This window comes from Labrus bergylta, chromosome 4 (assembly GCF_963930695.1).
Source record: "Labrus bergylta chromosome 4, fLabBer1.1, whole genome shotgun sequence".
Classification (NCBI taxonomy): domain Eukaryota; kingdom Metazoa; phylum Chordata; class Actinopteri; order Labriformes; family Labridae; genus Labrus; species Labrus bergylta.
Window position 1 is genome coordinate 16,780,441 of NC_089198.1, and position 144,179 is coordinate 16,924,619.

General features: G+C 39.6%; 1 protein-coding gene across 1 annotated transcript; it reads left to right on the forward strand.

The window, feature by feature from the left end:
• Positions 1-36,827: 36,827 nt before the first annotated feature.
• On the forward strand, positions 36,828-104,653 carry LOC109997789 (vertebrate ancient opsin-like). Its single transcript, XM_020652398.3, has 4 exons — positions 36,828-37,984; positions 48,323-48,651; positions 85,695-85,928; positions 101,534-104,653. Exons 1-4 carry the CDS (start codon positions 37,630-37,632, stop codon positions 101,816-101,818), a joined length of 1,203 nt encoding a protein of 400 aa, XP_020508054.1. The 5' UTR covers positions 36,828-37,629; the 3' UTR covers positions 101,819-104,653.
• Positions 104,654-144,179: the final 39,526 nt, after the last annotated feature.

Here is a 144,179-nt window from a genome sequence, read left to right on the forward strand (position 1 = left end):
CATCGTATTTAGATTTCTATTTCAACTGCTTCAGGTTGTGACATATAATTCGACTTGCAAGTATTTAGGTTTTATTGTTGATGTGAAAATACAGTACACCTTATGATAGCTTTTTTTTAAATTTCAGTGCATCACAGCTATCTGCTCTTTATGAAGTTACATGTTCAGTGATACAACTTTATTCAAATGAGCTGCAGCAATATATAAAACAAATTCAGCTCTCTGAAAACCCACAAGGCCCTGAAGACTCTTGAAATTTGTGATCATTTTAATTTTATAAACTGATTTTCGTTATATGTTTACCCTTCCCTATGTTTTACTTTGTCTCAGTCTTTGTCGACCACTGGCATGTTTGTTTGTTCGTTAATCTACCATTTTTACATTGACCATGTTTACGATGAAGTAAATAAAAAAAAACACCAAAAAAAAAAAACAGTCCAAGTGTCTAAAGATGTTGGATGCTGTATATCACTGTACACCATGATTCATTGTTACCTCTGGCTGTCTTGCACAGAACAGTACTAACTTTGACTTTTGTACGCAAGTCTCACTTTAGGCTTAAGTCGTTTGTGTCTGAAAATAAAATAAGTCCAGAGACTTACTTGCTTTAATAAAAGCAAGTGGGACAATAAAATATTTACCAGAAAAATAATTTTTAGATGTATTCTCACAAAGGCTGAGTTAAGAGTAGACGATGGAACGTAAATAACAGAATACAGAGATAGGAGAGGTTCAGGATTGTAAATTCATCTTGTCTTTCAAAGTGTCGTCACAAAATGGTAAATGGCAAACATTGTTAAGATTAAAACATCTGAAATCTCATCTGAATAAATACAGTTATGTCAAAGTCTGTAATGTATGCACCTTTTCACTGAATAATTCACATTCTCATTAACACATGAGGGTGTCTGCTTAAATGACTCTTCTCTTATCCCTGTCATTAAAAACACCTCTCCACCGGTGTACATCACTCCTTCACCATCAAACATTCTGACAGCAGATACTGAATATTCTCTCCTCTACACTGCTGTAACAGTCGTTTACATTAACATCTGCAAACATGAAGCCATATCATATTCACCACGAACACCAGGTACAACAAATGGATATTATAACATTCAGATTTGAACTTCTTACATCAAAATGATGTCACACAGTTTCATACAAACTTAAGACAACACTGCCTCCTACCATAAACGTTGGAATTATTTATGAAAAGGTCATTTTTCAAAACACAAACAAACAAAAAGTCGGAATTAGCGTCACGAACGCAGAAATATTGTGATCTCTGTCATGCACTGACTAACTGCAGGGCCCGTTGGACAGGTCTGGACATGTCGAATCGAAAGATCCGCCTAACAACCGTCCTTGGGCAACCCTAACCCCAAATTCACACATACTCCGTGCGCGCCGCGGTCCGTCAGCGCCACGGTTTTGCTCCGTCGGACGGCTCGTGCCCATTCACACTGGATCCGTTTCTGGGAGGTCAGCGGAGCGCACCCATGACACATCACAGGAGAACTACAAAATCCTGCGGGAATAAAGATGCAAACATGCAAACAACATGTTGCTTTGTCTTTCTGAGGATGCTTTGTTGTTAATTCGTTACTCCAACTTTTGACGTAATGTTGATAAAGTGATGAAAAATATGATCGCGAGTCCGTATATTGTGTTTTATTTTGAAATTGACCGGATGCTCTGTGCGTTTCCTTGTCTGACTTTCTGTCCGGGCTGTCATATTCTGTCACTATTTGTTAGTGCATTATTAGAAAAACTTTAAGAATCATTAGCTACTAATGTTGTTAAGATATAAAAGCATAAGTTAAGGGAGTCACTGACCATCGTTTAAAACTATTCAGTCTATTGTACCTCCTAAAACTTTGTTTTGGTCTAAAAAAATCTCAGCTAGTAAGACTCAATACACTGTACACTGTATGTACAAACCAAACCCTCTTCTCCTGTTTTCCCTCACTACCTGCCTCTTTATTACACACAAACACACATAAACCATCCAGGGATGAAACATTAGCCAGATCTAGTCGAGGCATTGAATGACATGTGTCAGCTCCAACAAGCACCTATTTCATTTTCTTGTCTTTTTTGTGCTTGTTGTTGTGTGGGGAGGAGAATCACAAGATAAGATGATTGTGGGCTATTATCCCACTCTGTGTGTGTGATTGGTGTAAGTGTTAGCCTTGGAGGAAATGTGTGTACTGTATGTGTTTGTGTAGTATTCCATGTGGTCCTTCTGGTGTTGTAAGGAAAGGTAATCCATAAAGTCTATCTCTCTCCAGGTTACACTTTTCTCATCCCTTGTTCCTCCACCTCCTCCTCCTCTCTCTGCCTGTCCTTTGTTTGGTTCTTGCTGAAATGGCCTTTAGTTCAATCATACTGGAAGCGTATGTCATGGCCCAGTGGACCATACATTCACTGAGTGCACATGAGGCAGAGCCACATGAAGCAGTAAGGCTTGAATCACGTTTTCCAGAGAAACATGAACTGTTCGAGTCCTTATCGCTAACCTCAATCGAATATCGACTCACAGCCTCAAACCCCAGCATGCACACACGGATAAACTACAGTAAAGCTGTGTGCTGGATACATTAACAACATAAATCACTGGCACATCACATAAATCACAGTTCTCAATAAAATCAGTTCCTCACTGTATGGTTGCTATACTGTCACATCTACCCGTAATGCACTTCTTAGTGTTTTTTCTCCTGGTATAAACAGGTATCACTCATGGCTGAAGAGCCAGTCACGTTTTTTCCTCAACTATCAGGTGAAGAGGGGTGGAGCGGAAGAGGAACAGAGAAAGAAAAGAGAATGGGAGAGAGGTAAACTCTGTTGATTAGGTCAGCTAAGTTTAAGTACCGCTCCTGAAGTGTTAATTTATTGGTTTTGTACAACAGTGAAGAACGAGCTGTTTGAATCGATGTTGGTCGGTGAAATCACAGTGTAGGTGTTAATGCTATTACCATGTTATGAGCTATCGATAATTAGTAAAGGCAGTCACTAGCATAAGGAGGAGATTATTGGTTTAGAGGAGAGCATTTTCCTGTACTTCCTGATGTGCTTCGCACCTACCGCCGGCGCCTCCCCATGGGGATGTGAAGTGCTCAGCGCTCTCCTCTGCAGGGTAGAGGATGGCTGGCTGCACACATACACATGTGGCAAGAGTGTTTCTCATCAGACAAAACTGATCTGAGCTAGACATGAGGGTTTGAACTGGTTACAACATGTGAATGCCAAAAAAACTGTGAGTGCTCACAAACACGAACAAAGGATTTAAATAAGCTACAACAAACGTGGCAATGTTTGATTCCCATAGAGTTCGTAAAATCTCGCTTTGCATGGTTAAAATATTCTTAATATAGTGTCGTTTCTGCATCATTTTTTTTTTTACTTCATGTCTTGCCTCAGGAGACACCCTGCCCCCCCCGCCCCCCCTGTCAGGGAACTGGGATAGTCTCCCGCTGTGAGATGCATATGTGAACAGCCAGATCAGGAAGATTTCTGGGGCAGTCCTCCTGAAATTCTCTAGGTGAATGGTTTAAACCTTCCCTTGGATGTTTTGCATTAGCTTAACCAAACTGAAATTTAACTAATTCTTGTTCCTAGTCAGTGTGTTTGAATGGTACGCTCCATGGCCTTGCCAAAAAAAACAAAAGTCATTTTTAAATCAACTTTGGCATTTGTCTGCTGTCGCAACACACTTATGTTAAGTTAAATAAAAGACAGGAAAAGTGACAGTATGCTCCTTTTTTTATTTTGCTATCCACTGCATCATCAGACACATATCTAAACATCTGGATCGATAACACCATTTAACATGTTCACCAATTTTACATCTTTTTCAAGCGGAACTATTGATTCAATTTTGTCTTGTTGGCCTGTGACCATATCAGCGGAGTAATTTCTGGCTCTTGCTTTGACAGGCGTGCTAAAAACCAGTCACAGTTAATGTGTTGTAATCGGCTGAATGATTCCTGCAGAACGTATCACACAAAAAGTGCCCCATCCAAACCAGAGCCCAATCAATGTCAGCAAACATGACAGGGATCAACACGAGCAGAAGAAAAAGTGTCTGATCTGTGAAACATGAAAAAGTTTGTAATTGATTTCCAAAACAAACCAAAGAGAGAGGAGGAGGAGGAGGAAGATAAAAACAGTGACCATGAGGAGAGAATAAGGGTTAATAGATTACACCTCAGCTCTGTGCCCTTTGACAGCCAGCCATTAGGCACAATGATAGATAACTGTGAATAACCATTATGCCATCCTTATCCTTCCTGCCATGGATTACTCTGAACAACAGTAACTCCTACAGTGTAACTGCCCCTCTGCCCTCTTATTCCTTTCCTTTGTTATCCCACTCCCCCTCTTTCCAGGTGAATTTCCTTGATATGTTAAAACAGAGGGAGTTTGATGAATGGCCATACGCTTCTTGGATGAACTATAAAAGTGTGAGCCACCTCCACAGTCCCTATCATATTCACAGGAGAGCATTTTGCTGACATGTCTAGCCTTATCCTCTCAGGGAGCACAATTACAGCGGCTGCCACAGCTTGAAAAAAAGGGTTCTGGATTCATACTAATTTAGCAGACTCCCTGGACTTTGTAATAGAAAACAATGGTTCTATTAGCATTCATAGAAGCCATTTGTAAAAGAGTCACAATGTGGGATTCAGTCAAATTGAATCGACGTAACTAATGCATGCACGAAAAACACATCAATGAAAATGTAATCAATGTTAAAAGCGGTGATCTCATATTTTGTGGAGAACTAAATGCCACAGAGAAACTCTATTGGAATCTGCACAACTCCTCAGGTTAATGAAATGGAAACTGACCAATAACCAGTTGATAATGAATGAGTAACTTTGGAAATCCATAATATGTCCTGCCACTAGAAGAACCTTTAAGCTATGGATAAATGTACAATGGTCGAGTGGAGTGAGAAGCACAATACCTCCTTCTGAAATGTGATGTCAAAGAAGTAAAAAATGGGAGAAGATGGAATACCTGACTCCATAGATCATGATCCGTCATTGAGAGGTCAAAAGCATGATATCATCTGTTTGAAAACATGTCCACACCACTTCTGATCTTCATTGGACAAAATGACCGTTCTTCCATAATGGTCACTCACATAGATTGTCCATACGGGTGCTCACAATTGCTTAAGGTCCCCAAGCTCTATAGCAGACAGATAATTAGCACAAATCCTCCTTATGCCTCCTCTAAAGCAGTCCCTTGTATTTTCTCCATTTCTGTTTCCACTTAGTTACATGAGATGATGCAACACATTCTTCTTTTCTGCAAAGTATTCCTTATCACTGGAGTATATGTTAGCTAAATCTCAACAAGCAGCAAGCATGTCTTTCAGCAAATAATGATTGGTCTATTTCTGGTGAATTGCATCAATGCCATATCAATAACTATCAAAGAAGAAGAAGAGATGAGTCGACATTGTGGAGTAGATACATTCCCATGATTATATTTTAAACTGGCTGCTTTCAGCGCAGCCTGAGTCCCAGCACTCAGCTCTCACAGTGAGACATAACCACATCATTTCATTTTGCACCTGTCAATTAAAATCTCGCCAACTGTGATCCCCTCCACCCCCCGCTCCAGTTTTAATTGAATACACTTATTCAACACATCACAGTTAATGAATAGAACTATATTGCTTAGTGCTGTGCTCATGATGGATTAATGTTGGGTTTTTGTAAATAATATAACAAAGAGTAAGGTCTTTTACCTGCTCTTATGTAAAGTGTATTGGATAACATTTGTTATGAAATGGCGCTATACAAATACAGATTATGTATAGATCTGCAATAAAGGATGAAGCAGGTGAGACCTGAACTGAACATATTTCACAATGATGGCCATATAGTAAGAAAGAAAGAAAGAAAGAAAGAAAGAAAGAAAGAAAGATGGTGTCCAGGTAGGCTGCTAAAAGGCTGTTTGGGGGAATATTTGTCAGCTTCTGCAAGCAGACGATTTATTACCAAGATTCATTGAAACACAAAACAATTACAAAGTTCTCATTTACTTAAAACGATTGATTTTTTTCGTGATATTGGTGATGTCAAACATTTGATGAACTATCTGAAGGATTGCACATAACAGTACAGTACACTGGTCATAATGTAGAAAGTGTTTTAAGCTCATAGTAATAAATCCAGATGTGATATGCACTGAATTTGGGTCTAAGGCACTATATTAGAAAGTAAGACACAATCCGTATGAACAATATGTGTGAAAGCAGTAATGAATGATCAGTAATGGTGTATAAAAGTCAAAAGCCTTTGTAGCAACTAAGATTGTTTCACTTAAAGATAGAAAGATATTTAAAATAATTGATGTCAAAAAGTGAATTATATTATAACCATTTTACATAAAGGACATTGGATTCTTGCATCCCTTTTTACGTGGTTTGTATGTCTGCCAATCAGATGAGTCTCAAGGTGGATTATTCATGCATAGTTTTTCATGTCGGATTCTGATTAATTTATTACATTCTAAGTAGTCTGTTCTGCAATTATTTGTCACCTCACTTCTGAGCAAAGTTCAAAAAGCCAACATAGTTTGAGAAATAACCCAATTTCTATGACTGCGTTTTGAAAAAGTTGTCTGTAACCGAGTGCACATTTGTGCTCTTCTGAAAGGTTTGAGTAATTCTTGTAATTTACTAGAATCAACAGACTGCTCTTAAGAAACTGGACTGCAGCAGCTTGACACACATTTGTGGGAAAAATGTTGATTGTGCTGAATATGAGTGGAGCAGCGATGTAGTTTCTGTATCCTCAAGATGCTGAAGCTTATAAAACAATTCTAACAGTGAGTGGGAGCAATTTGTCAACTGAGTGGTGCAGCTAATAGGCTGGCTAGTGTGTAGAGACAGCCTGACAGAGAGTCAAAATAACAACCAAAAAAAACATTGTTTTTTTTGCTTGTTTGAGGTGAAAAAGTTAAAAACGACAAAGTTCTGATTAAGTCAAGAAACATGATTGGTGCCGACTTTATCTTTTATCCACCCACCCCCTACCCCGCCCAATATGCTGAGGTTTAACTAATGCTCTCAATACACCTCATCAGGAGATGTTCTATGGAAAATTCAATGACTCTTGTTTTATTGTTTAGGTGTCTTCTTGCCGTTCCTCCTCTATACTCTGCTAATCAGAACAGAACGCTGCCGGAGCCACATCTGTCAACAGAGTTGTCAATCATGACTTTAAAGCCAGTGTTTTTTCACATCAATTAACTAATTAAAACAAAACATCTTAGACGAGCTAACAGTTGGACACAAATCCATATGACAAGTACTAACTATACTGACAGAAACCATGTTTGAGAAAAATCTATCTGATGTGTATTTTAATTTGAAATGTTCCATCTGTTAACATGGAGGCAGTGGGGTTAAGACCTATACTGCTGCCAAACAGCAGGGGGAGCTTTGAATCTTTCCCCATTCACCTGATGAGGATTTAGCTTTAATCAATTGTAATCAACGGAAACCTGACTGCAAGGGCAACTAACAAGCCACATTGTCTCTAATCACCTACTCACTTCTCATGTTGCTGGTTGACTGTAAACAAAGGCAACACATGGGACAAAAATGGCTTGGTGGGAATTCCTTTATCACAAACCATCATAAAGTCTGTTTCTGAAAATGTTTCCCTGACTTACAAACATGTGCCTTTCACTTGTTGCTGATGTCAATTTTCCATCCTGACAACAAATCATTTTTTTCTGATGTATCATTTTGACTATTTCCTTTTATCAATTAGCTTCCATACAACATTGAAAATCATCTATTATTTAGCAGAAGGGAAGTCTTACTTTATTACATTATCATTGCTGCTCTTGACTTATAATTAAAGGTCTGGAGTTTGAGGACCATTTTTTTCCCCTTTGTCTACAGGCTTTTGAAGTATTGCCAAATGGATCTAGACATGTGGTGACCCAAGCTGTTAACATATGCTTTTTAATTGTAACCTCTCAGCGAGGGATAATTACATTGACCTTTAATATTTTGGATGATCAGGGCCATCCTGTGAAGACAGTGTCCTCACTTAACCTCACCAAGCCTTGTGCTTAACTGATTTGCTTAACACTTGTATCATATCTGTTTTTTGGGTAGTATAAATGAAAGCTCTCCTCTGTCAGTAATATTAATGTCAAGCATTGACTCTGAAAGCTCAAGTAACTTCATCTTGGTTGTGTCATATACAGGATAAGATAGAACTTATAGGAGCTGCAGTAAAATTCCTGACACATAAAAGGCAGGTCAAACAAAGCTAATGGGTGTGCATGATGTTTTCAAACGACTAGAAAAGACCTTGCACGACTTGCACAGGAAGTCTTTGGAGGGGAAGAACTACAACTTGTTAATGAATTGAAGTACCTGCAGGCTCATCCTGGATTTTTCACTTTCTTTCAAAGGTCACATCAAAAAAGTGTAAAACACCTTCAAATTAAACCTTTATAATTTTAGGCAGATAAGGACTTCTCTGCCCATAGGTTTTTGCACTCTGTTATTTTCACATATTGACTACTGCATAACCAGTTGGTCACTCATAGGAGCTACAACCTTGAAACCTATTGAATCTCTGTATAAAAAGTGTGAAAATAACAGACAAGAAACCCTTCTCGTATCACTATTGTACCAATCTTCTAAAGTTCAAACTAGTAAGCTTTGTCATCTTCCAAAAAATGTAAACTGCCTGTATTATAAAGTCTTAAATGGGCAGGCTCCACTTCACTAAATGATTACATCAAACAGTAAGCTATCAGTGACTTTTCAACTAGAACCACCAGAGCCACTATTAGAGGGGACTGTGAGGTTCCCCTAGAGATGATCCACCTTTAGTCTAAATGTTTTGTTGTTCAAAGGGAGCACATTAAGGAACATTTTACCACTATCAGTCAGGGAATGCTCCAGCTTTGCCACTTCCAATGGTCATCTGAAGCTGTAGCTCAGAAGAAATAAATCTGTGACCCTGTCTAACCATCTATTTTATTATTATGCTTACATACATTCATTGACGTATCAGACCTCAGTGTAATACTGCATACATAAACACATATATGTATCTAACCCTGTACAATAGTATGTGCATACACATGGCTGTATTTGTAAACTGGGTGCAATAGGTTTATGTGCAATCACACCAGCAGTTTAAAGTTACAGGCTCTAGGGCAAATGTTCATTTTACATTACAGTACCTTATAGTCACGTGCAAAACTCCAGCACTTTCGCACTTTAACACTCCAGCACTTTACCTCCTGTAGCAGCATTTTAAGCACTTCAACTCTGAAGGTCAGTTTGTTTTGAACAACATCACACAGAGACTTCTTATGTGTTCACATACAGTATGTGTCTCAGTCAACTTATGTACAGGTTGTTTCTTTTTGTTTGTCATTACTTGTTTGTGCTTTTCATTGTGATTTCATGTAAATTTGCATATGTGTGTACCAACAACCTTCCAAGGGACTACAGATGAATTACTATCTGGGTAAAATCTGGTATATTTAAATGGTTATGTTCATCAATCTGCACTGTCCCTATTTTTTTTTTTTTTTTTACAAATAAATCACTAAAAAGACGAATAATTATTAAAACAATGTTAGAGAAAAATGGCATACCACTTCATGTGGAGGGTGCGAAGTGACACTTTACACGTTCAGTATGGTGAATCTGTAATTAGCTGCCTTACTAAAAATAGCTCCCTGACATGCCCTGCAGTTGTCCCTCCATGCCGTGCTCTGACATGTCATCTATACTTCCAGACAAAAATGTGTAACCAACTGAGTAAAGGTCATCCACTGACAGCAGGTCAGGTTAAAAACCAAATGCAGGGAGGAAAACTCTGTGGGTGGAACAACCTGCTGTGGACCTCATTACCCTGACCTGCAGCCACACTCACACTCATTCATTGATGTCAAGGGGTCATTTTAACTAGATCACGTGTTTAGGACTCTGAGTTTCTTTCATTATGACACCAGTGCTGCAGAACAATGCCATCAAAGAGATGTAGGACAATCATAATTTGGTTACCTTATAATGCAGCCACAAAACAAACACATTACGAAAACTAATTATTTTATGAATAACTTAAGGAAGTTGGTGTAATGCTTTAGATTTTGCTGCTGCTTTTAATATAACTGTTGTTTTTTCTAAACTAAATGAGAGGAAGAAAAAAGATTAAACAAAAACTGAGTTGGTATGTCAGAGAAGGAAATTCCAAATTGTTTTAGTGAGATTTGGACAGATGCTTTTTCCTTAAAATGTGTTCAGCTCGGAGGGTTTTCCGTGATGGATGTCAGTTTGGCCAACATCCTCCTCATGCCCACCTCCTCTACAGAGCCCAGAGCACAATCCAGGACAGATGCAGCTCAATTGAAAGCCTTTAAGCTATAGAGACCAGGATTTGCTGGTAGGCTTTTATCCTGGGTTCTCCATTCATTGTTTTGGTTAACATGGTCTTTAGTAGTAAAAGGAGAAGATCAATGTCGGGTTGTTCTTTTTCTGTCTCCCAGGTAAGGACCACTAATCTAAGGTTTTATAGGATCGTCCCCCATTTCAAATTAAGTAAATAAAACTTGAGCTTGTAGTGCTTTTTCTAGACTTCGGACTACTCAAAGCATTACTATTACCAAACACAGAATAAAAAAAACTGTTAAACAACACACATGTTTGAGTTCAGCAATGTTTGTATTTTTATGTTTCAATCATAGCTTCTGCATTGGCTTCATTTTTCAAGAACAGAGGTGGCCGCTTTGTTTAAATCAATCAATGTGTCATTTTTGGCGTCAGAGTCTGTGATGCTTGTGGGTCTATCTGACAGAACTTGTCAGTATGCTAATGGTCTTCCAAAAAAAAGTATACTGCTTCTCTGGCAATGGAAATGATGCATGGACAAGCATATGCATTTGCACTTGCATAAACGCCTTGTACGCGCCCTGGGGTTAGAAAATTGGGTCATCATCACATTCTTGGTTAGCCTTGCCTAGCTTGAATACAGGAACCGAGGGAATGCAAAGTATATGCCAACCATCAAATAAAACTCTTGAGCATGTTCCTCCATATTTGTCAATCATCGAGATATATTTTTTCTTAATGCTTTATTTAGAAGCTTTGAGCTTTAGCGCTGCTTACACCACACAGTTGTTAGAGCAACTATTTAAGGCACTTTCTCATCTTAAGATGTGTGAATACTATGGATGGCAGGCCTGTTTAGGTAGGAATGACTGATGTGCTTTAGGTAAAAGGTCAGTATTCATGTCATACCGTGTTTACTTCCCCCTCTGCTGCAAGGACACCAAATCACTGTCATGAGGTGCTCCTTTTACTGGTTTCCAGTTAAACCTCTGGCCTTCAGGTGACTCTCAACTACTTCCTTTCTAATCCTCATTCCACACACACACACACACTCTTCCTCCTCATTCCACACACACTCTTCCTCCTCATTCCACACACACTCTTCCTCCTCATTCCACACACACTCTTCCTCCTCATTCCACACTCTTCCTCCTCATTCCACACTCTTCCTCCTCATTCCACACACACACACACACACACACACACACACACACACACACACACACACACACACACACACACACACACACACACACACACACACACACACACACACACACACACACACACACACACACACACACACACACACACACACACACACACACACACACACACACACACACACACACACACACACACACACACACACACACAGTTGTCCAAGGTCATTGTTGTCAGTGTTTCAGGAGCTGAGGGGGATGTTGAATTCAGCCGCAGTGTATTTCTTGCTATTGCAGCCAGAGAATATAATTTTCTCATCTGGAGTTAAGTCTATTTTAACACAATGGGCTTAAATCTCATTTGCAGTAATCAATGACAAGCAGCACTCCTGAGGAGGTGAACAAGGCAGTCACTATGGCAACCTGAGAGACCAGCAGAGGTGTCTTACTGTAATGGCTTTACATTTAGTAATGCAAAATTCCAAGAAAAATGACAAAACCTTGAGGAGTTTACATTTTTACAATCCAAGTCAAGTCAACTTTATTTATATAGCACATTTATAACAGCCGAGGCAGACCAAAGTGCTGTACAGTAAATCAGGCAAAATACATTGCATCCAAAACATCATAAAAACATGTAAAAGCAGAAATTAAAAGTGAATTAAAACACAAAACAATAGTAAAAGTTCTAATAGACACTGCTGCTGGGATAAAACACTCAACTAGAGGTAAAAGCCAAGTTAAAGAAATGAGTTTTTAAAAGTGACTTAAACTGCTCTGTTGTGGCAGCAGATCTTATTTTAAATGGTAATCTGTTCCAAAGTGTCGGAGCTGCAACAGAAAAGGCTCGATCGCCCCTAGTTTTGAGCCTTGTTTTGGGCACGTCCAGGAGCAGCTGGTTGGAGGACCTTAGTGCTCTGGATGGAGCATGAACATGTAGTAGTTCACTTAGGTAATGAAGTGTTGAGCCATTTAATGATTTAAAAGCCAGAAGTAAAATTTTAAAATCAATCCTGTAGCGAACAGGAAGCCAGTGGAGAGAACGGAGCACAGGGGTTATGTGGTCCCTCTTTTTTGTGCCTGCTAGGAGGCGAGCAGACGCATTTTGGACAAACTGCAGACGTTGGATGGATGACTGGTCCAAGCCCACATATAGTGAGTTGCAGTAGTCCAGGCGAGATGTTATGAATGCATTTATTACTGTTTCTAGATCATTGGCAGGGAGGTATGATTTTATTTTGGCTCTAAGTCTGAGCTGGTAAAAACTAGATCTCACAACAGTGGATATCTGTTTGCCAAATTTAAAAACATGATCAAAGTGCACACCAAGACTCTTTACAGATTTTTCTCATATTAACAGCAAGAGGACCAAACGTTTCTACAGCACCAGGTTCTCCAAACACAGTGACCTCTGTCTTATTGGGATTGAGTTCGAGGAAGTTTAGGGTCATCCAGGTTTCAATGTCTTTAAGGCAGTCGATTAAGGGTTGTGGTGAACCCTTGCATTTCAAAAGGCATGTAGACCTGTACATCGTCAGCAAAAAAGAGGAAAGATATATTGTATTTTGCAAAAATTGATCCCAGTGGTAGCATATATAATGAGAACAGGATTGGGCCTAACATGGACCCTTGTGGGACACCACACGTAAGTGGGGCTGTCTCTGATGAATAGTCCCCTAGGTGGACAGAGAAGGTCCTATCAGACAGGTATGACTGAAGCCACTTGAGTGCTGTGTTTTTTATTCCTACGCAGTTTTCTAAACGTGATAAAAGAATTGTGTGGTCTATGGTGTCAAAAGCAGCTGATAAGTCTAAAAGTACTAAAATGGCAGAATCCCAAGAGTCGACAGTTAAAATCAGATCTTTAAAAATTCTTAAAAGAGCAGTTTCAGTGCTATGGCAGGGTTTAAAACCAGACTGGAACTTTTCATGCAAGTCATGTGTAGCTAGATAGATTTGGAGCTGTGTCAGAACGGCCCTTTCTAGGATTTTTGACAGGAAAGGGAGTTTTGAAATGGGCCTAAAGTTAGAGAGAACAGAGGGATCAAAATTTGGATTTTTTAGCAGAGGTTGCACGGCAGCTTGTTTGAAGGCAGCTGGAACACAACCAGATACAAGACAGGTGTTTATCAATGTATGAATTGAGGTGCCAACTGGATCAAATATTTTCTTAAGGAGACGAGAGGGGATGCTATCTAAGGGGCAGTTAGTGAGAGTAGAGAGTAGAGGAGGGTGCAGCAGAATTATTGTCACATGGATTTTTAAGAGAATTAATTACGCTAAACAATATCTGTGGTTTATGGCAGTTATTTGAAACCATATTTGAAATGAACACCATTTTTGCAGTTTTAACAGCTTGTTGATAGCTCAAAAGGCAAGTTTGTAACATTTTGAATGACACGCAAAGCTTGTCCTTTTTCCACCATCTCTCATACTGCCGACAGGCCCGTCGGAGAGTGCGTGTGTCATTTAACCACAGTTCAGAGGGTCTTAATATTCTGAAATCCTCATAATCAGTCAATCAATTTTTATTTTGTACCAAATCCCAACAGAAGCTATGCCATGTCAGATTAAGACTGTCCTGTTTGCTTTGTTATTAAAGGAATGTGAACATCCTTTATGCACAACAACAGTCATGTTTACATCCATGAAGCTAATAAATAATATAACCCTTTGTGACTTCTCAGGGTCAACAGAACCCTCAAAAACAAGTGCAGTTATGTCTTGTGGAAATACCACAAATCACAAAACATTTGTGCTAAAATCTTCAACAAAAAACCCCACAATTCACAATAAAATAAGTCAGATAGCAGTAGCACAAGAGCAGACTGTAACGGTCAGTTTACACAAAGCTCGCCTTAAGGATGAAAATGAGCAATTAGGCAGCGTCATCGTCTGCTCAACTGTCTAAACAGAGCCACAAAATGATGCACATAAAGCTGCACAACCTACCTTAGTGGAGTTTACTATCAAAAATGAGAGCCAACCACAGCGACAGTGAGATTCATAATTCCTCAAAGGCATGCTGGAGCAGCATCTACAGCATGGAAACAGAAGATTGAAAGCTTATGTAAGGTGCCACTTTTGAAAGAGAACAGTTTGAAGTGTGAAAAGCACAGGCACTTACATTTTCTACCTTCTTATCAAGCTTGACTTACTTTCATACTTTTTTTAGATTTCAGTGACAAACTCAAAAATGAACAAAATAGGAACAAAAATCCCTTTTTAAATACAACCATACTGTAGTGCAGTTTGCAAATGACGTACAGTATTTAGTGGCTTTATACATGGTGGGAAATCAACCAAAACATTCATGGTATGCTTTAGAAAATGGTTAGCAGTATTGCGGAGTGTGTGCGATTTGTGGTTAATGGCCGAAAACATGCAGAATCACTGATACGTCCATTTTTATTATCATTCTACAATCATTTTTATTGGCTTCTATATATTTTAATCTGAGCCAGATAACATTTCTCACAGAATTATTCTGTTTTAGACTAGCATTCTACCACAAAATGGTACTTTAAGATTTATTTTCTGCTTGAAGAGAAGTCTATGTGCTTAAAGTACTTTTTAGGGTCAAATAAAAGCTTCTCTGACAGCTTCACAAGTCTTCCCATCTTCTGAATGAGCCCAATATTTACACAGTCAGTGTGAAAAAGGCCCTATGGTCACAAAGTTTACCCTGCTCCTCGCCTCGCCATGGTCTCCTCCCGTCAGTCATCGCAGCTGTCATCGCCACACCCGGATACATAATAAACACGGGGTCCTTTCTGTCACCTCTCCGTCCAGCTCTCCATCCACCATCTCTTAATCAGAGAGGAACCTGTGGGGGCGTAATGTAGACATAAGTCTTTTTCTAAACCAACACACAGTTTGACAGGGGAGGTCGCCTTTCCCTTCAATCAAAGGAAGTCCACACTCACGGTGGACACGCTTTCTTGCATGTGGACGCATTTTCTCCACCAAGAAGAGTTTTATTTATGTTAATGTGCGTACTATGAGAAGCTTCTCGTGCCTCTGTGTCATCTGGTCTGTCACAACTGATTGGGAAAGTTAATTAAAAGAGCTCTTGTCTGTTATATCTATCTTAAAGATAGATCACACTGCACAGTAAGGGCTATCCATGCTGCTGCCCCACAAGATATCAGATAGAGGAACCACTCCTCTTTGAGGTCCCAGTGGGAATTGGCCAATGTGATACTCAAGCTTCCTTCCATGCATTCAGCTCATGTGATCCTTGCCAACATATTCTGCTCTACATACTGGTCCTTACTGAAATTTGTAAGGCCTGCAAAATACATCAAACTTCTGTTAATAGTCCAATACATCTAAAATTCAAATTACCACATTGCACGTGTCAGGATGAAACATAAAAAATACCCCAAAAATGATTTTCACAAGCCCCATACATTCCCACTCTAAATGTGAAGATTTAAACCATCAATTAGATCCATGCACATGGGCCATGCATTTATACGGTCTGCTAATCCAAAAGTCGGCATTAAGAGAAAAGGAAGAAAATTTGAATGGCATAGTCTTAATAATACTATTCCTGTTGAAGTCGACTATTGGTGTTGATTAATTTCCGTTATGCTTGACGATAATGAAATCATCCTCCAGTGCCCTTGACATAACACCTCCTCTGCTTAAAGTAGTTATAGACTTGATTGACCTACTCATCCTCTTGTTATTTAATAACTCTCGAATATCTGCTTTGGTTCTTCATTTCTAAAGGTCTTAGAAAAAGTGGTTGCTAACAAGCACATCTGTCTATGATGATCATGACATTAGATATATTTCAGTCTTGTTTCCGTCAGCGTCATTCAGCCCTGGGTCGTTTCGAATCGGGCTGTGAAAACCCAGTCCAAAGAGAGAGTGGATATAAATGCCATATACTGTATGTACTTCTTTGTGCTTTTTATTACAAACGAAAAGGCAAATTTTTCTTTTAGTTAAAAATGTACTATTTTTTCATCAATGTTATTTAAAGGTGCACTATGGAGTTTTGTTAGAGAACTGTGACAGTTGGAGAAATGTACAGATTATGTGGTGTCTGTCCATAACTCCATACGCAAACTGTCCTCAGAGGAAAAGTTGGTCCCTGGAACACTGTTTGAAGATAAAATGATACACGACAAGTTCTCGCAACAGTGAAACTGTAACTCTCCTGGTTGCTTTTTTAGCTCCGAACAGTGTTCCAGGGACCCATTTTTTCCTTTGAATAAAGTTTGTGTATTTAGTTTAAAAAATATAGCATATAATTGTTTCTCTTCTCCAACTTTAAAATTTCACTACCAAATCTACACAGTGCCCCTTTAAATGTTTCCCTTTAAAATTTTCAATTTTAAAGGGAAACATTTGTCAAAGCTGAGCATGCAGACTGAGCGGTCACTTTCAGTTAGTAAGCTAAGGAGGAAATAGAAAGAAACGGATGACATTAAAACAAAACAAGGCTCTGCATGCAGCAGACTGAATGTTAAAAAACATACTGTGCATGTCACTCTCACAAAAGAAATCAGGAAAACATGCTCAGGGCTCACACTCATGGTGACGTAAGTTTCGATTTTCTAGTGTTTTCTACATTAATACTGGTTGCATTATGCTTTTACTGTATCTAAACTTGACATTAGTGACATCAGTAGAGGTTTGCCATTAGGTGTGAAATAATCCCCCCGGCCCACCGGCCCGTCAGAAATGTGACAGCTGCTGCCTGGTCTGTTAGGTTTAAGGCTGGGAACCCATGCTATAAAAGACTTTAAACTGTGTTATGTATTCTTGGAAACAATAGATTGTCCCAGTTTTCGACCACGTTTGACCACATTTGTTTGATACAACCCCACATGCTGCTGTTTGGTATGTAATAGGCATGTAAAAGAGCTAAAATTAGCAAAGAAGGATCACTGAAGAAACCCTTTCAACCAATCAAGGTCCCACTTCTGAGTCTATGACACGTCTTCCTGCCTGGCCGACTTAAGCGCCTCATTAATTCACCTAAAGCAAACTGTATTAGGGTTTTTGTTCCCGCCTGTTTATTTAATGAGCTTCTTCTTCTTCACCACCTGTCTGTTATTCTTCAGCCGAACCCCTCTGTCTCCTCATGTCCCTGAGGATGTGATTAGAAGTGTCTGTGGTCCTGGTGGGAAATCACTCGTGTTGCTGCTGGTATGTCTATAGTGACATTATTGGCCGAGGACTCGCTATGTGCTAAATTACTCTGCAGAGCTGCCAGGGTCTGAAGGAAAAGGCGAGATGAACATGAAGGAGGAGAGGGAGATAGATGAGAGAGGGAAAATGAGGCTGATGTTGCGGAAGGAGGTATACGCAGTAGAGAAGGAGGGATTGGAGGGATATGGAAATGGAAAAAGCAAAAGAGGAGATGGTGGAGGAGGACAAAATCAGAGGAACAGAATGAGAAGGACATTTTGATAAATAGGTGTGGAGCCATGTGAGTGGGAGGATGAAGAAGCATGAAGAATATTAAGGTAGAAAAGTAACAGAGAATAAGGGGGAAATTAGATGATAAATGAAAAAGCAAGTTAAGAGGAACAAAGGATCGGTTTGATATAGAGCTCTCAGACTCTGCATACAAAGGCTGCACAATCCTCTACATTTGTTATTTGACTAAAAGTGATGATTCATTATTTTACTGTCAGGATCATCTTGACCGAATGTTACTTCAAAAGAGACATTTCAAAAGACAACCAAATTGATTTGTGGAGAACATGTATGAACATGCAAAATCATCGTGAGTTTATATTTGTGACAAATATGGACAAAATGGTATCTTACTCTGCTCCACTTTGAAATGTGCGAAAAACCTTAACTCCCCTATTTCCCTGATTAAAGTCCTGTGTTTGATCAGCACAGGATTGTCACCAGAAGCACAACTTGTAGGTCTTTCTTTGACGCTACCTGACGTTCGTGTAAATGTTATGGAGTATCATGTTCTGATGTTCAGATGTTTGAGGAAACAGAAAGCTGGGTCAACCCCAGAAAAGGAAAAAGTGTTTCCTGTGCATCTGTATGAATGCCAAAAAAGTGACACAATGATATGTGTTAACATGTGCAAGTGGATTGACAGTGTGAGCACAGCAGTGAGAGTCGACAGCAAGATGATCAGGATGAATACTAACAAATATTCACTCCCCTGAGAACGAAATGTGGATCAAAGAGCATTGAGGCTGGAGATATACTGGCTCTTAACTCAAGAGTTGTCTGTTCACATCCCCAAAATAATGAACGCAGTGTAGAGGCAGAGGGGATGTGACAGGGACAACAACAGCAGAATGTTGTGAATGAAGACAAGCTGATAAAGCAAAAATGGTTTGCAACAAAAATGTTGCAACAACCAGGAAACAACTTTAAAACTTATTTTTTTTAAATAAATTACATTAACTACCCTCTCACTCTGCATATTAAATAGGTGTTTAGTAAAAAGTCCTGATATGTGAATTGTTCAAACATGCTAAGCAGCTGCTTGTAGTGCAACATGTGCATCAATCTGAGACGTGTCTGTTTTCTGTGCAGTGTGTAATGAATGTAATGAATGTAATGAATATGTATATATATAAATATATATATATATATGTACTTTGGTCGAGATTATATTGGGAGTGTTTCAGTCGATAAATGTGTCACGATCTCCCCTTTTATTATTGATGCTGCATGCAAGATGGATTGGTCCCCAGTTCATTTTCTATTCATGTGTTCATATTTTTCTAAAACCCATTTGAAATGCATAAAACACAATGTAGAGGGAAATCCAGTCATGGAAAATACTGAGGAGGTCACTGAGTCTAAACCAGAGAAGACAGTATTTAAATGTAAAAATGTGTCAAAGTGTGTATTACCGGGCTCAATCTGAATTATTATAGGGTACAGAAATGCATTAAACTCTTTGGCTCTCCAGCTTTCTTGCCTTCTGTTTGTTACACATATGCAAGCTTACTATTTGCAAGCTCACTGTATTTTTTTTTTTAAACAGTTTTTCCATTTTGTCTGCTGAAATGTCACATCTGTCCCTGGTAGCTCACTAATTATGGATAAAACACAACCCACTGTATTTAAACATCAGTGTCGTTTTAAAACAAGTAGTCTTTTAAAAGGATCTCAAACAGTTTTTTCACAACTGTCTACATCACATCAGACTAAAAGAATGAGGCTAAATCTCTCTATTAAGTAAAAACTGTTACAACTTCGTTATAGAAATAAAGAGCACTATTATTCTTTTGCTGCAGGGTAAAGCTAATTATTACCATTCTAAGTATTTTAAGTATGGTCAATGGTAAATGGACTTGAGCTTGTATCGCGCTTTTACACCGCAGGTCATACCTATATTCACACTGAAGGCTGTGGAAGCCAGCTGTGGAAACACAATTAACTAAAGTGTCAGCGAACGGTGACATGGTGCGCGATGCTGACGGACTGCGGCACGCACAGAGTGTGTAATACACATTCATACGCCACCAACTAAGCAGGGAGAGCAATTTGGTGGTTAAGTGTCTTGCCCAAGGCCAAAACGGAGACATGTGGCTGCCGGAGTTGGGGACTGAACCCTGACCTTCTGGTCTTCTGCACTTTCTTAAGACCCCAGCGACTTGGGGCTCTGATGGGAGCAGGCGCCTTTCATTGGCAGAGTGAAGAGAGGGCGTGTAGACCATCTGAAAATGAAGGGCCATTTTTGTAGCCGTTTTGTAAGCTACCTACATGGTGTTGCATTGCTTTAATGTATAGCCGCTTGTGACTCATAAAAAAGCTTTTTAACATGAGCCCAGTAAGAAAGAAACACTTAAACACATGATCACTCCAGCCAAAGAGCCACCTTTGATCACTTAAACTGTACTGTATAGTAACATCCACACTGGCTGCCTTACACTTCAAATATGACACAATGGTCAGGTCAGGGGGTTAACAAACTGTTGACAAGGTTTCCAAGCCATCCCAGACCATAAATCTCTGACATTGTGATTCCCATGCTTTATATTACTCATCTTATAAAGTCACGCGTAAAGGCAAAGAGTTCTAAACATTCAAACAGCTGTTCTCACAAGAGCATCACATTGATCCATCTGGTATCAAAGCCAGAAAAGTATTTAAGAAGAATCAAATGAATCCTGCCAAATCCACGTCAAAGCCACACAAAGAGGTTGTGTTTTGTTTGAACATGTTTTCAGTTGTGACATCAGAAGAAGATGTGAATATTCATACTCCACATGGTGACTTGTTTACTGGTTTAGAGGCGTTTTCATGTGAGTACACTGTGCACTGTGCAACAACTAAGCTTTCGGTCTGACAGACTTCGTTTCTGGCTTTTAACACAAAGCGGTGTGTCTGTATCTAACCCTCCGTTGTTTTATCACAAGTTTTATTCCGAGCACCCAGCTGGACTCACTCCGCCTCTGACAGATCATTAATTCCTTTACACCAAATTAGAAAGCAGTGCGCTCAGTGATTTCATACAACCACCCAGTATCTGTCGTGTTTATTAAAGGCGCCTGAGCCCCCTCAGGTAGAATGATGAATAATTGCATCAGAGTGATACATCACAGGTTTGTTCTTCCAAAGATTGTCGCTCTGAAAACTGATGTGGATCTGTGATATTTGCGACCACTAACTGAGAGACAGAGACCTCAATTTGGATTGTTCTTTCACATGCTTCACTTCTCATATTGCCGGTGACAGAGAGTAATGACTGTCACAGGAAAAGATGATGCTTCAGAACGGACCGTGCTCCCAGGAGGGTGTAACTAAAACATGTGCTCCTCAGGCTCACACACACAAACGGACATGTTTCCCTGATGAGAAATTGAGAGCTGTGCTGCATTTTCATTGATTCACTGATTCCATGATAGGAACATTCAATTTAAATTAAAAAATATGATTGTCTCTGGCAATTTTGCTGTGTGTTTTTGCTGACTTTGAAAAACACGCACAACCCCCTGCTGCAGGGTTATCGATGGAGAAGAAAACATAACATCCTGCGATCGAATTACTTCAGTTTTAACTTGCCTGTGTCAGCTGTGTTTGATTCCTGACTGTGTTCTGATCATTTCTTATTCTGCCTGTGTGAGGCTCGGAATTTAAACCTACACTGTCGCCTTTCTCCCTCCTGCAGAGGCTCTCTAATTGCAATCCTCTTTCTGAGCATTTTACGCCAACTCAACAATGGGAAAAACCACTGGGGAGCCGACCGGATCACAAGGCCTTTTGTCCTCGAGCAATAAAAGCAAATGACAAAGCAATATTATTGTAGAAAGTTACAGCACTTAGCAGGATGATCAATTACTGCTCGGATTTTCATGTCTTTAGCTCTTTGCTGTAATTAGAAAGTTTGTTCTGCTTTATTGTGAAAAACTGTTATATTACCACTGTCTGCTTTTCATTTTATCCACCACACATCTAGCTTCTCAACTTGCACTGTTTTCAGTCTATTTAGAGTTTCTTTTTATTAAGAGTTTTTTCACATTTTAAAAAGTGCCAGATAGGTAACCAGGTCCCATACACAGACAGTCACACAGAACCACACAGAGAGAGGTCTCTCTCTCTCTCTCTCTCTCTCTCTCTCTCTCTCTCTCTCTCTCTCTCTCTCTCTCTCTCTCTCTCTCTCTCTCTCTCTCTCTCTCTCTCTCTCTCTCTCTCTCTCTCTCTCTCTCCTCTCTCTCTCTCTCTCTCTCTCTCTCTCTCTCTCTCTCTCTCTCTCTCTCTCTCTCTCTCTCTCCTACATTTAGTGCTGAGTGTAAAACCAGAGAGAGAGACTTTGGAATTCCATTGTGGAATTATTGACACCATCATGCTGCTGACACGGTGCTTTCTTTACTTACCCCAAGAGAGTCCAAACTCTTCAGAAGGAGAAAGTAGTGACTACTGTAGAACTGTGAGAAGATGGACCAAAAACGACTTCTACAGCAATCCTTTCTAAATCATTGGCAGAAAAAAACAGATTATGCAACATACAAATCACTCACAACATTTACAACAAAAACATACCATAGCTTAATTCAATGCAGCTTTATGATCTGGTATGATCAGCTAATGTGGCTAATGATAGCATTTTTGTTGTAAATATTGCCCTATGATGTAAACATGGGTTAAAAAGTCAGTTAGCTAACTGTGTGGCTTCCCTGCTTGTGTATTTGTCATCTTAGAGTTGCATTAGCATACTAAGCAGTAGCTCAGCATACTTTCCTTACTTCCAGCGGTTTAACAGGGTGCAATGGAGCAGCCAATAAAATGTATATGGCTTTCCATAATTCTTAATGAGACGAGGCTTGTGGTTAATCTCAATTTATAAGTAAATCATTTAAATTTGGGGGACGCCCATACCTTGGCTGTGTAGCTGCAATAGTAATATATATATATATATGTTACAATATATTAGGGCTATCAATTTTCATTCAAAGTTCTAACATTCATTAGAACATGGGGGAGTACGTTCACTTGCGAACTGAAATTAGCCGTTCAAACTCAAAATATTCAGTTTGATCCAGCAGAGGGCTCTCTCAGTGAAACATCGACCATTTCCTGCACTCTTGACCTCAGTAAACTCAGACAGTAATGTTGTGGCAAAGCAAGGGGTGCGTGATTCAGGAGATGCAAACTTACATGAGGGAGACCTCTCTTTCTGCAGAAAGCACGACTGCTTTGGTGGAGTGACACGGGTGCTACTTACCCGCAAATATTTGTGTTCTAGGAACATCTTTGCGCTTTGAAAAAAAATCTGAATACAACAACTTGGGTTCTCAACTGGGTCGCTAATATGTGATGGAAAAAAACCCTCTTGTTTTGTCTGTAACATATGTAATAAAAAACCTAATGTATTTAGTTTCTTTTTGACTTTTTCTTGTTATATATGGCACCACATTTATATATCAATACAACATTAAGGCGTTCCTCTTGTTATTGGAAGACATTGACAGCAGCATGTATTGAAACAGTTAAGGTTCATGAAAGTATTGACGAGGGTTTTGTTGTGTTAACATGAAAACTTTGGTTTAAAGAAGTGGGTGCAGCATTTTTAATATGCTTTGTGGTGTATTGATGAAGCGGACACTCTTTAAGTTCAGTCATTTACTTGGCCATGTTCATACGACGACTAACACTGCATATCAGAACAGCGTTGCATTCAGGTGAATCACGTAACACTGTGTATCATACATATCTATGTGGTCAATATACCACACTTCTTGGAACAGAATATTTCCTCATTATAGGGCAAATGTTTCCTTCATCTCACCGGTAGTTGTGTATACTCAAAGAAGTATTTGGTTTTGACATGGTGCCATATCATAATGTGATGGTGGCTTTTGAAAACATTCTTGAAAAAACATTTTTTGATGTGGCATGAAAAGAGGTGTCCCTTCAATTACCACCCAAAGAGGAGCTACTCGTTGCTCTTAGCTTTCAGCACCCGCACCTGTCAGACGCTGCAGCAAGCAGCTTTCTTCATTTGGTGATTGGTGACCTGAAAAACATTCAGCTGACAAAGATTTACGAGACACTTCAAAAGGGTGATCTCTAAAAAGGTTTTAATGATCAGTGCACTGACTGGAAACATGATTTGCTGCCTCAAATTGTAAAAGGTGAGGGTACTTTGATTAAAAACACCTCAAATCACACATTTCTGGAACTAAAAGACAACCAAACACCTTTTGACTTTTGGCTTCAAATTTGCTCTGATGGCTGGAAAGCCTAATAGATGTTTTTTTCTTCAAAGTCCAAACCTGTTTGCACAAACTTCATAAAAGTGAAGTTGTTTTTCATGGTACTTCAGAAGAAGTGTAAGGATTTATTTATTAAAATCTAATGATCTTGGAGTAGAGGAATCATATCTTCCAAAAACAGATTGTGACTTTATGAGAATAAATTAATTCATTGACAATTATTCAGAAATACTGAATGCCTCACATTCAAACTGCACAAAAGATTCACATCAGCAATTGAAAATGCAACCAATTACATACAGCAGTGCTAGGAAAATGAAAAATCTATAGAAGAAATAACACAGGAAACATTTTTTTCAATAATTGAGAACCAATCTACTTACTCTCATTGCCACTTCCAGCGAGATCTAAATGTCTTTTTTCTGTTATTATCCCCAACCGATTGCTAAATGAAGTGGGTCACTTCCTGCTGGAAGGAATGTGGGGCAATTTTGGAGGTACTTCTTGGTGTTGTCTGAATGTCAAGCCTATTTATAGAAAGGAGTTGGCCGTTTAGTTTCAGTGAAGTATGTGAAACTTCGATCACGGTTTGTACCCTTTCTCCTAAATACTAAAGTTCTCATTAAAGGGAACAATCGCCCTCTGAATAATTCATGGTTACCTAGGAATCCTTCGTAAATTGTACTACTGATATAATTATTTATTTCTGTTAGTTATTGTATAGGTCGCCAAAACATTTGAGTTGTAATTGGACTTAATTAATTTAGGGAATGTCAAATGTTATTTTCATTTGATCCTGCCAAACCGTGACCCAGGTCCATGCCCCTGTGATCTTTAGCTGCACAACACAGAACAGATTGATCCAAGAGTCCCATTTGGCAAGGCAATAGTTTTAAAACACCCTCAAGGTTCCTGTTATCCAAGCTCTCTGACATTTGTCCTTTGTATGAAGATACAAAACTGATTAAAAGTGTGTGCCCAGACCTTATAGAAGTTCTTTGTGGACCGGAGGCTCCACTGAGAAGGTCGATAAGGTTGGCAACCATTTCTGTCCTATTCACAGACTGTCCACAATTTTTGATTTATGTATTTATTTAACTATATATATCTTCAACAAACAGTTAGAATACTAGTTAAAACATGTATTAGATAATGAACATGAATTGCCTTAATGCACAGTGGCTGTACTGCTTACCCTGGACCAAAATAAAGTGAAAGAGTGGAAAGTTTTGAATGTATGGCAACAACAGTCCAGTCTCACTAAGGCTGTGGAGGTAGCTTGACTTTGTGGAGCAGAAAGTGTCTGTTGCTGATTTTCACTGTTTAGAATTATAAGCTGTTTATGTGTAGTTGTATGAAGGTGACATCGCACGCAAGGTTGTGGTGTTGTGCTAAATGTCTTCACTGCTGTAATTGTCTTTAGCACTCGGCCTGCTGCCTTGTGCTCACAACTGTTTTGTAACTGTGTAAACATTCAACCTAGCATCGCTCCCGATGTGTTATGTTTAATTGAATACGTTTTAATAGTTTATCTGTAGTTTTGCTGCTATTCTTTAAGTATAGTATTTAATGACTGCCTAGCACTGTCCAGTCCATCCTTAGGCTGAATCATAGATGTACTTTTAAATATTTTCCCTGCTTCTTTACTATATCAGAAATAAGGAAAAACAGCTATTAAAGTGACTGTTTTTATTTTCTGAGGATGTTTTTGTAAAGCCTTTGAGGTTCATCCATCCTGAGGTCCCAGTTTCATTAGTCATAAAGACTTCCACATGCTGTTTTCAGTCTGGCTTGTTTAGAAATTGAAAGTGCTCGTCATTTTTCAATAAGAAACTGCCTACATAACTGTTTGTGCTGCCAAGAGCCATTTAGCCTTGGCTCAGCCTTCACTCCAATGCACTGCTCATGGAATAAAGCCTCAATTTGTAACTTAGAAATAGAGCCTTAACTTGTCTAAATGTGATAAAAATGTTTTTTAAGTGGTTGGGAAATTAAATTAAAGCCATTGATGTAATGGTTCAAGGTACATTTGATCACACTATTACATTGGCCGAGGTCAGCAGATTGGCTCAGTGATTTAAGGCACTTTATGTCTGACATTTGCTCACTTGCATCTTTTTTTTTTTTTTAATCTGAAGAAATAAATAGTTTCTTGCTTTGATACACCCTTTGTTTTCCTTTTAAATAAGTATGGCCCCCCTTATTTCTCTTAGCCTAAACAGCCTGAATATTTGATAAAATATTAACATATTACATACAAGCTTTGTATTTTGGTGTACAAACACTGTGTGAGATCATGTCTACTATCAGAAGAAAATATTTCTAAAACACTTGTATCCTTTTATTTTACTTTTATGGTCTCTATGAAAGTGGTTAAAGGGCTTGATGCCATCAAATAGAATAGGTACAACTTTAACTTACACAGTGGTTTAGTTTGCACCTCAGTTTATGGATCACGGTCCAGTACAAGTTCGATTCAACAGGAAAATAAAAAGTAGTTCATAGTTCTAGTTTTCTCTAATCTATTCTGTACTTACAGTAGTGTACATTACAGTCTGTTTCATCTTGTGTTGTTAGAACTACATGTAGTGCATGGTACTGCCTGTATAGTGTTAAACATTAAACAGAAAAGAGGACAAAAATGTTGGTAGATTAAAAACAACAGAATTAAATATTATCTCCTGATTTGAACAAAATAAATAAAATAAAAGACAAAATAAAAGACCTGCCTTTAGCAACAATGTTTCATGTTAATGATCACATACTCTAGCTTTAAGTGGCATGGAAGCTCCTGCATCTGTTGTTAGTGAATAGTGGGTGCAGTGATATTTGTGCTCAATTAGCACTCGTTTACACCACGAACTGGCTTGTGTGTGCACGGGATGGAACATTGAAGCGAGGCTGAGCACTTTTAATCAGTCTTGAATTTAGGATCTTTTACTTCTGTATATGCCATAACAATGTATTAGAGATCCAGAGGCTATTTCAAATAGCGGGGATACATCATTTTTAGATGTATTTTTTGGGCTTTTTATGCCTTTATTGTAGAGATAGGTCAGTTGATAGAGTCGGAAATTAGGGACAGAGAGAGAGTGAGGAATGACATGCGGTAAAGGAGCCGCAGGTTAACTTGAACCTGTCAGCACCTGTGTCCGATCCGACCTAAAGCTGCATTTAGATTACTGCCTCTTCAGAAAAGCCATGTCATTGAGATAAGGTCCATGTTTAATACAGTCTATGTTTATTATGCAATTGATCCATCTGTTCAGAACAAACCATTTTACTTTAAAAATGAACTGTTCAAGACACACACACAGCTAATGGTCAGTAAAGGTAAGAACAACATTGAATCCCATTCCTTATTTTGTATCTCAAACCATTAAGGAGACACCTTGACATCACTGACTGGGGAAGGGGGGGTATGCCTTTTATTCTAGGGGGAGGACAGTGGATAGAGTCAAAACCAGGGTAGAGAGAGAGTGGGGAACGACATCCGGGAGAGGTTTGAACCCTGGGCAGCCCATTCTTGAGTACCAAGCCTCTGTACATGGAGCGTGTGCACCAACCGCTAGGTTGTTTTTTTTACATTCACTTAACTTTTCATGATTGCCCTGCAACAATGTGGTGTCAGGAGGAGCCAATAAACAATTGCTGGATCAGCAAAAGGGATTATTCCTTTAGTTCAAATAAACAATAAGCTGACAAAAAGAAAATCATTATTTGAATACCGTGAATGGAAGCTTATAAGTTATTAGCATGGATAACATTCGGCCTGCTTTTTGTCAGCCACATTGGACTGTTTTTCCTGCACCAAAAGCCTACTGAAATGTAATTGGCCAATACAGCTCAGACTACAAATGCACCAAAACAGGAACCAGAACACCTCCCAGGCTGAACATCCAGACCCTGTTGAAACTAAAAATAGAGATTAGACAAAGTAGACAGACTGACAAGACACAGGTGAACACAATAGAGGCAGGGCACACGATTACAAAGGCAGAAGACATGACGCATGAGGCAAGGACTTAGACAAAAATGGAGACACTTCAAACCAAACTCAGGCCTATAACAGCTGTCCATGAAAAGAGCATTATTTGGAGAAATTTAAACAACAAGTCTTCTTGGTTATGTCCGTGTGGATCCAACATCACATCTCAGAAGTCACGTTCATTCCAAATTAGGGAAGAAAATGTCTAAAAAGGTGACCATTCAACCATCTGAATGCAGCATCAGTCTTATCATGTTCACTCTCCTTGAAACATGGACCTAAAACAAGTAAAATACATGGTCCAGTCAAGCAGCAGCAGCAGCATGTTCCCTTCCACCTCCTCCAAACAGATGATAAAGCTAACAGGAGCAGAGCTGTTCTACCTCTAAGTACACTCCAACTCCCACATTGCACTCAACACATATTTGTACAAGTAATACTGACTTTTTCAGCGGGTGTTGATACATTTTGGATGTTTTCACTCAGAGTGTATACAGTCTGTACTTCTTGTTTGCACTGTCTGAATATCAGGCTGCAGACTGCACCCCAGGGCTTTACACCTCCAGCAGGTGTGACCACGTCTAGACATTTTTCACATCTGTGATCGAGAGGCTCTTTAACAGCCGAGAAAGGGTTAACACTCTGTTTATATTCTATTTTCCCCATATTTATGTCACATGTTCCGGTGTGACTCCGCTGGCTCTCTTTGGAGCAGCTCTACCAACTCTGTAAAAAAAAATCTATCAGGGCACAAAGGAAGCCAATAAAGTGGAAGCTAATATGCTGTTTGTTCTTGTCTCCTTTATCGGACACAGGCTTGAACCATGTGAGGTTGGAATGATATAGAGGATAGTTATTTTCATCAATTGGAATAAATATCAATAGTCCTGCAGAGATGAGTTACACAGAGAAACAAACAATATGTTCATCCTCAAAGCTGCAATAATCAGTATTTTTACATCAATGAATCACATAACATGTGTGATGCTCAACAAAGTGGTATGTCATTTTTAAGGTACGAGTATCACCAAAAAGCTTTTGTAAATCAACAGTACACTACAGAAAACCGTCAAAGTAACTGAATTTCTAGTAAATAACTTTTGGAGACCAAAACAAAGTTGGAACAAAATTATTTGACAGACATCAGACACTTACTTGGTAAAAAGCACAACAGCATATATTTACAAAAATGTATCATGAGGCGCAAGTGGCAGAGTGATAGGCTTCTAAGGCAGCTAATACAGCACCCATTGGTTCAAATCCAACCTGTCTCCTCTTCGTTATATTATTTTACAAAGACCCAACATTAATCCTTGATTAATCAAAAAAGCTTGAGCCCAGACCATAGACTGTAAATATTAATGGACGAGGCCTGAGTGACGTCACCCATCTGTTACTGCAGGGAGCTCTTGAGGCTCAGCCTCCATGCTGGAAATCCAGTCTCAGCATAACTTTAAGCACAGGGGCCTTTTCCCTTTCCCATTAGATGCAGTTATCCTTTTAATGCCAAGCGCTCACTTTGTTTAAATATCAAATAAACTTGAGCTCCTATTAGCGCCCAGGGGTGTGTTCGTTTCAAAATGAAGTGTGGTCAGACACAAAGCTGGCACATTCCTGTATGTTTCTGATATTAAGAGGATACATTAGAAAGATGGGCAGACATTGGCGAGTTCACAGCAAGCTTGTTCCACACATACAGTATACACAACACACCTACTCCAAAGTTACATTGCAGTGCATTTGCTGACACATTGATACATGATCACATTGAGTTTTTAAATGGACAGAGAGCTGAGTGATGGAGAGCATTCGTTTCCATTTTTGTTTGTGTCAGAGCTCTCATCTCCAGTGTGCGTTTTGTCTAATACACACTGAAACACACAGCGGCACATAAACTCATGCGCTTTCATGCAACAGAGATTTAGAATAAATCTTGAACATAACCAACATTGTGCCACTGACACTTGAGCACACAGGCATTGGAGAAGATAGAATATTTGTTAACATTTTCTGAGAAGGCAGGTCCTTCATCATTTATGTGTATGCATGGTCTGAGAAGGTTCTAACTTTTATTGCAGAGTAAGAATAGATTCAAATAAGAATATATTGATGAATCTCAGACGTGTGCGGCAAACGTAAGAACCTACAGATTTGTGCGTACGCACGCTTTTTGGATAAGGCCCATTGGGTCTGGAGATGTTAAAAATGAATGAAGATAATGGGCTTTTGCGCCTCATGGAAGTATTCAATATGAGCGTTTCTTATGGTGTGGGAATGCTTCAGCAAAATATAACTTCAATTTGCCATTTCTATATTTAATCCATTTCTATATTTAACCCCTACCCTGTGTGTTCAGGGGCACAATGGAAGGAGAAAAGTTAAACGAATCGGCCAGAGTTTAGGAATAAATAATGTATTCCCTGTACACAGCAACGTGCCATCCTGCAGGTGCAACTGGTTTCTTAAATAGAATGAGAGAGGGCACACTGGCTGGTTAGATTCCTGTAACGCACAAAACATACCGATGTATAATCTAGCAATTTAATTCAACCTGTTTGAGCTCTGCGCCTCAAATTGTGCACCACATGACTAGAAAAATCTAGTTGGAGAAGCCCCAAATCAAAATAAGGCGCACAATCTTCATGGTGTTCTGGTTCAGACCAGTTGAATGTTCTATTCATAAAGTTTTGGACAGACTTGCAGGGACATGTACTTGATTTGACACCTGTCAGTCCTCCACCAGACACTGTGTTGCATTATGAATAACCCCTCAACAGCCTCTCCCAATGTATTCTCAGACAGCTTTTCCTCACCACCAACCCCCCACCCATCATCCAAGACATATTCTCCCCTCCTTTATCATGTCATGACAGCTTGTGTGTCAGGCATTTAAAGCATGGGGCTCGAGTGACACATGTGTCCAGATAAACTAGGGGCTGCGGTGGACCTGCGTATGAGACCTGTGGACCATAAATCTATTTGATCCATGGCATCGCAACTCATCTGAGCTTTCCTCAAAGCCGCAGGCATATTAAGTTGCAGAGCAGCAGGGCCCACTTTCCCAAGGTCAATGTCAGAGGGGAGGGCAGGTTGAGGGAGGAAGGGGAGGAGGGAGGGAGGAAGGGGAGGAGGGAGGGAGGGAGGGAAAAAGGCGAGAATAGCATAGAAAGAGACAGGTAGAATCAAACGCCTGTGATGTGGGCTTAAAAAACACTTTCACTGGAATATTGTGCAACAGTTTGTGTATTGGTCGAAAGCTCTGTCCCATAGCAGTCAACCTCCTTAGGTTTGACCAGCTTTTGTTCCTCCTCAGGTTCTCACTTTGTTCTCTATTTTTCTCCGTCACTCTGAGAGAAGTCATTGTGCTGTCTCAGATGAATGTAAGTGGTTGGACTCTTTGTATAACACTTGGACTTGATAAACTCGAAGAGTGGATTATTTGAATGCAGGGCAGTGATATCTGGCAACACATAAACCTTGACTCGTGCCCCCTCTGGGGCCGGCAGCATAATGTGGACACAAACAAAGAATCAAGGCCCCGGTAATCTTTCTGCAAGGCAGGATAAACAAATCATATGTACTTATTCCTAACCTGACATCTATGCAGTCTGGAAGAGGCTGCACGGTGGTGCAGTGGTCAGCCTGGTTCGGCTCCCTGTCGGACAGGCGCCTCTCTGTGTGAAGTTTGTTGTTCTCCCTATGCATGTGTGGGTTCTCCCTGGGTCGTCCAGCTTCATCCCACAGTCCAAAGACATGCTCGTTAGTTTAATTTGTGACTCTACATAGGTGTGAATCATATCACCTGCATCATATTTGCAACTTCATGCCTTCTTCCAGACTTACCATCTAACCCTCTTCCATCTCACTTATGTAACCCAAACTATTTAGAATTGTCAAATGAAGATGACTATGCTTTAAAGTTTATGTGACTGTTCTGTACATTTCGTGTTTTTCTTATCCAAAAGCACTGAATGAACACTAAAGAACAGACATCCAGCAGGTCTGGCCTAAGCTCATATGCATTTGTTATAAACAGACTTGTTACACCTTAAGTCAGCAGAAAAGGTTGTGCAGTGTGTGCAGGCTTGCCTTTCTTTATTGAGCTATTAGCATAGCTTAATTTGAATTTAGATGAAGCGCAACAGTGCCAAAGTGCAGCCTCAAAGAGCAGCCAACATGGCAGAAGACAATAGACTGTAGACAAACATGGACGACGTCTCAGTGATGTCACAAATTGGTTTCTAAAGGGGTATTTTGGAAGCCCATTCATGGCGGTTGCTACATTGAAATTCTGACTATCAAACTTTTGGTGAACCGAACAACAGACAAAGACCTGGAGCTGAGGCGGGCCTTACACCTCCTGACAAACTGCTACAACGCAACCACTTGCAGTTAGATCGGTCACAACCCGGATTTTGCAAAATTTGTATCCTTCATAAAATCAAATGGGTGAGTTATAAAAAGAAAAGGAACCCAGTGTATACCAGGCTGTGAACATTTTTATTTCTGCTGTCAAACTGGTCTTATATGGGGTGTGTATGGGACTTCCATGTCTTTTGCAGCCAGCCTCAAGTGGACTCTGGAAGAACTGCAGTTATGATTGGCTTCATTTTCTCTCGGAGGCTGTCGCTTGGCCTAGACTTAATCAAGGGTTAGTGCCATAAATCAAAGCCATGTTATTCAACCAACAACACAAACATGGTCAAGATGTTAGGTTCAGTGACTAGATTAGATATTTTGAACAGACAGCCAATAGGATTCGCCTGTCACTTAAAGGGACAATGTCCCATAACTTCAATGCTTCACAAAACTAAAAAAGCTAAGTTAAATAAAAATTCATCAACAAAAATAGTTTCCTCAACACAAATGTAATGATTCCAAAATTAAATATGAAGCCCATTCTGTGGCTGACATGTTATATTGTCTTCAAACCATGAATTGTAATTAAAGACTAAGCTGCGGGAAAACACAATAAATTACATAACTACAAAAAACAAGGTTTCATTTTTATCTTTGATCTCTCTGTGAACATGCTGGCAGGATATGTGGCACTGATGTTTTGTGTAGAATGAAACAAGCCCATAGGAAGTGACTGACAACAGGTGCTAAAACAAGTAGAGATTAACGGGGGAAAATTGTTCATGAAAAGCTGTGTTTGGGTTAGAAAAACCAGCACGAGTTAGCTAGATTTAGACAACATTAAAAAAGAATAAGGTCAAAGCTGCTTATCCCAAATAAATGATGAGACAAGAAACACCAAGGACAAGAACTACAAAATAAAACAGGTAACAGTAAAGAAAATATTAGGTACTCACAGGGTAAATAAACACAAGGATACACATGACGAAATGAAGGGAACACTAGAAACTTAAACCAGGAATAAGAAAAGAAAAATATGCAGGAATAAAAGCAACATGAGGGAACAACATATTAAAAAAAAAACAGGAAATGAATTCTAAACTCTGAAATTAAGAAAATGTAAAACTAAACAAGAACAAATCAAGACAATTCCACGGCATTTGATTAAATAAATGCTGTCTGGTTGTAGAAAACAACAGCTCTAATGCATTTAGTGCAAAATGCCTTTTTCATATTGGGGTTAAGAGGGTGAAGAAGGAGACAGAATAAGTATGCTAATAATGGTCCATAAATTATCAAATACATGGTATAATCACAAGAGAGGGGTCCCGTTTCTTTGAGTTACATAAAACATGGATTAGTATGTTGACCTTCTAACCCCGTTTGTAGTTTATATTCCTGAACATCTCCCCAGAGTGTAGCCAGAGTTGACCTAGAAATCCTCTTAAATACCAACTGCCCGGTCCCACTGAGATGATTAAATGGGGGTGATATTCACAATAGAACCCAAGTGTCTTAATTCATTCCAATTACAGGTAGGATTCTCTGTGTGGAGGATGTCAGAGTAAATGTCACTGTACAGTTTTCATGGGTAATTACCTTACTCCAATGTGACAAGGGGGCTATTTTAGTGGGAACGGATTAGACCAGACCGGGAAGGGGGAGAAAAAGTTTCCAAACTGATTCTGGAACTTTCCATCAGCCTGCAAAGCGTTGCAGAGGGCACATTTTTACCCACCTAATTAAAGACACTGCTTTAAACCAAATGCCAGCACACAAGTATGAACTTTTAATTACCAACTAATTGCTGACATTTTGAACTTGTGTTTGACTTATTTTTTTGCGTGGATCACATTTAAGGCATCCAAACTGAATTGGAGCTGCATGGCAGCAGTTGACACCTAACAGAACCAATCCAAGAGACTTGAACTTCTGAGCTTTATGTTTTCAGATGCAAACTGCTCTCTCAGGAAGTCATTAGAGCGGCTTTCATTTGCTCGCTGTCACTTTAAAAACCGAACACCATATTCTTTATTTTAGACTGCCTAATTAAAACTAGAACATGCTGTTCTTTCCCCAAAAATATGTAAGTGTCTCCATGTGATAGCACTTTATCTGTCAGCCATGTAAAGCAGCTAAAGATGAGTGGACCTGATAGCTGGTCCAGATTATGCTAGTCGGACTTAAAAGGTAGCACAGGGTGTGCTGTTTGCAAACAAGGAGCGCTGCTTCTCTCTGCTTTTGGTGGAGTATACGGACTCTGTATGGCTAGATCCCTGACACTCATCATGTTTTTAGCATTTCGCTGCTCCTCATTATTCCAGTCTGACTCTGCCTCTGTCTCTGGAGGGAATGTTTGCAGTGCTGATAGACAGAAATTATGATTTACTTTCACAGATAGAAGCCACCAAAATGAAATACAGAAAATCATCAGACAATGAAAAATGTAGTTATATATCGATTTTGTCTGTGGAAAAAAACTTAAATGCCACATTCTCTGACAATATGTGACAGCCATGAGTCATGCCCTCTTGACACCAAAAAGAGGCCGCTAAACATGTTCTGGTCTAATAGAACAACATGTTTAGTTTCTTGCAGAGCTCGTCTTTTGCATGGGTGGAAAGATTCACCTTTTGTGAAATTTGGCAGCTGGCACATTCCTCGCAGTGGGTGGTGGAAATGCAACAATTTGTTGTTAGCCAAGTGCAGAAGGGGACCATGCCAGTGTCCGCTGTAGAGCGTGGTGGTGAGGGGGCTGGCAAATTAAACTGAAGTCTCTACACTACAGTAAGTGCTGTATTGTTATAAAGCAAACCAAAACAAGGTGTATCATAAGGCTACCATACATACTGGATTACTTGTTCAGGCATATTAGCTCTAAGGATTAGCATGCTAGCATCTTGCTCATAATGTTTAGCTACTTCCATTGATACACAGTGGTGGCTGTGGCTTAAAAAGTTAAATCACAAGACAATTTCTCTTCTAAAACACACCATTGAAATGTAGGGAAATGGCAGTTTTTAAAGAAGGTAAGACCAGATCAGTACATGATCGCAGACTTGATGGAAATTCACCCGTTTACCAGTGATTATGAAATGTGCTTTTTGTTCCCCAGTAACTATGCAAAATGTGCTTACCTTATTGTAAAGTGTTACAAAATAACCATCCTCTGAAGAAGGTCATTTGGAAGACGTGTACAACCAACGCTACAAACCACCGCAGGATACTCAAGGATGATGTCATGCTCTCTTGTTCACGTATAAAGGAAGTATACTCAGGGTCCTATTGTTGGATGAGATTTTTATCGGAATTACCAAAATTTGAAGGAACGCTTCTGCAAACTGTCCAACGAATGGTTGCCATAGTTTTTGTGCTATTAAGACGGTGTTCTATCTCTTTCTGTTCTCTCAGAGCAGCTTATGGTTGAAAATATGACTGAAGAGATAAACACATGGTATCAAAACGTCTGTTGAGGATGACATTTTTTGAAATCACTCCTGCCTTCATCATATCCTGTCCAGATCATTACGACTCTGTTTCCAGCGTTCTCTCCATCGCCTCCGGCTCGTACAGAATGCTGTAGCTATTCACTGAGACCGTAACATAGGAGCATGTACACCTGTTTTAGCCCCATTACATTGGCTACTGGTGCCTTTCAGAATCAATTTTAAAACATTCAATCACTTTAAGTTACCTTTGTGGCTTGTAACCTCCAACTCTAAACACACAGCAGATCCTCATGGAAAACTCTGTCGTCTGTTCCAAAGTCATGACTTCAAACTCAAAGTGACTCTGTGTGTGTGTTTGCTGCCAGAGCCCCCACACTGTGACCTAACCTGTATGAGGAGATCATGTCAAATAAGAGCTAAAAACATCATTGTTTGAGCCTCTTTAAATCTTCCACCAAATGTTATCTTTGCTTCATTTTTTGTTCATTGTTTACCTTTGGTTGTCAGCTGTATTGCTTACTTACAAAAGTGCTGTCAGCGTTAAAGCTGCCAAAGTGCTCCCTATGGATGTGTAAACACTTTATAACTCTGGTGTTTTGAAACTCAAAGAACGCAAGTGAGTTCAGGGAGTAATTCCTTAAACCTATAATTTATAATAAGACACGTGTATGATCTAATGTTTTATAATTACACCTAATCCCATTTGTAACGTAAATGATCCTCAGGTCATATTTTGTTTTGTTATGATCAATTAATACGAGACCCATTTTTCTTTTAGATCAATTTATTATCTTCAAAGCTTTCGTTTAAATCTACATAATATAAATAAACAGTTGAAACGTGGAGCTGGCGCTGCCGAGGACTCGCTCCCCAGAGATTCAGCACCACGGACAGCACCGCGCCTCAAAGAGTGCTGATTGGACGCTGGAGGAGACGCACGAGGGAGAAGGAACAGCTCAAACTTTGAAGGTATACTTTTCCCCCCTTCTTGTTTTCTTCCATTTTCTCTTTTATAATAGAGCTCCGGGCACAGTGGGATGGCTTTACTGTAGCTCGGTAAGGTCTTTGAACAATACGACGGTCGTCTTCATGATCTCCATGCTGCTCTGCTCCGCCCTCCTCCTCCTCCTCCTCCTCCCACCAACTCCCCACTTCGCCCAGACGTCAGCTACTCGAGAACGGGCAACAGCGATTTAAATCCGGGCAGAGAGGGAAGGTGTCTCTGTGAGAGACAGGAGCATCTCCGCAAACAGTGCGTGTGAGCGAGCATTACAGGCTGCCACACGGTGGAGCAAAGAACAACCAAACTTTTTTTTTAAATTTTCCAACACCTCCCCTCCCCCTGAACTGAGACACAAAGTTTTGACATTCTCAACAAACAAACTTTTTTTTTTTTTTTTTAGTATCCCTCATTTCTGTTTGGCTCTACTTTTTTACACTTGTCATTTCTTTTTACATCAGCAACAAGTGCTTCTGGCTACCAGACACAACTTATCTATATGATATTTTTCCACACACAGAGAAAAAAAAAAAACAGATGCCAACGACACATTAGCCGCCGCTCAGTGCACCGTGGCCGCCCAGTGTGCCACCGTCGTGACACCGGACTGCGATGATCGTGTCCAACGTGAGCCTTAGCGGCTGCGCGGGGGTCAACGGCGCTTTGTGTGCCGGAGCCGGGGAAGGGTACCGAACCACCCTTACCCCGACGGGGAACGTGGTGGTGGCTGTGTGCCTTGGCTTCATCGGCACGTTCGGACTTTTGAACAACCTGCTGGTGCTAGTGCTCTTCTGCCGCTTCAAGATGCTGCGGTCTCCCATCAACCTGCTGCTGATTAACATTTCCATCAGCGACCTGCTGGTGTGCGTACTGGGGACTCCGTTCAGCTTCGCGGCCAGCACGCAGGGACGGTGGCTCATAGGAGAGGCGGGCTGCGTGTGGTACGGATTCGCCAACTCGCTCTTTGGTGAGTAGACACCAATATATGATGGTTTTACGTTTGGTTTGTTTGTGTGTTTTTGTTCCATCCGTGTGCTTCGATATATTGTTTCCACATTTGGTTGTCAGTCAGTAGTGGTACAGTAGGCTATGCTTCGTGTGTTTGAAGCACTGCGCTTGTTGGATTAGATGTTGAGCTTCGTTTTTAGTGTAGAAATTGACTGTTAAAAATAGAAGGTTATTTGATTGTCTTAGAGTATGATGTGATGTGCACGGTGCATCTTTGTTTTCATGTAAAACTTTTAAAGAAAAAGCCTGAAAATCACCGTAAACCTTATGTGAGGAAAGTGTTACAAGAAGCATCAGCTTATGCACCAGATACAAAGATAAAGGAACGTATATTCGGCCAATATTTCATATGTTTGCGTGCTTTAGTTCTTAAAGCTACTTAGTGACATGGTATTTCCTTTCTCTCAAATTGTTGTATTTCAAATTTGTGGGTGTCATCATCCTGCATCCGCCTCTCTTATTGCAAAGGTCGTCAATGTGTTGGCTAAAGTGCTGATTGTCAAAAAAAGGAAATGCAAGATAATTTAGCGCAGAAAGAGTTCCGTTGTTATGAATCAAAGAGTAACATCACACGTAGATGCTCAGGTTATGTCCAGGTGATTAGTTGTGCAACAGTCTTGTGTGGTGCACTTTTAGTCATTATCTGAGCTGGGGCTGTATAACACACTGTCAAATAACCTCCAAATGTGCATGTGCAATTTACATGGGAGCGCTGTATTGAGGGGATTATGTTTGGTGCTTAGCGCAGCCACATGGAGTCATTTGTTCAAATGGCATCACAAAATCGGAAAACCTGTCACATAGGACCGTCAGTTGGAGTCTCAAGCGATGTAGTGAAATAGAGAGGTGTGCAGCTTACTATTAAGTGGTCGTTAAACGCTTGTTACCATACGATGTCGTTTCTGTGCCTGAGGCGAGGGAAGCATCATCACTGTTCATTAAGAGGAGCAGGTCCGCGCGGGGCTGTGCAACGCGGACACCGTCCAGGTTTCCACGAGCAGGCTGTGGCAGATGCATCACCAGCATTTGTTGCAGAATAAAGTCACCCATGGGAAATCTGTTTGGGGGACGCTGGTCTAGCTTTGCTTAGGAGCGCTCAAATTGATGCAAATGGGCCACAATGATGCAACTGAGGATACGGCACTTACTCACTCACCTGGAGCCCGGCCAGGCTGCAGGCTGAGCCAAAAGCAAGCTTATAGTGTTCATCTCTGCATGCCCCATGAGGGCTGTAGAAAAGTTGCAAAGGAGTATTGAATTAAACTAAGAAAGCAAATACATGTCCTTATTAATACATGAATAAAATCTCTAATGTATGCCTTTAAGTCATTTGGATGAAATCAGTCTGACATCAATTCAGAAGAAGACACAAAATTGCTCTTCTGTCATCAGTTGTTCTTCCAATGTCTGATTTAAAGGTCTTTCATGAACAGGCTTTCTTTGTATCAGTCCCACTAATTGCTCTCGAAGCCTTCAAAGCCATCCACATCTGCCTCTGAAGAGCAAGCAGCTTGAGTTATTGGGTTGTAAAAACTCTAATTCCTCATCTCTTTGACATGAACATGGTTATTACTCTGCTCTATATTAAACATGTCCCTTGCTGTCAAATCAAAGAGCATATTTCAAAGAAAATTTGCAAGTTAAAACCTGCCTCTTAAAATTAATTGTGCAGATCTTTGGTATAAAAAATGAACAGAAATTAGAAGAGATGTAGTTAAACCGTGCATTTTATATTTTATAATGCTTATTTTTGTTTGCTGTCTGACTTGGGTGCCCGCAGAGTACCTAACACCCTTGCCTGAACAATTGTGAGAAATGTCTATCTATACGCATATCATATAGAATTCATTGCATAAAGTATTACAATTTGTCAAAATAAAGGCGATAACTGTCACTCTTCTGGTCATGTTTGAATTATTGATGATGCTTTCATTACTTTTTTCAATACAGCCCTCATCAATTAATCATAGAACCACTTACATTCATTCATGGTCAGCTTCTTTAAAAAACAAATTCCAAAAGTTCATTGGTCATCCAATTCAAATAATGCAAACAATATGAATGGCTTTTTACTGGATTGAAAAAAAAAATAGTTTTATAAAATATTAAAAGCTTTCTGAGAATATAGACCTCCAAACCCCTCCTGCACATTGCCTGCACATAGCGCTCTGGTGTACGTCCCCATGCAGTCAGCTGCTAAGTCTGATGAAGTTTGTGAAAAGGCTCATAAATCTTGCACAAAGGGTCTCCTTCTCGCTCACTTCACTGCGTCTAATCTCCTGATGTCTTTCTTTAATAGAAGCTGAGATATCCACTCGTAATGTTACCATCTCACTGCCAAAAAGTCAGGGCTCACATTTCCTGTTGTGGCTTAATAACTCAGACGTGCTTCTTTCTCGTCCTTATAGTGACATTGGTGGTGCGCATCAAAAATACGTGTTCATAAATCACCTGAGACAAATAATGTAGCTGATTTGGTTTTATTGTTGATCATGTGCCGCCCTCTGAATTATGGGATTGTGTTTTTGCATAACTGACAGCAGAGTATTGATGGATTGTGAGGTAACAACGGTGTCTTGAACAAAGACATGTTAATGGACTTGTGTAGCACTTTTCTAGTCCTCTGACCACACAAAATGCTTTATTACACTACATGTCACATTTATGCATTCACACCACATTCACACACCAATGACAGAGGCTGCTACATGAAGTGTCCAACTGCCCATCAATACTATATTCACACGCCGTTTGCAAAGCAGAAGCAGCAGTTTCAGTGTCTTACTGCCAGTTTGAAGCCCACAGCCACCCCTCTACTGCCTTTCAGGAGCGTGACAGTCAGACTGAAGGAGAGAAAAAGTACTTTGTATCTTTGTAGCAGCTTCAACTCTTCTGCATCTTTTTATGGTATCTTATGAAATGTGTGTCATTATGAGCCCCATCATTTGCATCGTATGATTTACCACGCTGTTGTGAATTTTGTCAAACCTGCTTTTTTTATTTTTAAAATAATGATGTAATCATCTTCAAATATGATACAAAAGATCTCTGTATCAAGCTGGAAGAGAAACCTCTTTTTTGGTATTTCTATAAAGTGTAGCTTCATCAGGCCTATTAAGTTTGCCTGAATGCTGTCAGTTGTTGAGATGTTACAAAGATAGATGTCAAATGTCCTGAAGGCCTGCGTCTGAAAGCTGTTTCTGTGAATGCATTAATATACTTTGTCTGACAGACATCTGGTTTTAAAATGTGTTAAACAGATAACGTGTTTTAAAGTGTTCTGTTACCCCACTGAGATCTGATTTCTGTTCTCTCATGAAAAACCCACAGTCAGAGTTTAAAGCAGAATGATGACGTAGCTAGAGATGCTTACGCTTTGTATGGATTGCCTTTAAACCTACGTACAATGTAACTACCTCTAGGTGTGATCACACAGATTTGATCAAAAATCAATTATGATGTTAATATGTCTTGGCTCAGTAGGCTTTATTTTCCAAACAACTTTTCAAGGTATATAGTATATATACCACTTTTATGACCAGTTGTAAATGGGGTCAGAGTGAGAAAGACAGATTTGGTCAAAATGTAAAGGTAAAGCAAAAACTTCAAACCACAAAAACCACAAATCAGTGACTTCTCCTTCACATTCGTCAAGAAATGTACTTCAGTCCAACTCACACCTGGGTGTATGGGACTCAAAGTGAGTGCATAGTGAAATCTGAAGTTCATTGAATGGTTCTCAAGAAAGCTGAGAGTAGCTCTTCCAGAGTGCCCAGCAATCCTCCTGCTTTAAACACCAATGCTCTTCCAAAAAGGCTGCACTCAATGATTCGGGGGTTTCTGCAGCACAGAATTCCAGGAGGCTCTTCCCTTCTTCCGAGACTTTTGTCAACAGGCCACCCTAAAACTTTTCCAAATGTACTGCTAAAGTTTGGTTAACTTTGCTAAATTGAATCTTGCTTCGCTTAAGAGCCTCTTGAATCCACCAAACTTTTCTACATTGAAAACAGACTTAACATTCCTTGCATCTCCTCTAGGATCAAAGTCAGCAATTTCTAAAACAAGAGCACTTCATTTCAGTCCTCTAATGTAGATAAATGAAGCCTGCGATGCTTTTGAGTGTGTGGATGTTCTCTGATTGTCTCCACTGTCCCGCTAATACAAGTGTTATGCTGAGATTAAGCACCATGTGAAGATTTGCAACTCTGACATCCACGAGGAGCCAATTCATTAAATTTCTGTCTGGCAAGAGTTTGGCTTCTACCAGCTACAACAGAGCGAGGAGGAAGAGGAAGAGGAAGTGTGTGTGTGTGTGTGTGTGTGTGTGTGAGAGAGAGAGAGAGAGAGAGAGAGAGAGATGGCTCGCGGACATCATTAGAACTCCATTGGTTATGGAAGAGTGATTCCTCAACGGCCTCGTAAAAACAGAGACAAGGAAAGAGTGAGGGAGGGTCAGAGAGGGGAAAAGTGAAATGGATTGTTTAGATGAATAATGTCGCTTTCAGCTTTGACAAAGCGACTGTGTCTGTCTTCACCAAATCTCTGTAAAGCTCCTGTGAATGATCAATATCCCTTCAAATTATTCAAAGTAGAGAGAGCATCTGTCAATGACGACAGACAATGTAAACTTGGCGTTAGTATGCTGCATTCCTGCTCCCCCTCACATTGATTCCACCTCCAGCTCCTTGCGTCTTCCTCTCTTTTTACTGAACTTGTTTTCTCTGTGATGCCTTGAAGGATGATGAGAGGGACACACACACACACACACACACACACACACACACACACACACACACACACACACACACACACACACACACACACACACACACACACACACACACACACACACACACACACACACACACACACACACACACACACACACACACACACACACACACACACACACACAAGCAACCATGAAAGGTACAGAAATGGATGGACATGTATGAAGGAAGATATAGATGTATACATTTATATCACACAGGCTACACCTGATATGAGTGATGTTCATTTGTGTGTTAGGTCAGAAGAAAGTCTCAGCAGGGGGAAAGAAAGCAGAACAATACTGCGCCGCCATAAAGGTCAAAGAAAGAGACACAGCCAATGAGCTGCTGAAATAAATAGTGAATAAGGGAGTCTAAAAGCAGACAGAAAAATAAAGATTCTAGTTGAGGAGTGTCTGGTTTGAGTCTGATATGAGTGTGAAGAGAGGTGGCAATGTAAACACACTCTTTACTCAAGTAACAGTACCAATATTTGTTTAAAAAACGATGCAGAAGTGAATACGGACAACCAGCCTCAGATACTGCTTAAAATGTAGTATTAGGTATTCATAAATAAACCAGCTAATGCACCATTGTGTAACCAGAATTGAAAAGCCACTCCACACATCAAAGACTTGTGAGGTGAATTGCAATGTGAAGATAACAAAAAAAAAAAAGAGGATCAACAGAAAAAAAAGAGGATCAATAGAAGTAGTGTTGTAGTACTTGAAATTGGTCTTGGTCTAATCCTTGTTTGTTTTCCTTTCTAAAAGCTTAAAAGTCTGCTAAACCCTTCCCGGTGTTACAGTCTGGGTGAGTGAAATGCTTGCTGCACGCAAGATGATGATTTTAATTGATATTTATGGTCTTGGTCTTGGCCTCGCCTTGCCTTGGTCTTGACTCGATCAAGAAATGTCTCGGTCTTGGTCTCGGAGCACTCTGGTCTTTGGTATGTCTTTAGTTAGTGGGGTCTTAGGCTGAGGACACATGATGCGTGTAATTGAGTAATGAATGGGTCCCATAGTCCAAAGTTGTTTGACAAAAAAACAAACCTACATAAAATACAAATACCTAAAAACTAATGTTAAGTTAAGTAATGGAGTATTCACAATCCATCACTTCTGAGTGTGAATAATCATTCTTTGTCGTCTGCAATTTGGTGTTCTTTTCCTTTTTGTTCCTACTTAGTGCTGTAGCTGTAGATCTGTGCACCTGAGAGAAGAAGAAAAAAACACCAGGATCAGATTCTTGGAGTAAAAACAGCTTTATCCAGTCTTGTGTTTTTCATTCAAACGGCCTTTTCCTGGATATGGTATCAGACAGGTGATACTGAATCCGACACTTCTAACAGACAAATAAGGCAGTTGCAGCGAGGGAGCGTCACACTGACAGCAGCCGCACAGATTTGTTTTATTACAGACATTATCAGATCAGAGGATGTTTCATTTTGGAATATTAGATTCCACTGCTGCCATTGATCCTGACGGAGAACAAGGAGATGGATGTAGAGGGAAGTTTGATTTTAGATGTTATTAAGTTATTTTTTATGTTTATTAATGTGACATTACATTTGCATGAAAAAAACAAGCTTTTTAGATCAAGTGGTTTAATCAAGGTGTCATATTTAGAATAAACTGCAGCATTTCTTTAGAGGCCAAGGGAAGACAGTTTCAAACTTATTCAGCAACATGATGTCTGTCTGTGTTTAATTTTGATGCCTCTGTGTGAATCTCAAGTTGAGCTACTTACACGCTTTAGCACTTTTCAGAAAGTATGATTTGATTTGGCTCTTCATTTCAAGCTGGTTAACAGGCTTTAGAGACATTTAAACTACATAAAATAAGTGGTGTTGGGAGTTACAGCTCTTTTTAGTGATTTGGATCATTTGGCTCAGTTCATGAATAACAGCCAGCTCTTTAGTCTCCCAAAATGCCCTTTAGATGGAACCATTTGGTTGTAATTAAATCAGCCAAAATGTAGCTCCCATCTCTGTCTGTGCTCTGTACATCGTCATTCCCCCTCCCCCTGATGCTTTTTTGTCATTGCAGCTGACCGCGATTGTTCACATAAAAAGATTGAGCTCATAAAGCCAACTCCTTGCCAACGACACAAACCTAAATACTAGTCTGTCATCTCAAAGTTGTGCTACTGTATAACACAAGATCCCAACAAAGAGTTTGGTATCAAAGGCCATGTAAAAAGTTACTGTGAAGAACAAAAATCAGGGTCTTCATGTATTATTTGTTGCTTCTCCTGTAAGTTATTTTACCCATCAGATAATCTAAGTGTGTATTGTATTGCTCATAGCATCAAATGGATGCAGGTCCAATTCGATTCATTGGATCAGTGGATCATCGTTAAGGGGATCAAGTACGGGTCAGACTCCCAACAACCCAAGTTACGCTGTTTCACACATGCAGTTTTCTAGACAAGCCAGGACAGCCTCCCCCGAAATCTTCTTTAGTTGCTCATTCACTCATGTCCTTCATAGTGTAAAGTTTTCCCTGTGAGACGTGGTGGGGGGATGGGGTCTCAGGAGGCAAGACATGACATAAAAAAGAAAATCCAAGCTAGCAGACAAAGGGGCTGAGTCCGACACCATTACAGCAGTTTTTTTTTGCCTTCAGTTCAACGCTCTCTGTAATTGGATATATTATCTGTATCGGCAAATAAGTGGACAAGAACTATTGGCGAGGAGAAAAGAGTGTGAAGCGGCTTCATTACATGCATGAAGTTATACCAGTCACTCGCTGGTCGCTTATAAACATCATCACCCTGCCCGCCCACACACTCAGTAAATTTTCCAATTCACACATTGGCTCACCCATACTTTTACCATAGGGGCTCACAGGAAAAAGTCCTGATGAAGTGGGGATTGAAAATGTGTCCGTGTGCCTTCACACATGCAGCATACTCAGGTTTTTAGGAACCTACGTGTGTGACAAAAACCATTAGATAGGATTTGTCTTAAATAAATGTTTGCTCTCAGTTACATTCTTACAGTCAAACCAGGCTGTTGGCTGTAAGTAAATGACTTAGCCCTGAGAATTGTGCATTAAAATGAGCCCTTAACTGTATGCAAGATACATCTCTATGTTGCTTACTTAAATTAAAGACATTCCAGTCACGTTTTAGTTCAAGGGAACACGTGTTGCTTTTGGACTTTTGACAACTTTAAACCATAGACTGAATAAAACAATAGACGTTTGCACTCTGACCTCACCCATCGGTATCGCGACTGTGTGAATGAAGCATCAAGTTTGGCATATGACAACTCCATGTTTGTGGGAGAAAGAATGTTGCGCGCAGTAAACAAACAACAGGCAGGAGATCATTCAGCTGTCAGCTCTCTGTCTCAGAAATACCAACATTATTTTCCTCTGCTCAAGTTAAACGACAAGAATATAGCTGTGAGTTGTAGTCTATGTGCAGGAAGGAAAACTTTTCTCACACGAAGAACCGAGCTAAACAACAACAAGCCAACAACAGAGCCTGGGGTGCTGCAGACGCCGGAAAAACCCAGGATGTGCAGCTCACGTTAGCTCAGCAGACCAAGGAGGAGGCACTCCATACAAACAGCCGGCTTGATTTAAACACTGTCTGCTCCATGATGTGTAAGCAGAACTATAGACTGATAGACAGGCGACGTGCTTCATATCAATGTTTGAGTCTGTGGCCTTCAGAGATCTAAACGGTTAAATACCCTCATATTGAAAACAACTACAGTGCTATTTGAAATCTGTGAGTTGTCACAGCACAATTCTGCCACAGCAACACTAAATAATGTGAACACTAATATGGGGAACTGAGGAAAAAAAAGTAATGCTAAAGTTACTTTTAAAGCCGTAACTTTGTTAGTGGTTATGGTTCTTGATTACAAGTCTTTCAGTAAATACTGGTAAACAGTTTGTAAATGATCAGCTCATTCTTGATTTGTTCCTCTGAAGCTCATCAAATTAGTGTGCACAGTCTAACACGTTATCACTTCTCCTACCTAAGTTGAACCTAACCAGATGTTGAACTGAATCAACAGACACAAAAGACAGGCAGGACGAGATAGGCTAGTAATGAGCAGTGTTAAAAGCCTCTTTTGTCAGAATACAACAGAAATCTGTTTGGGATTGGTTGCTATGAGTCGTGAGCCCCGATCAAACAGAAGCACAAGTGGGTTGTTGTAAATCTCTGTTGACTCTGTAATATTGCAGTTACACAGCCAATAAAAAAGTGCAGGAAAAGCAACATGCACGTTAAATCTGGGGGAAACAGATGCGCATTATGCATCGCTGTGCCAATGAGGCTCTGCAGGCAGAGGTATATACAGCTCAGCCCATGTATTTACACACAAACACATCATCCTCAATCACTGAGCTTAAATGTGTTTCTCCAACTTTGCTTTCCCTCCTACTGTCCCCCTCCCGACTTTCTACCTTAATTCATTCATCCTGCTGCTTTTGGAGCTTGGTGAAAGGTCTGGACCGCCTTTTAAGAAGAAGAAGCATTGAGGAAAGGTCCGCTTCACTGCCAGTGAAAATCAATGGGCATGAAGGATGGCTTCGTGGATCATAATGGCTTAAAAACAAATACCGGACAGGATAAAAAGGCTAAAGGGTCAGCTTGAACACTGAGCTACAAACTCTTACTGCTTTGCCTCAAATACTGAGACGGGAAAAGGTAGAAATATTGGCACAGAGTGTGTGTGTGTGTGTGTGTGTGTATTTAAGAGGTTAAAGTAGGAGAAGAAAGATTCCTTTGTGTTGCTTTTTACTGCAGAGACACCACAGGTAGAGCTGCTGTTACTGATGTGCAGCAGTGTGGATCTGCTTGCTGCAGGACCTGGCACGAGAGCTATATATTAGCTGATTCTACAACCGCACAGTTTTATTATGCTGCACTTTTCACTTTGCCAATTATTTTTTAAAGGCAGAACCTGCCCTCCCTCTGAGCGCTGTAAACCATAAAGCTGTTTTTAGCTGCACTTTTGATTTTTAAGAGAGCTGTGGAGCTTTAAATCACATTGACTGTGGATGTTTTCCTCCCTAGAGTTGATAATATTTGGACAGGCGGCATGTTTTTGTCTCCATGTGACTGCCCCATTAAATGTGATGTACAATAACTGGGGTGTAAAAGAAACAACACACCTGAACATGCTGTTTTCACTGTTACATTGCCATCATATTTGATTTTATGGAAGCTCTAAGCAGACATGGATACATACATATTATTTTCCCCTTTCTCCAGTAGATAATGAGTAATTTCAAGTTGTTTCCATGAGAACTCAACCACAAAACATACATTGAAATAGGCTTACATTACCTACAATGGGCACATGGCATGGACTATTATTTTGTTTTCTAGCCCACCAGGAAGTGATTCTATTATCACCAGTAAACAACTGTGTTATCTTGTGATAATGACATAAACACAAATGACAATGGTGAACCCAGGATTTAAGTCCTTCTATATGCTTTGTCCCTGTGTTCCTCTATTTAATGGTTACCTCTATATTTATATACCCTGTCTTCCTCTAGGCATCGTCTCCCTGATCTCCTTGGCTGTCCTCTCTTATGAGCGCTACAGCACCATGATGACCCCAACTGAAGCGGACTCGTCCAACTACTGTAAGATCTCCCTGGGCATCACCCTGTCATGGGTCTACTCCCTCATCTGGACCATGCCACCGCTCTTTGGCTGGAGCAGCTACGGCCTCGAGGGCCCCGGGACCACCTGCTCGGTTGACTGGTCGGCCAAGACGGCGAATAACATCTCTTACATAATCTGCCTGTTTGTGTTCTGCCTCATCGTGCCATTTGTGGTGATCGTGTTCAGCTACGGCAAGCTGCTGTGCGCCATCAGACAGGTGAGTGAATTTGCGGACTGGGAGGGCTTTCCACTAAAAACCTGTAAATACAAGTTGGGTGAGCCTGGGTGCCCATAATCTGTGATATTTCAGGAGACAGAATAATAACTGCAGCTCATAAAGATTTAAACAAGTTAATACACACACAGACATAGAACATTAAAAATCAAAATATATTACCTCACAAAATGAGTCTCCCTTCCTAAATAATGTCTCAATTTTTGCTGCTCAAGAAAGTCAGGATGATAAAAGGTAAACTGTAAAAATCATGTTTTTATATGAAGCCATTGACGTAAAAGCAGCAAGTATTTATAATCTATCTTTTCCTGACAGTGAATGTAAAGACACTTTGCAATGTGGACAGAAGGAACCAGTTATTAAGCTAACGGCTCTGTGAACCCCATCTGCTCAACGAGACCAAGTGTTTATGGGATTAATCATTACAGAGCATCACATGACTGTGTTTGTAGTTTTGGTTTGTTCTGCAGCCTGCACTTTCACTGTTATGGTTCACATTACCTTGTGGGTTTTCAGTAACAAAGCTTTGAAAACCCACTGTGCAATTCCCAACTAACACCAAACAGCAGACAGAGTTAGTGACTAATCCATGAGCACAGCAACTACAGAAGCAAATATACGTCTGAGGAGTGGGAAGAGGCCAATACGGAGCCAAATGAAAGTAAATACTATCTTATACTGTCAATTGAATTTGCAATGAGCAGAAGACCAGGAAAACTATCCAATTGAACGCAAATGCTGATTGACATTGTCATCGTCTGACAGCCATTGATCATGGAGGACTTTCCCTTTAAGACATCTAGAATTAGAAGTCCACAAATTGGAAAATTACAAAGCCTGAACACTATCAAAACATTGACACAAGACACTAATTACCATATTGTAGCAGAGAAAGACAGAGTAGCCAACAAACCTCCCACTGCCCTGCTTCAAGCTGCTGGGCAACTTCTATTAACTTCTGTGAATATTTTCATCTTTCATAAACTTTTATTTTAGGGAAATGTGTGGAATGCATTTGCAAATTTTTAATTGCTCCATGCACCAAAACTATAATGCACCACGTCCAGTTAACCCCTAGTACAGTAGATATAACCGAATTGTAGTAGCAACTGAAAGATAATTGTATCCCAATATGCACTTGAAATGTAGTGACATGTATAAAGCCGGTTTCTGCTGCACCCCAAAAATGTTACAAAAGGTCCAATTTCCTTCCATCCATCCGTCAATCCATCCGTCCGTCCTTCCAGCCACCATCAACCATTTCTTCAGTTCAGACATTTTTTTTCCCAAAGCTGTAAGCAAGAGAACTCAAATCTTCAGCTACAACTTGTATTACTCATTTATTTAATGACCCTCTTTTCCCAGTGACTGTTTTAAAGTTGAGCTAATTAGGAAACATAAATTGTGGCTATATCACACTAGAGTGACCCCAAGGCCGTCACTGTAAGTCCATAAAGTCAGTGTCTGGGTCTTTTTCTCTGGTGCTGCATTTCATCTCATAGGGTCATACCCCATTTGGTTTACACATTTATTTATATCACCTTAAAGAAAGGAGAGACAGGATTGATGTGTGTAATATAATGGTCTCCACGTCTCATTTTAAGGAGTTAAGCACAGCCTGCATACAACATGCATCTCAAAATAGTAGAAGAGTTTTAACTTGTCCAAATGATGCATTTTTGGTCCTACTTTAGAGGAGAGAACTAAAAACTTGGAAAACTGAAACTGTAAATTCAACTCTACTTAAGCTAACATTCTGGAAAGCTCTGTTCTAACTTGTTACGAGAAACCAGGAGATTCAGTTAAGGCAGAAACATATCCACACAAGGTTGGAGACATGTTCACTAATTATTTTTGAGTTTATTCAAAATTAGGTTCTGCAAAAATCACCTGACAACCTAATGACAGAGAAAACTATTAAGTAACTATAAAGTTATACAGACAGATAGTAATAATACAATATAAGTCTAATAACACACATGTTGCACATGCAACTCTCAGACCATGCATGTTTTTCACTTTGCACAATGCAGTGTGAAGTTAAGGGGGTTGTGTGGGGGTAGTTGCATTGAGAAACTAGCTTTAATTTTCATAATGTTTCTGCTTTTGTCATTTATTATTTATGTACTTTATTTTTGAATGAACTTGTTCAAAATAAAGATATAGAAACAGTCCTGTCATTTTGGTCTGGATAATGAATACAGGCCCAGATAATGTACAAAAAGTATTCAGTAAGAGGACAGCTGATCATCAGGGGGATTTTTCACCCCGTGGCTGTGAGCTGTGTCATGATGTAACCCATGTTTGGGTTTTCACACACTGTCCCACACTGACTGACTGGAGGAATATTAGGGGAGACAGTGTGGAAGGCTGCGCTCGCTTTCTCTCCAGGGAGAGGCCACACACACACACACACACACACACACACACACACACACACACACACACACACACACACACACAATCTATCACACACACACTCACAATTGGATAGTTTTCAATGACAAGTCCCAGAGCGATTTTCCAGAGCTACAACTCACTCAGACTGTGTAAGCATCATGACTTCTCAGGTAAACAGTGAGTTCTGTGTGTGGGTATCTGTATGTACGTGTGTGTGGGTGTATCTGAGCTTGATTTGGCAAGTCTTCTTTGATAAACTGCTCTGTAGTCTGTATGTTGCATTCATGCAAACAAAGATAGCAAAGATGAATATCAGATGAATATGTCATAATAACAAAGTGGTCCTCTTACGATGGTCCCCTTTGTTTTTTCTTATTTGTCCTTTACATCTAATCTGACCATGAGAGCAACGAGATTCTAGGATCAGAGCGTATCCAGGACAGAGTGTAATAAGTAGACAGGTAAAATAAGTGTTTATTTCTGCCCATAAACCTTTTCACTTCAACTATGGAGGATTGGCGAGTAAGAGCAAGAGCACTTTAAAAAATTAGACTTGAGTTGTGACAAACCCAACCGGCAAATGCTGGTGTTCAAAAATGTGCCAATGGTGAGTGCAAAATACTGCAGTTCCACAAGTGTCCACTTGTGGCTGGCTACAAACGCCAAAGTATCCCTAATAGGTCCCATATTAAAATTCCCCAATTGTACAGTAGGACGGTTCAAAATAGAACCTGGGATCAAAGGTTATTTGTTTATGAATAGACAGTATGTTTCCTTTTTTCTACTTTAAAATAGATACTCAGGCTAAAAGTTATTCATACATTTTTATAATTAGGGGCGTGGCTTAGTTGACTGAGAGGTAGACAAGCTGTGGCTGATTGCCAGGAGGCTTAAGGTTCTCCACAATCAAAAGTGATCAAAAGTTAGGTCGAGAGAGCATTCCAATATGGTGGCCACCATTGTTGAACTTTTGATCTCCTCTTCAGGCTGATGTCAATGAGTATGTGTCCATGTTTTATACAGTCTATGGCCTTACTGTGCCAGCTCAAGTGCTTTCCTGAGACCCTGTAGGTCTGTGTTGTTGTTTTAGATTACTATTACTTATTTTTTTACTAACTCTTGAATTGTTGATTTAGGTGGTCATGCCCACCCAGTTGACTTTATGTGGAAAGCCTCTAAGGTGGAAAAAGTTGGGGTTTGTTTTAAGCGTGCACTAAACTTTTGAGATTACCACACATCCAATTAACTCTGTTCTCCACACCACTACAAAAATGTGAATATTCTTTTGGATATTTAAAAAAAAAATCTTATACCCAAATTGAATTGTCAAGTTGTTTGTCTCCATGTGGCACAAGTGCATGTCTGAGAGGAGACAGCAGAAGTGGTGTGGAGTCTGAGCTGAAGTGCAGCCTATCTATCTCAGACGTTGTTTTCTCGGGAGACGAAGCGAGTCCATTGGTATCAGAGCAGCGCTGGATTCTTAATAGTAAGCTTAAGAGCCCAGAGAGCTGATCAACTGCTCTGAAAAAAAAACGACTGTAACCCTCTGCTGTAAGGTCTGCCACTGAACCGAACCTAGCCTGAAAATTCACTGCAATTTCATAAAACAAATCTTTGCTGACGAAAAAAACTGACAAAGGGGGACCATTTGGCAATCTTCTTCTATATACACTTACATTGTTTCTGCAATGCCAGAGTGTAATGTGTGCATATTGCCTGCAACCACCATTTTCTGGAGAGGCTGAATAAATCCTGTTTCTGTGAGGCTTTGTCCCTTTTGCCTCCTTTGTCTTAAATATCTATAATATGTCAGCTTAGATGTCTAGTCCTCTTTTCTCATCCTTTGTGCAGGACTACATGTGAACCATTTATCTTAGCTTGCAGTGTTGTTTCTGGGTTACTATTTTCCCACTCACAATGCTTTGTATGGTGATAGTTCTCCTGTCAGGTCATATTGGGTAACACAAGCGGGGAAAGATAAAAATTGTTCAGCACTTTGTCCACTCAAAAGCTAAAAGAGTTGAATTCCCCAATCTAATAATGTGACGCTCAATGGAACAGGCATATGGGAAGACTTTAACAAGATTAGTTTCTTTCCAAAGATGATATGGATTCATTGCCTTTCCCCTCATGCACTGAAAGACCTTATCTGTCTCGTAGGATGTTGCTTTTAAGTTTAATCTCAAATGATTCGCCAACGTATACATACAGGTTTTTTTCACTTGTGGAAATGTGCTCCTTGATTAGTAAAGGTGTAGACTGATTGACGAGAAGACAGGCAGATTGATGAATATGCTTGTCAGTGGTGGGTTTTTTCTTGACAGATCTTTTTAAAAGAGGCAGAGGACATGAGCTGTGAGAGATTCTGAAACTTGGTCTTGCGCTGCTTAAGTGAGACCTGAAGTTATGGGGGGCGGGGGGATTTATTACGGCACTAACTACTTAAAGTCAGAATGTGTCCCTGAGTCATAACTGTCGACAATGATTGTGAAGTGGCTGTGTTGTTGTCAGAGCCTTGTTTGCATCATGTTTACATCGTTGGGACGAGCATTCCTCTCCTTGTGTATCAGAGCTATTCTAGTCAAGGAAAAGGATTACATACTCACTGCTTAGATAACGGTCACCGTGTCAATTTATATGCAATTTGAAGCAACAAGTTAACCAAAGTGAGCTAACATTAGCAATTGCAGCTTAAACCAGGACAATTTGGTCTGCTGGTTGCACTAAACTCCTCCATGGAAACTCAAGTGGAGGGGGGTTGGAGGTGTGTCGCTGTAGGATAGCGGAGGCTTTAATATGGTGGAGGAGCAGCCAAACAGCAGTTTGTTTTGGTTCAATGCTGGTGCTCAAGGGTGACATCTACTGGATCAGAAAGTTGCATATTCTTCCTTTAGAGACAAGAAAATATGATGTCATATCTTGACCAAGGTTTCACCTGCAGAACGGCGAAGAGAGACCACAGTGTGTGGTGTGCCTCAAAGTAATTAGCCACTGACAGTAAGCTGAACAAGTGAAGCAGAACATGGTGAGACATCTATGAGATGCCACATTAGAGTCGGTTTAGAGAAAACCTTTTATAATTAATTAATGTTACATATTAAAGTTTTGGCAGTTGCAAGCAGCATCATTTTTATTGCTTCTTCTCTAAGAGTCGCTTGATTGATTTTTCAGTCCAATTTCCCACACTGAAGTTGTAAGTCTGAATTCTAAAAATGCAGGAATTTTTCAGCAAAGGATGTGTCAGGAGTGTGTCTTTTGGTTACGTTTTGATGTGTTGGATACGTGCTGATGTGTCGGTTATGTGTTGATGTGTTGTTATGTGTTGGTTATGTGTTGATGTGTTGGTTACGTGTTGATGTGTTGGTTACGTGTTGATGTGTTGGTTATGTGTTGGTTATGTGTTGATGTGTTGGTTATGTATTGGTGATGTGTTGGTTACGTGTTGATGTGTTGGTTATGTGTTGGTTATGTGTTGGTGTGTTGGTTCTGTTTTGATGTGTTGGTTACATTTTGATGTGTTGGTTACATTTTGATGTGTTGGTTACATGATGTGTTGGTTACATGTTGATGTGTTGGTTACGTGTTGATGTGTTGGTTACGTGTTGATGTGTTGGTTACGTGCTGATGTGTTGGTTTTGTGTTGATGTGTTGGTTATGCGTTGTGGTATAGTTATGTGTTGTGGTATGATTTTGTGTTGATGTTTTGGTTATGTGTTGTGGTATAGTTATGTGTTGTGGTATGGTTTTGTGTTGATGTTTTGGTTATGTGTTGTGGTATAGTTATGTGTTGTGGTATGGTTTTGTGTTGATGTGTTGGTTATGTGTTGTGGTATGGTTATGTGTTGATTATAAGATACGTACAGGGGGCATCTTTCCTCAGCAGATGATGTCTATAAAGTCTCAACAATCAAACAATCCAATCCTTAGTCCTTAAAACGTTGATTACACCAGTGCATTACAATAAAAACACAGCTGTGGTAGTCAATTATGTGAATTTTACAAGATGAAAGAAATGAGATTATGTAATTAACACAAAATTACCCAGGTTGTGTGGCTCACACAGAATTACGAAATTAAGATATAAATGATCCAAAACCAAGCAAATAATATTAATCTTGAGTATGAATCAATTATAGCAAGCACATATAAAAAAACAGTGTATATATAATATAGATACACTGGCAAGCAACACTGTGTCTTGCCCTGAATGTAGCAAACTGTGGCTTTATTGCTCTCACAGGCACACATATACATCAATTACATTACTATTACTATACAAGAAGCACAAGATTAAACCTGTACAAGAAGAACACTGTATAAACCCTTCAGCTGCATTCTGAAGTATTATGTTTTATAGTATTATGATGAAAACGAGTAGATAACAAAAATGTAAAGCTATAGATAGATTTAATTTACAAATTAGTATTTCATTCGACAATCTCCCCTAGTTGAAACCTCTACCTTATCTATTTAATTTGTTTCTGTTGTGTGGACACTGTTGGAGCTTTATTTTGGCACTTAAAATACAACATGGAAATGTAAAACGAAAACTGGTCTTACTTGCAGTGACTGATGAATGGGACTTTTGAATCAGCCCAATTGACTCTAGTATCGAACACTGTGCAGTTTGTTGGAGCAATATGTTATCTTGTTAATTAAACATTTAATTAATTCAATTAAAAGGGTTATCTCCTGTTGCCCTTTCAGGATAAGTACACATGGTGCATTTTTCAGCAGTTTTTAATTTGAGCTTAAAGTGAGGGGCATGGTGACAGAGCTCTGTTATAGGTTGTAGGTGTACCTCCTTCATAAAAAAAATGCTTTGTGCACCAGGCCAGGTGAGTCCACCAGTTGTGCGAGGAGCACAAAAGAATGTGACACTTAATTTTTTGCATTTCTACAGATGCTGACAATGCTTAACCAAATAACTGTATGCTTGTCTGCTTTGTTTGATATAACGCAATAAAAATTGAGTTTTGGGGGGTGGCTTTTAATCCTTCTTTCAGAGGATAGGATAGGATAGTGGATCGTGTAGGAAAATGGGATGAGAGAATGGGAAATGAATGTGGCATATTGCCTACGGTCAGAGTAGAACCAGGATTGCCTTTTTTGAGGACCAAAGCCTCAACATGAGGAGCGTGATATAATGCAATGCTATGTGGGGCCCTGAAAAGCACACATGTTTTCTTCTGTATTTGAGGATTGACAAATCATGGGCTCTTTTCAGTACCCTAGCATAAAAACCTTCTGCTGAACTGGCCGTCTCCTCCATATTTGATACATTGCAACTAATAAAAATACTTTTTACTTTTTTTTGCAAAGACAAGGCTAATAATTATCAAAGGACTCTAGGTTTGACACCAAAGAAACATCATGAGCTGTGAAAACAGGGCCCTTTATGCAAACCTTGACAAAAACTCTGACTTAATTTGGTGTAATTTGAGGTCTTATTTGGTATTTCAGATAATAAGAAGACAGCTATAATTAAATTAGACATAATTCAATTTGGTTAAACACTTATCCTATTGTTTTGTTGCCAGGAAACAGTAGGCCCGAAAAAGTGGTTTAATTATTGACCCTCGGTTTTGATTCATCACTCAATTCTATTCAAGTTCATAAAATCTGTCCCGTATCTGTCGCTCAATGATCCCTTCTGCAATAATGACGTCATTGGAACAATCAAGCAGCTTTATTTGGATTCATGCTTAAAGAGTAGAGACTCAAAGGAACTACATAAAATGTTCCCTGTCATTTCTCAACATCTTTACTTTTGGTCTGGATTCTAAATGTGACTTAAATGTCCCTGTTGAAATGTGGAGATACTCTCAAAGGCTACAATATTTAACCCAAATGCTGAAGATATCAGGAAATGAAGAAAAGGAGAGAAGGAGGGGACTAGTGACGGACTATGACTGCATATGTCCTAATTTTATGCTGGCCTACATCTGCTGCAGTGACCTTGCACTGGTCATGAGATAATTTCATTGGCCGCAAGCAGATTTTTTTTCTACGTGTGCATATTTGATAACTTCGTGACCTGCAACCATATCATACAAAAATAGGTAGGGAGTGCCCCAGAGGAGAAGTATGATGCTAATGATGTGGTGCAGCTCGGATCAAGAAATTAAACTTCCATCTCCAATGGTGCTGTGAAAAAAGTTTCTTAAAAGGCATCTCTACCTTCTTAATAGAAGAAGCAGAAGTGCAGACCTTGAAAAACAGAGGACAAACCAGGTAGGCGGGAAGTTGTTGAGCAATCATGTCAGTGTGGATGCAACTTACAAGTGGCTGCAGTCCAAGAGAACAACTCATGCAATATTTCTCATATATTTTAGGACTATTAATGCAGAATTTGGCTCACTGGCTCAGACATTCATTCCACTGGAGATGGCATACATCTGGGCTAATCAAGATAAGTATCCACAAAGAGAAACTGACAGTCACATCAAGGCTGATGCCAATATATCAAACTTGACAACTTTTGGTTTAGAAAATATAAATATTACTACTGTTTGGAGGAGAAGACATTCTTTATACCCCCCCTAATCACAAATCATTCAATTGACTGCTATTATTGCAGAAAGTCATAATGAGTCAATTTATTATTTTTTCAAGGTTTATTGCAGAGAAGTGCTTCTTCCAAACTCTCTTACCACTGATGTCAAAATCTGATGCTTACCATATTTAAAATATTGAGATTTATAACATGTTTTGATAAATTTTGGATTTTCAATCAACCTTGATATAGCATTCATTTCTGAATATCAGCATGCAAGAAAGTTACCGTATCTGACTGTTAATTGAAGTAGTTTACTTGAGTTGTATTGATTATTCTGAATGTCCAAAAAAAGCCTGTTAAAGTTATATTTATGAAAAACTCAGCAACCAGTCCAGTACTGTAGCTTTGGTATATCAACCAGCTCTGTGTCTCTGGTGACATAGTACAACCTGCCGGTCAGTTTGCAGATATAAACTCTCGCCTGTGTTTATTACTTTGATCACTTTAGGTCCACTGATGTCTTGCCCATAGAGTATCTAAAAACTCAACAAACACATATAAAAAAGATTTGTACACAGATGTGAAACACTTGTTGTCAGCCCAGAAAATTACCAACACTTCTGCCTAAAATGAATTTGGTGGGGAAGTGGGGAGATGCTTGAGGGCACGGCTCAGAGTAGGCAACATGCTTCAAAAATACTTTTTCGTCAGATTGTCTCAAGGATGGAGGTCTTGCTCTCTGTATTGTACTCAAGCACCTTGTCTTTGTTCATTACTTTTAGATTTTTGTCTTTATTTTCTTCCCTTGCCCCTGCACAGTCCATATCAGACTCTGCTCTCTTCTTTTGACATGTCTTTGGAATGGTATGTCCAACCTGCGTGTGTGTTCCTCATCCTCCTCACATTCACATTCTCAATGTCCCTGTCGGCGGCTTAGTGTGTACACAAGTGCCTGGTATAATGGCTCGTTTCATTTTCTGCAGCATTTACTGCTCCAATCCCTGCTTTCTCACTCTTTCCCAGGCTCTCTTTCTCCATCTCCCAGCTCTCTATGTGCCCTCTTCACATATTCTCTCCCTTTCACCGCTCCATTATCATCCATCTTTTTCACCTTGGTTGTCTTGGCTGCCATTTGCATTTCCATCCCATCTCCACCCCTCATCAGCTCTCCAGAAAGAGACCCCGGAATGTGCTTTTTTCTATGTAATGATGAGACGGATGTTGACTTCTGATACCGTGTTGGTACTTCTGCATACAAAGAAGCTGAACAAAAAGTGGGAAGCCTTTGTTTTGTATGATTTTCGCACATGTCAAAGGCTCTGTTGCTTTGTGTTTGCACTCAGTACAAACACTAAAAAAGTCTGTCAGTCAACTTTTCTACCAATATTTAGACAAAGACCTCAAACCCTCAATAAGTGATGGAACTCTGTTTTTTGTTCTTTAAGAAGCAAACCCTTATCATTTATACCCTGATACTTTGTGTCAGATGTTTTTCCAGCTCCTGTTATAACCAGCTGTCAAGAATTATTTACTGCCTCATCAAAAGGTCAGTCCTTTTAACAACTTTCAGTAAGAAAATGCAAAGATGGCACAGGAGCTCTCATAAAGTCCAAGCCTAAAGCTTTTAAAGATGGATGGACAGTCACTGGAGTGATTGAGTGGCTAGAAAAAAGGCCAGTTCTGGTTATTAGAAATAATACTGACAAGTCTGAGAGGGGATCAATTCCCAGGTAAAGTGGACGTGTCCAAAGTCACAGAGAAGCAGTATCCCAAGACATAAAGGGTAGTGTTGTAGTCAAGACCACACTAACCAAGACCAAGACATACCCGGGACCAGAGTGCTCAGAGACAGAGACCAATTTTGAGTACTACAACGTTAATAGAGGGCGTAAAATATGTTCCACCTTTAAGCCAGCAGCTGAGGTACGAGAGGACAAACAAAGTCCATGTAAACGGCTTCAAGAAGGATAGGACATGGGTGTGAATATTTCAATAATGTTTGGCTTGTGTGAACTTAAAAGTTGTTACAGAATACAATGTTTCAGTGACTTGCATTGACACTCACCTAAGTGTGCATCTTACTGAGTGTGCATACTTTAAGGTAGAAATCACACTTTTCAAATTACTGAGAAGAATGTAGATTTTATAAAACAAATACACACTTCTGCATCAAATACCACCATTTAGAGTTAAACCCCCTTTAGTAGGGATGCAACTAATCACAAATCCCAAGGTACAGTTAAATCACAGATTTGAGTCACAAATCGGATCTTTACAACTTTATTTCTGCTCACTTTAACGGTACAAAAAATAACAATGCATCTCAAGACATATTCACAATGTACAACATCCTCTATTTACTATTATGCCATAATTCCAATAATAATAATAATATCAGAAGTCAGATAAACCAGAGAGCTGACAACAAACAGAGAGCGTGTGTTTACAGATGATGTCTCCAGCGTCTGGACTGAACACAGCCCTTTATAACTGAGTTTGTTTGTTGAAACTAGAGAATCAAAAAAGACCAAGTACTTTTAGTTTTCTGTTGTATCTTTTGTCACTAGAAGTATAATGATTTACACAAGTCTTCTCTTCTTTACAGCTACAGACTACAGCAGCCTGTGATGGAACGTCACAAACATAAAATGTGTCTGATTGTTGTCAAGCGTAACCACCAGCTGATACCTTCATGATAGACGCTGATATGTTGAGAGTGAAAAGAGACACGCTAACCATATACAATCCATCCCCTTTGGACAGCCCATCTCCCATGCTCCTACACGCACTAATGCCTCTTTTTTTCCCCCACTGAGACTCAACAGGGATGTAGCTGCAGTACATTTATTATAAACCATGATGATACATTTTCAATTGATCCTCAGATCACATGCAGTCCCAACCGTGGAGGCTGATTCGAACACATGGCGGATTAATTGTGATCTGTTGCACCACCGCCATGAGGTAGCTTTACTTGTATTCAATGGTTGCAATGGAGCTTGAAACGTATTTCAGGTACCACAGCTTTGGGATCCCTGACATCTGCCAATGCCCCACTACCGATGTGTGGAAGAATGGAGAGCATACGCAGGCTGGGCTCAACCAAGCTGTGAGACGACATTAACCTGACCCTGCTGATATTTTAAATTGATAACATGGCAGAGGACCATTTTCTACCCATTATGGTCAAAAGTGCAGCAGAAAACCTAACAGAGATTAAATTTAGTGTAAGGAATTATAATCTGGTCTGAGCTCTAAATCTAATAATGGGCTGATCAGCAGTAGTTGTCCATCATCTACAGTATGTGACTGTCAAACTTTAAGAGGAATCTATGCAACAGCAGTTGTAATGGATGTTCACACAGTGTCACAGTCAGCCTCATAGGTATGAAAAAGTTCAACTATAGAGTCCCCAGAGACGATAACAGCTCCATGGTCAGACTCAACCAGTCCAGTTACTGCAGCTCTTACTGAGAGTTCGCTGAGTTCAGGCCACTCTGTCTTAACCTCAAAGCCACCAGAGTCTGTGTCCATTTTTATCTTGATAAGCCACATATTGTGACCGTTTCATCAATAAGGTTCAGTAGATGCGACAGTTCATGTTTTTTTTTTTTTAGTTTGCTTCATAACCTCCATGCTCTAAAGAAATATTACCTCAGATGTTGTCAGTTTTTATGGATTTGTTTCTTACACACAACACAAAACAACACAACAAGGCATCAGCAGCACTTTTGTGATCCATCAATCATGTCCAGTCGAGAACTTGGCTCAGAAAATTTGCCGTTAACTGTTTATTATCCTCAGATGTCCAGCTGCTGGCTCTAGCATCATTTTGAACTTGAGACGTGATATCAAACTTCTTATCTGACTGCATGCAACAAAAAGTGATTTTCAAATTACTGTTTAATCGCGAAACACATTACCAACTCTCAAGCCTCTATTACTTTCAAATTTGCATTTAACTGCATAAACTGTCTGCACTTGCAGCAAATGACATTCATGAAATTGGGTGTCTGTGTGTAACGAAGGCTGTAATTAAACTCCATCTTTAGCCTGTATTTACTCGGATGAACTACAGAAACATTTTATGCAAAATTCTCTCAAGTCTTTAACACTGGGTTTGAGTTTTTTGGGGTGTAAGAGAGCCTTTAAAACCACAGAAATACTATGAGGCTCCTTCAGATGTGTACTTCTCCTGTTAAAGGGGCTAAAGAGGATGTATCATTAGTTTATTCATAATTGGATGTGCTCATTTGATGGGAGCCCTTGAGGCATCTTTCAACATCACTTATTAAAACTGATTATAGATTTAAAAGAGATAATGTTTTTAATGGCTGTCAGAGTCATTATATGAATTTGGAAGGCTAGTTATTGTAATGGAAGGCCAGTAAAGCTTGGTGGTATTACAGCATAGCTGTAATAAAGCGGGAGTGTTCTATTTCTCAAGACCCATATGAACATTTTTTACTGATTTTAATCATCTTTCTCCTTAACCAGAATATTTATCGTCATAGTAACTCATCCGTTTTGGTTATATTAAAGCTACGTGTGGTTGATTTGACTGACAATTGGGTGTGTTGTGGCTGCTTGCCAGGAGGCTCAAGGCCTGCATTAACTCCACCTCTTTGCCTGTTTCTAGATTGATCAGAAGTTAGGTGGAGTTAGTATTTCCATTATAGCAAACACCATCCTTGGGCTTCATACAGTTACTTCAGAAACCAATGGGTGATGTCACGCAGACTACCTACAGTTTTTTATACCCTGCATCTCAGTTGTCTTAAATTCTGTCTCTTCGGTCCTCGGCCGAACCGGAAGTAGTTTTAGACCTACCATGTTAAGGAATGTCCCAAAGCTCTTGTAACTGAATGGAGGAGAGAGGATCGAGAAGAGAGGAGGGAGATCCGAGGAGCGATGACCGAGGATAAACGAGAGCTGACTTTGCGGAAGTCTTTTTACTGACAGGCACGCACCTTATCGGATATCACTCATTGATCGGACGCTGCAGCGGATCAGACTTCAATGAAACTTATCAACATCAGTGGAGTTTAATAACAGAGAAAAGACGGACATTAAAAAGACGCTAAACGGACCGTTGGACATTTAAACAGACTGTAAACATCTGTCAGTTTGTAAAGCGTAAGTCTGTTTTTTTTCTCTATTTAGAACTTAATAAATAATTTCCAGTATTCCTAACATCATACAATATATTTGTTTATGAAATACAGAGTTCATTATCAAATTATTAGAAAAAAATAAAGTAAAATAAACAATCCAACAGCCTATTACATATTTTTGTCAGTAGAAATTGTCCTTTTGGTTTGAAGCAGACTGCAGGTTGTTCTTCGTGTACAGGTGTTTGTTATCAGGTAACATAAAGAGACCAAACACTGCTACTGTGTCTATTTTTTTTAGAAATAATACAGTTCATATTTGTGCGGACATAAACAGCTGTTTAAGTCAACTGACAGCTGAACGTGATCAGCTGACGTCATCATCAAGTAAGTAGAGGAGGCAAGTGGAGGACACTTGGATACAATTAAGGGAACTGGGATGTACCCATAGTCTACGGTGAGATTATGTAGGATTTGTTTGCAAGTTTGCAATACTGTACATTTATTTAATTCTTCTCTTTGACATTTCAACCATCTATCTCCTCAGTGCATCACCGACCCAGTCTCTAAAACAAACAACTCTATTTTTCATCAACACTTTGTTAATTATTAATGTTTCAGCCATAATCTCCTGTTCATAGTTGTGATGGCCAGCATCAAAGTCCATAATCTGTACAGTAAATATGCATATAATACCACCCATATAAAGGGCTTCCAAAGCATACTAGGAAAGAAAGATATTAAAGACAATCTAACCAAACTCTGACATTAAAGTTACTGATGTAAACTACATCAGAAAGATATTTAACTCCTGATATATTGCAGGGATAATTGCTTTTTCCTGTACCAAGGTCAATGCAACACAGCTGGACAAGAAAGAAATTGTTATTTGGAGGATTAGTGTCAGCAGACCATCTACGTTTTCCTTAAAATGTTTGCTACAGAAATATTGCTATGTTTAAAGTTTCAGCATTTTCTCTAAAGCTAAACCCTGACGTGGCGCAGTACAGAAAAGTGAGTGAATCCACCTACTGATTTATTTGCTGCTTGGCATTCAAAGAAATACAGTTAGAGTAGATGCAGCAATGCTGGCTGAGCAGTAATGTCAGAGAGGGAGTAATTTAATTGAATAGTTTGGACATTTAGAAAGATTAACTAGAGAGTCAGTTGTATATCAGTGCAGAACTGAGCCTAATGCATTCTGTGTGATTAAGTTAATTGTGCCTTTTTAACTAACCTTTAATTTAGTAACTATTAACTTACTGCTGAGCTTCTTCTCACAGATAGTCAGTAAATTAACAGCAAAATTGGGAGAAAGAATATGAAAAACTGTTGGCTATGAATGTTATAAAATGTTGTCACTAAATAAACAACCAAACTGACAAGGTCATCCAGTATATAATATTGTTGTCCAATGATAGAGATGGGATTTACTAGATGTGTGGGCAAAGTAGAATCACATCAGAAGGACCCTTGAGATGACATGACCTTGCCAACCCATTAAAATCTATTCAATCGAGAAAATGTGGTGATTTAATCAAAACCTGATGTAATTTTCCTATTAAGCTCCCAAGCAAGGCCAAGCCAAGGCTCACCACTAGGCTGTTTGTCTTTCTTAAAACAAACAGCAAACTATCGTAGTTATCAAGCCTTACAATTGTGAATCCTTGAAGAGATGTCTTTGGTTGAACCTAAATAGAACACACACTGGCATGCAGAGCACATTTACAGATTACAACCATAGATTCAAAGGACTGAGTTTGGTGTAGATGACAAAAATGTTTAGGCAAAGTCACCACATTAAGATATTTTGTGGAAGGATAACAATTGCCAAAAAGTTAAGGAGTAGTTTCCAACAGGAGGCTAAAATGAGAAGCTTTGGTCAATTCATCTATTTGTTCATTTACTGCTCTGTCTGCATGTTGGCCATTTGTTCCCTCTTTCCTCATATCCTGGGCTCCCCGCCTGCCCTGACCCAGTAAGCAGTGGCCTAATTGAAGTATCTGAATGCGATGCAGCCTCTAGTCTGGCACTGCCAGCCTCTGCAGCCATCTGTCTGTAGGCAGCAGCAGCATTTTTTCTTTTTTTGGCTGTGACACGAACACTTGCACCAATTCATTTATTAAAGCTGTGACAAACAGTTCCTTGAAATATATCTTTAATCTGTTTCATAGGCTAGAGGTTTATTGAGGATGGCTGCCTGCTGTTGGTATGACGGTGTGTGCTTGTCTCGACTTCGTACCATGAGTGTGTCTCCTAGTGATATAAATCTAACACAGCTCTTGAGAATTCTGTGCAGGAAATGGAGCAGCGATCACAGATATATTATCACTGATTGGGTTCCTAGTGACCTATTTTCATGTATTCACTTGTTCCCTGGCCCCCCCTAAGAAGACTTTTGGGTGAGATTGTCACTTCCAACAAATTATGTTTCTGTTTTGAATTAAACGGTTTGTAATTGGCAGCTCTGTAATTTGCTCTTCAAATTGTATCTTCTATATGTACCATGCCTATATCTCTTGGACCATCTGTAATGTTCATATCCAAAGTTTTAGTGTAGCTTGTAACCTTTGAAGTTTGAAAGACTGTAACTAAACAGGGTCAAATTAGGAGGAGAGTTGGTATAACATGTGATATGTTGTGATTGTCAACCTAACAGCAGGTCTATACATAATTCAGCTTAAAGATTGTGCACTCTTTATTTATTTTTATTAAGGTGTGTTGCGTAATTGAAGATAACTGAGTGGTATATGTACCAGGTTGGCAGTAATGGATCACTGGCAGGATACATTTTAAACACACCATTGGAAAGAACACACATTGAAACTCTTTTGTTCAAACCAAAACTGTTCATCTTCTCATCCGTCGTGCTGTACCTAGGCTAATTACCTTTTCTTCCACCTTACTGGATAAAATATTCATGTGGATAATTAATCTGCTGTTGGAATTTAATGTCCCCCGGATGTATTAGACTAGAACCATGCTGGGGCAATCAATAATATTCCTACTGGATGTGTTTAAAAACATAGGGAGGGAAATCCTTCTGGAAGGTGTGTTAGTGTGTGAATTAACGTGTGTGCTGCTGTTTTAGGCAGTTCCAGGACAAAGTGAGCGATGAGCTGTTTGCCTCCTGTCTCAGATGATGAAACACAGGGACACAGAAAACAGTCCTATTCTGCTACTGTGTGTGCATGTGCTCATTTAGAAGTGGGTGAATGTGTAAAGGACTAATATTTAAAGTGTATGGGACGTGGAGGTGCAAGAGTTTCCCTGTCCCAATGAGTTCAAGGAACACTACACTCATATTACGTGTCAAGTTTCACTCGTAGATAAACTATATTGTGAGAACTAGAACGTCTGCATTATGAATAATATCCCCTTACACTGTTTACTTAGCTTTTTAAAGTCTTTGAAAAACAACCTGATGACATCATAAGATGCTTTTGAGTTGAAAGTGTAGGAGTGTCACAGTCATTTCTTTAGCTTGACTCATCCATAAAATGTGTAAAAGAAGTGAGTGTGGCCTCTTCATTTTAAAAGTGAAGTCCTTGAACCTAGTATCGTTTCCTGTATCCAGCAAAGGGAGGCTCAAAGGGTTACAGAGCTCTGATTAAAAACGGATGATGCATCCCCACCTTTTCCGTCATACTAAAGTGAAGGCAAAATACCTCCAGCAGCAGCCCCTTCCAAGGTCATTACAACAAAACAAGATCAGGCCAAACTTTAGTCTCCGAAATGGAAGTTGAAGAACAGCATGAGATTTCGTTATATCACTCTGCTGTTTAAAAATGCCAACACTAAAGGTTGCACACATGAAAAATACATGAAATTAAAACAGTAACAATTAAGCAAATTCCTCACTCAGTTCAATTGAGCTGTACAACTTTTAGTGAGTGAACCATGACCTTATGTGTGAATTTAAACCTGCCCTAGTCATTCTTTGTGAGTTCCTATATCACTGCATGAGTGAGTTCGAATGAACATCTAGACTTAGAGTCTTACTCCATGAATCATATTGTTTTTTTAAGGTTTTCTGTCTCACATCAAATTTGTATTCAAGTGTGGTTCTCCTGAATGGTTACGGAACAGGGTTTGAGTCATACGTAAAGTCAATTATAGAACTTGTATTTGCAGAAAGCAGGCATGTTTAAGTTCAGCTGTGAACTCATTCTTGACCCATTGTTAACAACACATGATATATATTCACTCTGTTCTCTCTTATTAGTGACCTCTATCAAGACTCTGACATCGGCAGAGAAAGGAGGTACCCTGATTTTCTTTCTCCCTCTCAATTTAGAGTCTCCATAGAAGTTAAGGATAAGAGGCAGGTTCTCCAGACGTTACCAATAGCAATCCAACTGCAGATAAAAGTCCTTAGGGTCCAAAACTCAACAAGTCAATTCACTTGTACAGTGCTCCCCTCAGTCTCAGGTCATTGGAGTGTTGTTTTTCCAAATGCACCTGCACCAGCCTTGCATTCACACCCTCTGCCCCTGAATTCCCCCGGCGGCCTGACACAGCCTCACCCTCAATTTGATTCTTGATTCCCTCTCTTACAAGTAGTTTGTCTGCAGAAAGCAGCAGGTGATGTTTATTCCCTCAGCACGCTGCAGATTTACTTGACTCTCCCTCATTCAATAAAAGTTGCAATCATGCTCCTTTTTTCCTGCGACCTTGCAGACACTTCGACGAGATGGCAAAGGGGGGGGGGGGGGGGGGGGAATAAAGCAGGTGGAGGGAAGGAACAGGGGGATTTAGATGAGGAGGAGGAGGGAGGACAGTGAGTGTTTGTAAAGCGACTCAGTGGAGCGTTGAGGATTCTTGCTGAGAGTGGCCCTTTGATGGGCGACAGGCAGGTGTAGTGTTTGGCTGGCCCCAGGAGGCTGCTGGTGCACAGGGCTAATGCAGCCGACACAAACCCTGCGATCAATCATGTTTAGCAGCCAACAACTTCGCTGGCAGAACATCCGGGCCGACTCAGGAGGTGGAATGCTGAGGCAAAACAAGTCGGTCGAAAAATGCTGCGATTGTGTCTTTTCCCCTACTGAGTGTTTGTGCACGTCTTACTATCTGTCTGGGAGCCCAGGTGTGTTTTAAAAAAAAAAGACTTGTTGGAAGGAGAGAGTGGGGGACAACATCAGATTTGAACCCACGACTAACTGCTATAACCCCTGTACATGGGGCGCGCAACATTTGCTAGTTTGCGTCCCTTTTCCTGCCAGCCCCCTGGTTAATTGTCTGGGTGAAGTTGGAGTGAGCCAATGTGTGTAAATGCAGCAGAAACATTCACTATGGGCGAGGGGGCAGGGATGATTAAGTTTATACCATGTGACAAGTAAAGTGACCACTTAATAAAACAACTTCATAAACTTCTCAGCCATTTTCTTTATTCTGTGAAAATATCACATAATACTTAGCTTTGATATAAAGGAAAACAATATATATTATTCTGTCAGACTCATTTTGGATTTTTGCAATAATAGTCAATAATAATAATAGTCTTGTACTGCTATAATAATAATAATAATAATAATAAACTAAAAACTGAGTTTTTATTGCCGTCTCAAATATGAGTGAGAATGAGTACCCTATGGAGTGGACTATTTGTATGTCACAGTGCATTGTGGGAAGTAGTGTACAACAGATAAGTCACTAATTAAACAATATATACCATCATGCACTGCGGTCAAAGGAAACTTGATGATGGAAAAGAGGGGCGTGACCAGTGTGCAATAGCAATGATGTCATCATTGTCCATTGAGATGAAGAGAATCAGGCAGTGTTTTCTTATTTATTATTTTTTTACATTGAGCTCACTAGTACTCAACAGAGAACTGCATGTATGCACTAGGGAGTAGTGAATGACTGATTTCTGACCAAGCGGCAACCTCCAGTGTTAAAAACATGAAGGTGACACTGAAGTGCAAAATCCTGCAGTTCGTCGAGGGCCCACTTGAGGCTGGCTCCAGGAGCCCCGGAAGCCACACACACACACACACAACACCGCCAAAAAAAATCATGTTTACATGTTAAATCAAAATGTTTACAGCCTGGGTTAAAGTTTGTCCTGTAAGGTGTCATATATTTGAAAAAATCTATTAAGTTTATGAAAGTTCCTGGTTAAGGACTACGGATGATATTTAGCTGCTGTACTAATCCAGGCATATTAACACTGATGCCTATTGCTGATAGGCTCATTTATGTGCTCTCACCATTTCTGTTGGCGAGCCCCAAAGCATCGTCAGCATAAATCTAGAGCTGGGTACAGCTGATTGGCTTCAGGAGACATCGCCCCTCATCCCTCAAACACTTCAGGAAAGTAATTTCAGAAGAGGGATGTCATGACATGTTTTGATGTGACTCTCAGCATTAGTTGAACGCCTTGTCTCAGTGATTGCACTTTTCCACCCCCTGGCAGAGTGCAGGGATTGGGGTTGGGGGTTTGAATGAAAGGGCGAAAAGTGCGATCAGATTGGTGAGGATGTATCTTTCAGGACCGTTCATGTCCTCATGACAGGATTCTACTTAGCTTTGATAGCGTGCAGCACTTTGAGCTGTCAAAGCCTCGCCAACGGGAGAAGACTCATACGGAATAGAGGAATTTTCAGAGCAAACCCCAGCATACTTTGTCTTTTTTTTTTTTTTACTTGTGAATATAACAGCAATGCCTGAAACAAAATGAACAGCTTACAATTCTTGTTCTCTTCATCTTGTCAAAGCTTTTCATTTTGCTGTTGTTAAATCAAGTTCCAGAAGTCAGATATTATGAGGGTAAGTTGTCAGAGTTAGGAGCCATTGCTGTGAACTTTATCCTCATTAACAGATAAGATTTATCAAGTTTTTCAAAGTAAGGTTAATCTGCCTTGTATGGGGAAAAGACTGCTGTTCCAGATGAAACAAGATACAGGAGTCTAAATAACAGTAAAAATACTCAAACAATAGCTTCTAACTTCTAGAACTTTCGTTATTTTCTGTTTGAAGAGATACTTCACCTGTTCAAACATGATTCTGTTTTGACATTGGGTCATATATGTAGTAGAAATGTTAAATAAATTTTGAAGTTGGTGTCTTCTTGGCCGAGAAAAGGCAGAAAATGTATTTTTTGCTCATGTGGATGAAAGACACCAAATCCCAGAATGCACAGCACCGCAGGCCACTCCCACTAAGGTCCTCTATTTATAGACATTTACTACAACACATACGGCCATTTCCTCAACTGATTCCGAGATATCTTCTAGAAGGAATTAGCATCTTAGAGTCTGTTTTCTGCCAGGAATTTCAAAGTCTGTGTCCATAGGCAAACAGTGAGAACACCGACACCACCAGTCTGCCCAAGCTCGAGCCGGCCGGGGCTCCTCGTCCTCACCACCTCAGGCAGAAGACCTGCCTGTAGGCAGCAGCCGACTCGTTGCTGTATTGCGGCTCGTAGAGATAGCCACAAACATCCGATTCGCACACAAGACCTTCAAAATCCCCTTCATCCATATCAGTTTGAAGTTGAAACATACTTTTATCATACTTTCGTTCTTCTCAACTTTCTCCACAGAGCCTGTTAGCATAGCTTCCAAGAAAGATGGCGGACGTTGAGTTTTGATTCTGGGAATGAGGTCCCACCCACTGATCTGTAATAGGTCTGTAGCTTCAGAACTAGCGATGTAGTTTCACCCCCTCTAACCAAAGCAGCCTCCGATGACGCAAAATTATGATTTTTGTGTCATCAGAGGCTCCTTTTCAGACAATAAATACGGAGCTCAGGGGAAAATGAGGGCGGGATGCACGACCATTCAAAAATACTACCAGGTTTCTAACGATACAAAGCTTAATGAAAATAGGTGAAGTATCCCTTTAATGTTGTACAGTGTTGCAAAGAAGCTCCAGCCCACCTGCAAGAGGAGTTTCATGAGTGTTGATGCTGCAGGTCCTACAAAGAATGATTCTGGGACACTGATTGTTTCAAAAGATTTGTCTTGGATCTCGTATTTCTGAGGCATGTACATTTAAAGACGATAGAAAGAAAAGGCTATCTATTTCAGCTTCTTAGCTATTTAGAAAAGTAATAGTTAGATACTCTTGAAGCTTTGTTTCATGGGAAGGTAATAGCTGTATTTTGTGTTTGATGAAAAGTCTTTATGTTTTGGGATTTTTTTTCATTGTTGGTAAAAAAAAAAGATATATTTTTTTTCCATCTATGACAAAATTTGTGTTTTATGATTTTTCTGTAAATATTTCTCTAAGTTTAAAAAGTGTCTGGCGTTTTGTAAATGTGTGAAATATTACCGTGTTTTAACCTTCAGTGCCACTGTACAAAACTCTCTAGTCAATGTGAGCTTTGTTAAGCCTGGAAACTTTACTAGCCGATTCCAGAGTGGGGGCCTACTATAACAAGATGAGAGTACAAATCATGAGGGGGAAATTCGTCACAGAGCACTCAAGTCTCTTTGCTGATTTGCCATTATCAATCAGACTCACAGGGGTCTCCATCATCAGAAATCACTTGTAAATCAACCTGCATGCAGGTCTTTGCTATAACCACTTTTTTCACGCTCCTCTCTGTCATTTCTCTTTAATGCACCAATTCCACAACTTCCCTGGCAATGCTTTTACCTTTCAAACAACCTCTCTCCACTCTCTCTCTCTCTACACTCCCCCTCCATCTCCCCCTGTCAGCTCTCTCCTCATGTCAGCTTTCTACCGCCTGCTTTCTGTCCTGCTGTCACCGCTACCAACCTCACAGTCTTAACAGCCAGTGTCTGGGTGGAGAGGAGGGCCGGCAGGGCATGGAGTTGGGATGTGATTATGAATTACTTTTTGTTGTTGTCTGCATTATGTCACAACCATAAAGGCAATAAAATCAGTGCTGTTTACTATAGACTACAGTTAAAAAGCAATATAAGCTGCATTGTCTAAAATGGACAATGTGCGCATAGCTGAACAATGGTGCAGTTAGCGCTGTCGCCTCGCAGCGAGGAGGTTCTTGGTTTGAATTCCTTGGTTGACAATGCTTCTCTGTGTGGAGTTTGCATGTTCTCCTCATGCATGAGTGGGTTCTCTCCAGGTACTCCTTCTTCCTCCCAGGTTAGGTTAATATAGCGACTCTAAATTGTCTGTAGGTGTGAATGTGAGTGTGGCTGGTGGTCTGTCTCTATATGTCAGCCCTGTGATTGACTGGCTAACAGTCCAGGGTGTAACCCGCCTCTTGCCCAATGACATTTATTGGCCCCAGCCCCCCTAAGACCCCAAATGGGAAAAGCGAAATAGATAATTTATGGATAAAATGGAAAAATGTGTCAATTAAAATGTAAAAGTGCTTTGCCCTTATTTGTATTTGTATATATTATAGTTACAGTTACAGTATAGTTACATTTAAAGGTGTAGCAATCAGCCTTTTTACATGTAGGCCCACCTCACACAAGGAGAGACATGGGGGTCAGGGTTATGCAGGCGTTATCCAGAGGTGAAGAAGGAGCTGAGCCTGAAGGCAATGCTCGCAATTTACCGGTCGCTCTTCGTCCCAACCCTCACCTATGGTCATGACCTATGACCAAAAGAATGAGATCATAAGGGGGGCTCGGCTCAGACTTAGAGATAGGGTGAGGAGCTCAGACATTAAAGTTGCTTTGGTTTTGGGTCAACATAAAAATCCTTTTACTGATACAGGTGTTACCCATCACAATTCTGCTCAGATTTCAAATGTTACAGGTCCAGCTGAAGCTTATTTGTATTGCTCTCTCACTCTCCCCTCATTTGCTACACCATTTTTTCTTCCTTCCTATCTCCTTTTTTAAATCTTTCTATCTTAGACAATGCACAGTGGTGAGATGGAGCCTATAGGAGAGTCAAGTCAATTATTTTACATTAAATGGTGCCACATCAAGGTCTCTTTGTTAGTACAAAGAAAGGTACATTTCTTAGGAGATTCTGTATTCCAAGGATACATGCAACACATAACAATACAAATTCAAGCAGGTACAAAAGCATTTCCACAGTGTTTTATTCTCTCATTAGCAGTAGCAAACCGACAGCCAGAGGGGAGAATCTGAAACTCCCGATTTAAAGGATGAGGAGATGGAGAATACAGCTCGCCTTACGCTGCAGCTGTAAAGAATAAAGATCTGACAGGTTGAATAGAGACTGACCTATAAGTTTGCTCACCCATGAGACAATTTTATTAAGTGCATTATTTATTTTTAGAGGACAGGTTACCGCCCGTGAAACAAAATAATTGATTCAATGAAAAATATATTGATTCTATAAAACAAAATCATCTAAGTTTTATCAATGTGAAGACGAGAGAGTTTTCTGATACAAAACAGACGTCGATGCGCCTTCTTACAAAAAATAGTTGTCTCATGACATTTTACAATTTGAGCAGGTCTAGACAATAGTCCTTCAATTATTTACAGAGAAATGGCTAAAAACACCATGAGCTCAAACTCAAAGCGGCAAAGAAACAAATGGACGCCTTTTCAGGCAGAAAAACAAACAGGTATTACAGAGCTCCAGGTGGCCTTGACAGAGAGAGAGAGAAGAGAATCCTTTACTGAAAATGTCAACATCACAAACCATATTCTATTTTTTTCTTAAATAACATTTTGGTATTGCTGCTCATGCTTTTAAATTCTTATCTTTTCCAAATGTTTGATCTTATTTAGCCTATTTAGAATTTTTAGTATTGAGGGTCAAACAGACACAGACATGAGGGGTTGCACAAACGTGTCGACTAGTCAATGTGTGTGTTGAGTAGTCAACATGTCGATTTTACAGCTGTGTGATGATGCTTTATGCCTGATGTTTGATTACCCGTGTGTCTATTTAGTCTCTGTGTTCCTTCCCTCGTGTTGTCAGATCATTGTTGTAAGTTGCCAGTGTTGTTTGTCGTATGTTGGAGTGTTAGTGTTTCCTAGTGTTTCTCAGTGCTTATCAGTTTTTAGGGATTTTCTCAGTTTGGACATTTTGATAGAAAGTTTTAGTTTTTGCCTTTTTGTTTAAATAAATAGTTTTTGGTTATTCTGCACTTGTGTCCACCTCCCCTTGTTTTCCCCACACCCGTGGCAATAATATTGGGGAATTAAATCAATACATTTTTTAAGATGTGTAATAGTATTTGAAACCTTGATTTCAAAATGTTCTCTTAAAATGCATTCTGCTCTCAGACACACATGAATTACTGAGCGTCTGTCTACATGACATGCTGAGGCACTTGTGGGAGCAGTTCCTGAAATAGAATCATAATCAGAGCTGTGAATTAGTTTATTTCTGTCTTACCTGATGACTGTGTCCATATGGCTGTCATTCTGCCTCCTCCAACCACCTGCAGATCAGATTTTTGTGTTTGGAACATGATGGAGGTGACTTATCCTCCACACTGGGGGTCTCACGCATGCCTGCTGGCCTTGCATCAAACAGACTGCCCTGATCCTCCTCCAAAAACACCCAAACAAATCGACTCTGGCTAAAGCTGCATCTGCTGGTGTTTAAAAAATGAAGCCAATGCAGGTGTGAAAAACAACAGCATTTCTTTGAGTGTCCACTTGAGACTGCCTCTGAAAAAGACACAAAATCCCAATAAGACCCCATGTTAAAATGTTAATTATTAAAGTGTTTACAGTCTGGTACAAAGAACTATTTCAGTGAAGCTCATTTCTCTATTTATGAGACCTGTACAGACTGTACAGATTTCTATATAACTCAGCAGTTTTATTGTAAAAAGTCCTTGTTTGAGTGACAGTCCGATCCTGCTGGCTGTCTGCTATTTATTAACGTAGACAGTTCAGTTATTTTTTAAATTATATTATTAAGTGATGCAGAACAATACAAGACATGTGAGAGACATGACAAGAGCTATACTATATGGGAGACGTGACAATGTGTTAACACAAAACAGAGACAGGAGGAACTACCGTAATAACAACTTTGTATATGGATGAAGTGCCCTATGCTTCTGTCTGTGTGTGTGTGTGTGTGTACATGTGTGTGCATATATGTGTGTGTTTGTATGTTTTGTTATTCATATATATATATATATATATATATTTTTTTTTTTTTTTTTTTTTTTTTGTTCTACTATTATTGTGTGATGCAGGGATGCCCCTGTCCCAGTTGACAGTTCAGTTACTGAACTTAACCCTTTAGCCCATATTTGAGGATTTTGTGGATTATTTCACAAAAATTGGACTATAAGAAGACGACTTTGAGTGATTCATAGCGCTAAGCTATTGCCAAGAAGTTCCTGTGAGCAAAATTCTTTATTGTAAAGACATTCTAGCAAAAAACTGTAGTTATGCTGCGCTCTCCGTACATGCCTTTTTTAGTGTTCATTTCACTTTTCATTGCTGGCAGGTCAGGAATATTTATGTTTTCCCAAGACAGATTATGGTGGACTGTAGTGAGGAGAAGACCAGTTATCTGAAGTTACTTATGTATAGGTCATCACCCGCTCTGTTACTGGGGGAAGTGAGAAGCCTACGTTCAAAAAGCTTGCTTGGATTCTAGTCTAATGAATAAAGGTTCAGTCAGCCACCTTAAGTAGAACAATTACTTATTGGGAACCACAAGCTAATTCACCAGCTAATGAATCAGCCTTGAGTGCTAACTGTGTTGACCCTCTTCTTCTCTCCAGCTCCTTGCTGTCTGACAAATATGTTTCAGTTCTGACCCCGGAAGACAAACATGGCGGGGGCTAAATGGCTAACTCAAGCCGTCATTTACGCAGTCGAGGAAACCGATGGATGGTGTCACGGTGGCTATGTCCATTATTCACTGTTAATGGTTGGATTAAGAAAGATTAAAAGATCCACTCTAAAACATATATCACTGGAATAAAACAAGAATCTAGTCACAATACAATAAAATAATCAACTGCGATCTAAAATCCATCTTGGCCAACCTCAGAAGGCAATAAGAAAAAAACTCTGGTTCAAGTCTATAAAGTCTATATAACCTCACATGGCTTCTTGCAGCTCTTTTTACCATTATTAAGCTAATGAGACTATTTGATTACCCTGAAATAGCTGCTGATCCCACCAGTGTTGTATAAGGCTACAGAGAGGACAGCCATAGGAAAACAAATACATACTGGGACTGAAGTTCCACACTGCTTATTATATCGAAGACCATAATTGGAGATTTTCATCACTGCTTTGAAGTAGTTAGAACTGTTATTTTCCATTGCGCCACCGCCATGATTAATTGAATTGAGCTTGAGGAGTCAGTCAAGGGAGAAATAAGTGTTAGATCAAGTATTTAGAACAAACTCAAAGAAGGTTCTCACATGAGGTAATAGCTGTAGTATTAGCCCAGACAAGGTGGAAGTTTAGGTGACAGGTGACAGACATTGGACACCCAAATCCATAGTAGCTTTCTGACTATATAATTTAAGGGAATAACGTGATTGTTAGAAGGTTCTGCATATTCTTCCAATACTGGGTTTAACTGTATTTAAGGATATTTCAAGTGAATGAAAAAGATGTCGGTTGAAGTGTCAGCCAAGGTGTAAGCACAATTTTTGGCCAAGTCAACAGCAAAAACGCAACAAAGTTACAGAGACACGATGGGAGACGAAATAAAATTTACAAAACACTCACATTTGCATTCAAAGAGAACCATCTATGAGTCAAATCTGGGAGTCAGTCATTCATGCAGTCAAGCTAAAAACATCAACATCCTGTAGAATCTGCTTCCAAGTCTTTCGATTTAGATTCAACTTTTAAGGACACCAGCTTCTTGAGCTCTTTTTCCAACTCTGTTTGAGCATTTGGGACAGAGAGCATAAAGAGGTCCTGAGAACGCAAAGAATTCTGTCCAGTTATTTTCTTGCATGGTAGAAACACATAGTGTGGGAGTAGACCAAGATTTGACTCACACAGTTACACTTAAAAGTTAAGTTTCTTTGATCAAAGGTGAAAAAATGGCACATGGAATGGTTCGATGTGTCAATTTAAAGGAAAGCTTTTAAGAGACCAGAGACGCAGAGTGAAGTGAAAGCAGTTGAAATGACGTACAAAGGAGAATGTAATGTCCTTTGTGTTACTGTCAAGCAAAAGTCAATTATGGCTAACTTTGGAGGAAATATTTTCCTATAAAATGTATTTCCTCGTGACCCAGCCTGTCCTCGTGTCCCTGTCCACATAAACCACAGCTTTATGGCCAACTCTGCAGAGCAGTGGAAACAAGCGTTGGCAAGCAATCCAAATCGAGTCAACATTTATTCGTATTGATTTAGCTTTAGCAAAAAAGGCCCAATATAAATGTTAACCTTTATATTTCCATTTATGTGTCCATTTGTCTGAACAGTTAAGATGGATGTTTGTCATTCAGACACGGTCAATAAAAGCTAAACCTTGTAGATTAATTACTAACATCAAAGCCTTAAAATCATTTCAAGTCTGTTTTTCTATCTTTTTTTCTCAGTGTGTATTACTCCTTGAAAAAAAATAAACAATCCTAAAAACTTTGAAAGGATGGATGTTTGGACTCTCCTGCACTCCCCCCCCCACTAGACTTCTCCATCACCGCTGACAACACTATAACGACTCCTGCCTGGAGCTCTGACTGCACTCTAGACAAGGACCTGTCATGCAGAGTCCACAATACAGACACAACCCAAGTATGGGAGTGTGCTCTCCCCCCCAAAAAATCCATAAATCTGATATTTCCACAGCCAGGACTGAGCCATGCTCAAACTTTAATCCTCCCCTGCTCTGAACACTGCAGGACCAACTCCAGTCCGGCTGCTGACATATTCTTTTTAACCGAAACTTATCCATGATTCCACCAATTCGTGCATGCCTTTTGACTATTCCCTCCTCCAGCAAATCTGAAAATAATGGAGTGGCAACAATGGGCTGAATCATGCAGCCCATCCAGTAAATTGTGCAACATTCTCCAGCAGGGACGACCTGGTCATCATTTCTTTTCACTCAGATTTCTCCGTCTATTTAGTGTGAAATAACTCTATATACATTCTGCTTTTCAGCTAAACAGCCTCTCATTTAAAAATCTCTCCAAAAAGTACAGCATGTGCCACAAGGAGAGCTCACTTCCAGCCAGTGCTTGATTTTTAAAGAAATGCTTGTACGGAAAGTGATTTTACCGTCCAATCATTGTAAGAGCCTCTTCTGAACATAGAGAGTGAATAGCTAAATGCCTACAGGAAAGTGTAACTGTCAGATTTCTCAAGTGACAAGCCACACTATCCAGTTTTTCCGTCTCAGTAGCTTCACACATCATTATTCATCCTCTTACATGAGACATGCCGCGATTAGAATAGATGGCTTTTGCCTACAGACAGGAAATTTCCATGGAAGATGTCAGAGTGACAGCCCAAGACCACACAGCGACTGTCTTCTCCCTCAGAGGGACGGCGTGCATGAGACATATTGAAAGCAGGTTCTTGATGTCAACTTCAGTTTCATCTAAAATGGCAAAACAGGCAGAATGAAGTAGAGCTGGCCAAACCGGCAATCACTGTTTGACACATCTATGTTTTAAGCAAGTTACACTTAAACAGCCTGAAATGCAGAGTTTTACATAAATTTAAGGACTTAAGGAAAAAAGGCAACTTTTTCTGACTTGACCTAATATCTAAGGCAATTGATGTTCTTTTCAGTAGAAACACTAATGCTGATTCATGTTAAGTGGACAAAAACTAAACAGGGACATCTTGGTGGGCATCATTTTAAGTGAGAGATGAACACTGCTGAACCACTCGCAGTTAAGTCTGATATTTACATTTAAACAACTTTAATTGTCAGGACAAAGGTATTATGAACATGTCAATCATTTTGACAGGCAGAGAACACAAAGCCATGGAATCTTTACACCTGTGTATGGTGGTTTCCATTTGATAATGCAGGGTGAAACATTAGGAAGGATAATTATGTCGTTATTGTCAGTGAAGGGAGGCGGTTTTGGAGTACGTGTTGTACACAATGCATGAGCAATGACAAGAGAGCCCGGAGCAGATTGCAGTCAGTAGACTGCTCCAACACTCTGTTCAGCTGATGTCTGTCAGTGAGGTAGGCGACCACATTAGATTTCAACCTGCTCTGCTGCTGTCTGACATATCGTCTTCAGGGGAACATTTCTCAATGAAAATAAGGGAGATGCATACATGCACTTTCTCTACTGTGTAGAATTCAATTATTTTCACACAAAACAGAACATTTTAGCTTACTGTATCTTACACCTTGCCATAACAGCACGCAAGTGTGAGATATGGTCGTGCAGCATCGGACGCTGGCTGTCAACACTGCATCGGTTTAAAAGTTCATTCTTTGCGCTGTGAATTTCAGTTTCCCCTTGCAGACCGTATGACGTCTAGTGCTTTATATTGATGAGCTGTTGACTTAAATCACAACAGCGCTCATTAATAAATGTCTCACGGTGAGCCAAAAAAAATGTCTCCAGCATTGACATAAAAGCACAACACTTCAATCACAGATCTGGGTATAAAAATTGCATCACTGTCTCCACTTCGTAAAACAAGCTAACAAGCTCTGTACCAGTGCCTTGCAGAGCCCCTTCCTTACTCGTTCAAAACCGGTGTTGGGCTGCCTGCTTGCAGACAGTCAGGACACTCTAATAGTAAACAGTAGAATCGAGCTGATTCTGTTTCTGAGGCTTGCTAGTGTCACATGCTGTGAGGACAGGCTGTCAGATAGTTCACCAAAGATGAAGCCAAAGCTTCTCTCAAGCCCCCTGGTGACTGGTCTTAGTAAAGATCATAAGCCTCACACTCATTGAGTCAGCAGCGTTTTAAGGGACAGAATATGCAGCTGTGTTTAGAATGTTTAATGTTTGGTACATATGGAAATGGCCTAAATTGGCTTTCGCTTAGCAGACATTTTGACTTGTGACAGCGGGGAAAGGCACAAGTCTGATAAAATGATGATTGTTGAATTTGATTTTGCTGAATTACTCTGGCAAAATGTTCTGCTGTCATACCAGGACACTTATGCCACTAATCTGATTATGGTTATGAAAAACAGTTCTTTGCCTAGCAGAGAAATACATTTATTCTGTACACATGTAATCTGATTATACTCACATGCAGAAAGTAACAAGGCAAGCTTTCTGAGAGCACAAAGACAAAACCAAACATGATGAGAGTATATAAGGCATTTCTTTGTTGAGACACTTTAAACGTCATTATATTTCCTGTCTTTTTCTTTCGTTTTGGTTCAAAGTAAACTTTTACATTGCAGCATGCTGGCCAGATGATTTGTTCGAGTAACTGACATCCCACCCAGGGACACAAGAGGAGACAACGCTCCTTCCGTCGTCGCAGAGGAAAATTGGCCATCAGATATTTCATTTAGTTAGCGATGGCTGTGAAGATATTCTCTCTTGAAAGGTTTTCCCATCATTACACTTATTTCCCTGTCGTCTCTGTCTGTGAGCATCAACGCCGCGCTGGACCACTTCCCATAATCTAACTTAATTTCAAACTGTGACAGTGCTGGGCTGAAAAGAAAGGGGCTTCTGTTCTCATTTGACTGCTTACTTGGTGCAACATCGTTGTCCATCGTAAAAACCATACCATTGTTTTGATCCTCATTAGCAAGCTTGTAGTCTTTTACATAATGACAAAAGGGGGCAACAGATTTGTGCAGCCACATGGCCAACACATTAATTATGGGACTTTGGGGACTGATGCTTAGCATATGAAACAGTTTCTCTGTATAGGCAGTCAATTACTAAGCTAGCTCCTTTCACCAACCGCCCAGCTCTGATCACAATCATTCTGCAATTACTCTCCATTTATTTTCTCAATCTTTCTGTGGTTTCTGCCACTTCCTTTATTTACTGAAAGCCAAGATTGAAGCCATTAGATGTCTTTTCTCTATAGCTGACGACATGAGAACGTCTGCAGGGTTGGGGACAGAGCTGACAATAAAGTAAAACTTTTCAAGGAAATTCTAAAAACACATCTCACTTTTAATTTGTTGGCAGTAGAAAGAAGAAAATGTGTACTCTGTGTACTCCTAGACCTGCAATGTGCCAGGATAGCTCCTGCATACAGTTAGCATTTGAATGTCACATTTGACAGTAAAGCTATAGCAGTTTTTAGACATATTGCCTGATGTTTGAAGTTGTCTTGTATTTGTTTGTATGACTTTACACAGGTATTTTCTAAGCAAAAAAACCCAAATCATCTCCTCAGGAGTTTGTTTATTGGATTTTTTTCCCACTGTTTTCCTGCCAAGTTACATTTGATAGCAGAGGGAGTCAAAAAAAATTCAGTTAGTCCCAGTGGCTTCAGTTTGATAGACCTGTCTCCGCTCTTTGCTGCAATTTACCGCTCGCTGAACCCCTCTCCAAAACAGCTATTTGTCCAATCATAACAGTGGCAACTAGGCACAGCAGACCTGTCGAGCTTTGAATTTTTCTTCATGTTGAAGTATTGAAAATGGAGAGAAACTGGGTAGATTTTTAAATTTATTTTCATACAGATAGTTTATCATTTTGGCCTCGAGCATTAGTGTCACATTAAGGAAAAATAAGCAACTGGACCAAATTGCAGACAAAAACTAAAACGTTCATTTAAACAAAAAGGAAAAAACAAACTTACTTTCTTAAATGTCCAGATTCAAAGATCCATCGAAAACGGTAAATCAAAACAGAAGACGACAAGCAATCTCTGGGAACATCACACAAAACACAAGTGAACTGACAGCAAGAGGGAAGTAATTCACTGAGACTAAATAGACCCAGGTGTAAACAGACACAGGTGAAGACAATCAGGGCAATCAAAATGGGAGGGAAACCAGACAAGAAGAGGAAGTAAGACCAGAAACACAAGAACTACAAAATAAAACAGGAAACACTAAAGACCAAAAGAGAACTCAAGAATGGAACCGCAACAATACACACAGGACATAGAGAAACACAAGGATAAGAAATTACCAAATAAAACAAGAAACACTTTAGTACAAACTATTAAATTAAAAAAACACAAGGGAAACAAACATCACCAGGGAAAAATGAGACAAAAAAAAAGGAAATCTAAAGTCTGAAAACATACAAAATACAAAACAAGAGCCAATCATGAGACATAGATTGCTAATGTCAGCATGTGTTATTAAATTAGCAAAGTGGTAATCCTATCATAATGTAACATCTTAGGAGAAAATTCCAGAAGAGGCATGTCCATGGAGTATACTGTGCAGTATGTTCACACTGTTTTCAATCTGGCCCTGGTTATAATCATACCAGAGTTAATGCCACTTAAAGTTTCAGCTTTGGTGAATTCAGTCTCCAGCACTCAGCCAAATTCTTTACCCTGTGGCATTTGGTGATCACATTGTTCTGTCCTCATCTGAAACACTTTCCATCCCTTGTTAAAATTGAAACATCTGCAAAAATGAGATTACCGGTAATTGCAATTAACTATTGAATTCAGTGTTTACTCACGATTAATTTGACAGCCCAATTTAATATATAATAATTTCTGTCAGACAACCTACAATTCTATATAAAGTAAGGCTCTTTGACTAAAAGTAATAAATCATTTGTTTTTATTTTTTTATGTTTTTTGTTGAGTCCTTTGGCCTTTATTAGGTAGGACCGCTGAAGAGAGACAGGAAGTTTGGAAGGAGAGAGTGGGGGGGAATATACCCATGGTCACTGCATTGAGAACTATAGCCTCCATACATGGGGCGCATGACATATCCACTAGGCTATTGGTGCCCCTTTTTAAATTTATCATTTTATCTGTCTTTTTGCTGGATTTTATAGCATTTTCAGTATTTTGGTACTCAGCTTGAAACGTTTCCACTCATAGAGCTGAATTTGCTAACCACAGCTGATACAATCTGCTTTGAGAAGCCTGATTTGCATAATTCTCTCTGAAATGAAGGACCTATTGTTTAAAAAAAAAAGTCCAGATGTGAGCTCCTGACACAGTTAGCCTGAGAAAAAAAAAGAAACTAAACTGAGACAGTAAACACTCCAGAGTTGGAACAAAGTGGTCCAAAGAAGTTTTGTCTGAACACACCCTAAATTCCAATTAGTAGAGTTGTGAAGGACTCTTGGGGGTAAATGAGCTAAATGTAAAGAGACTGTCAATCACCTCCATGGCTTGATTAGTCTGCCACAAAAAAAATCAGTTATTTGCTCTGTGTCACATTGTGGCAGTAATGTGAATACTCTGCCACTCTGGTGGAAGCCGAGTTCCATATTAATGTGTATATATTAATGCAAATGCTAGAATATGAGTGGCAGCATTGGGGTCTACAGAAATACAGCATACACTATAATGTGAAGTGAAAAATGCAGGAGAAGAACATTTACACATACAGTGTCATACAGTATCCTATGGGCTCTCACAGCATACATAAACATACCTACCATACATATGTGTAGATGAATATATCTCTTTGTGGAGGAGACTCATGCAAATATGCCAGTTTCATTTGGGAGCCAGCAGAGATTGTGATGGAGCGATGAATATATTTTCTGCATGATTAGCTGTGCTGATGACTTATCACTGGACATTTCGATATCTTTGTCTGTCTTGGTCATGTTGTTGTTTTTTTCCTACTCTGAGTGATAGGCTTGTATACGTGCAACAATGTGCAGCGTGCATCAACTTTCTTAGAGTGCCTCCACCTCACTTCACCTCCCTAACACAAAAAAGAAAACCTGCTGTTATGAAAGTGCCTCCATGTCTGTGAGCGTCCCCATGGCGATGAAAATGAGTGACAGCTGCTGGCAAGTGGCCATCAGATAGAGATACAAAGGGCGACTGCTTGAGTTGGCAGAGTTGGGAGCCCAAGTGAAAAAAGTTCTGTTCGCATTTTCTGTGTCGTTCATGTGTGTCACTGTCAAAAGACAACTGCATGCATGTGTTGGCACGTACACACATCTCTAATAGGGTTACATTGTTTTGGTTATATTGCCAAAAATTCTTACTTGGTTTTTTTCATAGTTCATGTTATTCACATCATTTATAATAACAGTCAAGAAATACGAGCTGTCAGACTGTCATAATCATTGTAAACAAACTGACAGTTTAGCCAGGGATTCTTACTCATGATTGCACAGTGTTTACTAAAGTTACATAGTATAGGTTGAACCTGAAAACCATAATCAGTGATGGACAGCTCCGTCTTTTCCTCCAAATAATATAATCAGAGCTGCCCGTGTTTCTTGCCCTGTCAAACCACTTACTAGAGATTTGATGTTTCCCCCTCTTTCAGCAGTTATTAAATAACTTGACATTTCAGTAAATAATCTGATTTGCTGTCTTGCCTATAGTCTTAAAATCAGATATAATACGCAATTATGTTGAATACTTTAGTCTAGGACCCGACCGATTTGGTATTTTTGGGTAAAAAACAAAAAATTCTGATACTGATGTATTAGCTGATATTCTGATCAGATCTATCTTCGATCTGTAGAGATTGATAAATTCAACTGGAAAGTAACTGTGTATGTACGTGAACAGAGACGTGCAGTCAGGGGAGGCAGGTGAGGCAGAGCCACAAGGACAAACAAATAATGATTAAATAAAATAAATATAAATTTTTTCTACTGATCTGTGTTATAAATGTTATTTCTGTACGATTCCAAAAATTTCAATCATTTTCATGATCAAAATCGCTGAATTCGCATATTTCCGGCCGGCTCCACCGGAGACATGCAAGATGAGGCAGCGACGAATTGTGCCTCATCCCAGATTGCGCAATCCCTCACAAACTGGGTCGAGCGTATGCCTTTTGCTTTCTTACTGTTTGTCACCGATATAATGTTTGCAGACACTTTTGTTATACGTTCTCACTTTCCATAGAATAAGTAATGTATTTCACGTGTGTTTATAACATATTTAGTCTTTCTGATTTGACATGAAACCGCATTGAAAAAGCATGAGGTGAGGCAGCCAGTACCTCTGCCTCAACTGAAGAGGGCGTGCGTCAGGTTGCGTGAGGCTCATAAGGCCAAGAGTTAATGCTTTGTTTGATGTTGCTCCTCTTCTATGCAGAATTTTTATTTAAAAAAGAGGAAGATTTTATATGTAAGCTCAAAGATTGAGTCAAGAAGATAATGAGGACTTTTACAACAAAGTCACAGATATAAGTAATGGTAAGACCATGAATACACCGCAGTATATAGGCCTACTTTTATTTTTATTGAATGAGTATGAATTGTGGAATTGCAATGGGAAAAAAAATTCTGAGGCGCTATAAATGTAACTTTCTTCCTTGGCCAAATAGGCGCCTTACCTCTATGTGTTTGTGTAAATAATGCTGATATGAGATATGAAACACAACCAGTAGTCAATGTGCAAGCTGCCAATTGAATGGTGAGTTTAAGCTACTCTATAAATGGGTTCATATATTTGTAAATCTGACTCTGAAAAAGTCAGTGCCTCACCAGCCACAAACCTCACCGCACGTCACTGTTCGTGAATCACCGCTTGACACTCTGGAGAGTGATAATGCTTGTAATCCATACAGCGGGTAATCTACTGATCAAAGAGAACTGCTAGTGTAATACAAAGAAATAGTTTTTGACTGGTGAATAATCTGGTAATGTCGGTGCAAATCTGCGATAAAAGTAGCTGATACATATAGCCACTAATACAAGCACGATTAATTGGTCAGGCTCTACTTGATTCTGATGAGACTGTATTTGAGACTGTCAAGATTTTGGGTAAATCCAGTGTTCAGGGAGAAGTGTGCTCTCTCTGTTCTCCTTCCTCTGTCTGCTCACTGATTAGAGTCCTTCTGTAGATGTTGAGATGGCTTTCTCTGCCTCCTCTTCTGTCTGCTCTCTCTGTACAACCTTCAGTCTCTCACTTCAACCTGTCTGACCTGCACTCTATTGTGTCGCTCTTGCATCTCACTCCCCAGACTTCTCTTCTAACAGCTCTCTGCCTTTGGGGAAAATTCAAATGCCCGGTAGAAGCAGAAGTCAAAAACCTTTATGTCTGAACACAGAGACAGAAGATTTTTTCCTTTATTGCAGTCTTATTTCTCATCCTCCTCCTCTTCATTTTCCCTTTCTGTCTCCAGGTGAGCGGTATAAACGCATCTATGAGCAAGAAACGTGAGCAGCGGGTGTTATTCATGGTGGTGATTATGGTGATCTGCTATTTGCTGTGCTGGCTGCCGTACGGCATCATGTCCCTGCTCGCCACCTTCGGGCCGCCGGGCCTGGTCACGCCTGAGGCCAGCATCATCCCCTCGGTCCTGGCCAAGACGAGCACAGTCATCAACCCGGTCATCTACGTCTTCATGAATAAACAGGTGAGAGAGGGACAGAGGTGTGAGTCTGAGGTTACTGCCTTTTTATTTTTCACTGTCACGAAGCAGCTGAGGTTGCCTCTCCTTCTGAGGCCAACAATGTTTTCACAAGGGCTTGATTTTATGGAAACTATTCATGTTTTGTATTACTTGCCGAATGCTATTTAGATGCCTTCTTGACACTATCTAAATTGTGTACTTAGGTGCAGGTGGTTATTCACATTTGAATGAAGCTTTTTGAAAATGAAAAACAGTCAAGCTTTCTATTCAAATTGTGCACTGAGAAAATGATATGTTGTTTTTAGAAGGATGGATTCCTTCCTTTGTTAATGTGATAAGTGTAAAAAAGCACCACAAGATCCTTTTAATTGCGTCCACTTACAACAATTCAATAAGGGGAGGCAACCTGGGTCCACCGTAGCTCCATCATTTTGCATTTCGGTGCATCTCAGGACACATTGGATAAATCTAATATTTTTCTCTAATCAGCAGACTCAAGCCGTTCATGTGATTCTATCTAACTCCTTGTGCTTGTGTGTATTTGCTTTTCAAACCAGAGGAGGTATTTCTGATGTGTTGAAGGCGTCTAAAGTGGGTTTAATTAAAGTCTAAAGTCTCGATTGACTGCGTGTCCACTTTAGACTCACTTTGGGAGTAATTATCTTTAATTGGGACCTCCTATTCTGAGATTGTTCCTGTGGCCTGAGACGATTAACAGGTTTATTTACTTGACTTTGCTTTTCTTAATTAAAACATCCTTTGAGAAGATAAATTAAAACTGATACAATTAGCTCATGCATATCAAATTTTAACTGAATTTATTTCACATTTCACATCATTTTCACCACTATTATCACTATGAGTTCTGATTTTCATATGATGATTTGATTTTTGATTCATATCATGGACGTAGCACAGTGACATCACCCATTGGCTTATTATCAGGAGGCCCAACAATGGCGGTCACCATAATGGAAATGCTTACTTCCTCAACAATCAAAAACAATTATTTTAAATGTTCCTGCTTCAAGAAGCTAACAAACAATAAATCAATAAACCTGAATGATTGTTTTGAAGTGTTAAAGCTAAAACTCCCAGCTTATCTGATTTATAGGGATTGTATGGATGAGTTGACTGAGCGACTGAACCTACTATCAATCGTCATTAAGATTTTGATATTGATTTCTAAATTGAAAAAGTGAGAAAAAAAAATGTTGTAATTCCAAAAACAACCCCTTTTTGTGAATAAAAACAAATGTTTTGTGATTTACAAAACATTTGTTTGAAAGTAGCACAAAGACAACTTGGAAAATCTTTCAACTCAGACTTTTTGTTGTTTTTGGAAAATGATTTGCCCATTTCCAATTTGATGAAAAAAAAAAGTTAGGAGAGTGTGCTCAAAAGAGTGGAAAAGTTGGAAATAAAAACACCTGACGGGAACATCTTTTTAACGTAAAAAGGATCTTTGGATTTCATCGTCTACAATTAGTTTAAAATATCATTAACAGATTTAGAAAATAAGAAGACATCTCTGTATGCATTAGCCAAGGCAGAAAACCATTATCTCTGACAGCATTAGAAACAGACATGACTCTGTAGCAGACATCACTGCACAGGCACTCAGGAACACTTCCAAAAAACTTTGTTTTTTTGCACCACACTTTGCTGCATTCACAAATCTTATCTGAAACTCTACCATGCAAAGATAGAACAGCATATTAACCAGCTCCAGAAAAATCGCTGCCTTCTCTTCTTTAAGGCACATTTTAGATGGACTGAGGCGAGGTGGGAAACTGTCCTGGAGTCTGAGTTGCCAAAATGTATAAATCTGTTTGTTGATACCGGAAGCTGTGTCGTCTGCACTGAAGAAAAAGGGGACCATGCAGCTTGTTAGTGTAGTATCTAAAAGAAGACTCAGAAGAAGACGGTCTCTTCGATAGGAGCACTGAGGTCTGAAGAGTCCACACCTGAACAATACACAAAATGCATGATCTGGGACATCATGTCTTACATGTCATTCATATTAATTATCAAATTAGCCCCGCTTCTGATGAAACTGATCTTATTTCTATTATTACTATTTGTATTCATCTATTTGCCGTCTTCTTTTGACGTAACACAACTAGGATGAATCCATCAAACATTTGACAACCTCAGGACTTTCTGCAGAGCGCTTCATCAGAGACCTTATAAGGGAAACATCTGGACATTTCTGGCCGGTGACTGTGCTCCTGGGCTGGAACCTTATCTATTTTTTCAGAACTAACTGTGATTAGATACCCTGCAGTTATACACATTTCTAACCATTCAAGTAAACACCTACGTCCTCAAAAGATCTCACTAACCACAGACATTTTCAGGCTGAGCTCATGTGTTTATTAATGCGTATTCTCTATAAACTGACATATTGTTACATTTTTTGTTAAACTAAATTTAAGTTTTCTTTCTTGAATGCACACAGGGACTACCCAACACTGACATTGCACAGTTTAAAAGCCAGTATCTCTGATGATGGTGCATTAGCGCACTAGGCATTGTTAAATGCACATTGAAAAGGCTCCTTTAATGCTGAACCATGGATACAGGTTTTGGAGGAAAATATGCTGCCATATAGATAGCTTCTTTTTCAAGGAAGGACTTGCTTATTTCAGCAAGACAATGTGGAACCGCACTCTGGACGTATGACAACAGCGTGGCCCCGTGGTGAAAGAGTTTGGTTGCTTAACTGGCCAGCCTGCAAACCCAGCTTTTCACCCAGTGAAAATGTTTGGGTCATTATGGGAGTGTTAAATTAGACAGAGTGGACCCTGAACTCAAACCCTACATTAAAGGAGAATGATAAAGCATTCCACTTTGAAAATCTCAGAAACTGGTCTCATCATGTTTACTCCTAAAATGCTCAGATCGTCTTTAAAAACATTTACAACATCATGCTGGTAAACAGGACTGTCAGACTTTTTTTTAAAACATTTTCTGGCATGTCGAGATGGGCACATCATTTCTCACTTTCAACATTTAATCTGTTGTTTTTGTGATAATTTAGATCATTTATGATAACTTCATTTGTATCCAATTCACTTAGCTTTTATCCAAAGCAGTGTGCATTAGAGAGTAAGTACAACACTAATCGATTCATACACTGCCACTGAAGCTATGCAGGGTTAAGAGTCTTTCCTAAGAACCATCAGGCATGTTGCTCAGCTGGGGAATTGAACCCTTGACATTCTGGTTGAGAGGTGACGACGCTACCAACTGAGCCACAGCCGCCCTGTATCAGAAATATTTTATTAATCCCAGAGAGAAATTCGATCGTATAGCACATTCAAATGCAATGGTTTACAAAGTGCTTTAAACACCCAACCAACATCAACAAAACCCCAAACAAAAACCCGACCAGCATCGGAACCAAAACATCATCAGAATTCAAGCAACATAATAACTTGTATAAACTCAGGCAACACAGGAACCCAGGACAAGGTTCTTAGGTTGAGACCAAGAGGATTGAGGCTGTAAGAAGATAAATGAGCAAATTAAAAGGGAAACAATAAGAAGTATAAGTAGTATGTGGTTTCAATGTTTTGCAATCATCACACTGTGTTTTTAAATTACATTTTACACAATGTCCAAACTTTTTTTTATTTGGGGTGTTATGTCACATTACATTAAGTTTCATTTGCAATTATTTTTCTATGATGGATGAAACGAGCAAGAAAAAAGTGTTTTATGGACATTACATTTCGTCAAGCACACCTTAAAAGTTCAGAAATCCTGCAAACTCATGGCTGTCCATCCGTCATGAGTTGAATGGGAAAGACGGATAAACCTTTGGGGCCCTCAGCTACTAAACTCAACAGCATCGGCCCTGCTCGTGCTTTTTGGCTGGAGGGCCAGAGAGACAGGAGACAGGATGAAAGCCAAAAGGCAGTCGGGGCTGGAAAGTGAACTCCGACATCAGACATGTTACATCAGTTATTCAGCGTGTTATGCCTCTAGTGTCCAACATGTGGAGAACCACATCTGATTATAAACTAGCTTTACATACACGCTCAATGATGTATTAAAGACTAGGGGACACAAAGCCTTTTGACTCCAAATAATGAATCACAGCATACCTTAAAAGAGCGTCAGATCTATCATGCAACTGACTTTTATTTATTTTATTCAATCCACAGACCCACGGAAAACAACATGTTATTGTTGACTCATTCGGTTGGACCCTCTTTAATTCAGTAGTTTCGGGATCAACTAAGAAGACAGAGCTCAGATTCCAGGCAATGCTTCAAATGGATGTGAGATTCTCTTTCCTGAAAATTAGATTAGGCTATTTCCAGCGCAGGTCTTTGGTGAATTTAAATCAGGTTTAATGAGACACATTGCCTTACCAGTCAGAATATTGATGCCGTTTTGCCCCCACAAGGATGTGCTCAGAGGATAGGTATTGTTTAATGGATAATTCAAGTTTCTTTTAACGTGGCCCCTTATGTCCTAGTGCCTTTCATCACGATGATGGATTGCATTTAAATCACTTTGTTAAGCGCACACAGAATGTACAGTTTTCTGCCGGGGCGGCTACAAATGTTCAGGGTTGAAAGTGTTTCTTTTGAAACATGTTTGTTTTTATTGAGAGACATGCTTCTAAAAGAGAGAGGCTTGAAATACACACAAATGCACAAACAGGATCTGTGGATATGCATTAATGGAGAGATGCCACAGTGAGGGGCTGCACATGAAAGAGTGCCTGAGCAGTTGGGGACTGGGTGACTTGCTCAAAAGCACCTTGGTAGTACTTGGGAAGTGACCTGGCAACTCGCCAACAACTAACTTTCATATGTTGGTCAGCACTGGGATTTGAACCAGCAACCCTCTGATTCCCAACCCACAGTCCCTACAGACTGAGCTACTGCTGCCCAGTTATTAATGTTCACTGATTAATGATCATAACATTCTCGCATTACTTGCTTATTTAATATTTATTAGCATGTAGTTTACCAAGGCAACCTAACCTGCTGGGCTATGTGGGCCCCTGTCCCATGGCCCGATACCCTTACACTATTTACTATTGCAGTCTGAGATAATTATGAGAGCTCACTGGCTGAGTAAAACATATTTCTGTTCTCCTTTACCCTTTGAACCTCTAAACAAACACACCAAACTGATATTTAAGGGTCACAGACTTTGTTTCTTTTAAATGAATCACAAGTCATAAAAGTTCAGGGGCCTGAGGGTTTCAGGTCAGCTGCACAGCAGATTGTTTAAAATAAAATGATGAAATATGTGTTTGTTAGGCACCAATATAAGCTGCTATAACAACCATGTATTTATGATTAGAACGCAGAAACCTAAATCATTCATGAATATTTAAACAATCAAACATCCGGGACAGTTCTTATTGTTAAAATGACCGACCTAAGAGAACAAAGAGCTCCTAATGCTGTCTACCCGTGTTTATTCAGCCACTCTCTACTATGTGTGATAACAGCAGCTGCATGACAATGTGTTTACATCTTGTGTTTTGTTCCCTAAAAGAAGGTAAACATGAACTTTTTACCTATGGACGGTTGTTATCCCTGTATAACCGGTAAAAACATCAGCCTACAAGCAGTCACCAGTACGTAAGATATCTTATATTGCAACAATCATGAACTTGATGGGTAATCTGAAGCTGGAATCACCTTAGACTGCTGGGTATGTCCAGTCTGCACTACAGTTTAAAAGAAACACTACCTGCTCAGTTTTGTTTCAGCTTTACTTTGTGTCCATTCATGTTTTCATTGCATCTAAGTTGCTGTTTCTAATATCCAACTAGTAAAAAAGAGTCCACAAAAGTATCACTGCATCCAATCAGGAATCAGGTTACAACTTTTGATCTTTTTTTTTTTTTTTTTTTTACATAGGGTTTTAAGTTTTGTGTGCACACACGATTTCTTACGTGCAGACCCAACAGCATCCGTGTGTGCCGCGCTCTGTCCATGTCACAGACTTCAAAGGTGATTGCGCTCTCTCTGGCCAACGCTCGGACTTCCACAGCATGCCCTGTGTCACGTCTCCGAGGCATCCCAGAAGAGCCACTTCTCTGTGCCCACCTTGAAATACACGCCGAGTCAAATTTTTGATGAAGATGCTTCCAGCACACGACATTCCGAACAAAGCAGATCGACCCGGACAGGAAGTAAGGGTAACACAAAAAGCATCCGGTCAATTTCAAACTGAAACACCATGTATAGACTTCTGATCATTTATCCAATCCGTTTATCAACACCAGGTCAAAACACTATAACCAGCAGATCAAACTCGGAAAGACAAAGTTACCTGTGTAGTGCGGACATAATGCGGCACACATGAATGCTGCGAGGTCTTGGACTAAGTGTTGCTTCTGGGTTAATATGACGGTGAATTATAAGACGAGTGTTATGACCTGACTGAGATATGAAGAATACGACTAATAAAAGGTTTAATAAACATGAATTAGAAGATAACAGTATTTAACTTTTGTGCTTGGATGACAGATAATAAATAGTTTTAGGACTGCCTTTTATTTTGATAAAGTATTGTCTTTTGGGCTGCTTTGTATTTTATACTTATCACGCATGTCTCTGAAGTTAAAGTCTTTGCCGAGACAATACATTAACACCAAAGATTTCAAACATTCTGTTCCTTTCTGAGAAACGGGAGCAAAAATGAGAGAAGATAACCAACATTGTCCCTCCGGAGTAGACTGATAAAACTACTTCCCTCGATGTAATCTTCACCATCTCATTCTATGCTATTAAGAGGAAAGACAAAATGTTGTCTAGGGTTTAAGAAAATGTTGCTTTTGGTTTGTTAGATGTATTTCATGTACTATACAAAGAAATGTGCACTGTCCTTTATATTAGAGAGAAAATCTGTTTTACCGGTACATTGCCTTGGTGTTTAAGCTTTTGCCGCACAGTTACTGTCAATAGCTGTTTTTTTTTTTTTTTTTTTTTTTTTTTGTACGTGTGTGTGAAGTTGGAAATCAACACAAAATGACACCCTGTCGTCTGGAGGCAGCAGAGCCTCCCGTCTGTTCCATCTCACCCTCCCTTCTTGCTGCAGACCTCGCTGAAAGCTAACTGACCTTACAGGAACGTTTTAGCCCACACATCAACTACTTCATGACAGCGTGAGAGCCAAAAGTGGGAGAGAGGGACACCAAATGTCCTGTATGTCTTTTTCAGTCTTCAATTCCTCCCAGCCCGTTACTATGGAAACTGTGAGTTGAGGCGAGTTGAAGACTAAAAATGCTGTACAGATACAAGTAGCAGCTGGTGTGTGTGTTTGCCCCATCAACAACTGGCAACATGCACAGTCAAGAGGCCTGAGGTGGAAAGAATGAACCTGCACAGAAAAACACAGGAATTATGGGTAAGTTTACACCAAATTCTCTTTCTAGCTCATGTGAATACATAAATACGTGGATGTTTATTCTGTCTACTGAGAGTATAATGACTTTGTTCCAAAAGGGAAAAATAAGAGATACTGTAGGAGTTTGTTGCTGGTGACAAAACAGACTGAAATGAATGCTAATTCCTCAATGTTACATTTACAAGTAAAAGAGACCATTACATATTGATGATTTCTTTAGATGGTTTGATTTTCTGTAACCACCACCATCGAGTGTAGAACAGAGTGGATTACAGCACAATATAGAAACACAGCCTTCTTTTTTGGCATTTTCCTCCCCATCAGAAATTCACTTAGAGTGCTACTTTTGACTGTTAATTTGTTTGATATTTTCTCTGAGAAAACGCTAACCAAGTAAATAAGAGGTTCACAGGGGAGCCTAAAGTGAAACAAATGGTCTGTTCTGTTCTTAGAGAGAAATGCAAGTGGCACACAGCCATGATATATATTGTAAATACAGGGAATGCAACATTTGTATTATCACAATACCATGAAGACTGTCCCAATGGAATCAAATCAGTACTTTGTTTGGGCTGAATTGCAAATTCAGCTATCTGGTTGGTATATTAAAATAAAGAAGGCATTGAAACATCTCCGCCCAAAATAACTTCCGCTATGTTGAGATGTGCTGTTTTCTCTCTAGGGTTGGACCTTATACATCTGTAATGTCAGCTAAGAGCAACACTGATTAGAAACAGTTGTTAACCGCTAGCCTGTCACTGTCCAAATGTTACACAGCCAATCAGACCCTGTAAGGCTCACTAATAAACATCTTAAATGTCATTTTTAATAGGATCAAAACATACAAGTGCAAAAACAATAATTTGAGGTTATGCGCTGGACTCTTTTTTTTCACTTGATACTGACTGTCATGACTTTGTTTTCTTTTGTGCCAAGCTAAGTTCACTGGCTTTAGCTTTGTATAATGGACACACGTGAGATCAGGATCAATCCTGCCATTTAACTGTGCAAAAAGGAACCAAGCGTATATGTATATGGATTTTTTAAGATTTATTTGGGGGCTTTTTGTACCTTTTATTTAGAGACAGGACAGAGGATAGAGTGGGATATCAGGTAGAGAGAGAGAGTGGGGAATGACAGGTCAGATTCAAACCCGGGCCGGCCGCTTGGAGGATCACAGCCTCCACACGTGGGGCGAGCGCACTAACCACTAGGCTAACTGTGCTCCGAACCAAGCATTTGTCACCAAAATGCTCTAATTGTACAAACTATTCTTTTAAAAACCTACTTTATTGCAATCACTACGGTGAAGGTGTCTTGAAAAAGTTCCAGTACGAGTGAGATTTTATTTTGGCCAATCTTCTAGAAAATGTGCTCTGACCTGTAGAGCAGCGGCATCATTCCTGAATATAATACCTTGTTGTCAAGAAAAGCAGTCTCATAAATAACATGTCATTAAAATGAGACGGGTGTACATTCACCTTTTCTCATGTTTTAACAGTTAGTTGGTTAATCATTACTGACAGTTTGACAGGTCCTGCAATTGTATGAGTGATTTACTCTGTCCCTGTTCAATTTATTGGTTTGGTCAAAGTTAACAACATGTGAGAATTGTTGTCTTTACTTAGGACTCTCACCTTTCATTGACATTCATCCCACAGTTTATTGGTTAGGGTTTTGGGTCTTTCATTGGTTTGGTTTTAAACTACCCTGGGTCCAAAGAGGCCACCTTGTCAAGTATTGATCGTGAAAGAACATAGAAAAGATAGCTTGCTTAAGACTGAAACGAATCCAATATAAAAAATAGTTCTGATAGAATGTTTAAACTGTGTATTTAATTTAAGGGTCCCACTGTTTTCATCATAGTTTTTCTTTCTTTCTTTTGTTATTACATTTATTTTTGAAATCAGTAAATTTCATCATACAGTTTAATCTGCTGTTTTCATGTACATCCCAATTATGAAGGTATTGTGGTGGTGTTTTCTCAGTTTTGTCTACCTTGTACACCTTGATTTTTTATTTTATTTTATTCATTTTTTGGGGGGGTGGGGGGGTGTCATTTATGACTTTTAAAAAAACGTTTCTTTCCCTTATTGATTTTCCTACTCACTTAATCTGGGTTTAGTCGTGGTGGCAGCATGCTTTTCACAGTAGTCAATATCACTCTCCTTGCAAGGTTTCCAAAGTACAACTGGGGGTTCCACAAGGTATTCCAATACTATCTAACATTAATAATCCCTCCAGCAAGCTCTGAGTCTATTCTAATGTCCACTACTAATTGGTTTTGCAGAAAGAAATCCTCTGAGGCAAATGCTGCAAAAGCATGCTGCCTTCCATTTTAAGGAGCAGCAACTATCCTCCAAACTTTCAGCAGATGTTCAAGATCCTCCAAAAAAAAATCCATAATCTAAAGGAATCTGTATCATAGATCTGAGATTAACCAATCCTTGTTTTTGGCACCTTAAAGTAGGCTTTCATGTAGAGCCAGAGTATTTTGATCCCTGAGCAGTTGAGGGATTAGTTCTTTGCTAAAGGGCACCTTGGCAGTGCTCATGAGAAAAATGCCACCTCTACAGAAATTCAGTCCAAATACCATACTTGGTTTGTATTGGGACTTGAACCAGAGACCCTTCGATCACTATAACACAATCCCCTACATACTGAGCAACCGTTGCCTCACTATACCCAGAAACATTAAAGTTACTGGACGTCCGTCTAAATCAGTGACCTCGATCAAGGATCAGTTTTTTAAAAAGTCAGGTTGTCCTTTGGAAAATGTAATGATTTATGGTACCATTAATTGTTGCACAGTGCAGTACAGTAATAAACTACAGTTTATACATTAGATTTTAGGCCTTACATTTTGACTTGACCTAGATGCTAATTGCATTTGTGACATGACTTTAGGGGCTATTGGGCTGATTTACCTCACAGGTTTTTACTGCAACCGGTAGGGGGACCCTAAGGCCTGACAAACTTAAACCAAACCAGTGACCCAAAATGTGCAATCTTTGCAATGACAGTAGGAAACCTCCCTAAGCAAGCCCCATCTGACCAGATGCTGCCAGCATACGGTTAAATTGATAGTTGTGAAGTATGGACCCACAGCCCACCTCTGCTGGTCAGTTGTTGCTGTTATTTGAGGAGTCTCTTCAATGAAACCAGCTCTACAAGGTTCATTTACGTGACAGTATACCACTACAAATGAACTGATAAGGCTGAAAAGCCATTTAAAAGTGGCGTTGCCAACTGGGTCAGAATAGCTATGTATCCAAGCACGCTTTGTGCAGCAAAGAGGCCGCTTGCAATACATTAGTGAATGGGACAAATTTCAGTCGCATCAGGTCCCGTGCAGCATGTGGTGGTGGCAACTGCAGTCCTGTTTTGTTGCAAGGTTTCTTAGAAAAGTTGGTGGAAGGAAGCAGCACCTATCAACTTTGGTTCTGAACAATGAAGAAACTTTTCAAAGTTTTGCTGTTTGTTTGTTTTCCAGGAAGCTGCTCTTTTAACTATCAAAGAATCATTTAAATCCACAGACAACTTCAAAAGAAAAACTGCAATCTGTAAGAAAGTATTAAGCCAGTCGCTCTCCCAATCTCAGAAATGAGATGCTGCAAGAAATATAAACTGAGACTGATAGTGTGAGGAATTGATGGGTACACACAAGATAAATCCACCACAGCCCTTCACTGAATTGAACGAATGTGCCAGGAAATCCCAAAAGGAAATCAGACAATTGTCATTCTGTGCACATGTTGGCGACTGCACTCATTATTTTTCCGGCTACAGCTCTCAGATCATTTCATTTTGTACTGTACTTTGTAGTCTGCAGAATACTTCGCAGCAGATGGAAGTTTACTGGATAGCTTTAAGTCACAGGATTGTCAGATGAAGTCGTGGGTGATTTGAGCTGAAAGCTTCCTTCCATGGACTCTCTTCATTTAGTTCCCTAAGGGCACGGTCACACTGGCCATTCGTACCGTTCCCAAGCACGCTTCAACCCTAAAGTCCAGTTCCTTTGGCCAGTGTGACCTCTCCGTGCCGTGCTCAGGCACAGTACACTTCCTTGGCTTTGGCACACTTTGGAGAGGTGTGCTTCGGTACGGTACACTTCATGCACGAGCACAAGCACGCGGATACACAACGCTGAAAGCCTTCATTATGGAGAAATCCAGAGTTTCATGGCTGTATCTGAATAACATGACTCAATATATGGCAAAGTAGCTGTCATGTTCTCTGTGTTGTTCTCCGATGTGCGGCCACGGACTCGCCGTGGACTCGGCCGCGTGTCTATTTTATTTTTTTATTTATTAATGGCTGTGTCTGATTAAAATGGCTTAAAATAAGCCGCAAAGTCAGTAAAGTAGCTGTCAGACGCGGACTCGACTGCACGTCCCTTTTTCTCTCTCTCTCTTTCTCTCGTCCGCCTGTTTGTCAACTGAGCACGCTTCATAATAACATAAAGCATGCATGTGTTGTATAACGACGTTATGTACAAGAGGTAATCGTGCTTAGGAAATGGAAACCATCACCCGGTCTTCACCCTGCTATTTCTCTGTCACTGCACTGTCCCAGACCATGTGACACTTCAGCACAGATGGTCTGAGATCAGCTCGAAAGCCCCCCCGTGTTGTAATCCACGATTACATTCAAACTCTAAATCAGTGGTTCTCAAACTTTTTAGACTGCGTACCACCTCCGAAAATATTTGGCTCTCCAAGTACCACCATTATGGTAGACGTTAAAATACACTGTAGGCCTATTTCTACACACGCAGGAGGTTATTTATTATTGACTGTTGGCAGCCACACTATGGGACTACTAAGGGCTAGCGCTAGAACTGGCACTTAAACTCCACAAAACACTGACATTGGCCCAAATCAAAAAAAGTGCAGCACAATAAAAATGACAACTTTATACCAACAACCTGATTGGAAATATTTAGTCTCCATTGTTTCCCACACAAAGACGATACCTGGGCCCAAGTATATTTCAGACCTGTTCTTAATTAATTTTTAATTTATTCATAAAATTGCTGCGTGCCTGAGAGAGCGAGAGGGAGCGGTGAAAGAGAGAGAGCGCGCTCCGTAGGCTCTGTGCAAAAAGAGTCGCTGTATTATAAGTCTCTGCGTTCAACGTAGCAAAACTGCCTTTTTTTTTTTTTAAATCCCTCTCGACTCCTGCAGAGTGTTAAGACAGCAAAAGAGAGCAGAATCACATCAGCTTCAGAGCTACAGAGAGAGAGATAGAGGGAGGGGGAGCGATAAGGTCCACTGTCCCTATAAGCTTCTCCTGGCTCCGTTTTAAAAATGTTAATGTACAGCTGCTTGCTGCGGATTGTGTGCTGAACTCCAATAAACAACAGAATATATGTTAATGTAGACCTACAGCTGCTTGCTGTTGTTTCAGTACTGAACTATAACAGAATATTGAGTGGAACTTTTCAAAACGCGAGGCTTATTCCTGTTGTTGTTTATGTCTGTGCGGGTGCGAGAAACAAATAAATTGAGCAGATTAAAGTTGTTTCTTGCAAAAACTAGATTAATTTAGATGGGAAAACACATTTGATATAAATATAACCCAATAGATACAACACAGATAAGATAGACAAAAATAAAAAATGTTGTTTTATGCTGAACAGGTTTTTTTTTTATATATTGTGGAGATTTCTTTGCGTACCACCACAGCGAGTCCGCGTACCAGCGTACCAGTTTGAGAACCACTGCTCTAAATTACACAAATGTGCTTGGTGTCTTCATGTTTTTGGTATTTATTTGTTGTACTACTGTTTTGTGATTAACTTTTACCTCCATTAACCCTTTGACTTTTTCCTATGTCTCTCACTCTGTATATTATTATTAACAGCAGAAATTGTTTCAATGTGTATACTGGACTTTTATCTTCATACCACCCTGATTCTGTGAAAGAGTCTCATCTTATTGTGCACTCATGAGAAAATGTAGTAGACTATAAGTATACATGAAATTAAGAAAGTATACTAAGTATACTACGTTTACTCAAGAGTGGCATTTTAACAGGGGCTACAGAAGTGGACTTAAAAATGATTTTAATTACAGTCCAGCACCTTTCTTAGGTGTGAATATTTCCAGGACAAGGTTGGAAATGTCTAGAATTTTAAGTATAGCTAAATAACCGGAATGCATTGTTATGCTCTGAAGCAGCCCGGGTTCTCAATTATTCAGAATCTCTCCATCTGTCCATCAGCAGATCTCAGATCTTTGAGCTGAGCAACACAGGGGGTCTGTTATGTGTAGAGGCTGGTGTAAAACAGGAAGATCTGCATGAAATCCTCATAATCCTGAGACTTTCAGGTCTGTTCAATTGAAAAATGTATCCAGGGGTCCATTCACTATTTATTAGACCTTGACAGAGGGTGTACACATTTCAATGCATTTCCTTTGTACCTTGAAGATCGCCTGTCCATTCTTTCTGTTTGGAGCTGTTCTGACTCTCTGTGCTTAAGAATACAGTATTTGTGTCAGGTGTAACCCTGTAACAGATCAAATATTATATCAGTTTGGGAAAAAGTGTTAATGGTAAATTGCTTTTTTATTATCTGAACATGCTTATTGTCAAAAAACTGGACAGTAGAATCCTCCTCTGTGTGATAATCTATTAACATAGTTAACACGTGATAATAACCTTCTCCGTCTTAATCAATCTTGCTGCTGAGAAGAGGTCACATTTAATGAGATCATTAGATTTACTATTGTAAAATTGTAAATACTATTGTACTATTTTTTAAGGACTTGTATCCAGCACGGCAAACAACATACCATGGAGCTAAAATCCTGCCCCCCAAAACCAGTCATGTTGATCAAAATTGGGTCAGAAACAGCCTCAGTTCAAACATTGTATACCTGGCCTTAGAGAGCTGTTATTCTAATAATGTGTTTGTCAGGAGGCTTCTTTGCTTGTTTTAGGTTGACCAAAAGTTAGTTTGAGACAGCATTTCTAATATGGCAACCACCATCAATGGGCTTCAAAAGTCTGCTTCAGAAACCAATGGGTGACGTCACTGAGGCTACCTCAATATTTAATACAGTTTCTGCTTGTACTAAGAAGCTTCCAGGTGGAGAAAATGTGCAAGGGTGAGTCTGCCTCCAAGTTTTGTCAAGGTTGAATGAAAATGTCTGAATTACAACTTGAGTATGTGAGCAAAGTTGGGTAACAAGCCATTCTCCAAAGTTTTGGTTTGAAACTTTGACAAGAACTTCTTCCCGGAGTATAATGAGACAAAGGTATTGATACTTAGTTATACTCTTGGTTAAGGCCTAAGAATGAGCAAACCCTTTTACCTTTTGCATTTCAGTAAAGAGTTAAAGCTGTCAAGTGTGATGTTGTTTTATCAACCTTGGACATAAGCTCCACTCACTGTTGTGAGGAAATTTCAATTATGCCACATTAATTGTTGCTTAAAAAAGTTTAACTATAGAGGGACACTTGAAATATTCATTGTTTGATAAGCAACAAACAAATCAAAATACAATATGAACCTCTATCCATTGACAATTTTTTCCATAGCCAGTATAAATTGTGCAACTATCTGGTATAACAGTGTTAACTCTTCCTAAATTTAAAGATCAACCAAAAAAGCCCCCTTTTACAAATAAACCTCACTAACATATTTTTTAAGGACAAAATGAAAATCTTGGATGGTTAGGTAACAAATACTTAATACAAAATTTGTTAGAAAGAAATGGAGCTGGCTGTTACCAATTCTGTCTTTTCTCTCCTCCTCACATTCACAGAATTACACATCCAATTGGACACTAAGTAATTGTTCATACTCATGATTAGAGAATGTCATTAATTTAGTTTGATGTACTTTAGAAACATTACAAAAGGATTTTTGCCCTTGGCATATTGTTCCAAATGAAAAGGCGGGCAACACAATGATAGAGTAGCACTATGGGTACAGATGGGAGAATAGACAAAGGAGAAAGGTCTGATCACTCATAAATACTTGTAATTTGGCTAAAGGTTTACAAGAGACGGGGGAGGGGAGGGATTCTGAAACTAATTATGTTTGAGATGTTCATTGTGTGTGGACCATTGTTTTCAGAGGGTCTACCATCATATTGCAGCTGTACTCTCTCTGGTCTTTATTTTTTCATGCTCTTTGGCCTCATGTCTAATTTTGGCGTGCAGTACATTTCTGATCATGTGTTTTTGTTGTTTCTGTTGTGTGCTTGCTCCAGTTTTACAGATGTTTCCAAGCCCTGCTGAGCTGTGAGGCTCCTCGACGAGGCTCCAGCGTAAAAAGCTCCTCCAAGGTCGTCGTCAAGGCCACGAGGGGCGTGGCAGTCACTGGCCCCCGACGTACTAACGACTTTCTATTTATGGTAGCCTCTCTGGGTCAACCGGCCACCACCATGCCCCAACTGGGACCCGCATATGAACCCACCATTGATGTCACCAGACCCCCCTCCTCAGACATCAACAAACCTGTCGTAGTATCGCTAGTGGCCCACTTTGATGGCTGATGAAGGCATCAGCTATGAAACCTCAAAGTCCCCTGCCCGGAAATCATTAATAATGAGAGAGGCGGTGTTACTGTGGCTTGGAGAGAAGCAGCCTGCCAGTCCAGGTGGATTTAATGCAGCTGTTGCATCAGCTCAGCCCTGGTTTGAAGAGATGATGGACCAGTAACAAAGGAACACTCTTGGACTGTCTTCTGGCAATATGTGCAGAAATCTGAGGCGGTTAGCCTGCAGAAGCTGGGAGTCTGTGTTATCTTCCATAAACACAGATAGCCATTGTTAGGTGGGGGTTATTTCTGTATGAGATGGACAATTATGAAATCGTGAAACAGACTGCGGATCATCTTAGATTTATTCAGCCATGGTCAGACAACACAGAAACACAACACACATGGCTGACAAAGTGCAGACCATCGCTGACCCATGCTGACCAAGATCTCACAATCATTGACAATCATTGACAAAGTGGCCATCATGGGCAAAATGGCAAAGTCTTCATCACACAGTGCTGCTTATATTCTGCTAGAAGGTACAGCCCACAAATTCCTTTCCATTTGGGTACATCACTATAAAACAATAAAGATGACATGACACTGATTTGTATACGTAACACATGTAGACTCTCTGTCTAGCAAACAGTTGCTGACAACATATAGTTGGCTCCTATCCATTTATAGATCTGCTACTACTTAGGTGCTTCACCCATATAAGGTTACAGCTTCACAGACCCAAAAGAAGAATTACTGTGAGATGGTTGACACAACTTAAAGATATGTCCACAAAATTATCAAGATGAATGAATCCCTGAAAATACGTACTAACAGCCATCTAGCTAGAAATAATCATTTTAAGAATGTTCTTTGGAAAAAGCACAGTCGGACTGTTACTTCAACAGTGGAGCATATATTTTTGGACAATGTCTTATGTTGAGCAGTCACTCGTAAAATGTCATTACTGAGAAGTGGTCAGAGTGCCAAAAGAGGGATAAGATGTATTTATGAGATGTATTTATGCATTTTTGTATTGACTGTAATTACAAATCTAGGTTAAAGAACACAATGTTTATTTGATGTTTGTATTTAATAGAAAAGATTAAGTCGTCATGGAAGGACAGATGAGAAAGCACGTTATGATTTTAGAGTATCAGTCTGTTTAGCTTTTAGACCAAGCCACTGTTCTTTATTTAATTAACAACTCCTCTGTTTAAAATGTTTTCATGGCTTCATATTGAGTGTTTTTGTACAAGTGGCTTGATAGACATGTAGCATAGCAGCCTAGCAACATAAAAGTATTTTCAAAGTTTAGTGACTTTGAGTGCAAAGAAATAGGTGCATGTTGGAGATTACTGTTTGGTTCTTTAAATATAGACACGTGCATATGCCTACTATTGCAGTAATATGGAAATAAGGTTGGAGAAATACAGTATTTGTTCATGTTCAATGTGAAGCACTGAAAAAGATGTTTGGTATGTGCAACAATCCTGAGCATTTATGCCTCTAAACGGGTTTCATTTGTTGAATACAAGTAATTCCAGATGTAATAACAGCTGCAAAATCTTTTTTAGTGTCACGTTCTGTGTGTTTTTGTGACCACAACTCTGCCCAAACTTGAAAAACTGCTTGATCAGCAGCTGAAGGATGCAAAGGACAACTCAATTCTTCTCATTCTTAGATTTTTATTTTCTTGAAGATGGTTTTGGGTTTGATGGTTTCAATGGATGTAAAGAGAATGATGGAATATGAGGGAATCGAATAGGTTGATAACCTTCAAGATAAACAGAAAAGACATGCATTAGTCTCAAATCAATTCTAATAAACATTTTCTCTTAAAGCTTTCCTAAAGAATACATTTTCCCGTTACTTCGTTGTCAAACAAAGTTTCAACAAAATACATGAGCTTAAATTGGCATAACCAAAATTGTCCAACTTAAACTGCATTTTACTCACTAACTCAACCAAACAGTCATGGAGAAGCATGACCTCAACACATCATCCACATTCAAAGTTGTTTTTCCTACCAGTTGCATCTTCTGATTGATCAGGAGTTGTGGTCGTGCCCTGTTTCCAGGTGAGAGGGCCAACTGACCTACCTCCAAACATTTCATGCCATGCTTTGCCAGTGGGTGCGCAGGTGAATATGGTCCCTCTAGGAGCACTTTCCGGTTCCACCAACTTATTTTGCATGTGGTCGCCCTCTGCAGGTTTGGAGTGCATCAGAGTGTGAATGTGCTCTTGTGAATGAATTGGGATTTGACACCACATTTAGTATTGGATTTAATTCAAAACAAAATAAAGGGTGTCCTATGTGTTCAAAGAAGTTGGAGGTCACATGTCCTTTAAAGAAAAAATATGTCTGCGTTCTGGTTCAGCAGTCTTCTTTAAAGCAATGAAAATCAACTCTAACATGCAATTTATTTCTCTGCGTCTCTCAGATCATCACAAAGAAAATGAACCAAGGCAACTAATAACTTTAAGATGGACTACGTTTGTTCTGTATATATTCTTTGCCACATGCTTGTCTGCATCTTGTTCTATTATTTGATTACTGATTTGACACTTTAAACATTTGTGCAATATAAAATCAACTGTGGGGTTTCTGAGAGCAAAGCATCAATGCCATGTTGTCAGTGAATGTCCGGGCTATAGTTGGTGTAGCACTTTTCACTCCTGCATACAATTACAGTGTGTGCAATATTTTGTAAGTCATTTTAGCACAGTAGCTGTTTTCTATGTGCTGTCAAGACCTTGTATAAACTAATGTACATTAGTTGATACCAAAGCTCGGGAAATTGTAATACTTTCTGAGGGGTGCTGTTAAATAAAGTTTTTTGTATCTTAATTCATATAGTGTACTTGTAAGTAAATGAACTTGAGCTTGTTTAGTGCTTTTCTAGTCTACTACTACTTTGACAACACAGGTCACATCTACACATTCACACACTGATGGCAGAGGATGCTATAAAGAGTCAATCAGAAGAAGAAGATATTCTTTTTTAATCCCGCCAGGAGAAATTCAATTTTACTTTCAGTAATTGAGACATGCTACATACACAGGCTGAGCTGGTGGAGCGTTTTCTTGCTCAAGGGCACCTCGGCAGTGCTCAGGGAGTCAACCGGCACCTCTCCAGCTACCAGACCAATTTCCAAATTTGGTCTGCACCTGGACTTTAACCGACGACCCTCCGGTTTCCAACCCAAGTCCTTACAGACTGAGCTACTGCCTCCCCTGTGCTAAATAATCCATTCATACACAAGCCGCCTGCAAAGCAGAAGAAGCAACTTGGGGTACAGTGTCTTGCAAAAGGACACATCGGAAATGTAGTTGCAGGAGCTGGGGATGAAACCCGAGACCTTACAGGGTTGCACCTAAGGATGAAATTAATGTATAGGACGCAAAAAAAAGTAATATTCAATGCAAAAATATGATAGGTTAACAATGAGGGTGTGTTGCAGTGCTATTGCATAGATGTGATTATGTGATAAAAACAGCTGATGACTGCAGGAAAATATGAATGAGCATCCAAGAGTGGAGCGTATGCAGAATGCTAATCAATAATGAGCCCAGCGCGTGGAGACTGAAGTCGTCCTGACTAAACTTTTGTGAGAGCTTCATATGAAATGTTATTGCATCAACACATATAATTGACCATCACCTTCACTTTAACTGTTCACTAACTCTTTAGGGAGGGTACCACACACACAACAGTGCCACTAGCAATCAGCATAATGTAACATAATCAAGCTGTCTGATTCAAAAGCAGAAGAGGAAGGAGAAGAACTGTCATATGGACATAATGCAAAATTGGTCAGTGGAAAGCGAACAGCAAATTGCTTTGCTATCTATGTAACTCCTGAAAAGAATATTAATCACACATGGAACTTGAGCTGAGCTACCTTATATGTTCTTACAGCTAATGACATGATTAATGATTCTTTGTTAAAAAAATGTTCTTACTATAAGTGAACTCCTTTTCACTGACTCTCAACACCTGCAAATAAATAATAAATGAAAGGTGGCCCCACCAACCCAAGAAAACAACTGACAGATGAGTACAGAACAACTACAGTCAACAATCACCTGCAAACATTAATTACAGTATTTGTTAAACAGCTGAAGTGTTGCTGTCTGGCTATTTTTGAAAGTGTTTTGTACTGTTTGTGTAATTTTGTGATAATTATCCTATAGCTTAATTACAACCAATAATATTATTTTATACATCTGTATTATTTTTTATACTTAACATCCACTGTAAAAGGTTGAACCTTGCAAGATGTTTCTGAGTTACTGTCTATAATGTAATTAACACTGAATATTACATTCAGTCCAAACTAGTCACAAGGTTTATTTTTCTTCCCTGTTGATCCCCCTTCAAGCTGGAAATGCTACAAAGCAATCCAATGTTTCAAATCTTCCCCAAAAAATCAGAGAGTCTTAAGACAATCTTTAAGATTTATTTCTTTTTGGAGCTTTTTTGTGCCTTTATTGGAGAGATGGGAAAGTGGATAGAGTTGGAAATCAGGGAGAGAGAGAGTGGGGAATGACATGCAGTAAAGTAGCCACAGATTGGATACGAACCTGGGCCGACCGCTTGGAGGACTACAGCCTCCATACATGGGATGCACGCACTACCCACTGCGCCACCAGCGCCCTAAGACAATCTTATTAATGAAATGAACTGAAGTATTTCTGTTCCGACATCAAGACAACTTTTATTTGATTCTTGACCCCTTATCTTAATTCTTTTAACCCCTCGTTAAAAAAGGAAAAAAAAATGTTTTAATCGTGATACAGCTAGGCTAAGAGAAGCCACAAATCCGGTTTGTAATGACCAAGTAATAATATCTTTGAGACAAGTGGGGATGAAGCACAATATGTTGAATCACGTATAATAAGCATGTGGTAAATGGACATGAGCTTGTGTAGTGCTTTTCTAGTCTTGTGACTACTCAAAGTGCTTTGAAACTCCTACCCATCAACCTCTGGTTGTAGAGGTTTTTATGTAAAGTGACCATCAGAAGTAACTAATCCCAGTCATACATACATTCATATGCCGCAATTTTGCTGCAGGAGCTGGGGATCAAACCCCCAACCTTCCAGCTGACAGATGACTGACTCTACCAACTGAGCCACAGCTGCCCCTGATGTGTAAATGCCTATCTATGCCTATTGAAAAAAAATGACTGGTAAATTTAAATCTTTTGAACATTAAAATTGCCATTAAAAGTAATTAAATAAATGTTTATGACATGACAGTAATGTAGGATTGGGGTAATGGCAGCTATTTGACCCATGTTGTTTTTTCTGTCTTATTAAGAGCGTTATTTGTTACATTGTAAACTTCAAGAAGTTGGACTTTTGTTTTATGTGTGTAGTCTGTGGATAACAACCGAATGATTTATAAGAACTTATTTATAAAAGATTTATACACCCAGGTGTACTGGGCTAATGTAGGTTAGACTCTTAGAGCTGGTGGAGAATTAATTAAACACCCGACACAGAATGCTGATAACCGTTTTTTTTTTATTTCAAAGTTCAATTTTTAACAAATAACAAAAAACACTTGAACTTAATCAAGGAACATTCCACAATTTAAATAAAAGATTTGTATAAATCAATGCACCAAAACACATTCCACGTACTGCAGTTATTTGTTATGTGTGTGCAGATGTCCAACGAATTCAAATGTTTATTTAGGTAGGGGAAATCCTACCACACCCTTTAACCAGACAGCCAGGCTTGAGGCCTGCCTTTTGAGGGAATCTTCTAGAGTCTTTTGACGTTGCTCCTTTAGCTCGCCATCTTCTTTGCTCCGACAATATGGCCTGACCTGTTTAGGCAAACATGTAACAACATCACAAGTCTGCTCAACTTGGGAGCAGCAATTTAATCAAATGTTCCATTGTGGATGTCTCACCAGTGCTCAGTCCTGAAACATTCCTCCTCAGCATAGCAGCTCCTCAAGGGCTTGAAGTCTCAGTTCAGTTAAGTCCAGCTTTGTGTCCAGGGTTGAAAAGCACAATGTTTTTCTTTCAGAAGTTCTCCTTGACTGTTCTAGGAATGACTGTGTCCTGCTGCCTTCTGACTGACTCCTGTTTCAATCGGGTGATTAGTGCACCTGGGGAAAGGGGGTAGATGCCTGTTGGCTGCAGACTGCATCCAATTGGCTCGGGATTTGAATGACAGATGCTGTTGTCCAATGTCAGCAGTGTTACAATAGTAATGAACCTTAATGCTGCATGGTATACTGTATGATGCATACATGCTGTATAAAACATCACTGTAGTCGATCAGAGACATAAAAGTGGCATCAACAGGTCTTTTTTGCAGCAGTAACAGCAAACGAGAAACAAGACTCATATCTGAGATAATATATATATATATAGCTTAAAAGACAGTGAGTCATCAATTAGGAATCCAAGGTAAATATATGCAGATACAGACTCAATCATATCTCCCTGAGATGTAATGATGGAGAACAGGTTCAGTGGCTTTTTCTTTTACTTTGTTAACATCATGAGTTTTGTTTTATCAGGATTCAGAATCAATTTGAACTCACGTAGTGTGTTTGTACAGTATCAAAGGCATCCTGTAAAAAACTGTTCAATAAATAAGAAAGCTGTTCGATAAATAACGGTATCATGTGCTTATAAACAAAATTAACATTCGGAACATTGTTACCTGTAGTTTAACTGTTGCCATATTGTCGAAGATAAAAATGTAAAATGATTGTCTGGATGTTAAATTAAGGAAAACGTTTAAATAAATTCCAAACAAACAATATTCCCAATTTAAAAAGTGCAGGATATCAGCACTGCCTTACCTGTACCTGAAAAAAAAACACTTTCTGAAAACATTTCACTTCTTTTAACTCTGTGCTTTTTAGAAGCTTTTTGCAGAGCTTTTTATTGTTGCCCTGGACTGATAAAAATACAGCGCCGACATCACATTGGCACAATGCCGTAAATGCAGTTAGAAATGGCAAAACAAGTGCTGTCCTTGGATAACAGTGTTCTTCATGAAAACACCAATCCGACTGTGATGAGAGCAGAAGCCGGTACATGGTGAAGGCATAAAGTGTGATTTGTGATTTTCGCTGCAGGAAAAACCCTGGCAACATTTCCTTTAACCCTGAGCTGGTCTTATTGCTTGCAAGGATTTAAAAAAAAATAATAATTCTAATCTTCTTGTCACACAAAGGTTCACAAGGACAGCATGGCCTTGCATAAAGGACATTGACTCCTCTTTCAAAGCTGCAACTTAGTGTGGCTGGAAGCACAATTAGACAGAATTCCCACTCAATATTTACAAGAGAACTTTTAGCAGCAGTTTGCCCTGGAAACAGCCTCGTCAGAGATGTTATTGGGCGGACAGATAATTTGGGTTGCCCGGGAACATTACTCATGATTTGTATACAGTCAAGAATTTATTTTAAATTAACCAATCTTGAGAAAAAGTAATAAAATCTTGTTACGACCCTACCACCAAGCCCCTGGTTTGCTGCCGTTTGCCAGACAGACGGTCCGTCCAGGATCAGCTGCTGAACTCTGTCTACAAAGATCTGCTGCTTTCCCTCATTGACACTCTGACTCTCAGGCTAGCCAGCCCTGGTTTTCATGACTCTCTGGCTCTGGTTTTGTTCTTGTTTAGACTCTGGCTCTGCTCTGGTTTTGTAGATTCCATCACCTGACAAGGACTGATATCTTTTGTTCTGTTTGGCGCACACGCATTCACACATGCACTACACTACTGATGACAACATTATTAATGTTTTTAGTAAATAAAACTACTTGCCAGCTCATCTCATCTGCCTACTTTGTCACAATCTATGAACCTGGTTGAGACAACTTTTTCAAATTCATTGAAAGTTCTTCCTCGAACTCCGCCTCAGTTTGCCGGTTTTATCCACCTCCTGATGCCCAGGCTGTAAATCCTGGAGTTAACAGAAATATGACAAACAATTTTGCCCACCTCTGAGGTTTCTACAAGAAAGCGACTCTGAATGCATGGGGGCATTACGTTTCTGTTTTTTTCGAGCCTGTATTCTCCCATTACCTCAGTGATTGTCGTTCCCTCACGCACCAGGATGCTCTGGCAATGGTGGAACAGGGACTCAGCTTTAGCCTAACCTTTACACATTATGACATAGAGCACATATTTTTGCCATGATGCTCTCAGTAGTCAGTAGGCCTCCCATGCAGCTCTCTTGATATGCCTGTCAAGAAAGTATGATAATCAGCAGTTGTTCTTTATTAATCACTACACCCTTCTCTCAGCTGCAGATGTGTCTGTGGAGGCGCTGTTGAGCTTCATCCCTCTGTAAATGCCTTTCACTGCACAGCTACTACACAGCATCTGAAATACATTCGACTTTAAATGTTTTCTTTTTCATATCTACTGCTATAATTCTGGATTATTAAAGTAAATCATTGAACAACAACCAGTGTTTCCTTGATGGATTGATGGCAAACACCTGGCTCCCTTAAAGTTTATAAGCTGAAAACCTTCTCCTCCATGGCCTCTTACATCATCCTCAGCCCACTCACTTATTGGTGGTACGAATACTGCAGCATCTTTTGCAGCTTCATCATCATTTTATGGAGTTCACCAGTCCTTATTTAGGCCTGTGTGCTACATATTGTGGTGAAAGCAGGTGTCCCATCTCCTCCTTTATCTTTGCAGCCACACCATTCCTTCCCAATATTAACAGCTGCACTGTTTGCTCAAGCATGGTAATTAAAAGGCATAACTTTATAACTCTTATAACTCTTAATCACTTTTTCCAACTGGTTTACTTGATTGTACTGCAGAAAGCATATCATCTGCATGAGCATGTTTGACATCCTCAGTGCCAACAAAGGACTGAACCAGTCCTCTCTACTCATCTTCTTCTCAAGGTTTCTGGTATCAATGGCGCTGTCAGTCATTACACTGGTGATGTGAGCTTTCTTCATGTCTGAAAGGAGTTCCCCCCTCTCCCCATTATAAATATCAATAGTGAATCTGAAGGGATATATGAGGGAATTTCATTAATATTGGAGAAATTCTATAACACGATGTATTTGTGGTTCTCACATTGATAATATGCTTTATCTGACAAGTATCAGTTGTGCATGCTGGTCCCAGTCCTACTGTGGCTGCAGGAATGGAATGGAATCCCTGACCTTCCGTTTGAGAGACAGCAGACTTTACCGATGAGCGGCGTATGAATTTGTATGAATGGTTAGATTAGTTCATACTGAAAGACTCTTCACACAGCAGCCGCTGCCATCAGTGTGTGAATGGGTGTGAATGTGTAGGTTTGACCTGCAGTGTTAAAGTGCTTTGAGTAGTCAGAAGACTAGAAAAGAGTTATACCAGCTCACCTATCAATTTCTAGATTTGAGCCTAATTTTAACCCCTTCTCCCATTGTATTCCCGATTGCTAGTTTCTCCCGATTAGTCCCCATTTTCTCTCCCTAAACAGTTTTCTCTCTCTCTCTCTTTCTCTCTCTCATTCTATCTGGCTTGCTTTACCGCTCACTCACTATGCACTCCACGACAGCAGGAGGAGAGGAGCGATGTCAGAGCATTCAGATCCTGGCAGACAATAGAAAATCAGTCTCTTCTGAGTGTTCCAAAACAGAAGTGAGGTAAGAAGTTAGACCCTGAACTAATATGAAGAAAGTTGATTAATGACATTGTTTCTTCGTATGAAACTTCATTCGCTAACATTAATAATTAAGTGCAACTTAAAGTATTCACACAGATTACTTTTATGCTATCACTTCAGACAGAAAGCTGCAGAAGATGAAGAAAGAAGACAGAAATTCAAGAGAGACATGAGCAGACGGTAAGAGAAAGCTTAATCAACAGTGAAGACACGATTGATTAAAAAGTATCTGAAAATCTGTGTTGGGGTTTAGGAAAACCTTTTGTTAATGGTATAACAGCAATATGAACATAAATGCAGATAACTTTTCTCCAACTCTCATCATTAAATGTTAAATGATTTCAGATGATGTAAATAATAGGCCCACAGGGCATGAAATAGCTTCAGAATAGAGGATGATTATCTAAAAATGTCTCCCCCAAAAAAGCTCCTACGTGTCTCCACATTCTAGCACATTGTAAACTAGATTTCTATTGAAATATCAAAAATGCATGATGGAGCCAGAGAGACAATATGAGATAAATAAGAGAGACAGAGAGATGAAATACAGCGCTGAAAATGAACAATGCAGCAATGCACTTCATAAACTGCATCTGAATATGTTGATATGTTTATTGTGAGTGTCTGTAAGTGAATAACAACAATATAAAAATATGACAAGTCCAGAAGTGGGTGTGTACAGTGGTCATTTACATTAAAAGGGTTGTTGATCAAGTTCAATCAAATTTTAGCCATGCCAAAGTCCACTTCAACTACAGCATGTCAAATGTAATTTGTCAACAACAAGCTGGTAAAAAATGCTATGTGGCTAGTAATTTTGTAAAAACCAATTGCCACAGTGGCGGGTGAGCAAAAAAGGCAATGTCAAGGCCTGCTTCCACCTCTTAACATGCAGCTTGAGACACTGTTCTCATGGAGGTCAAAGCCTGTGCAGCATTCTGCTATCATTTAAACCAGGGGAAAACACCTGCTACCTGTCAGTGTCCCATTTGACTGACAGGAGGGTGAAATGCACTGAGAATTCTTATCAAAATTCACTATCTGCTTGTCTACCATTGTCAGCAGCTTTATTTAATGGTTGGGTAACCTGTTAGCTCTGTGTTGGGATTATGCTAACATAGCTATCATACAGCATCATGCTGCAGCTAGTCAGGAATAGTGAGTTAGGCAGAGTTAGCAGATCCTCTGATTTACTATGTACAAATTAGAAGATAGTTAAATGTCCTTCCTACAATACCAGAGCAAAAATCCTTTTTCTATATCTGACTGCAGTGAGCACACACACCAATAGAGCTCTATTTTTGTCTTTCATACATATATATTGATTCATAGCGCTCTTACTGTTGGTACATTGCATACACTACGCTACTCTGTGGCGGCCCATTTCCGTTGTTCCGTTCCATTGTTAAATTAAATGTTTTTTTGTTTTTTTGTTGCTGTGGTGTTAATAAAATATGGATTAAAATGTTTAATTTAGTGATGAGTAAGCCATATGAATATAAAAGGTTAAAAATTGTTCTTTCATGAGAAAATGTGTTTTGTTTAAAATGTTATGTCATTCATAACGCCCAGTGGGAGGGGCTGTTTCATTTGCTCGCCTATGTGGAATTTTGTTTTTGGGAGCCTTTTGTTTGTAAATAGTTTAAAGGTCCCATATTATGCTTTTTCTGGTTTTATATGCCCTTTAGTCTGTTTTCCAAGTGTCCTGTGCATGTTTAGGCACATCTATGTGCGCGGAAACGCTGCTTCTCCTACCTCCTCCTGTTAGCTGCATTAGCCGCATGCAACGCTCGGTTCTAGCCCCCCCTCGATAAAAATTTGTCAGTGCGCCGTCATTGTCAGTGTGAGATCACTGATCTAAGCCCATTGGCTCGTTGTGGCAAGCCCTGCAGCTCATGTTGAAATTTCCGAGAAGCGTGCTGAGCAACTGATCAATAACGACAGAGCGGATCGGCAGACCAGAGCAGACTTGGCCCACGTGGGGTCTAACAGTGTGGGCTCAACAGAGTGTAGCTGACACTCAGAGCGTAGAGGGAGCAAGGAGGAGCAGTACATGAAAACAGACACTTTTTTCGGACTTTAGCTATTGTGAACGTACAAAAGTAAGTACATAGATTAAATATACGAACCCCAAAAAGGGCATAATATGGGCTCTTTAAATACTTTTTTTTTCCTGTTTTTGCATTTTTTTTGTAAATATCTGTCACTGCACCTTGGGAGGCCGGCTAAAAATAAAAATATCCCAATCGCAGTCTTCGACAACGCCTGTGTTTTCATGATTTTTTTGGGGTGTTTTGAAAGAGGACCCTGTAAAACTAGACAACTTACTTTTGCATATTCATCGTGTGTGTATCAAGGGCTATGTCTGTGTATGAGTACTAGTTTTTGCTTTATTTACTGCTGGCTGTAAAACAAATTGCCACTCAGGGATAATAAAGTTGACTTTGAACCTTGATGAGAGAAAGGCTGCACTACTGTCTGTGTCCAAGTGTACAATGTGAGTGTAGTGTCTGTCTGTCTGACAAAGGTCAACGTGGCACTGAAATCAATACTGACTATCCAACATTAACTCTGGGATGTCAAACGATTACATATTTAAATTGCGGTTCATCCCTGAATATCAACAATTAATGGCAATTAATCTCATTTTTGATCACGTTTAAAATTCCTTTTTTTAGTTATAATTTTATTTTGTATTTTTCTACTGTCCTAAGCAAAGGCTACTTAACTTCCTGTTTAGATACAAACAGGCTTTTATTTGAAATAAAAGAAGGAACTTCTGGTAGAATGAACATTAATTTAACCACTGAAAAAGGAACTTTTCTCGGATTAAAAAGTAAATGAAAACAGCTAAAAATAAGGAAGAAAGTGAAATGTTTGATGATGGATACCTCTGACTCATCAAATAAGCCGTCTGGGAGTATTAAAGGGAAATTAGATATTAGAAAGCTCAGTGGTGTCCTTCTTTTCAATCACTGTGGCTACAGGGAGACACTGCAATCAGTGCCGTGGCTTAGCTATGGTGCATCTAAAGGGACAAAATAGCATGCGATTAATATGATTAAAAAATTACTGCAATACTTTCCGACTTCATGCTGATAACCTAACCTTACCATCATCAACACTTGGTAATTTGTACCTTCGTCAAAAGTTTTGATTTTGATGTTAAAGATCAGGGGGAGACTATTGGTCTATCCAATAGTTACAACACATCTGGATATGGACCTGTAGGACAGAGGGTCGAGATAATGAAGCTGAAGCTAGAAACTTTATAAATGAAACTCTACATAACCCCTAACACAGCTACATTCCACAGCAAATTTAGACTACAATTTAAAATCTTCAATTAGTACATCTACTCATAGTTTTAGTAAGAAGATGTTTTTCGAGATGTCTGTTGGCCTTCCTGACTGAGCCACTACTGCTGGTGTTCGGCACATGCATATCTTCCAGGAGGTGAGTCTACTACTTCAAACATGTACTATGTTAAGTGAGCACTACAATTTGAACTGAATTCACTACATTGTTAGTAATTTCCATGACACACAAGACTTTACGGTGCACAGTTGAAGTGTTCTAAGTTGCTGCTTCCAAAACTTGTATTTTGGATACAAGAATTGTATTCTAAGAGGATAAGATCAAGCCATGCTGCTATTGGACACAGGACAGGTCGAGTGTACAACAAGTTATTGACAATAATCCAGCATTTTCCATGAAAAACATGTCTTTCTACTCTTAAGACAATAAAATCCAAAGACACGACAAGAATCATTCAGTGAATGACACATTTGCAGTAATGAGCCGACATTTCTTTTAGTCTACCAAAAGAAATTATTTCATTAAAAATTTATCAAAAAAGTTCTTGATACACCTGATATATTCTGACAGGCATGAAAAGATTATTGATGTATGTGTTAATCTGTTTTGTTGGTCCCTTAATGCTCCACTTTTAGACCTGGCATTGTCAGGGTTAATTACTGTATCCAGCTTTTAAACTCAGGTGACAGTTTGGTCTATATGAGTTTCATTAATGAAATAAAATATTAACTGAGTGGGAATTTCCCTGCCAAGTTGGCACCCAACTGCAAAACAGCCTGTATTAAACTGCTACAGCATATACTGGTAGCTGAAGCGATGCTGGATAGATTAGAAGATTCAACAATGTTATTTTGGGGGAAAGGGACCTGCGACGAGGTCATTGGTGATTAAACGAAAAAAATGTAAGATCTAAAAAAATAAAAGTTCACAAAAATAAATCCATCTTGAACACTCACTTGACAATTTACATAACTTTCTTTAAGCTTGTGAGCAAAACTTCAGCCAGTTTGGGTTACCTACCAATAATAAAGGGCCATTCTCTCCACAGAGAAGCCGTCGCATCGATTATCTTCTTCGCTGTGCATCAAAACGCCATCTTTCTTTCAAATAAGTTCAATTCTGCTCAAACTCGATTAAAGTTTGAGAAATCATGAATAATAAATCATTTTTAACATACAATAGATGCTATGGTCCCAAATGAAATCCAATTTTAAAGCACAGTAGTAATGACCTGAAGTTTAAATACAAACTGTCTGCTAACAGGGAGGGAACGAACCAAAAAAGGCTGATTAAACATCAACATTTAGCTCCCAAAAAAACATGCTATTGTCTGACTGCAAAACAGTGTTGAATTTCAGAGGGTGATAGAACAAGGAGCATACACACCTGGTGCAAGGAGAGTTATCAGAAAAGCACACGGTCTCTAGGGGAGCAGCTCTAATCACAGATGCAAAGAACTCTTATAATTTGACATCAGTCTAGTTACCGTGGTAGAAGTAAGGAGAGGATAACAACAGGGAAAAGGGGATAAAAGACTTAATTACTGTACACTATTACATTACATACTGCCTCCCCCAGCTCCTTCCTACCTAGAGTCGATGTGCACGTGGGTTGCCATGTTGTGGCCATGGAAGCTTAAGTGTTTCACCAGATCTGCATTGGTCTTTAAAACTTTCTGTGCTCTAGTTGTACCATGTTTCTGGTTGGGGAGCTTATCAAAAGAATGCAGAGGCTTTTTAGGTCGGGTAGAATCATTATATCTGAACCAGTTCACTTACCTGCTTCCATCGCTGCAACACCTGTTGGTTTGGTCTCATGTTTCTGTCACTATCGCACACGCCTAGCTGTGCAATAAGCGGGATATAGAGAGTGGATTGTTATTGCAGAGGAAACTTTTCAGGGTGAGACTAGACCCCTCTGCTTCACGACGGGGTCTTGCTCACTCTGTCGGGGTTCAATTCCCGAGATAACAACCAGATCTGATCACACTATATGTTATCCCTTTCAAAATCAACCAAACCTGCTGTTACCAAGTGCTCACTTCTATTTCAACAAACCAAACAGGACTGAAGTCTATCAAAAACAACTTTTACTGTGTCCTCACTTATCAGAAAACCTTTAAGCAAACATTCAGTCCACACATAAAGCACATATCTTTATAATATTCTTATACATTCACTGCTATAAAGTTAAAGATGTCTTTCAATTTAACTATGGATTCTCTCTTCTTTCTGCGCTTCATCCTCAGGAACATAATTCATGATAAATATAGAACCTTACCATTTCTGCTTTATTCAGACTGACTTTAGAGACCCATTAACCTTAAAAAATAGCAAACTGACAAACTTTATTCTACAACTATTAATCCACACCTTACTTTTGACAAATTATACGTCATTCAAAAGCCCCTGTGTGTGGTAGGAACTTTGACAAGCTTGAGGCACACTTAGGTCCTATAATAAGACTGTAATAGGATTCAATAAGGAGGCCAAGTGGACAGTATAAGATCATTTCCTCTTTGAAGTCAATGTTTATCTGCAAATTAACCCCCACTAAGTCTTCTTTTCAAATTTATTTTGTCTTTATATCAGTTCAGTTTATATTAGTTCTGTTACATAAGAACAAGAACTCGAACAAAATCATTCTCAAATTTGTGTCTTCCCCTTTTTATGGGATTTTTAATAACACAGTCAGCTTGATTAATACAATAATAGGTCAGGCATTTGTAGACCGAGGAAATGTTAGGAGCAAAATCCATTTAAAAGGTAAAAGGGAAAATAAGTGAGTCAGCTTCCTTTGTGTGTGTACCACAGTGATTTATGTTGAGGTTGCACTGTCTCTGTAATTATCCACAAGTACGGGCCAAGCCCCGTTATAGGATTGATTTACTCAGAAAGTGGCTGATGGGGATTAACTGAGAAGAAGTGACAAAAATGGAAGGTTATTATGTCACGGCAAAATAATTGCCCTATCTGGTATTGTAGAAATCCAAGAGTAAAACCAAGACTAAGGAGGGAAATAAAACTCCAATTAGACAAAAGTGAAGTATGGCTTCATCCTCAAAACAAACTCTCCCTCCAACTTGTATACAATGGATGGATGAATGTATGGATGGATGGATTGACTACAGTTTTCAAACAAGTGAGCAGTTAGATAGATGTTAATGGTAATGAATGGATGGGCTAAATGGGGATATTTACACCTTATTCCAGTAATTCAAAGAGTGTCTTCAAGCTCTCTGAAAGGGAGAAGATCCTCTTTGTAGGATGGGACATTACACTTTGGAGACAAGCTTCCAGCATCCAAGTATGCTATATTGTAAAAGTATTTTATTTACCAAGAGGATCATCTTACATTTAAAGATTGGTCTTAACTGTGTTGTTTGGTGTATTATCATTTTGAACTTTCAAGATGGAAGTTAGGATAAAAGCCTCCAGCAATGCACTCTCCTCAATAATTTTTTTTCTTGACACAAAAGCACACCAACAAACGTCAACAACCTTAACTAAACCAATTTCAGGGCTCATTAAATTCAATTTCAGACCTTAAAGGTTTACTTTTTCGTTGCACATAACACGTTATCTAAGTGTTTTATACTCAATAGCCACAGTCATTCTCTGGAAATACTTGTAATTTTGATTGCTGAAGTATCAAACTGAGTAGTACCAGAGGAGAGAAGTTCTTGTTTACTTATAAAGTAAATAAGGGTTATCCTGTTATAATCAATGGTTTCCCCTCATTCTCAGAACAAATACATAATAAGTTATCAGCCGGGAGATGTATTCAATGGTGTGCCTAATATTAATGATTTACTGTTACAGAGGTATCTGTTTCTTAATTGGGACTGCCCTTATCCATGCCATCTTTTGGCGAGTTCGTCTGTGAATGAATGAATAGTATGGGTCCTTGTGATGTGAAAGGGTAACTAGTTCTGCGAAACCCACTGAGAATAAACAGAAACTCTGCATTTCTACATAAGTGTTCCACCTTTTCTGAATGTGTCTACTATTTTAGGAGTTGACCTGCACACACATAAACACACTGCTCTTACTAACTCTTACATGCAGCGGTTTTCAAGCAAACCAGCTCTGACAAGCCAAGTGAAGCTATCAGAACAACACCAAAAAGAGGTAGACGTTAACTCACTGCTGGGGAAGAATGTTAAGCATCTCTTAAGCTGAGGTGCACATTAAAAGTTCTGAAGAGGACATGGTAGCTGACCATTGGTACACTATAATCCAAATATTACAGAGTATTACACAGCTAATTCTCCAACACAACTGCCTTGAGTAAATTTGACACGCTTTTTAAGCAGGAGGGATTGAACAGCACCTTAGAACTCCCTTTCAAGGAGCTATAATATCCACTTCTGGCAGTCTTTCTTTCACGGTGATACAGATCAGGGCAACATGTCTGTATATGTGCAGCTGCTCTGTGCGAAATTTCTGACAACTGAATCCAAGGAGCATGACAGCAAGTCTCCCGTTTTATCTTTTTTTTTTAACACAGAAGCAGCACAGAGCTGCCAATTTAAAGCAAAAACATTTCACAAAAATCAGATTTCCAATTAAGCTCAAAGGACCCGAACAATACAGCATACTGAGTTCTCCTGACTCTCATTAACCCTGAGCTCTATGAAGTTCCTGTTTAAGCACACAGAAACAGTAAAGCAGCAAAGTAATGAACAAAGGACTCATTGAAAGCTATTTATTGTAAATGGATGCACTGGCTACGTATCAATCTGTAGCTGAGTAACCAAAGCACCAAGCAGCATGTGGCCAAAACCCTTACAACTTATGCAACTCCTTACAAAACTAGCATCAAATGAAAGTGATATGTGAATTTAATACTTACGTTAATCTATTTGAAAATAAGAAAAACAAATGAGAAGTGTAGAGAGTAGACTTTAAGTACAATACTAAGTATATACTTTAACTTAAAAGCTACAAAAACTAAGCTCACCCTGGTAACAATCATCTACCATGCTGTTCAAGTAGCTACTCTTAATGCTGCAGGCAAAAAACATGTCCTTTATTTGGAATAAAATCCAGATGTTTATTTGGTGACAGTGACATGACTGGCTAGCTAGCTGGTTCTGTAACAGAACCCAGTGTAACCGACTTTGGCTGAATCAAATCACTCAATGATCTTTTTTATTTATTTATTTTATTGCACTTAAAAAGCAAAACAAACAAACATAATAGATTAATGGAAAAACAGTCATAATGATTAGTTAATTAACTAAATATACATTTTGAAAGAAGTGTGCTGGAGGAGCCAAATCAAAGAGAAACATGTAACACAGAGACATATTATTAATGTAGTCCAAGCAAAAAAAATAAAGCTAACAAGAACACATACTCAACAAGGTTTAAAAGAAAGCAAAACAAGAAAGAGTCAAATTAAAGAAGAGGGGAAAAAGGAAAATAAGCTCTTATGGCAGAGAATGATTATGATGACGCATTGGTTAATTGACCAAGCAGGAAATAAATGGTTTGTTTTTTAAATAATCTTCCATTGTCAAGTCATTGCAGCAAAGATGGGAACAGCATCTGATTTAGAAAAAGACCTGAGCATTCCAGGCTACAGGCTAACTAACATCACTGTTTATCTTGCTATCACCGCAGGTTAGCATTAGCTGCAAATGCTGTCAGCTTTCCGAAAAATGTACGTGCCAGACTGCATCCTTCACTCCTGACAGGACGTACCGTTCCAAATATAGATATCATTTTAGGAGGTTTGGCAGTCAAATCTTGACATATTTGGAATTTTTTTTACCATTTTCAGCCACCGTTTTATTATTGCCGCTTAATATCAAGTGGCTCTGTTTTCAAATAAAGTATAACATGGGCATGGGTTGGGGCACTTTAGACCGCAGGGCTGTTTTTAATATTTTCCTACACACAAATAATAAATGAAATGAAATAACCATCATCGTAAAAGTTTAATTTACAAACAAAGGAACAAAAAATTACATAAAGTGAAAAAAGTCCGCTGAGAGTTGGTGGTAACTGCGCCAAAGGACATTAATGTCATGCAGATATCTAAGAAAGAATCATGACAAAAATTCAACCTTTGTATGTCCTAAAGTTTCCTGTTTGATGGTCTTGGAATCCACATTGTTCATTAAAATCTGTTAATGGACACTACATCAGATATTATTTCTTACATAAAACAATGCTTGTGGACACAAACCAGTTTAGAACAGTTTCAATGGTATATTTTTCTTCACGTACACATAAACATAAACAGACCAAACTTGACCAAACAACTGCTTAATGTGTCAGTTTAGTGCAATTAAAACAGAGGCAGCTGATTTTCCAATTGTGCATTAGATGTTCTATATCAATATGAAGGTTGCTCTGCCTTTGTTTTAATTGCCTTGCCTGTTGTTTAGCGACACCTCTAGAGGAATGAACCTGCACACCAGATGGTGGTATCCGCCCTCACTGCTACAGGCCACCTAATGCTCATGCAAACAAGTGAGAAGATGATGCTTACACTACCTGCTGGGTTTGCTAAGTGGAAACGAAGCAGGTCATTTGACAGTGGGGTTTCTGTCTATTCTCTCCTTAAAAATGTGCAATGTTGTCACTGGATACACGTTTCAAACCTTCACTGCTGTGCAGAAACTAAGAAAGTTGGATGAAAGGCAAAAACGACAAACAGCTATCATCCCTTGAAACTTCAGGGCACAATAAAACAACACCAGCTTTTGCAGAGTTTCTTCACAAGAGGGATGAAGAGTAAGTGCATTTAGTTTAGCTCACATACTCATCCAATACTCAGCCCGCAGTAGTGAAGTAACAGGGCATCACAGAGTGCCTTACCTGATGGAGCAGAAGTATTCCACATTATCAGTCCTCACTGTGATGTCAGGATGCCTATGAAGTGGACTGAAAAGGCCAAGAAATGTACGCTTGGGGTTGAATTAGACTTGTTCTAGTCAGCAATGTATCCCTAAAGGAATTTAAGAATAACAGCACTTAAAGGAAATTGGGTCTTTCACTCAGTGCAAAGAATCTAATGCGTTTCACTTAAGGGCACACAGTGAAGTTATCTATACAATTCTCTTTTTCCTTACATGGTCCAAATTGTATGTCTACAGGTTGTCCCTGTGCTTGAGACTTTTATTACATCTAAGATCCCCATGTAACCGGGAGGTATTAACTGTTTGTACTGTGTAATAAATAAATTAAAAAAACGTTAAAGGAGCCCAGGGGGATGAATGAACCTTGTGAAAACAAATATTTTGTAGAGTTTGACCAGTGAAAAGGTAGAAATGCAGACTGGATCAAAGGCTAATTCAAGTTACAAACTCAAATCTGGTATCTGGACAGGTATGTAGAAAATTATACATGATGTCTATCTCTATAGTGATGTCTTTGTTCGTCAGTGTTGGGCACAAAATAATCAAATTCATGGCTATCTTGGCTGAAATTGCAAATCTTTATTCATTTCACTGATGGTTCTGGGATCTCATTGGAGGTTTTGAACCAATCTCTCTCTCTCTCTCTCTCTCTCTCCAAATCAAGGTTTTGTGGTTCATTTGTAACAAATGTCTCATGTACGTCTTTGTAACCTGCTACTGGGTGCTTTGAATTTCCCTCGGGATCAATAAAGTATCTATCTCTCTCTCTCTCTCTCTCTCTCTCTCTGGGTGCACTTCTGTTGTTGACTGGTGATACATTTATTTTTGTTTCAAATTAGCAGCCCATTTCTACTAATGGAAATCTTCAAGCAGAGTTCAAAGCAGGTTCTACCTAAACAGAAACAGACCAAAATCAAGAAAAGCTGCTCTCCGTTCATTCTCTTAAACATCATGTAATGATATGTGATTGATAAACTTTTAGGCACAATCAGTGAATGGTTCAATAAATTACTCACTAGAAAGCTAAACATGTTATCATTGAAAAGGTCACCTCACTCTGGGGTCACTAATTATGCAGTAGTGGGAAAGGAGTGGCACTCTGTAGTTTTAATTGTTGACTGCTGAACAATAATTCAGTGAAGCTGGCAGCGAATGCTCCTCCGCCTGTACTTGTCAAAAAACATTGACATATTTTCTGTGCAAATCAATAAAGGGGGCTCTAAATCAAGTGAGAGAAGTGTGAAGGCTGAATACGCATGAAGTTCTGAATCATTATGAAGGTAAAGCCTTGGCGGAAGGATGAGCATTTGAGTCTAAAACTGAATAAACTCTAAGCGTATGTAATAAATTATGCAATTACGATGCAGAAATAATTGCCTTAAAGATTGTGTGAGCTGTGCATACTTATAGGGAAGATGGTGATAATCTAAAAAAGCAAGACAAACCATATCATTAATTTAAGAACTCTTAATATGAGTTACTGGAACATAATTCAGCCAAAGTTGGCAACTTTATAATCTTTAAACCCACAATTGTTTTTATGTGGTGAGTAGTTCAGAAATTGATTTCAAGACAAGGGGTGTTGAGAAGGGAAAAATCTGGTCTCTTAACTTTACTCTTTTAAATTAATTTTCTTCGAGGTAATTGCTTTGTTTGTGTTGTAGTTATCTCCCTTTGAAAACATCATTTTAAATTATTTTTCCTTTTCCACTTAATTCCCTAAACAGCCTCGATGGTGAAAAAAAAACTGTTTTCTGTTGTTCGTCACAGTTCACTGCTTCAGTTATCCCTCTGGACGGTGATGGCAGTAATGTTTACAACAGATAGCAATCAGCTTAGCTTTTCCCTCGTGCCCTGTGGTCCTCACTTCATCAGTGTACCCTTTGTGCCTCAGTACCATCCCCACTTCTGTCTTCCAGTCCCAGAGTTTTTTTCCCTCTCGGTCCGGAAAATTGCCTACAATTTCTCATTAGCGACCACATTTTTGCTCCGATATCAGTAGTGATTGGGCTATCCTAAAATTACTGCAGCTGCCTTGAGAGTTACAGTGGAGTGGGGGGGAACACAGAATCAGTGCGAGTATAAGAAGGGGCGATGTCTAAGGCTGAGAGGGAGAAATTCCCAGGGAAAACAGATGGCATTCCACACTTCATTAATCACGAACAGGGATGACAGCTAGACTAAATTGGAAAGGCAGGGAACCTTATTCGGTCTACATCAGCCACCCACCTCTTTTTTTTGGTACGCCTTTCTCCGTCTTCATCTGTCCTCTCTGAGCCCTGATCCTCCATTTTCCTCGCCCCCTCCCACACTCAATTTGCCATTGCTTGTCTTTACTTAACATTCAACAAAAAAACTCTCCTGAAACTGGTAGAAAACTATGTTTTTTTCCCTCAGAAGGTCCATTGCATTTTTTTTTTGGCAAACCCCACAAGTGTACCATTTCAGAAAAGAAAACATTAAAAGTTCTGCATTGTTGGAATGCGACGGCATGTGTTCTTCAGAGGTAAAACTAATTTTCTTACCATGGTGATCACCGTATTGTTTGTGATTAAACAAGTCTAAGGTATAGCCAAATTTTGGCTATGACCCAATAAAGGGATGGAGCCCCTTTATGCACTCGGTATTAAATACAACGCCTTGATCCAGCACTGTCAAATTAAGGGGTAAGTGCTTTTCTAGTCTTCAAAAAACTCAAAGTGCTTTTACACTGCAGGTCACACCATTGATGGTAAAAGTAACCATCAGAAGAAACTGATCACATTCAGCAGCGGGAGAAACTTGGGGTTAAGTGTCTTGCCCAAAAACACATCAGACATGTGGCTGCAGGACCATCTGGTAAAGAGACGACCAACTCTACCAACTGAGCCACAGCCGCCCCTAAAAACAGTCAAGCTGATGTGCAGTTGTTCAATCATTAAGTGAGGACCACATTCCACATTCCAATTTTGATTGATTAGATTAAGCTTTGTTTTCTGATGTCTCAAAGACATTTTAGTCACTGAGGGGAACATTAAATTTGCATGAGTAAATGTCAATCCTGGTTCATACAGTTCATACAAAAAATATGGCCAAAAATTAAATCCACTCCTCATCTAAAGTCAATCCTTATGCATGAATGTCATTATGATTTTAAGGTCTGAAGTAGAATTAAAGAGTCTTTGTCTGACTTGCAGTCGGGAGTTTTCACCATTTGTGTCTTCTGTCAAATGCCTCCAGATGTTTTATTCTAACTTTATTAGAGCAGCACACTCTCTTCCTTTGTTTCTTCTCCCCTTTGACCCTGAGCCTGTGAGGAAGATGTGCAGATCTCCAGCATACTGCACACAAGTGCTGGCTGTTTGATGGATTAACACAGGAATTTTGGGAGTCCCTTGAAACTGAGCTCCTTCATCATCCAGAAATCATTACTCTTGAATAGACCTAGGAAACCACATTATCCAGTGTGGTACAGTGTGGTCAGTGGTGGTCGTGGTGGTTTTGATGACTGTGCTGACAGCTGATGCTATAGGAACGCGACTTTATACATCTGTATGTCAAAAGATTTAAAAATTAAACATGTTGTAGTTTTTTCCCCAACTGTGAGATGTCCCTTTGAGTCCACTTAATCACAATTTGTAATTTTTTTCGAGTAACATCAATGTTACTGAAACGCACTCAGCTCTCGTCCCCGATGTCAAAATCCCGGTCGGACTCGCTTTATCTCCGTTTCAGTAACATTGATGTTATCCTGTGTCTTTCAACGATACAACTTCCCTATCTAAACATTACGTTCTGTTCCTAGCTGTCTCTCTTACTCTCTCCGGTAAATAAACATTTCCACAACGCCCCTACAGGCCTGGAGCACTTCCATTTAAGGCTGGACTTGCAGCATTTCTGTGTTTGCTGTTGTTTTCTGATTGTGTGAGTTTCATCAGTTGCTGAGCGTGTGACCCCTACCGGCCACCGTAGTATTTCCTTCTAAAAATTTGATATTATTTTTCATGGTTGACGTGCTTTATTTAGTGATAAGAGGGTTTTCTATTACTTCTGCTTTTAGATTGCTTTGGATGATAAGTGAGATGATTTACAGATTACATTCAAATCTATTCTCCTGCAAATTTCCAAAATGTGTTTAAGGTTCAGGACAACACAATGCATGAATGCTATCTTGGAGCACAGAAGAGAACTACAAAGTTTCACTCAAACCCTACACAACTGAGCAGAGGATGGGGAAGCATAAAGCTCGGAACACAGGGTCACAGATTTTCTAATGATCCCATAATGTATAAATTACACACTGACATGTTCTCTCGTGCCTGATAATGGATGACGATGTGCCATTTTCCAGGGTCTTTTTGAGGTCACTCTGTGTTAATTAAGAAAACAAATGGTTAATTATATGCTCTGTTTACCTCTGAAATGAGGATGTGTTAATGCTGTTGTGCTTCAGCGAGTTTGTTCAAATGCTTTTGAAAGACGTGCCATTTTACTTACATTGTGAAAAGATCAAAAAGACACAACATAGCAAATTAATTTTAAATAAATTAATTTATCTCAGGCTGTAAAGAGAGTGCCGGAGTATGAATTAACATTTGTGTACATCTGCGTTACGGTGTGTTCAGAACAAAAGGGAAGCATCTTTTTCATGTAAAGACCCCTTAAGCGTACAATATGTAGAATGTTTCCACTAAAATATATGAATAACAAAAAATGGACTAAACCCATGTTAGATATTTTTGTTGTTGAGTACTTATTATCTCAAATATTTCCAACAGTTATGTAAACCAGAGAAATCCGTAATTTCATGTTATGTCAAAGACCGCTGCATAAGGAAGCGGGACTTGCTACTTAAAGCTGCTGTTGCTGTATGTGCTGCTGTGATAAAAAAATGTCATGTAAATTATACTTAGATACATCATCGGTAAACATATACCACCTCAGGTCTGTTTTGCCTGTATGTCCTGCCACCGTCAACTAGGAGGTCGTTTTCATTGGGGTTGGGGGGCTGGAGTAGCAGAGTTTCAAATCGTTGTCAAGACGCAAATGGCGTCACACAGTGTTCAGTCAGATGAAAGCCTCTCAACATGAGATTTTCCTGAGATTGTTTCAGAATTTGTCAAACAAACTCAATGAATTGGCCTTCCCTCTTGCAGACAGACCAACAAAGCATGATTTTTTACCTTTTTTTTTTTTTTTTTTTTACAAACATGTCGTTGCCTAATCATACTATCAGTGAGTGAAATTACTTTCCTATAGCTCCCTGTGAACACCTCTACGCCTATGGTGATTGTGTGTCAGGCTCTGTCACTGACATAACAAAGAGGCAGGATATAGGATTGTGTCTCTGCCTCTTAAGTTAAGATTTTCATATTGATAATGTATGAAAGCATCAGCTGTGGCTGGTTGCTTGGTTCCTTAATAAAAAGAGCATTGTTAATAAAAAAAACAGTGTTAGTCATGAGAGCTTAGCTAATAAATCTCACAATATTACCATTTCTACAAAAAGATACACCTCATAGGTCACGTTATATAATATAAGGTTATGTATTACAGGATGAAATCTTGTCAGTTTGAAAAAAGGCTTTGGTGAATCAAATTTCAAAAAAATTCATTTTTCTCATACAGTCCATTGACTTTATTAAGGGATATACAGTCATGTAGGAGGCTACAAGCATGGACGACTCCTCTCCACCTCCTCCCGTCTAAAAACTCCCACAACAAGCCCTCACATACTGTGAGAGTGACGTGAATTGGAGCTGCAGTCTACAAGGTAGGGATTAGCAAACCAAGACACATTTAACTTACTGATAAAACAGCTCAAAAGATTCCTCAGGTCATTACAGTCCACAGCAGATCTGTGTCCGTTTGCAGCAGACATATGGCGAGTTGAATTACTTTTATGTTCGTGTTCATTACCTTTTCCCTTCACCTTTTCAACTCCACTTGGCTTATCCGTAAAAGAACACTGCAGGAGCCTCATTTGTCAACCAATCATCGAGTAAAACTCATTTTTGTTAGCATCAAATAATAAATAAAAAGTTCTCGGGAAAGTGTACATTTGGAATCCAATTAGCATAACACAAACTTACTATACAGAAAAATGTTTAAGAACAGGGCGAGCTGTCATGTCATTAATTTTTTTTTTTCAGTCAGTTTACAACCCTGAAACACTCGCAGGAGAGAATGAATGCTGTGTGTTCATTCATGTATTAACCATTTATGGGGCAGAATGCGGGTGGTTTGTTTGTGTGTGTGTTTATGACTTAATCATAGCAATATATGGATGCTGCTCCAAACACCTGACTGTGACTGTTCATCAGTCTGTCTCACTTCTCTGCTCAGATATTGATGTGGTCCACAGACCATTAGACACTAATTTGTCTCACTGAATACATTCTTTAAACTAATGTGGCATTCCTGACCAGTGATGCACTCACTGTAAGATAAACAAATAGCTTAGTCGCTTCTAAAGACTGGAATCTTATCTGCTGCTAAATAATGGGACCTGAAACTCATTCAAACAACATTCCTTTAAGTCTACACAATGAATTATTTCCATTGAACAACTTGCTAACATCTCTTTGCAGATGGTTGAAATCTTCTTCAATGGAGACAGATCTGCTAAGTATTCAGTGCTATGATTACAGGCATCAAAGTCGTGGACATTTCCAAGGAGAAAATTGGCCAAGGCAATTGTGATTGAGTGTAGAGTTGTTATTTTGTCCCTCTCTGCAGAGGGAATCATCCATGCTGTTAGTGTGGTTTCTGTCTGAAATGAAGGACAACTTGTTCAGTGCTCCTTCCTTTTCTCTTTGTAATATTAATCACACGCTCTAACTGTGGCAGGATGAACAATCTTCAAACTCCATTGGATATTCTAGGACTGTACCCAGGATTTCATCAGTCAATTGATAAAAAGCTCTGACTATTTTTTTTCCAGCTCAAACTAAACTCCTATGTCAGTCTCCATGAGACTAACATCATCCTTTCAGACACATGTTAATTATATTTTGTTTAGAAAAAGTGACAGACTATAATCTAAAACTGCTTACCTACCAATTTCCACCTAGTCAGTGGAACCGCAATCCGTCAGTTCCGCAGACAACGGCGCCATTCGCTGCCACTAAAATCAATGCAGCTGTTTCCACATATAGGCACCGCAGTCCTTCTCCGCAGCAAGCCAGCAGTGCTACTCCACTTTAATCTGTTTCAAATACGCAGAAGTCTATTTGTGACTGAGCCTTCTGAAAGTAAGCAACTAGCTACCCAAAATAGATCAACCCAGACAGGAAGTCAGACAAGAAAACACACAGATCATCTGGTCAATTTCAAAATGAAACACAATATATAGACTCCTAATCGTACTTTCCATAGTTTTATCGATATTACGTCAAAACAGGCACAGATTGAACTGCAAGTTGTCCTCAGAAAGACAAAGCAATATGTTGTTTGCATGTTTTTCTCTTTATTCACACAAGATCTAATGAACCCGTGTGTACATCTGCTCATGTTAAATGACTTCGAAAACATCACGTCTGGCTGTAAATGTTCTCCCAGATATAATTATAATTATGTGTGATTTTTACAAATGCTTACTGTTTAAATGTGGTATTACATGTAATTCTAATGTATGACAGTTATGCACTTGTTTTAGTATTAAGTATGGCTTATTGTTTGGCAGATCTTTAACTGCCCTGCTGCCTGCCTTGGTCAGGACACTCATGAAAAAGAGATGTTCTATTCTTAGTGAGCTTTTCCTGTTTAAGTAAAGGTAAAAAAGGTTCCTGAGCTACTAGTATCACAGTGATAACTGATAGGCAAAGAAAAAACAACTTTGAGACTCAGAACTCAAGGTGCTTATCAATGAGGAGGGAGTTAGAGAGCGCATGATGTCGATTTGCTACAGCAGGAGAATTATAAACTAAAAGAAAATCAGAGTGATATATCATTGTTGCCTTTTTCACGCAGTCTTTCAGCGGAACTTAAACATCCATTATTCATCATTCAGCATTAGTGTCACTGCAGTGTTAATGTGTTTATGGGACCCACACTGATTTCTCAATATAATGTCAGACTAATCTTGTCAATCAGCGGCCTCTCCCTCTTTAATTTGATCAGTGAAAGGAAGCATTACATTTGTTGTTTTTATCATGGAAAACTTGGGATATGACATGATTAAGAGCTGTCCAGGCCGAATAGCCACACTCAAGTAGAGGTGATGGAATTCATTGTTTCTACAATGTCTCGGGATGTGGATGTGGAAGATTCTGCATCGTTGCAGTGACAGAACATTATAGGTTGTTGCATACTACCAGGGTTGGAAATTATCGCTCGCCACATGCCAAATGTAAGTGTGTTCTTATGCAGAGTCAGGTGAATTTAAGTGATGTGTCAGAGGGATTTAACCCTGCGCCAGCGGTCATACATGTGCACTGACCACAGGGCTCTGATCAGTGACTTGGTGCCACTGAAGCCCAACGCAACATAGATTTCAGGGAATGTTCAGTTGGACATATGTTGCACGTGCTACAAGAAAATTGGTCTGTACTACGACCAATTTTATCTGATTGCACCGATGCTTTTTTGTGTGCAAGAGAGATGTAGTAGTGTGTGTATGTGTGTGGTGGGAGCAACTATTATTCTGTAGCTGGAGCAAGGAGTCTCCAGAAAAGTTTAGAGTTGACAAATCTTAAATTGAGGGCAACTGTTATTTAAAAAAAAAAGAAAAAAAAAGCACTTTCTGACACAACCTGTACATTCTGGCATGCTGCTGCACTCCTTCAGGGTCCAGGTATACGTGGGCAATATTAAACATTCTTCAGAGTTGACAACATATTGTCTGCTTTCTTGCATAAAATAAAGAGTTTTACTTGTAGTTACTTTTATTTCATAACTTTCTGCTCTTGGCTGAAGTCATCCTTGTGATGCCAAGCTCCTTCTTTAAGTGTGAGCGGGGATTCTCTGCACAAAACCGGATCAAGAACACTACCTGCTGCAGCCTCCATTTCTCCACTACTGAGGACTTGATCTATATCAGCACAGGAGGCTGTCCTTTAGGGGAATTCAACCCCAGGCAAGGTAGCAGCAAACAGCAAATTGATGTCCTCTTCTAACCCTCAATTCACACATACTCCGTGCGCGCCGCGGTCCGTCAGCGCCACGGTTTTGCTCCGCCGGACGGCTTGCGCCCATTCACACTGGATCCGTTTTGGGGACGTCAGCGCAGCGCACCCATGACACATCACAGGAGAACTACAAGATCCCGCGGGTATAAAGAGAAAAACATGCAAACAACATGTTGCTTTGTCTTTCTGAGGATGCATTGTTGTTAATTCGGTTCCTGTTTTGACGTAATGTTGATAAAGTGATGAAAAATATGATCGCGAGTCCGTATATTGTGTTTTATTTTGAAATTGACCGGATGCTCTGTGCGTTTCCTTGTCTGACTTCGTGTCTGGGCTGTCATATTCTGTCCAGCTTGACGCGTGCCTGCAGCGCACTCTGGTGAAAATAGACTAGAGTGGCAGCTAAGAAAGACTTAGTGCTGAACGAAAGCGGCTGACACGGAGTATGTGTGAATTGAGGGTTAGAGGGCCAAAAAGAGGACATGCCAACTCTGTGACGTACACATACCCACACACAAACACACTTCTTCATCTCCTTTTTCCTATCTCTTCAAATGTGTCTTCCCCATCTCATCTAGGCTGTTTATGATGACTTTTTGCAAAGATTTTAAGTGTAATTTTGATGTTTGTTATGTACATGTTCTATTGTGCAGAGACCAAAAAAATATAAACAGAAAAGGCAAAAACAAAAGCTTACTTTAAAAAGACCAAATTCAAAACAAAGGCCATCAAAAGTCTAAAATCCATATTCAACAAGAAGCCATAAGGAAAACATTGAAAACATGGGTAGGTAGATGTTTGAAATGACAGAAGAAATACAGTTGGCAATCAAACACAGGTGTGACAGACATGACACAGCTGAAACTGATGAAGGCAATCAAAAAGGGAGGGAAACACACAAAGGCAGGAAGTAAGACTAGACATGATACACAGGGACAAGAACTTAAAAAATCAGCAAACTGAAACTAAACTCAGGGTTATCAACAGACGAATACCCAGGAATAAGAGAAACACACAGATACAAATAACAAATTAGAACAGAAAATCACAACAAGCAACAACAACATCAAGGAAAAACAAACTCAACAAAGGTAAATCATGACACTCACACCTACGTATCAATCCCCTTAGTGAGTGCATGAAGACATCACCGCTAAGTATTGACAGAAGCATGTTTGAACAATTTCATTAGCTACTTGAAATGTCAGTCATCTGCACAGTTGTGTGCAATGGACCATCAGAACAGGGACAGGCACCTCCTTTCAACTCAGGCCCTCATTGGCTGTTACAGGCTGTAAACAGGGTACCAAACACTGTAATTTGCAGAATGAGGTGTCATCTAAAAGGTCAGCGAAACAGCAGAGATAAATTTGGAGCCATCCATGGATCTAAGTACCCCTCGCCCTTCTCCCTTTTTCTCTCCCATAAACACCCGACGGCGCCCACCTTCGCCCCTTCCGACACGGCTCTCACCCGGGTGCCTCATGTTTTGTCTCCTCAGCTTGATAAGGATGAAATGCAGAACAATCAGAGATCAAGCTGATGTGTTTTGGGTCCAGGCTGCAAGGATATCAGCAGTCATGACTCTCTCCAGGATAAGGCACTTATCCGTCAGTAGGTTCCAAAATCTCTGTGATGATAGGTAATAGAAGAATAAAGGGGACTCTGCCAAGAAACAAAAGGCAGCTATGTGATTTTGCAAACTTGTCAAACTTAGCATCCATTCCTTTTGAGCCACAACCTGTCCCAAAAACGTTAGCAGATGAAGCTTCTAGGACCCTAAAGCTGGCTCTACTAAACATTAGATCACAGGCAGGGAAATCATTTTTAATCAATGATTTTATTATTGAGCACAAGCTTGATTTTATGTTTTTAACTGAAACTTGGTTAGATCTAAATAACAGTGCAGTTGTTCTTATCGAGTCAACCCCTCCCAACTTCAGTTTAGGGAGGATGACTATATCGGGAGTGTGTGATGAGTTTGTACTGTTGATCTCTGTAAGCAGAGCGGAGTGAGGAAGACGTTGAGAACGTGCTTAAAATGTCACTTCCTGGAACTTTCGTGGAAAATACGACCCGGGGAAGATTTTTTATACAGGCATCACTGATAGACAGTGATAGACATCTACTTATATCAGTTAGCTGTTCGCTTATTAATGGGCGATAAAAAACGATTTATACATGTAAAAAGTTACATATAGCCCTATTAAAAAAGAACAATCTAGACAAGTCAATAATGAGCAATTACAGGCCTATATCAAATCTTCCTTTAAGTGAAATAATCGAAAAAGCTGTTTTTCAACAGTTAACTTCTTGACATTGAACAACTGTTTTGATGTCTTCCAGTCAGGTTTTAGACAAAATCACAGCACTAAGACAGCTCTGGTTAAAGTGTTTAATGACATCCGTTTAAACACAGAGTGGCAGAACCTCAGTCTTAGTTTTACTTGATCTCAGTGCTGCATTAGACACAGTTGACCACAATATATTACTCGACCGACTGGAAAACTTGGTGGGAGTTTCTGTCCCACAGACAGGGATTTGTTTGTGTCTATAGGTAACTTCAAATCTGAGCTAACAAAAATTACTTGTGGAGTTCCCCAAGGTTCCATCCTGGGGCCTGAACGTACTGAACGGGAGCTCCGAGTCTCTCTCTCCCTCTCAGTCAGTCAGTCAGTGATTTGTTCACTGAACGTACTGAACGGGAGCTCCACCCCCGAGTCTCTCTCTTCCTCTCAGTCAGATAGTCAGTGAGTGATTCGTGTACTGAACATACTGAACAGAGCGAGCAGAACTAAACGTCTGGCCGTGTTTCAGTTTAATAAATTCTGATTCGCAGGCAGACCTGCGGAGAAGTACTGAACGATTCGGTGAATGAATCACTTTACTGAACTGATTCTACTGATTCAGTACACTGAAAAGAGCTGCTTTTCCAATCACTAACAACTGCAGCTGATCCAGAATGCTGCTGTCTTTACACTGGCTCCCAGTCTGTCAGAGAATGGATTTTTAAATCCTGCTGCTGGTTTGTAAAGCGCTTAATGGTTTAGGGCCAAAATACATTAGTGACCTCCTGATTAATTACAAACCATCCAGACCACATAATTTCAGTGATTTTAAAATTTTCTATTTTAATGTTTCTTTTCTTTCCTCTGTCATGATGCTTTTCTCTTGTGTGAAGCACTTTGAATTGCCCTGTTGAAATGTGCTATATAAATACACTTGCCTTGCCTAATGATTCAATCTTCAAATCTTCAAAGTAAGTCAAAAGAAGTAGTTTAATGATGTGGTTTATCTCTACTGTTGCAAATAAAAAATGGATCTATGAGTGCAAAAAAAAAAGCAGACAGTGGACCATCAGTCGACAACGGGCAAAATCTGACTAATCAGGTTCAACTATGTAAGCCCTTAGTTGGGGATAGGACTAGAACATACATGCAGGATAGAGGCGGGAGGATGGAACATACTTTTAGTTGTTGGAGAGATGCAGATGTGTGTTGATAAAAACTGAATGGATGCTAAAAAGTAAAGTCTTTTGTAAACTAACACTGAAATAAGTAAGAGACAGAAGCACAGTGTTGTTACACAATATAAAACCTTATTTATTATATATATTGTTGTAATTCTTGAAATACCAGGTCCTCCCCAGTTGATGCCACAGGAAAAACATAATTCCTTGGAAAAAACTGTATTTTATAGATTCAAAACAACTGGTATATGTATTTGACATTTAAAAAAAAAATCTTTGATATTTCATTGACTATTAACATTTGTCACATCTAGTCTTAGATACAAGTCTGCATTCAGAGAAGAAAACAGCAGCAATACTACCCAAACGTGATGATGCTATGCTAATGAGGTCTCTGCTGGATGCCTCCCTCCATTGAATGACCTTCCACACTGAAGCGGACACATCCACAAAAAAGAAAGAAAAAGAAGCAGGAAGGGGAGTGGACCTCATGGCAACCAATCAGAACGTTAAGGAACAACAAAGTTGCTGTTTTGCAGATCTGCAAAACAGCAACAGATATTTGCAGCCCTTCATGTTCATTTTTTTTTTACTTTTCTCAGCCATTCAGTTTAAAACATCCAAGGAAGACATGGCTTGAGAGAATTGGACAGCAGGGAAATCAAAGTTTTGTCCCTGAAGTCCTGAGAAAAAAGGAAAGAGAGCTTGTCATGTTCAGACATCTAATTAAATTTTCCAAGTCCCGGAGGTTGAAAGCTTCAGGTGATAGAGAGGGCCAGAGTGAGGGATGAATGAATAAAGGTGAACAAGTTGCATGGTAAGGTTTATATGATACTTCACATCTACTCCTGTAATATCACGTATTATCTTCTGTTTCTGTCAACATGTTGTTTTTTGCCAAGTCAATCTTAAAATCAAAAATAAATCGTCTTCAGTTGAAAAATATACATATTTTACTTTAAGATTTTTCTCATGTATGAATTAATGCAATAATTAAATGTTGAGTGGAATTTAACAAGTTTTCCTTTTCCAGCACAACTTACTTTACTAAAACATGTTACCTGCTTACTTATGGACAGAAAGTGATGCCATCTTTTATGGAGCGAAAAATTCAAAACACTGTTCATGGCATGAAACGTACCGTAAGACTGCAGGTGCTGCACATAGATTACACATTTCCCATTGGAAACAATTACTTTGATGTCTAATTGTGTTCACTTGTATCACATAGCCAACATTGGAAAAACGTACAAAATGACACTGTGTGAAGGATTTTTGCTGATTTCGAAAGAATGGATCTCAGGATCTGTTCTAGATCTTTAGAACAAAAGCACGGCCGACTTCTTTGTTTGCAATCAGTGATGCAAAATGGTGTTTGTTTCCCAACAAATTAATTGTTGGTAAACCATGAATAAAACAGACAATTCTCCAGGGGGTTCAGGTCGGTTGAAATTGTATTCCGATTTTAGAAAAAGGAAATGGAGTTTGTAGAGAGAATACAGAAAAGAAAATATGCTTAAAAGTCCGATCAGAATTTTTTGTTGTCGTCTAGCAGCTGGACACCGCAATCATGGATCTCGCACTGTCTCGTGAGAGCTGCGTTCACAGTGGCATTGGACTTCTTCCTCCAAAATTAACTTTAGCGGCCTCCACACCTGAATCGCACTGACTGAAGCTGTACATGAGCCAGGAACAACTTCCCACAGACTGTCAACAACATAACTTTCCACCGCGTTCACCGTCTTGGACTGAAAAACAATATTCCAACAGACCCATCTCTCTCATCTCGCACGAGACCTCCTGAAGCCCCCATTCTCTCAGAGCTCCCTGAGACCGGGGGGGAGGGAGTCTCTTTCTCTCTTTTGTCAAAAGCCGTAAAAAAAAGAGCAGGAAAAAAGAGCAAAATACAAAAGCAAACATTGATGACTTTATTGCAGATTTTGGCCACGAAGGTGTCCAGAGGGTGCATAAAAAAGACTAATGCAATCAAATCAACTTTGTTGCTAGTCTTTCACATATCCAAGACTCTAATCACCATCCAACTAATGACATAGCATTTAAAGTATTACAATCCTTAAAATAATTGAATGTTTGGTAGTTTTGAGCAAGTCAGAAGTTGTTTAACTTCACAGCAGAAAAATATAAATAAATTTGAGGAGGGCACAAGGGTTAATGTTCCATCAGTGGTGTTGTCTTACCTTGATGTGCTGTATAAGAATCTCGTCACGAGGCAGGATACTGCTCTCTACTGTGGCGGCGATCAGCTCTGGAGCCGGCTCTTTGTCCAGCATGAAGAACTCCACACTCCGTACACTTCCCTGTCAAAGCTTACCGTTCATCAAAGTTCAGCTTAAAATGAATAAATGTATAAGACGAACAAGGCAGCAAAGATAAATTCCAATACAGTTTAATACATGGATATTATTAATTAATGAACGACTTTATTCTCGTAAATTTCGAGTTTAATCTTGAAATTACACCTGTTTCAGCAGAGTAGACATAAAGTTATTTCCCTGATCAGTTAATATTTCACAAGGGAAGCCCACCCTTGAAACCAATTGTACCAAACATAGAGCAACTGCTTTTGCCTTGGATGGATTTTAGTGTAAAGACTTCTGGATACTTGGTAGCATAGTCTGTTATAACCAGCATATAACGCTGCTTTGCTTCTCTCTACAGGACCAACAATGTCCATCCCAAGGCGCTCAAATAGGGGGCCAATAATGGGTAGTGGTTGAAGTGGAGCTCTGGGGGTTGTTTTAGCAGATGTTATTTGGCACTGAGGGCAACTTACACAAAACTGAGCAACATCTCTGCAAAGGCCAGTGGAAATGGTTTGTAATGCGAGCTGTGGTTTTGTGTTTGCCCAGGTTGCCAGCCCAGGGAACTGAGCGCCTCAAGGCAAGTACGGTGTTTCTAGCTGCTTGGGGAACCACTAGCTGCAACGCTGACTCTTGACAATAGAGGATGTAACTTCCAGTATAACTCTGAGGCTTGTCACTTACAGAAGTTCTCAAACGATACTGCGGTAGTGGGGTGTATTAGTGGTGGAGAGGAGACAGAATACAGGCAGCTGGTGGATAACTTTGTTGCATGGAGTGGGAAGAACCACCTGGTGTTAAATGTAACAAAGACCAAGGAAATGGTGGTGGACTTTAGGAGGGACAGGCCTGAGCTAAGCACCATCTCTATCCTTGGGGATGGGGTGCAGTTGGTGGAGTGCTATAAATACTTGGGGGTGCACATGAACAATAAACTGGACTGGAAGCACCACACAGAGGCCGTCGACAAGAAGGGTCAGAGCAGACTCTACTTCTTGAGGAAGCTTAGGTCTTTTAATGTGTGTAGCAAAATGTTATCCATGTTTTATCAGACTGTTGTGGCAAGTGCCATTTTCTTTGCAGCCGTCTGTTGGGGCAGCAGCACCAGGGCTTGTGACTCTAAAAAGCTTAACAAGCTGATTAGGAGGGCTGGCTCTGTGCTGGGGACTGCTGGGGAGCCCCTGGAGGTGGTGATGGGGAGAAGGATGATACAGAAACTGTTGAACATTATAGACAATAACATACATCCCTTACACAATCTCGTGTGTGAACAAAAGAGTGTTTTTAGTGGGAGGCTACGGCAGCTAAGCTGCAAAAAGGACAGATTTAAAAATACTTTTTTACCTACTGAAATTGCACTTTATAACGACTCCCCTTTAAGTAAGGACAGAAGACATTTAAACTTTTAAACTTTAGCTTGAGCTGCATATATCAAACTGTATTTTGCACCTGTATATTTGCACACTTGACTGCTTTTTTATAATAATTCTTTATTTATCTATCATACTATGCACTGGCAGAGCTAGTATTTTGTACTGTTATGAGTAACAGCTACTTATGCACATGGACCATCCATACCACTTTTTTATTCTGGATATGTATTGTGGGCTCATGTTTTGTGTATGGGTGGGATATGTATGTATATATGTGTTGTGTTGTGTGTTTGTATGTATGCTGGCTGCTGGAACACCTACATTTCCCTGCTGGGATGAATAAAGTATATCTTAATCTTAATGCCATTTTGCAGGAAATACTCATCACTTATGATGTCCAACTCAGCCTCCGAATAGAGACTAAAGATGGATCAGTTTTCTGCATTTCACTTATATTACCTGGAACTTGACACCCTAGTGGCTCAGTGCTGGTTGATGTTGTCACCCTTCTTTTGGAATTTCTCCTGCCTTCTCTGTCTATGGGTTTTCCAGGACTTCCCAGGTGTGGCCTCCAACTCCTCATTGAAAAAGGCAGGGCACTTAGAATTGCAGAGGGCTCATTGGATTGCTTGGCCTGCATTCTGGTTACCACAGCATTACACTTTCTGCTTTGTTCTGGCTCCAACAAATCAAAAAGAACTGGTAGGTGTCTTTCTAGAACAGCATCAAAAGGCAGTTTATCAGCAACCCCAATGTTCAAAAGATAAGTTTGACCTTCTTCCGTACATGTCAGCTGTTGGATAAGGCTTCTTGTCTCCATGAACACAACAGATAGGGATGGTGTCACCGTTGCTGACAACGTTGGGTGGTACCAACTTCCTGTGTACCAGTGTCTAATCACTCCTGGAGTCGAGCAAGGCCCTAAGAGCTGTTCCATTAACTTCAATGTTTTGCATTTTAATAGAACAGTCATTTTAAAGCTAATTTTCAATGTGAGGATGTGGTACAAAGTACATTTGTGTCAACTTAGCTGAGTTTTTTGGGCACATGGGTTTAGTATGGCTTTCCAAGTCCACATAGATGACAAATTAGTTTTTTGCTAGAGGGTTTTGTTGGCCTGCTAGCTGGCTTGTCATTACACTTACTTCTTGGATGCTTTTACCTTTTGGCTGGATCCATTTCCTTGAGCCTCACATACAACTCTTTAGGGCTCTCATCTGGGTTGATGTCCAGGGAACGGAATCTTTGCCTGTAAGTCTCTGGGTTAATGTCATTTTTAGCAAGAATGGCAGACTTTACTCCTTCATAATTTATCAATGTCCATATGCACATATGAACCTCTAGCCTTGCCAGTAAGGAGTGGTATCAAGTGAAAAACCCAATCAGCTCTCTGCCACCGGTATGCTAAAGCAATACATTAAAATGTGACTAGGAAGTGTTCAATGTCTTCATTATCAGATAAATTATCCAACTTGGGCTCATAGTGTGAGTGAAAAGGACCTGCAGAGGCCTCAGCTTGGGCGAAAGGATAGTGCATGGTAGTCAATGGAGCCTCTACACATAATGGGTCAGAGTCTGGAAACTGAGCATCAGGTACTGGAGTTGTTCTTGCCAGAACTTCAAACTGCAGAAGCTGAAACTGAGGTTGAAATGCTTTAAAGCGCTGTTCTTGCTTTGCAGTTAGCTCATTATGATTAGCCTCCCGGGCCTCTTGCTGACCCTGCGGAATGGACATTAGGTCTGACAGAGTTGGCTCCTTACCTTCACCCTCAGTGCCATTGTCTTCATTGCTGGCTTGCCTTTTCTGGGTATTCACTGAGCCAGCAGGCCCTCCTTTGTTCCTTCCACTTTTCCTGCCACAATGCATGTGTCCTCTTTTCAGGGGGAACAGGGTAGAAAAAAAATCCAAAAGTTGAAGAGAAAAAAAAACAATCTTGTGTCTTTCACTGAATGACCCCACCACTGCCACCAATTGTTAGGGACAACGCAGTAGGGCACAAGAGACAAGAGTAAGTTTAAAGAAAAGGTGTGTTGTTATTTGACCAAGAAAACCGAGTTTACAAACCAAATGATAAGAACTAGGCCTATCAAAGAGGTCAACTTACTTTATTGATCCCAAACTGGGAAATTGTGGCGTTACAGCAGCAGGTTGTCCAAACACACAATATTAGCAAATTTAAACACAATATAATATTAAATACAAAGTAAATAAGCACTAAAAATATCATAACTAAGAATGAGAATATATACAACCAGGATTTAACTAAGCATTACTAGTCTTAAATATGAAAGATTATATGTAAATGTGCAAAAACAGAGTTGTAAATGGACAGTATTGACATAAGTTAAAGTGCATGAGTGTAGACATATCAGCAGAAACTATTCAATATAACGGCGAGTAGACAACCAAATGAAGTGAACATGAGTGCAGGGATAATTTGTAAATTTAACATGTGCAGAACAGATTACAGTAAGGTGAGACAGATATTATCATGATGACAGTTCTCTGCTCGCATGAGGTGAGCTGTTGTACAGAGTTATGGACTTCGGTAAGAAAGATTTCTTGTATCTGTCCTTGTGACAGAGGCGTTGTATCAGTCTGTTGGAGAAGCTGCTCCACTGTTTGTCCAGTAGGGTGTGCAGAGGGTGATCAGGATTATCCATAATGGATAACAGTTTGTTCAGAGTCCTCCTCTCTGGCACCACTACAAAAGAGTCCAGCTTTCAGCCTGTCACAGAGCAGGCCTTCTTAATGAGTTTGTCCAGTCTCTTAGTGTCACCAGCTCCAATGCTGCTCCCCCAGCAGACCACAGCAGAGAACAGTGCACTGGCCACAACAAACTGATAGAAGATCTCCAACATCTTGATGCACATGCTGAAGGATCTCAGCTTCCTCAGAAAGTAGAGTCGGCTCATCCCCTTCTTGTACACAGCCTGAGTGTTGGTCTTCCAGTTCAGTTTGTTGTCTATGTTGACACCCAGGTACTTGTACTCCTCCACCACAGACACATCCTCTCCCAGGATGCACAGCGTGGTGGCTCTGTCCTCTTCCTTCTGAAGTCAATCACCATCTCCCTGGTCTTATCCAAGTTCAGAATCAGGCGATTTCTTCCTGTCCACTCCACAAAGTTACCCACCAGCTCTCTGTACTCCCCCTCTTGCCCATCACTTACACACCCAACCACCGCAGAGTCATCAGAAAACTTCTGCAAGTGGCATGACCTGGAGTTGTATTTAAAGTCAGAGGTGTACAAGGCGAAAAGGAAAGGAGACAGCACAGTCCCCTGTGGAGCTCCTGTACTACTCTCCACCATTCCAGACATTCCAGACATTCCAGACACTGTCAAGTCGGACAAACTGTGGTCTCTCTGTCAGGTAGTCGGTAATCCAGGAGATGATGGACGAGTCCACACCCATAAACTGCAGCTTCTCTTCCAGCAGTTGTGGCTGGATGGTGTTTAATGCACTGGAGAAATCAAAAAAGGTGATTCTCACAGTGCAGCCGTTTCCCTCCAGATGTGAGTTAGCACGCTGCAGCAGGTAGATGATGGCATCGTCCACTCCCAGGTGTGGTTGGTAGGCAAATTGTAGAGGGTCAAGGGATGGTTTCACCTGTGGCCTGAGGTGGGTCAAGACGAGCCTCTCCAACACTTTTATCACATGAGAAGTGAGAGCCACTGGTCGATAGTCCTTGAGATTTAATAATACTAACAATTTATTCAGCATTTTTCCTGTCATTACAACTAATGTTGTCAGGATGTGTGACCAGGTAAAACAGTAATTCAAAGCGGAAAAAACAGGTTAAAGTGAACAAACGATTGCTCATTATGATGTGACTACCTATTGTACCTAATTAGTTTATTTGTACATTTGAAGCATTATTTTTCTGACTTTAAATCGGATGCTAAAGCCTCTAAAAACATTGCCAATGGAATGCAATAATCCTAAATTATTGTAAATACAAAACACAGGTTACCTCAAAATGTTGTACATTATGTTGTAATACAGCACATGCATAGCTTTATGTTATGATGAAGTTCTCATGTTACAAACAGGTGGACTGTTTTGAAGTGAATTTTTTGAATGCATTGGGTTTATTAATTTATTTTATTGTTTCCTCATAAAGATGATGCCACAGCATCTCACAGAACATATATAGGCTTCATTTAATCACATGTATGTGTGTATGACCCCCCCCCCCCCCCCCCCCCCTCCTCCTTTCACAAGATTTAAACTGCTGATTTGCATACTAAGACTTCAGAGAAGTTAGAATGAAATATCTTTCACATCTCATTGTGTCTCAGATAATGGCGGAGGCTAACTGAAGCTCATGTCCACTAATTCTTTTTGATTAGACATTGAAAGCAGGTGTGTTAATTGAGTATGTAGTGGTCTGAAGACAACACCTGACAAACTGCCACGACGTAATGAACTGGATCAATAAGTCATCTACATACTGATCAAAGTAAGGCAATAAACATGGCCATATATTTTCCCTTCCACGTCACTGGTATTCAATCATGCCTCACAAGGGCCAATCACTATGCTGCCACAGTCAGGCTATATGATCATTTGAGCATACAGCACTCCTTCACTACATTTATGTTTACTGCATTTCACATACTGTAAATAAGGACATGATATATATTTGAAATTTGGTTAATTATCATTAATCATTACAATTTGGGTTGTTATTTGGAGGACCGATTTGTAATCTTGTTTTTTCCATTTTAAATCCTCTACAGGACAGGTTGCACCTTTTTACTGTTAGCACTCCCTTGCTTTCCTCTGGGGACGATGTATGACTGGCACTGTGAGTGTTATGAATGAACTGGGAAATTGGAAGTAAATAAAAGCTGGGTGCATGTCATTCCTCTGTTCTGTTACCATGAAGTGGAGGGTGGATGCCCGTGGAGCTGAAATATGGAGCTGTCAGACAAAGGCACACAGCCGCGGACAGAGGACACAGTGACCCAGCCGGGGAGTGAGGTGGAGATGTGGCTGCTGCATGCCTTAATGTCTGTGCTTTTATCCCAGTCTGAATTAAACAGCACCTTGATCACCCTGTGCAACATACAGAAGCCACAGCTGAAGAAACAGAGATAGGACTGCCGAAAGAAACCAATCAACTGGAGGCTCAAGAAATGATGTCTCAGTACCCACACACTTTAATTGAAATGAACTATGAAAGGAAAGAGCGAACCTGCTGACTGCATCCACCTTACAAAAACAGGTGACTCCTTTACAGTAGCATCCTGTGCTCCTGTAGCAAATAAACCTGTCAATTATTCACTCTGACTGTATGTCCTCACATTCAACTTTCCCCTTTTTAACAAACTGCACTGTGCTGCTCAGACACAAGGTGGAAAATGGCTTAAAATATTGGGGTGGGGGGAATGACATTTGTCTTTTGTATCAATGTTACTCTATACAAGTAGTAGTAGAAATTGCAATTTATTTGTGCAGCCCTGATACTTTTACTGAATAGCAGACCACTGCTTTGACAAAAGTTTCTAGGGACACAGCTGTGATCTGACGTGATCTCGGGATAACATTTAGTCATATCAATTTTTAGAAAGAAGTTCGATATATTTAATATTCTTATTCTGAAAACTCTGAAACTGTGGACATTCAGTCTCATGGGGGCTGTACAATATCCTCAGCCTGCATGTGGTAAATTTGAAATGTCAATTTCATTGTTCATTATTGTGATTATGATAAAAGGTGTGATAACTAAACAGAAATTAAAGACTATATAAAAGCTATGACACACCATTTGCTTGGCTATATGCTTTGTTCATGTTTAATATGATACCTGTGTTTGCAACAAGTCCGTCCTGAATCAAAAAATAATTTTTGTTTCACCGCTAACTATTCACCAGATGATCTGAGGAGCAGATAGCTAGTTTGAGCTTCATCTGGCTGCATCAGGCCTCTAACAGAAAGTTCAAACGCAGCTACGCAGTGTGAGAAAGAAAGTTGCTTACATAAAATAATTTCTCTAATGTTTTGCAATAGGTTCAGAGTTCTGCAATATATGTATAGTGAATTCTCATATTTCAATGATGTTGAAATTGGCATTATTTTTTCAACCCAACATTGACATCAGAATGAATATGTTTTGTCCAGGTTTTGCTTGTGTAAAAGTCTTTTGAATCAAAGACATGAACTAAAGCAGCATCAGTGGTCTTTACAGCAATTAACTTAACTGCCATGATACAGTACCCTTAATGAGAGCGTCGGGACATGCTTCACA

Bases quoted from the DNA above. Each gene is read 5' to 3' on its own strand.
- LOC109997789 (XM_020652398.3), top strand. From the start codon at position 37,630: ATGATCGTGTCCAACGTGAGCCTTAGCGGCTGCGCGGGGGTCAACGGC. The intron at 37,985-48,322 runs GTGAGTAGACAC...GTCTTCCTCTAG, and splicing joins ATTCGCCAACTCGCTCTTTG to GCATCGTCTCCCTGATCTCC. The intron at 48,652-85,694 runs GTGAGTGAATTT...TTCTGTCTCCAG, and splicing joins TGCTGTGCGCCATCAGACAG to GTGAGCGGTATAAACGCATC.